The sequence below is a fragment of the Podarcis cretensis genome (assembly GCF_951804945.1).
Source record: "Podarcis cretensis genome assembly, chromosome: 8".
Classification (NCBI taxonomy): Eukaryota; Metazoa; Chordata; class Lepidosauria; order Squamata; family Lacertidae; genus Podarcis; species Podarcis cretensis.
This window is the reverse complement of record NC_137177.1, coordinates 17688025-17813613: the sequence shown is the minus strand read 5'-3', so window position 1 is coordinate 17813613 and position 125589 is coordinate 17688025. Positions and strand designations below refer to the sequence as shown.

Sequence of the window (125589 nt, the reverse complement as noted above, 5' to 3'; positions counted from 1 at the left end):
ATAACTATCTACAGTATCCCCCTGCTGGCCCAGGGTGAGAACTTCAGTACATAACACGTCTTATGTTCTTGTGACTCTCTGGTGGGCCCCGGAAGTATGTGTCAGCTGGAAACTGGGACTGAACGAGTCAAGAACCACCAACGGGCTTTACAAAGCTCTTTGCAGTTTTTGCTGCAAGCCTGCCACAGGCTAACATGGTGGCCTCTGCACAAATTCTGTGGATTAAGATTGCGAAATACCTAAGGGCTGTAAACATGCAGGATGGCCACCGCCCAAAGGCAAGTGGTTTGTTGATGGAGATTAGAAAACAGGGAAGTAAGGGTGGGAGAAGTAAGTACTGATAGTGAAGAATCAGAGGTCCATCTGAAAAGATATATAAACAACAACAATACACAGCACTAATAATGGTTTTCTTCTAATATAAACCTAGATTGAATAAAAATGCCTTAATATGGGCAGAGCGTACAGTGAAATGCTGATCATAACAAGTATACTTAATTGCTGGAAACTGAACTTCTATATTGTGATGTTTTTTATTGTGCCTGCTTGTTTTTAGCTCTGATTCCCCCTCCCTGTGGTATTTTCTTATTAATGTTATAAGGAAACTGCTTTTTGATTTAAACACTATACATTTTTTGCTCGATAAATAAATAAGTCATCCAACGATATGGGCCCAGCAGGAGATCATAAGGAAAAAAGTTTGCATAAACTGTAGGAAACATATTGTGCACGCTCTCTCTCTCTCTCTCTCTCTCTCTCTCTCTCTCTCTGTGTGTGTGTGTGTGTGTGTTATTTATTTGGTTTTTCAGATTAAATTTTTACAATCACATATCCAACATACAACATAAAAACAAGATTCCAAAGAATCTCCTGGACTTCCCTTCTCCTCCCCTTTGTGGGTCCTATTGTTCATAATTTCCTCCTGCATCTTATATGATAATCCAAATCTTTTACATCTCCAATGTGTCCAAAATTCACCATTAAGCTACACGTGTTATTCCAATTTTACTAATGATTTTAGCTGTTTACAATGGTTTTTAAGATAAATTATAATTTTTCCCCATTCCTCATTAAAATTTTGGTCTTCCTGATTTCTGATTCTTCCAGTCCTTTTACATATTGCTGTATATATACAGCCCAGGATAGATTCTACATCCAGGATAGAGAACCTGTGGAACTCCAGATGTTGTTGGATTACAACCCCCATAATCCATGACAACTGGCCATGATGGCTGGAGCTGATGGGAGTTGGAATCAAACAACTCTTGGAAGGCCACAGATTCCCCCTTTGCTGTTCTACAGGGAGATAGCAGATCACCTTCAATTGAATCTGCTCTTGCTGTTGGTCTCTTGCTGTTGCTCTTCTCACCAGTGCTGTTGTTATCTCCATGTATCTTGGGATCTTCCACAAAATCTTCCCTCAGCAGATCAATAATAGACGAGATGAAGACCCACTGGAATATTCTCCCCAGCAAAGAGATAGAGAATGGGGGCAAAACGGATGTTGAAACAAACTCCAAGGGCAGTAATTAGTCAAAAAAAACCACTTTCACAACTTCAGGCATCCCCTTGAGCAACTTGGAAACTTCATAGCGATGGCAAGGGAGATAACAGATGAAGAATGACACCACAGCAACAACCAGGACTCTGTAAGCTTTTCCATTCCTCACTAACTTTTTCTTTTTCATGTCCCAACCCATCCAGAAATAGAAGCCCATTATGATGAAGAAGGGAAGTGGAAAAGCCAACAGGAACCAAAGTAGAAAGAAAGCTCATGGAGATCCACCGGAGGAAATACAAATGATCCAATGTCCTTCTCTGCCTTTTGAATTTCCCAGAAATCCTATGCTCAGGTTGTATATATGTGAATATAGAAACTGTATATCCTAAAGCAGGCATAGGCAAACTCGGCCCTCCAGATGTTTTGGGACTACAACTCCCACCATCCCTAGCTAACAGGACCAGTGGTCAGGGATGATGGGAGTTGTAGTCCCAAAACATTTGGAGGGCCAAGTTTCCCTATGCCTGTCTTAATGGCACCACAATCTCTGCTGACCTTCATTCCAAGGAAACCATACCCTGGAGAAGCACTTAGAACCCCAAGAATCTCTCACTGCTTGGAGATTGGAATGGCATGTAACAATAGTAATAGGGCAAAACTCTTGTCTATTATACAGTCATACCTCATGTTGCGTCCGCTTCAGGTTACATGTTTTTGTGTTGTGTCCCACAGCAACCCAGAAGTACTGGAATGGGTTACTTCCGGGTTTCGCTGCTTGCGCATGCGCAGAAGTGCTAAATCGCGCCGCACTTCAGCTTGCATCAGTTCCGTGTTACAGATGGGCATCCGGAATGGATTTGGACACAGAATCCAAACTGAAAGCCAGAAACCCACATCTTCTGTAGTTCCATTCATTTGCACTGCCAGATGCATTTGCCTTTTTCTTTTCTTACCTGGATAAAATTTGGATATATGGTAGCCCTCAAGAAGGGTTTAAGGTTGCCAAATGTCATACAGGTCAGTCCAGAGGTTTTTGTGCTAGACAACTTTAAAAATTGCTTTTTTCAAAATGTAAGAGAGAGGGACAAAGAGACTGTGCAGTTGTTTAAGTGCTAAATCCTGCCAGTTCTTGTGCACCTGTCTGGTCTGTTCCATGAAGATTTAAAAAAACAAATCCAAGCTTTATGGTTTAGGTGCACATTGTTTGTATGGTGATTGTTCACTGGCTTTTCCTGTGCATAATCTAATGGGCTCTGTGCATTTGTGCAAGACTTCCTGATGCATTTACACACACATGACAAAGCACTAACAAAGGCAAGACACATAAGTCAGAATAGAATTGTAAATAAAATGCAAAACTAAATAATAATAATAATAATAATAATAATAATAATAATCTATGGCCAAAATGCAGCAGGCAGGGAGAGATCAGGGAAATGACATTGCTAACAAGACTGATTGGGAAATGATTGGGAAACTATCACGCGGGTATTGCTGTAAAAGATAAACAAACAAAAAGCTAAGCAAATGTCACCAAACTCTTTCTAATATTGAGAGAGCCATAAGTCCAGCTCTCCTTCTCCCACATCCCACCTGGTCTCTCTCCTTTTATGGTGGTGTTTTGCAAATCAGCAACCCATTGCTGGCTACCTGGCTTTCTTAGAGAGTGTTTTGAGCTCAGGATTGGACGGGAACCCTCCAAATTGAATCCAGTAAGGTTCAGAATTTGGGGATTCAACCAGATTGGTTGCACAGCATTTGATCCTAACATAGGCCTGCAGTATAAACAAGGAGGCATCTGGGATTTGGCCAGGACTTAGCAGGATTTGGCAGTGTTAATTCATTTGTTGAAACACATCACTGCAGACTCATGGGCAGGGTGAGAAGTTTTTCTGGGGTAAATTCTGACGCATCTTCAAAAGACAACAAGCAGTGTTGACCAACAAGTTGGATGTCTTTAGACATCCAGTATATCTCAAGTATGTAGTATTAGAGAAAGCAATTGAGAGCTACGCCTCATGTTGACTACATTCTACATCCGTTTTCGGCCTCTGAATATCTGGGAGTCACAAGTGGGGGAAATGCTGTTGCAGTCGGATCCTGCTTGTGGTTGGCCACTGTAAGAAGGGAGTGCTGGTCGAGATGGGCCATTGGCCTGATCCAGCAGCTCTCTTCATAAGCTCTGATAATTTGATGATGCTATGCATGCAATATTTTCTGCTTTAATGCATTAGGTAAAGGTAAAGGGACCCCTGACCATTAGGTCCAGTCCTGGACGACTCTGGGGTTACGGCGCTCATCTCGCTTTATTGGCCGAGGGAGCCAGCGTACAGCTTCCAGGTCTTGTGGCCAGCATGACTAAGCCACTTCTGGCAAACCAGAGCAGCACACGGAAACACCGTTTACCTTCCCGCCAGAGCAGTACCTATTTCTCTACTTGCACTTTGATGTGCTTTCAAACTGCTAGATAGGCAGGAGCAGGGACAGAGTAATGGAAGCTCACCCCATCGTGGGGATTCGAACTGCCGACCTTTTGATCGGCAAGCCCTAGGCTCTGTGGTTTAACCTACAGCACCACCCGCGTCCCTTTAATGCATTACTGAGCCTATAAAGAGAGAAGCAAGCAGAAAACCATATATATATATCTCACTCACAGCTTTTTATGGTGGAGATGAAAAGGCAGTGATGAGGAAAGAGTCACTGGCTGAATTTCAAGAAGACACACACACACACACACACACACACTGCATTTTTCTTTTGAAAAAAGTTTTAGGGGTACTCTCATTTTCCTACTTATATTGAAATACTGCTCCTCAGTGAAGCCAAATTTAGATTCACAAAATGTTTAGGGGTATGTTTACCCCTACATCCCGCCCCCCAGAAAAAAGTGTGTGTGTGTGTGTGTGTGTAAAAGGTAAAGGACCCCTGGATGGTTAAGTCCAGTCAAAGGCGACTATGGGGTTGCTGAGCTCATCTCGCTTTTCAGGCCAAGAGAGCCAATGTTTGTCCACAGACAGCTTTCTGGGTAATGTGGCCAGCATGACTAAACCATTTCTGGCACAACGGGACACCGTGGTGGAAACCAGAGTGCACGGAAATGCCATTTACCTTACCCTCACAGCAGTACCTATTTATCTACTTGCACTAGCATGCTTTCGAACTGCTAAGTTGGCAGGGGCTGGGACAGAGCAACGGGAGATCACCCCGTCGAGGGGATTCAAACCGCTGACCTTCTGATCGGCAAGCCCAAGTGGCTCAGTGGTTTAGACCACAGCGCCACCTGCATTCACTCTATATGGCTGCTTGAAATGTTGTGTGTGGTCTTCCACTTGGCCTTTCTCTGCCCCGCATTTTAGAGAAGCTGGTTTTTTTTTTCTTTCCCTTTTCTCACTTCTGCTTATATTTATTGTGCCTGAACGAAACTGGTCTTGTTCCAGCAGAGTCCTGCCAGATCATAGCTACAGTCAGAAGCTGAAGATCCAAGGGAGCTGATCCACTTGCTACAAGGTAAGGAGCTTTGTGCTTTCCTTTTGTGATTATTTTGTGAGTGTGTGTGTGTGTGTGTGTGTGTGTGTGTGTATTGGGCTTATTTTAACTGTGCAACAGGCCTTGGAACTATTTGGTGAAGGGTGGGCTTTCAGTGGATCCCAGTGGGGGAGGATCCCATTGTAGTTGTTGGGACAGGACAGTTGCAGGATCAGAAGGCAGTACTACAAGATCAGTGCAGTGTGATTACACCTGTGGAGTCAATATAGGTCTCCTGCATATATAATATTAAGGTGATTTCAAATAAAAAAAACAAAGCAATACAGAAAAAGAAGGAATGAGGGGGAAGCAATATACAGTGGTACCTCGGGTTACATACGCTTCAGGTTACAGACTCCGCTAACCCAGAAATAGTGCTTCAGGTTAAGAACTTTGCTTCAGGATGAGAACAGAAATTGCGCTCCGGCGGCGCGGCAGCAGCAGGAGGCCCCATTAGCTAAAGTGGTGCTTCAGGTTAAGAACAGTTTCAGGTTAAGTACGGACCTCCGGAACAAATTAAGTACTTAACCCGAGGTACCACTGTACAATATTCCCATATATTCTTATATAAATTGGTATAGTGTTAATGTTCTAGTGTTTATGTAAATGTTAATAGCCTACTACATTTTGTTTAAACTCATTCCAAATGTTATCGTATTTATATATGCAGAGTCTGTGCCTGTAAGCAGCCGGTTCATAAATTGCGTGTGATGTCCTATCATCAGTCCATTGACTGAAGGGCATCATGGCTTTATTTTTCCAGTTCCTCAATATCAATCTCTTGGCCACCATTAGGGCACGGAAACTCCATTTCCATTGTCCCATTGATAATTTCCATACTGCAGGTATATTGTTCAATAAAATTTTCTCTGCTGAAAGATTTAACTATTTTCTGTACGGTCATAGTTGCACAGTCCACCCAGCACTTTCTCCCAGAACATTGTACAAATATATGTTTCAAAGAGGCATCTCCCACATCTCCAACACTGAGCTATCTTAGCTAACCCATTTTTATACAACCGTAAAGGAGTCCAATAAACTCTACATATTATTTTCTATTGCATTAGTCTTAATTTTAAAGCTAATGACACCTCCTGGGTATTGAAGCTGAAACATTTCCCCACTGTCAATATAAGTCTCCTGCCTGTAAATTTGTTCCATGATAACTGTACGTAGGTGGCGCTGTGGGTTAAAGCCTCAGCGCCTAGGACTTGCCGATCGAAAGGTCGGTGGTTTGAATCCCTGCGGCGGGGTGTGCTCCCGCTGCTCGGTCCCAGCGCCTGCCAACCTAGCAGTTCGAAAGCACCTCCGGGTGCAAGTAGATAAATAGGGACCGCTTACCGGCGGGAAGGTAAACGGCGTTTCCGTGTGCGGCTCTGGCTCGCCAGATGCAGCTTTGTCACGCTGGCCACGTGACCCGGAAGTGTCTCCGGACAGCGCTGGCCCCTGGCCTCTTGAGTGAGATGGGCGCACAACCCCAGAGTCTGTCAAGACTGGCCCGTACGGGCAGGGGTACCTTTACCTTTACCTTTTAAAGGAGTCCAATAAACTCTACATATTATTTTCTATTGCATTAGTCTTAATTTTAAAGCTAATGACACCTCCTGGGTATTGAAGCTGAAACATTTCCCCACTGTCAATATAAGTCTCCTGCCTGTAAATTTGTTCCATGATAACTGTACCACTTTCTCACCCTTCTCCCTTCTGGTAAACCACAGAAATTCCAGTGCTAGAAGTCAGGTAAGCACTGCCACCCCACCAACGACTGTTGGGAGGGTCTCAATCTTTATCCCCTTTAACAAATGGATGGTAGAGAGAAATTCAGTTCACAAACCTTGCACAGTTACTGTATTTCCATGGTGGTGGCCTTGCATTTTCTCCCTCTACTTCGACAATCGTTGCTGCCCCTAGCCTAGTGGCGGCATTTAATAATATATCCTTTATATCCTGCAAGCTCCAGCTTTATTCTGCTTTGGTCAGACCACACCTAGAGTCCTGTGTCAAGTTCTGAGCACCACAATTTAAGAAGGGTATTGACAAGTTGGAATGTGTGCAGAGGAGGGCAACCAAGATGGTCAAAGGGTCTGGAAACCAAACCTTATGAAGAACAGTTGAAGGAGCTGGGTGTGTTTGGCCTGAAAAGAAGAAGATATGATAGCCATTTTCAAATATCTAATGGGGTGACACAAGGAGGATGGAGCAAGCTTATTTTTTTCCTGTTCCTGAAGGTAGGCCACAAACCATTCACTTCAAGTTACAAGAAAGGCAATTCTGACTAAACATCAGGAAGAACTGTCTGACAGTAAAAGCTTTTCGAGAGTGGAGCAGACTCCCTCAGGACAGTGGCGTAGCATGGGGGGTGCAGGGGGGGCCGGCCACACCGGGCGCAAGATCTGGGGGGGGGCGCTTGCCGCCTCCGGAGTCGCTGAAGAGCCTCAGGCGCAGGCTGTAGCAGAGCCCCATGTCTCGCAGAACCGACGAGCTGTGCGCGCGTCCGGGCTGAAGGCGTCCGGCAGGCAGCGGCTCTCAGCGCTCGCCGCGGTCCTCGCGCGTCAGGGCCGTGGAGGGCGCGCCAGGCAGCCCCTCCTCACAGCTGCTGGGCCATGTTGCATTTTCCTCGCCTCTCTGCCCTCCTCCTCCTCCGGGCAAGCGGCGTCGTTTGGGCGGCAGCGCCAGCGGCAACTCGCCTCAGATCACCTGACACGGACCCACCGCCGCCGCCGTGGCTACCTTACCGTAAATACCCCAGCCCAGGCAGCAGCAAGAAGAAGCTGGCAGCGGCAGCAGGTTAGGGGTTAGGGGCACAAATTACTTGCCTTGCCCCGGGTTAGGGGGTGCAAATTACTTGCCTTGCCCTGGGTTAGGGGGCGCAAATTACTTGCCTTGCCCCAGGTGCTGACAACCCACGCTACGCCGCTGCCTCAGGAGGTTGTGGATTCTCCTTCCTTGGAGGTTTTTAAGCAGAGATTGAATGGTCATCTGTCATGGCTCATAGAATCAAAGCATTGTGGAATTGGAAGGTATTTTATGAGATTTATGCACTGCCGGGGGTTTGACTGGATGACCCTTGGAGTCCCTTCCAACTCTACAACTCTATGATTCTATTATTCTATTTATATCCTCCCTTTTTCCAAGATTGGGACTCAAGGTGGCTTACACAGATTAAAACGACACTGATAAAGAAAACAAAGAAAAGAGCAATAGTTTAAAAGTGATTAAATTATGATAGAATTTAAACAATACAAAAACATATTAATTAAAACACAGACTGAGCTTTTTAGCAGGACTGTGCTTTTCAACTTTCCCTACTCACCTTTAAATAAAGAAACAGGACTTACAGAACTGAGACTGAGAGCCATTTTAAGTTGTGAGGGAAAATACCTCTGTATATATGTGGAGTGGCATTCCCTCCTGACAGTAAAACTGAAAAACTGCTGTGTCCTGCCTCTCTACCCATTTAAGAAGCCAGGTGCAGGTTTCCTCTGAGACACCCTCTGCTGGTAAACAATCCATTCTTGGTTTCCTCTCCCTTCAGTCCTTTGGTTCCAGCAGCCAAAAATGGATTTTGCTTTTAATTTACATCTACAGTGGAAGGTACTCTACCCTCTATCAGCTCCATCATATAATCTAAACTGTGCATCGTTGGGGGGGGGTGCAAACATGAAATAATATACAGCATGTCATGCGAGATTCATCTTATATGACCCTCACTTGTATTGAATGGAAAATATCAACATGCACTGTAAAAACTGAAGTCAAATCACTGGTACGTTGGTTACTCGCCGACGGAACGCTGGAAGAAGGAGAATAATAAGAATTAGAACCATTCCAAATGCTCAGGCCCAATCTTAGTCTCAGCTCCTTCATTCTTTTTTGTCTCCTGTTCTATTTTAGGAGCTATGGGGCACCAGGAGCAGTTTTAAAGAGACCCTGTGTTTTTAGTTATTGCGCGCCTCTTAAGAGTCATGTATCTATGTGTCTCGATTGGGTTATTCTTGTTTTTATTATGTATTTTGTGCTTTTATATTGTGCTTTTATAATTTGAACCACACTGAGACCTGCGGGTATAGGGCGGTATAAAAGTTGTTGTTGTTGTTGTTGTTGTTGTTGTTGTTGTTGTTACACTGGCTACCACTTAGTTTCCATGCTCACAGTGCTGGTTTTGACCTATAAAGCCTTACGTAGCTCAGGTCTGCAATATTTTTATTTATTTGGACTACTGCTTGGACTACTGCAATGAGCTCTAAGTGGGGCTACCTTTGAAGGTGACCACTACAACTAATCCAGAATGCGGCAGCTAGACTGGTGACTGGGAGTGGCCGCCAAGACCATATAACACCAGTCCTGAAAGACCTACATTGGCTCCCAGTACATTTCCGAACACAACTCAAAGTGTTGGTGCTGACCTTTAAAGCCCTAAACAGCCTCAGCCCAGTATACCTGAAGGAGAGTATCCACCCCCATCTTTCAGCCCAGACCCTGAGGTCCAGCTCCGAGGGCCTTCTGGAGGGTCCCTCATTGTGAGAAGTGAAGTTACAGGGAACCAGGCAGAGGGCCTTCTCGGTGGTGGCGCCCGCCCTGTGGAATGCCCTCCTATCAGATGTCAAAGAAATAGACAACTACCTGACTTTTAGAAAACATCTGAAGGCAGCCCTGTTTAGGGAAGTTTTTAATGTTTGATATTTTATTGTGTTTTTAATATATTCTGTTGGGAGCCGCCCAGAGTGGCTGGAGAAACCCAGGCAGATGAGCAAGGTATAAAAAATAATAATAAAAGTATTTATTATTACATTTATATACCACCTTTATCTTCCAAGAATCTCAAGGTGGTGTACATGGTTTTCCTCCTCACCCCCCACCCCCATTTCATCTCCACAAAAATCCAGCGAGGTAGGTTTGGCTAAGAGATGGTGCCTGGTCTGAGGTCAATCAGCTTCATGGCTGAGTGGGAATTCTAACCCTGCTCTCCCGGGTAGTAATCCAACACTCTAACCATTACCTCAATGACCACCTCTCCCCATATGGGGAGACCTTACTGGTTTCATCCATCTTCCTTACCCAAGAAGCTGCCTTTTTCAGTGGTGCCCCTCTGTCACCTGTGGAATGCTCTCCCCAGAGAAACATGCTTGGCACCACCACCATCCATGTTAAGGTTCCACGTTAATACAGTGGTACCTCGGGTTACAGACGCTTCAGGTTACAGACGCTTCAGGTTACAGACTCCGCTAACCCAGAAATCGTACCTCAAGTTAAGACCTTTGCTTCAGGATGAGAACAGAATCGCGCAGCAGCAGTGGGAGGCCCCATTAGCTAAAGTAGCGTCTCAGGTTAAGAACAGTTTCAGGTTAAGAACGGACCTCCAGAACGAATTGAGTTCTTAACCCAAGGTACCACTGTACCTTTTTTATTCATTCTGGGAGTTATAGTGAACTGTGTGGTTATTAGCAATGACAATAACTATAATAGATTTAAACTACATGCACCCTTCACCATAAGCTCCCAGGCAGGGGCGGAGGAAGGGGGTGCAGTGGGGGTGGTCCTCCCCATGTGTCACCACTGGGGGGTGACAAAATGCCAGGCGGCACTCCCCACAGGCCTGCAGCATGCCTGAGCCATGCGTCTCTCCTGGGAGTGACGTGGTGGCTTGGGTACCGCAGGCTCCATACTGCCCCAAACGGTCCGCCCGCTGCCTCCCCCATCCCAGCTGTAGGGCGGCTGAGTGGGAGGAGGCAGGCAGACTCCTTGGAGGCCCGACAGAGCATCCTGCCTCAACTCGGGGCAGGGCGTGCCGCCCCAGGTGCTCTATCAGCTTGCTCCGCCGCTGCTCCCACGGTGGGCCTCAACAATGTTAGAAACAAAAACAATCCCAGCTAGAGTGAGTCATGTGGTGGAGCTAATATTTTAGTGGGGTAGGTAGAACTTGTGCATCTTATTACATTACTGGAGAAGCATTTTAGGTATTTTCTATGGCACACTCTTTTCAGTTTTCTGGTTTGTAATTGTCGTTTTTGCTGTTTACATTTCATCTTGATCACTTTTGAGTATAGACTATCAAATGTTATCAGTGATGATGATGATATAGTAATGGTTAAAAACCACCTCTATCTGATCTCTGGGGAAAGAACACAACCCCAGAATCTCTGGTTCCAGAATATATTACTCACCTAAGAAGGAGTAAAGGATGCCCCCTGAAATGGCAAGTGCAGTAATGACCCCGAAAACGATCCCAGAAATCATCCCACTGCTCAGCTCCATATTGTCATCCTGTGGTGATTTGGTCACTGCACCTTGGATAATGATGGCGACATTTTATTACATTTCTATATCAGACACCTGGCCGAGTTTTCTGGGCAGTTGCGTAAACAAGGAATTGCAAAATACCACCCATACAAAAACCAGAATAAAATCCCTCCGAAATAAAAGATTTCCGAGCATTTTGGATGCTCACCAGATCAGAACTCTCACCAGGCCTGCTCTGCTTTTGCCTGGCTGAACTGTCAAAATATGGCCCTGGAGAAATGTGTTTGCTAGAGAGTGTGTGTGTGTGTGTGTGTGTGTGTGTGTGTACAAAGAAAATTGCAGTGGTTGCCTCAGCCACTTTTGCCTCTGACTATACGCATCATTGGCATAGGGATCTCAGTGCAGAACCTGAAGCACCCAATGTGATCTCCCTTCATCGCTTCCTGTGTCAACCTGAAACTTTGCAACCAGCTTCAGCACTGCCTGTCTCATCCAGCGCTTCTGTTGCTCTTGAAAGGCAACTCTTAAGGGAATCGGCACATCTCAGCAAGCAACTTCACTCATGTAAAGAGTGCCAGAGGGAGTGTGTCAGTCCACAACGATTGCATGGTTGATTAACTGAAGGCATCATTATGTCAAGGTGATCACTGGAAGCAAAAGGGAAATTGTAGCCCTGACTCCTGGTTTACTTTGGCCCCACCACCCAATTTCCCTTTTTGGCTTTCCCCACTTTTAGCAAGTGCCTTCAGAAGGTTTGCCATAAGGCAATATCAGGATTGTGAAGAGGGCGGCATCCTTTAAGAGTGATTTATTTATTTATTTTTGTGTAAAGTGTCTCTTGCATGGGCTGAATAGTCTAAAGGCATGCCTAGGGGAGAGAGGGACAGATTTAGACTCCCTCAGAGCCAGCTCCATAGATTTTCCTTGCCCATGACCAACGGTCTTCTGGAAAGGTTGCCAGGAGAAAGGGGCAGGCAAGAGACCATCTCAATACCTGCTGCTGCTGGACACTTCCTCCCAAACAGAGCCATCCACCATCAACTGCCCTGTGGGAAGGATCCCAGGAGAAAGGTGAAGATAGCTCAGGTTAGAGCATGGTGCTGACCACACCAAGGTTGCAGGTTCGATCCCCATAAGAGACAACTGCATATTCCTGCATTGCGGGGAGTTGGACTAGATAATCCTCAGGGTCCCTTCCAACTCTATGGAATAAATGTGGGTCCTGCTCCAGCTGCTCTTTCCCTTCCCCTCCACAGGATCCTGTCAGAAGAATCCCAGGAGAGGATGGGTATGACGTTAACATATGAGAGTGCTGGAGGTGAAATAGTTAAACAGGTTACCCAATCAGGACCCAGGGGGGTGGAGTCAGAGGGACTATAAAACCAGCTCTTGGAGGGGCAAAGGGAGGAGTACGTTGGGAGTTGGGTGGTTGGTTGGAGTGGGAGTGAATTGGGATAGAGTTGTGGGTAGGTTGATTTAGTGTAGCGAAATAGGCTGAGTCAGGAATAGTTAGGGGCTAGGAAGACAAGTAAATATCTGAGAGGTGGTTTAGTGAGTGAGAGCAGGTAGCGGAAGTTATAGGTCTGGATAGGCACCCCATGAATGTAATTGACCGATACTGTTTATGAAACCACATGCAATAAATAAACAAAAGTACCAGGTAGGGTCTGGGTGGAGGCAGCGAGAAATAAAGTGGTGGCACAGGGATCAATAAAAGGTGAAACGTCCAGGGACCCTGTGTGATCGCCACAATGGGACATAGGCAAAGACCATCTCAGAGCTTGCTCCAGCAGAACCATCCCCTCTTCACACACAACGTTTGTGCCATCAACTGCCCTGCCTCAGAGATCTCAAAAACTTTAAAAATATATTGATATTGTTTCCTTTTGTGGGTGGGGTTAACTTTGGAAGCATTTGTATCCTGAAAGCTGGCATATAAAAATTTGCATTCAGATAAACACAATTAAAAATGATATGCAATCCTTGGGCTTTCTCCTGGAGATGTGTAAATGTTAGCAGACTATGCATGAGACTTAAAGATGAAGTGGGAAGGCATGCTTACTGGTACTTGTCACGTTGAGCTCAGAGGAGACATTGATTGTGACCGCCCCATATTTATTTGCTCCGGTGCAGGTGACTAAAGACTTTTTCTGGCTATCTAAGTCTCCTGGCCAGCTCAGGGTGCTGGTAATTGTATTGCCGTCAACCCAGGAGAAGAGTTTCATGGCCTCTGATCTCACAGTCTCATTTACAAGCTTCCCGTCCACATGCCATTGAATCTTGGATGGAGGCCAGGAGTGGATAGAACAGAAGCATAAGTGTTCTTTCTTCTCGTACTGGCACGTTGTGCTCCCCATGGTGGTGGTGGCCTCAGGGGGATCTGGGAAAAGATTTTGGAAAGCCAGGGTGAATGAACCCAATCCTAGGCTATTAACTTACCTGGCATAGCTACGACAGAGCATGAGAGGCTTCTGGGATGCAGAAGGTGAGCCACAGCAGTAAACTCTGTCTTATGCAGAGGTCACACCTGCAGTGGCGTAGCGTGGGTTGTCAGCACCCAGGGCAAGGCAAGTAATTTGCACCCCCTAACCCATGGATTTGCACCCCCAAACCCTAACCCCCAGATGTTGCGCCCGGTGCAGACGGCCCGCCCTGCACCCCCCACGCTACGCCACTGCACACCTGGAATGGGGTAGCTGCATCCCAAAATGACCTGGCCAAGCATTAGGAGAAATGGGAGCTGTAGTCCATATCTTCAGGCATGGGGTGTAGGCTCTTGCCACTGGCTTGGAGTAAAGATTGATGGGGATTCTAGTTCAGACAGCTCTGCTCACAGATGTAGAGCCAGAACACTGGCCAGTTGGGTGGTGGAGGGCAAGTGTGGTGCCATCATATAAAAGGAACATAGAGGGTACCTTTTATCATATGCAGTGGTTATGTAAGATAACAAAATCATTTTGGGAAATGATATATAATGAACTGAAAAAAATGTTTAAAATAACTTTTGTCAAAACAAAAAAACCTGTAGCCTTTGTTTTTAGGAATTATAGGTACTGAGATTCCAAAAGATGAGAAAAGACTTTTTATGTATACGACAACAGCTGCACGAATGTTATTAACTCAGAGATGGAAAGAAGCAACAATCTCGACTAAGGAAGAATGGCAAGCCAAACTGCTGGACTTTGCCGAAATGACAAAACTGACTGGGAGACTGAGGAATCAAGAAGATAAGGACTTTAAAAAAGAGTGGGGAAATTTTATAATTTACCTAAGAGACCATTGTAAGCAAATCCAGACATTAGCTGGACTTCAAGAATCACTTGTAAAGCAATGAGGTTTATGTATAATTTAGAGAAATGAAAATCATGGAGAATATAATGATATGTAGATGGTTGTTGTTGTTGTTGTTGTTGTTTTAAAAAAACTGTTATTAGGACCAATGAAAGGGATGGGGAAGGGGGAGCCACAAGATTCAGAGAAATGACTATACAAAGAATTTTGCTATTAATTTTTTTTTTCAATAAATAGATAAATAATAAATAAATAAATGGAATGTAGAAATGATCCTGCCATGTACAGGCCAGTAAGTCTTCAAAACATAATACCGTTGTTGTTGTTTTCATGTATAACACGTCCCTGTGTATAAGATGCCCCCTATTTTGGAGGATGCAAAATTGAGAAAATGGGGGGAAATTGCCCTGAGTTGTTGAGCTTTCTTGGGGGCGGGTGACCCAGGGTTATTGAGCTTTGGGGGCTGTTGGGAGTTGGAGTCCAACAACCTCTGTAGCGCACCAGATTGAGGGAAGGTAAACCTGTGCTCTTAGGGGATGAGGTGCATGGCAACATTGTGACACAGACCCCGCTTGTCAGAAAGTGGGGGCACTGAGGGCACCAAAAAGGGAACTGGGGAACCCAAGGGCAAAACAGGTTGTGGGGATCTGATCTTCGGGGAGATGCTGAGGGTTTGTGGATTTGAATGCAGTGGAAAGAAAAGAGAGAGCTACTCACAGCCAAAGGCAACGCGGGTGGATTGATAGACTGTTTTCTTCAAGTTATTGTATCTGACGCTGCAGGTGAGGACTTTGCCCTCATCATCTAAGGAGGGCGTAAAGGTGATGTCAGCTCCGTATGTCTTACTCCAGTCGCCCACTGTTGTTTGCCAGAAATGTTTGACGTGATGCTTTATATTGGCATTCCAGTTGATTTGGGGTATATTCTCTGGGCACATTCCTGGCACGAAACATCTGAAAGTGGCTGGTTTACGCCAGACTGCCTCTGATGGCTTCACAGTCGTTGGCTTCATCAGATCTAAAGAAGTGACATTCACCGGGAAGGAGAGAGAAGAAAATTCACAGGGCATTGAGTAGGATGCACGAGCCCTGGATTAAGGGTGGGATTTCTCAGTCACAGACATTTTGCCACTCTTAACTCCCACCAAGGTTGTCATCCTTTCATTCTCATGGGCCTCTTCCCCTACACACACACACACACACACACACACACACACAAACACTTAAGAACTGCATGATATCCTGGAAACTGACTGTCCACAGGTCCTAATGCAGTGTCGGCACAATTTTGAAACATTCAAATCACCCTGAAGTGCTTCAGAGTCTCTTGCTTCTAAATCCCATGTTTAATGCTCCTAGGAGAGCCACCTACCTGTCAAGAATATCTGAGGTTGAGTATGAATTCGTTTACCGAAAGAAAGAAAGCTGAATCCTTCTCCTTTCTCAATTCGCAAGTAGTACCAGCCCACATCTTCTGGCCCCATATTCTTGATTCTGAAGGAGCAGTCACCAGTCTTAGGATCTCCTGTTAGCTTGAAATGGGTCGCGGTAAGATTTTGATTTTCATTATTGGTGCAGACAATTTTACCGGGGATCCAATATCCGGGCCAGATCCAGCTGTGGGATTTATCTGCATCCTTAAGCCAAAAGGCATATAATGGCCCAGACTTTTCCATGAACCATCTAGGTGTACTAAACTTGCAGGCAACATAGACACAGGAACCTTTCTGTCCAGTGATAGTTTCGGCCACTTTGATGGAAAAGTCGAAGTGCTGGGCCAGCACGCCTGCCAGAGAGGGAACAAAAAAGATTTAAGTGTTATCTAGAAATGTTCAGTTAAAACAAGCTCAGTGTTCTCCTCCTCTAGGGTAGCCACCTGAGCATTGCCTCCCCGAAAGAGCCAATGTTTTGCCTGCCCCTGAGAAAGGGCAAAGAAAGACACTTGCATAAAACTTGAATAAAATCTGCAAAAATAATCCTCAGAGTACTATACTGGCTATCCCTGATTATTAATCACTGTCCTTGGAACTGTCCAGGATGCTAAATGACTTCTCTTAGCACACTTGATTTCTGCTTCTTGCCATTTACGAGGCTTTAAGAGGATCAGAAGGTTGGCGGTTCGAATCCCCGCGACGGGGTGAGCTCCCATTGCTCGGTCCCTGCTCCTGCCAACCTAGCAGTTCGAAAGCACGTCAAAGTGCAAGTAGATAAGTAGGTACCGCTTTGGTGGGAAGGTAAACGGTGTTTCCGTGCACTGCTCTGGCTCACCAGAAGTGGCTTAGTCATGCTGGCCACATGACCAGGAAGCTGTACGCTGGCTCCCTCGGCCAAAAAAGCGAGATGAGCACCGCAACCCCAGAGTTGGTCACGACTGGACCTAATGGTCAGGGGTCCTTTTACCTTTACCTTTACCCTCCCTGCCTCTGAATCCCTTGCCCCAGCTATCTGCTCCAAACCACTGCACAACCCCACCATCCTCAATCTCACTTCATTGAGCGCCTACTTGCCTACCTTCTTCCCCAGAACCTCCTCCTCCAACTCTGTGGAGCCACTTGTAGGCTTCAGCAAGGATGAAGACAAATCTAGAATCAGTTGACTCTGCCAGTCAACGCCCTTGAGCCAGTGTACCAACTGGACTCATGCACCTCAACCCCGACTGGGCTAGGCGAGCTGGGTAGCACTGCCAGAGACCACCTTTCTCACAGGAACAGGTCACAGTGCTGTGGACTCACAGCTTGGAGCTGAGAGCACCGGATTCACTGTCTCAATAATACAGTCGTTGCGCAGCAGCGTTTTGCAGAGTCTTGCAGAGTATAAACCACTCGGAGAGCAGCTCTGTAGAGTATCCTCCTTTTATTCTATAACTACAGCTATAATACAAAACTATATACAGAGCTAAATATTCTGAGCATAAATCAATGCTACTTTGAGTGCCTGCAGCTGCTCTTAGCAGCAACCTTATCTCTAAACACGATCTCTAGCACTCACTCTCTCTCCGACACACTGACTGACTGACTCTCTCACACACAGACTGATTCACTCACTTGACTAATTAAGTAGAGAGCAGTACATTGCTCCTCCTCTCTGGAGAGTCAGCAGAGACCTCAGGAGATCATCAGGAGATTCTTGGGTATGGGAGGGGTGAAATCTCCTCATCCTCCCCCATTTCATCCGACCATTTCAAGAATCTTTAACATAACTGCAATTTGCACACACACTCCAAAAGTTGTTCTCTCCTTACAACCTTGGTAACAAATTTGCAGGTATCTCTTTCCCCCCTTATCTAAGACACTTTATCACATCATTAAACAGTCACTGCAACCACTCTGTGTCTATTAGGAAAGAGTTAAAACATAAATCTCAACCTGTAGCTCACACAAAATACACATTGTGAATACACAAATGAATAAGCAGCTTCTGGAAAAATCTTCACACACATTTCTTTCTCTCAGATACAAATTGACATTTCTAATTAGGCAGATTTGAACAAACCACTTTAAACACATGCTTGCTCCTTCAATCCTGATCCTTCAAATGTCAGGTAAGGAAATAAATGAAGCGTTTTGTGCTACTACTCTCAGCACACTTCATGCTAGGTTTAAAAACCCCACCAGAGTTGCATGTGACCGCAGCCTTAGCGAACTCTTCAGAAAACCTTTTCGGTGGTACACCCTTGGTTGTTCTCTCGGATCTGCGCAAAACTCTTTGATCCTCTTGTTCTGGTGCTTCCTCCTCTTTGGGAGAATGGGGAGCTAAAGTATATGAAGCTGCTAAGTCTGAATCAGCGTCAGACTCACCTGAGGCTTTTGGGCTCTGATAATCTGTGCCATCATCTGGAACTACATTGGCATTAGAATTATCAATCACATCAGAACTTGCCTCCCTCTTAACTTTCTTTGCCCCTTTTGCACCATCATCACAAATGGGATGGCACTGAAAAACGCCAACTCTGTCCCATTGTGGGTTGTCGTCAATACTCCTGGTCAGCCTTATGGTTTTCGTGTCTGTGATCAGGACACGATAAGACCCTTTCTCATATCCTAGGAAAACACCATGTTCTCCACGCTTACTCAGTTTGTCACCCTGCGAGGTGTGCACCCAAACCTCCGACCCAAAAATTTTAAAGTGCTTCACACATGGCTTCCTTCCGTGAAGCATCTCATATGGGGTGCAATTTACACTAGACTGGTACCTCCTGTTATACACGTAACAGAAAAACGAAAGAGCTTCGGCCCAAAAAGGATTGGGCAGCCCCAAATCATGTAACAGTGTTCTGATTCCTTGCTGTAGGGTCTGGTTTATTCTCTTACATAAACCATTCTGCCAGGGCGATCTGGGCGTGGCCGTCCTATGCTCAATGCCCTGTTCAGAAAGAAAAGCCTCAAACTCTTCTGAACAAAACTCTCCACCCCTGTCAGTGAAAATACAACGTACATTCTCATTATGTACATTCCTGAGCCATTTACAAAACTGACGAAACTTGGTAAAGGCTTCAGACTTTTTCTGCAGCATATAGACCCATGCATATTTAGAATAGGAGTCTATCAGAACCATGAAAAACCTTGAATTGCCTCTAGAGAGCGCTAGAGGCCCCACTAAGTCTGCATGAATGACTTTGTATGGTTTCTTGGCCTCTCTCCCAGACTCTGTACCTTTGGGAGCTTGCCTTGCCTTACTCTCAGCACAAGAAACACATTTCATGTGGTAGGGACATTCTTTCAACTTCATACCCTGAACCATATCAGGCATTTTTGCCACAGCCTGGAAATTCAAATGACCATAAACACGGTGGTAATAATGAATACACTGGTCATGCAACTTCTCATTCTTATCAACAGACAAATTGCAACACTCTTTCTCAGTTGCTTCTGCAGTACCTGTACCTGAAACAAAAGGCAATTGGTACAGACCATTTACACATTTTGCATATAGAATGAGCTTGCCATCTCGATGAATTTCACAGCGAGATTTAGCAAACACCACCTTAAAACCCTGATGATCAAGCTGGGAAACACTCAACAAATTGTCCTGAATATCAGGCGCATACAGGACATTCTTAATAGTTGCATTCAGGCTCTTTAAGAACACAGTTCCATTAGCCAAACTTGTGAGAACTGTCCCATCTGCTTGATGAATTTCTTTCTCTTGCTTCTCAAGCTGAACAAAGAGATCTTTATCTTTGGCTACGTGGTTGGAACAGCCAGAGTTGATCACGAAGAAACTCCGCCCACGTTGATTAGAGCAGCGAGAGATCAAGGCCTTTGAAGTAGCAGGTGCTTGGGGATTTCGTCCTCCTCCCCCTCTGCCTCTGAAGTTTCCCTTCTTCTTTGAAGATTTCTTGCAGCACTGAAAACTCAAATGGCCTTGTGCTCCACACGAAAAGCACCGCTTCAACTTTAGTGCTTTAACAGCAGCAGTTTCACTTTCACTTTCCCCTGTTGAAGACTCAGGCACATTTTCAAGCACATTTTTAGCAGCACAGTCCTGGCTTTCTCTAACAGCCTGTCTGCGATCCCACTCATTCAAGAGCACGCTAGACACATAATCTTCTGTTAGCCGGTCAGAAGGCATTGTAGAAATCTGGGCAGCTACTCCATCGTAAGAATCATCTAGGCTATTTATCATCAGCATTGCAAACACAGCCTCTGAAATAGCCAGGTCTCGCTGAACAAGGTCCTGTCTGAGACGCTTTAACTGAGATAGATGGCTAGGCAAATCACCACCTTTCTCCAACTGTAACATGCACAGCTTCTTGAAGAAAATCACACTGGAACCAGCATTTTGTCTCAGATGCATATCTCTCAACTTATGCCAAACAGCTTGTGCAGTCTCTTGACCCTCTAAGTTCACCAGCAAGTGGTCTGAAACATTCAAAACAATTGTCCCTCGGGCTTTCATATCTGCAGCATGCCACTCAGCCCAGTCATCATCATCCTTATCTGGAGGGTCATCTTCTATCGTTTGAAATAGCTTTTCCTTCTGTAAAAGCGCTTTCATCTTAACTTGCCAAACTGCATAGTTTTCAGGCGTGAGGAGGGGAAAGGACAGAGCCATCTGGCCAGAATGTGCACAGGCCATGTCTGCTATTACTTAGAGCAAGACACTTTCCTCGTGCAAACACAGATAAAGCCTTGGACTTCTTCAGCCACTCTCTCCCCCACTCAGAGCGCAATTAACAGGCAAACAGGGATGCTATCTTCTTTCTTTGGCAGTCAGCAACATACCTCAAGCAGCAGCAACAGCAACAGCGGCAGCTTGAACACTCTGCTCCAAAACAGCTCTGCTTCTAGGCATCACAAATCAGTCCAGCATGCAGCCTCCATTCCGCCGTCCAGCGATCAGCAACAGAAACCTCTGGCGACTGGGACGACTGGGATGACTGGAACAACGACTGGTCAGACGACTGGGCCCATAACCGATGTCAGCATCGCCCTTGAGCCAGTGTACCAACTGGACTCATGCACCTCAACCCCGACTGGGCTAGGCGAGCTGGGTAGCACTGCCAGAGACCACCTTTCTCACAGGAACAGGTCACAGTGCTGTGGACTCACAGCTTGGAGCTGAGAGCACCGGATTCACTGTCTCAATAATACAGTCATTGCGCAGCAGCGTTTTGCAGAGTCTTGCAGAGTATAAACCACTCGGAGAGCAGCTCTGTAGAGTATCCTCCTTTTATTCTATAACTACAGCTATAATACAAAACTATATACAGAGCTAAATATTCTGAGCATAAATCAATGCTACTTTGAGTGCCTGCAGCTGCTCTTAGCAGCAACCTTATCTCTAAACACGATCTCTAGCACTCACTCTCTCTCCGACATACTGACTGACTGACTGACTCTCTCTCACACAGACTGATTCACTCACTTGACTAATTAAGTAGAGAGCAGTACATTGCTCCTCCTCTCTGGAGAGTCAGCAGAGACCTCAGGAGATCATCAGGAGATTCTTGGGTATGGGAGGGGTGAAATCTCCTCATCTGGCTCTGGCTGTGTTTGCTGTTGACTCTCTTGTCTTCATCCTTACCAGTCTAAGTGGACACCAGCGATCCAGTGGACAGGAACATTGGTTAAAAAAATATATCAAAGCATTTCCTCATCATGTCAATTTCATGTCAGAAGGGACAGGGGAGAGGTGGTAATGGCAACAATAGCAGACAGGAAATAAGATAATGATGGGTGACTGGGGGAGCATAAGGACTTGGACAAATCATAAAAAGACAAAAGAATTAGTGATTTTCTTCCTCTTCATTTCTGTACATGGCTCTTACCTTTGCAAAGTAAGGCAAGGATTAGGGTTGCCACTGTTGCTACAGAGGACGCCAAACCTTTTGTCTTTGAGGAAGGATTGGCAACCTGCCAGCTATTCTCTGCCTCCATCATCTTCTGGCTACAAAGGAGATCTGTCAGAGGGAAAGAGGGAAGGGTTTGACAAGAAGGAGAATTGTGACTACAGGCCACTGAAAGATTTCTGGTTGTGCTTGGGGAGGTCTCATCAGCGATCCTTACAGCCCAATCCCAGGCATGTTTACTCAGATGTAAGTCCCATTGAATTCAGTGGGGCTTACGCTCAAGGAGCTGTGTGTAGGCTTGCGATCTTAGATAAAAATCATGCCAGTGGTAGGACTATTTTAATTTATTTGATTTAACTAGCAGGTAAATCTGTCAAAATTTGCTCCTCCATTTCTCGCTTTCCCAATCTTAAGACCTTATTGATTCCACATCCGTTTATGAGGGGGTTTTTAATATGTTGTTTTTTTACTAAACTATGCATTATAATACACAATTTACCTCCTTACGTGCATTTTTGTAGATGGTACTTGACTGGAGCTGTACATCAAAATTCAGGGAAGTGTGTGAATGGCTGTGTTTTGTTTCGCATAGTGTTGCAGAAAATTGAATGGAGAAGACTCATCTTTAAGAGAGCCAGTGTGGTTAGGAGCGGTAGACTCATAATCTGGTGAACCGGGTTCGCTTCCCCACTCCTCCACAGGCAGCTGCTGGGTGACCTTGGGCTAGTCACACTTCTCTGAAGTCTCTCAGCCCCACTCACCTCACAGAGTGTTTGTTGTGGGGGAGGAAGGGAAAGGAGAATGTTAGCCGCTTTGAGAGTCCTTTGGGTAGTGATAAAGCGAGATATCAAATCCAAACTCTTCTTCTTCTTCTTCTTCTTCTTCTTTAAATGAGAACCAAATTTCCAAATGCCCCATCCCTACCCAGATGTAACCTGAAATTGCTTGAAATGTGATTCAATCTCACCTCAAAATAGCAGCAGTTTGGAAGCCCCGCAATCAGCTGGATGGGGGGAAGAGAAGAGGGCACTGATGGAGTCTAAAATACAATGAACCTTGACTCATTTTTATAAAAATCTATAAACAATGGGAAGTCTAATTTTCCACTTCTCTCTCCTACCTCACTGCCTCTTATTCATTCTAAGCAGATTCCAACTGCCTTGGAATATTACATCACAAAAGATGCCCATATTTTCAAAAGGCAAGGACATTCCACAGATTTGGATGAATCTATTCATTTCATACAAACGTTTTATTTTGTTTTTTTAGAATTGGAAGGGACCCCAAGAGTCATCTAGTCCAATCACCTGCAATATAGGAATCTCAGATTTCTTTTTCTCAGTTTTCAAATATACCGTATATACTCGAGTATAAGCCGACCCGAATATAAGCCAAGGTACCTAATTTTAGGACAAAAAACTAGGAAAACTTATTGACTCGAGTTTAAGCCGGTTCACCACACCACAAACCTGGTGGTGGCGGCAGCAGAGGAGGAAGAACAAGAAGCCCGAAAGGGCTGCTTTTGGGCTGCTCGCTCCTCCCCCGCCACCGACAGCGTCAGAGGTGGAGGAGGAGGAGGAAGGAGCAGCCGCTCATTCATCTGCCACTCGCAAGAGCAGGCATAGGAGCCCGGTTGGGAGAGGCACAGCACAGCGCCTCTCCCAGCCGCGGCTCCTGTGCCTGCCCTTGCGAGATGCGGGCAGTGGCGGAGGGACGAGCAGGAAGAAAGGGCTCCTTTCTTGCTGCTCATCCCTCCGCAGCTGCCTGCCTCACTCGAGTATAAGCCGAGGCAGGCTTTTTCAGCATAAAAAATATGCTGAAAAAGTCAGCTTATATTAGAGTATATACTGTAAGTGCTCTGCGTTCCCCCATTGTCATGAACTGGTTGGATGCAAAAGAATGGTGGGAGGAACAGGCTAGGAAACAACAAGAAGGCTCAGAGCCCCGGGAGTGGAGGTGGGACAATGATGAGTGGTCAGAGGGAGAAGAGGAGGTGTCGGAAGCTGAGGAAGTAACAGGGTTTAGTGAGCTGGGAGACTCTGTGGAAGAAAGAAGTCCAGAATCAGAGGTGGAAGCTGAAGCAGGAGGGTGGGAGGAGAGAGGTCAAGAGGCAGAGATGATTCAGGCTGGTGACAAGCCATGGGTGTCTTGTCCTCCTGCTGTGACAAGCTCCCCCCTCCCCTCCCCATTGTCTTCCAGAACCAGAAGAGTCATGAAAAGGGCAATTAAAAGATTAGTAGCACACAGATGCAGCCTCCAATTGCTTGTGGGGAGAAACCCTGGAGAGGAGGGGAGTAGTGGTCCCTACCTTCCCACCACTTAGTGTAGTGGTGGGAAGGCAGGGACCTTCAATCTCAGCAACTACTTCATGTGGGGGCAAGACCTACTAGGGATGGGTTGCTGTGCTCCTTAGACTTTACACTCTACCAAGCCTGTGCAGTCTGTGGTTTTGCTAGTAAAATGTTAACTCCAACTTGCACTGTGTGATTTACTGCTGGCTGGCTCGTGTCAGACATCAGTTTTTGAATTTGTGCAATGTTTGGCATGTGGGTACCTCTGGCTTTTTCGGTGCTCTCCTGTTGCGACCTTTCCCCCTGGTATCGTATTCATTTAATTGATGCTGCAACATTTCACACTTTTGTGAGTCACTTGGGGAGATTTGTATGCCCAAAGGCCAGTATGCAAGATCTTGGAAACAAATGGTGCCCTGCCCTTTTTAGAATGGGAGTATTCCTTCTGATGCTCAAGAATTTTCCAAGGCAGTTAGACCCAGTTAAGGATCAATAAGAGGCAGTGAGGTGAGTCAGGGGGGAGATGTAGATTTAATACAGTGGTACCTCAGGATATGAACAGGATCCGTTCCAGAGCCCCATTTGCATCCTGAAGTAAACGTAACACCGCTTCTGTGCATGTGCGTGACATCATTTTAAGCGTCTGCGAATGCATGAGCGGCGAAACCCAGAAGTAATGCGCTCCGTTACTTCTGGGTCGCCACGGAAATACTTAACTTGAAGCTACCGTACTTTAACCCAAGGTATGACTGTATGTGTCTTGTGTGCATTATGTTTTTAGGCATTATCTATACCCCTCCACCCCAAGCAATCCAATTAAGTGTATTCTCCTCTTCCTTTCCTTGGCTGCAGTCCTCCAGTTATGAATCTAATCGGTTCTGCATTCCACAAAGCAGAGTGGAGGCTGTCCCGTGAGGGTTAACTGTGCATTTCCCACCAAACTCAGCCACACCTGAGGATTTTCTTTCTCCTTACATACTACCAGTCCATATAGTGGCCCAAATTGTCAGCTTCCTCTCTGTCCATCTCAATGTCATCCTTGATGTCAAGGACGTGCTGAGGAGGGCTGCACTGAGGAGGCGTGATAGGAGTCACCCCCTCCCCCTGATCCTGAATCTTCCCAGGAACAGGAGGACAGTGTAGGTTTGGAACAGTGGTTTGCAGAGGGGCATAGTTCAGAAGGCAGAAGCTGGGAAATACTGGATGGGGAACAGCTAGAACAGGGGTAGGCAACCTAAGGCCCATGGGCCACAAGCGGCCCACAGGGGTCGTTTAACTGGCCCACGAACTGCTCCCAAACCGAGCTGCTCGCTCAGTGAGTCCCCGCGCGCTGCACTAAACCAGCACAGTGACTCACTTCTGTGGTGCCAGAAATTGTGTCTGCACAAACGCCAGAAATCATGGGCACACGTGCTCATGTGTGCGTGTGATCCGGCCCACAGAGGGATCTCCACTGGAGTGAACCGGCCCAGGCAAGGTAAACCTTGCTGATCTCTGAGCTAGAAGAAGAAGAAACACTGGGGAAGAGATGGTTGACAGCTTCACAGTCATTGGACAGCATTCCCCCACTGCTCTCCCCAAGGCTGAGAAAAGCTCAAAAAGGCTCAGAACAGAAAGCACAGAGGATAGAAGCTCAGATTACAAGATGTAGGAGTGACAAAGATTACCGTACTTTTCCGTGTATAACACGCCTCCCCCCATGTATAAGACACCACCTATTTGGGGGGACTAAAAATTAAGAAGATGGGGGGGGGGAGATTGCCCAGAGTTGTTGAGCTTTTTAGGAGGGTTGCCAAAAAACACTCACTCACCCGCCTGGCCAACACTAACACTTCCCCGCCCAATTGCCACAGCAGCAACCAATCAACACCACCCCTTGCCACAGATAATAACACGCTGCAGACCATCTCCTTTATTTAATTTTTGTGTCCTGCCCTATCCTATGAGCTCAGGGGCACTAAGAGATGTCTTAATGAGACCCAGGTATCCCGATGAGCTTGCCATTCTATTCCATGCTCAGGTAACCCCGCTTGTACGAAAAGTACCAGCAAAGATGGAGGAATACTATTTAAGTTACCTCTTGTCCAACTGGAATCCCTATGTCACCAGAAATGTAGCTAGAAATGTACAAACAGGCATTCTCCATTGCAGTGGGCAATTAAACAATTATACTTAATATTCCCTCCAGCCACTTTTGCCTCCTGCATGTTCCCTCCTCTCTCTGGAAGAGACTGAAGCACATGCTGTGATCTCCTTTCATAGCTGCCCTGTCGACCTGAAATTTGCAATCAACCTCGGCACCGCCTGTCTCACCCAGAGCTCATGATGACATTAAAAGGAATCACTGAATCTTAGAAAGCAACTTTACTCATGTAAGAGTGTGGCAGTGTGAACTGCATGCAAATTAAGCTTGATTTTCAATTGATTAGGATGGTATTTTGGGGAAGCAGGTTTGTTGTGCTTCTCCAAATCAGCTTTAATTAATTGTGCAGCCTGAATTTTCCACTATGTGACTGAACCCCGCCCCAAAATAGCAACAGTCTGGAAGCTTTCACACTCAGCTGGAAGGAGGGAGGTCACAAACAGAATTATAATTATTTATTTATTTATTTATTTATTTATTTATACCCTGCCCATCTGGCTGGGTTTCCCCAACCACTTTGAAGCACTTAATGCATGTTGTACCATTTTTATCTATAAACAATAGAAAAGTCTAGGTTCTCCTTCCCACCCCCCACCCCCTCACTTACCTACTGCCTCTTACTCACTCTAAAGAGATTCTAGCTGCCTAAGAATATTTCATCACAAAGAACACCCACATTCTCAAAGGGCAAGGACATTCTGTAGGGAGTGACAAATCTTTCCATTTCAGTTCCTTATCTTTCTGATCTTAGTTCTCCACATTTCCACATCAGCTTGCAAATTCATGTAATGTTTGACTGGCGTGTATATCTGGCTTTCTAAACGATCTTCCATGGTGACCGTCTTCCATTGTATCATATTGTGTTATATCCCACTTTTGCAAGTTGCTTAGAGTGCCTTCATTACAGATCTATAGGCACCAGGCATTCCTCTTCTCCAAGGTCTTTGGCTAATGAAACCATCTATGGCCTTTTAAACACTGGGGAGGGGGATTTGTGTTTTGTTGCTGTTGTTGTTACTATGTTATGCGTTTTTTATATTGTAAACCACCCAGGGATCCTCAGATGAAGGGTGACATGGAAATTTAATCAATAATAATAAATGAATAAATAATGTATAAAACTGCATTATAGGAGGGAAACTGCTTTGCAAAAATGTGAAAAATTGCATACAAAAATGTGTATATTTAGATAATTTCACACTAAAGTGCTCTTGAATTTTTGTGGGGACTTAAAAACAAACAAATTAGTAACTGATGTGAAAATGGGGAGAACTAAGCTTTGAAATAGTGAGAAGCTTGTGAGAAAGACATGGGCAGATGCACTGATCCTTACAGAATGTTTTTGTCCTTTTAGAATGTGGGTGTGCTTTGTGATGGAAAAGGATATTCTAGCGCAGTTAGAACCCATTTGGAATGAGCAAGTGGCGATGAGGTCAGTGAGAGAGGGAAAGGGGCATGTACAGGCAGTTGTTTATAGATCAAGGTATGTACATTATGTTTTTAGCCATTATTTGTGTCCTCTTTCACTCTTCTGCCCAAACCATCTAAGTGTGGGCACTTCCAAATTGTTGAATTTGCCTGTGCACAAATTTGTAAACACACAAAATATCCTGTCGGGAAAAGAATAAAATTGAATGAATGGTCCCGATACCACTGGCATGATTATTATCTAAGACTGCAATCCTGTGCACACATATACTCATCATCTGATAAGACCTCCACAGGCACAGCCAGAAATCCTTCGGCAACCTCCTCCTCATCAAATCCTCCGCTCTTTCTCTGTGGCAGATCTCCTTCCATGGGAATAACTGTAGCATGCACAGGATGCAGGGAGGGAGAAGCTGGCAGGTTGCAAATTCTCCCTCAAAGACAAAACATTTGGCCTCCTCTCTAGCAACAGCGGCAACCGTGATCCTTACCCTGCTTTGCAAAGGTGAGTGTGATGTGCAGAAAAGTCACTGTAGAAGTCCCATGTCACTTTCTGATTTCTAAGTCATATTACTCTCTTTGGTGACCCCCTTCCCCACTGCTGTTCCTATCACATTCTCTTCCCATCTCAAGTGAAACTGATGAGCCTTGTTACATGTTCTGTTCCTGTCTTTTGGACTTGGTAATGGGGAATGCTGAAATGGATAATTGACTTAGAATACAAAAAGGGAGGTGTGAGGAGGTCAAGGAAATAAGCTAATGAAAGATTAGTAATGAGGAGATCTGACATATTTTTCTTTGCGTTTTTGTTTTTGGTTAATGGGTTTTATTTCTCTGTTTTTTTTCTTTTTTTATATTGCGATGTGTTGTTTTGTTTTTGTTTAATGTGGTATTTTTACTTTTTCTTTCTGTAATTTTTGAAACTTTAATAAACATTATTTAAAAAAAAAAAAGATAACTGGATCAAGGTATGGACAGAAAGGGAGTGTAAATCCTACCAAAGGGCAGGAAGCAGGAAGCAAGAGCGATCAGAGAGAAAAGATGTTCAGCACCCTGGACAGTTCCCAAGAAAGTTATTATTAAAGCAGTGGTAGCCAGAGTGGTTCGGGACTCCAGATCCCATCATGCCTGGCTATAAGCCATGCCAGCTGGGGTGATGGGTTCAAGAACGTTTGGAGGGGACATATTTTGTATGCCAAGGGTCTTGGTTACATTCACCAGCATCTCTACGTAAAAGGTATCAGGTTGCATACCTCTGCCTGAGATCCCGTTGGGCTCCTTCCACTCAGAGCAGACAACAGTGGAGAGGGTATAGCAGAACTCTGGAGTTCTGGCTCAATTTTCAATACTATAATCAACTGGGGTAAAAAGTGTGGTAACATTTGCACCATCACCAGAAGGTCTAAAATAAAACACTTAGGATTCAGGGAAGGTCTCCTTGCGGTGGCAGAGTATATTCACAACCAGGTGGCTTAGCTGGTGCTCCTATAGCAGATAATATAAGTGGAGTAAATGCTGTGGGGGCTGGAAAAGGTGAGGAAAGTAAATGGTCCTTAGCCCTGTTCTCAGTTACAAAAAAATGGGGGGGGGGGTTGTTGCCTTAAGAAGGGATCTCTTCTTGTTAAAGCCAGCCAAGGCCACAAAGGTAGACTGTAATGGCAAGAGGAGGTGGTAAAAAGACTACAATAAAATTGGCTCAAATGGAGAGGATCTAGCAATGGCACACAATACAAGATCTGAGTTTTCTTGGTGATTTTTCAGGGCACACATCTTGAGTACCCCAGTGGCTTAGTAAATATCTGTTTCACAAAACAGTTTGAAACTTGTTTTACTGTCACGACTTTCTGTAAAGAACTATAGGAATGGAAACATTGGTGAGGCTGCTGATAACTCTTTTATGGTATTTCAGACCCTTTTACAGAATGTCAGTTCCTAGAGGGATGCGCATGTAGACAGGAGCATACTGAATTTATGTTCTCGAAATTTTATTTGGAACCATGAGGGCTAGAAACCTTGAAACTTTGAAAGCAGAGGTTCTCGGTGTTGTAGCACAAAAGTGCCTCAGGAGCTTACACATCTGCTGCATGTTGCCCCCCCCCTCCCCCGTTGTACTAGACTCTACTATTTTGCCCATAGCTGGGAATAAAAAACCCCAAGATTTTTGGGTTCTAAGATAAAGGGGGGAACAGTGGAGTGGGTAGAAGGCAGCTTCTTGTGAATGACACTCGCCCCTAAAAACATTCTGCTTTTCCCTGCTGGGTTCTGAAATGAAGACCAGTGGGTGATTCCTGAAGGCTTCTCTGGTCCCGTGAGTGAGACTACCCCAAGAGGGGACACATGGTGGTCACATGCCCTGTTTTACAGAGGGTAGTCCCCACAATGTAAAGGCATCCTCTGTTTGAAGGGCTGCCTGGTCAAACTTCAGTTTAAAGACAAAGAAGGGAAATCATGAGGGCCATTGAAGGGGCAGCAGACTAAGCAGGCATGCAGCTCACTTGGTCCTTCCGTCTATGGTAAGATGCATTTCTGTTTCAGTTATAGTCCTTGTTTCTGCGTTTGCATCTATAAATATGCATTAGCACATGCAATTTTGTGCAGATTAATCTCCTCTTCGGCTCTCTTTCTTTGCCATGTTTTTTGGAAGTGCTGGATGAATTGGTCGACTTTGGATAGTAGTTAATTCTCTCCTCCCCCATACACACATTCTGATAGGTATGCTGACCAGCAACTTGGACTTTAGAATCACAGTGCCTGACAGCATCACCGCACAGAGAGGCTTCTGCATCCATGTTCCCTGCAGTTTTACTACTCCCGATTGGTACAAGCGCAGCTCTGAGCCCCTGTATGGCTATTGGTTTAGGATTACGGATCGGCAGACCAATTTGGAAGGCACCAACATCTGGGTCCCGGGTGAACTTAAGGCCAGCAATGATGAAAGGCAGAGATTACTTAAACTTCATTCCACTCATATGAAGTTATCAGGGGATCCAGAAAAAGGTGACTGCTCGTTCACCATCATCAACGTTGGACTCAATGACTGGGGCCAGTACTACTTTAGAATTGATAAAGGAGAGAGCTACAGATACTCCTTTAATCCTTCCAGTTCTCAAACTCACATTAATCCTCAGGTTGTGCTGACAGGTAGGTGGCTTTCCTATTAGGGGCATGCATAGGATTCAGACAAATCCCAAAGCCTGAGTTTAAAGCATCCCGCTTCAAAATGATTTGGAGTTTGTCTGAAGCAAAGCAGGATCTTTCCAAAGAGCCTCAAGCCAAAGGCAGAGTCTCTGAAGCATTTCATGGTACAGTAATTCAGATATTTGAAAGCTGTGCAGTCAGTGTGTCTGCAAACATGGAAACACTTCTCCCCAAGCTTGCCATATAAGGAAATTGCAAGGGGGGAAATGGAGAGCTCTTTTGTGACTGACATGTCTACTCGGAGGTAAAGAGGGCCTTCCAATCACAGTATTTGCAAGGAGTGAGATGTTGATGCAATGTATCACATTGTCCTTGTCTGTTCTCTGCTCTTTTGCTTGGTTCTTGCTTGGAACATGCTGGACATTCAAGTCCTTCTGCCTCTGGGCTCCATGCCCTCCCGTTCACTCTGGTGAAATCAACTTTGCCCTTTGATTCCTGTCAAGCAGAACACAACCTGGAGCTGTTTCCCATCCCATATGTCATATTTCTGTAGCCTCAGCACCCACAGTGTAAGAAGGACATTGCCCTCATGTCCTGCTGGTGGGAGTTTTCAGAAGCATCCGGTTGACCACCCTAGAAAATAAGGTGATGGACTTGATAGGCCATTTAGTCTTGAGTTCCACTGAAATTAATGTGGCTTAAGGAAATCACAACTCATATTCACATTGATTTCAATCAAACCAGAGTATGACTAACTTGTCATGGATCCAGATCAATATTTGTTGTCCGTCCCCCCCCCCTTTTTTTAAGAAAAGTTGTTGGTTTCACTTTGTGCTGATGTTTTCATGACAGTTTTAACATTTGATCTGTCTCTTTTCATTACGTATGGTTTTATAATTTTATTGGCAGCTGACTTGTGAGTTCATTGAATGAAAAGACCAAGTAGAGATTGTGTTCAGTTAAAATAATAATAATAAATATCATTGCCCTGGGATTTTGCTACATTAAGGTGCATTGATGTGCACATAATAGGTTCTCAAATGTGTGGCCAGGAGGAATTCAGGGCCGGTCAGAGGTATGTGCCTATCTCTCCAGGCACCGGCTGAATTCTTTTGACCTCCCTCCGGCGACTCCCGGCAGGAAATACACACGAGGTCCGTTCCGGCGATTTTCCTCAGGCTGTGAGAAAAACACACCAACTGCTTCTCTTCCTCCCTGCTCTCCAGCATATTCCCAGGGAGGGGAATCAGACTCAGACAGAAATGTATCTACATTGTCTTTTATTCCTGTCTTTCACTTCAGTACAGAGAAAACATGTCTGCTCTCATCAACAAACAGAGAGAAACCCCAAACTCCACCTATGTACATCCTGTACAGGTCATATGACACACACACTGAGCTAACATCCGGTGCTCAGTACAGAATGGACTGCCCCTTTGTTTCCATGGCAACAGTCACAAACATCCTGTCTGGCTTTCCAGCCACAAGCAGCAGACTTGGCTGCTATAGCCTTTGCTTGCTGCTGCATTGCTGCTTTAGAATAACATACTCCCCCTAAAGTATCAATGCGTGCTGCGAGCAAAGCGTCATCCAGAGAAGAAAACAAACAGTTGTTATACTTATAACACTCCCCTGTTGTTTCAGTTCCACCCTTGGAACTACCCGCCACTGGATTTACCAATGTACCTCTCTGGTTGTGTGACTTCCAAGGAATGAGTGCTTCTGCATTACCTTGGTTAGCAACTCTCTGTTGTGCCTTTGTCTCTGACTCAGACACAGCTTCAATCTGACCTTGGTCGTTTACAACAGCAACACATGCAATAGCTTGGTTGGCAAACTCTTTTGAATACCTCTTGGGTGGTACACCCTTCGTTGCTCTCTCAGACCTACGTAAGAGGTGCTGTTCTCCCTTGCTTTCTGGTTCAGCCTCTGAGCTCTCTGAAGAACCAGTACTAAGCTTAATCAGTGGTTCATCCTCCTCTTCTGAGGGTCTAGTCATTGTGTGAGATTTCCTCTCAATGACTGTGACAACTGAGCTGTCTGAGCTATCGCTGTCATCATCAGTACTACTGAACTCAATAAGATCAAACTCATCATCATCATCATCAGAATCATCATCATCTCCTGTGGGAAATGTGTGAACAATCACTCTCTCCTGTTCAGGAGCACTCTCTAGAAATTTTGTGAGAATCACCTTTCCAGATTCAGACAAAATTACTCTGTAGAGACCCTTTTCATAACCCACAAAAATGCCTCTGGCATTCTTTACTCCACCCGGAGCTTCTGTCCTCACATGAGACCCAAAAACCTTGAAATGGGCAACAGAAGGTTTTCTGTGGAACAGTTTCTCAAAAGGAGAACATCCCAACTCTTTTGAAAACTTTCTCAACCACGTGTAACAAAATGACATTAGCGACTCAGCCCAGTACTCATGTGGCAGATGTGAACTAAGCAATTGCGCATGCATTCCCTTTTGCAATTCTTTGTTCACCCTAACACAGACACATCTGTTCCAAGCTTCTTTGGAACTGGCAATTTTGTGTCTTATCCCTTTCTTCTTCAGGAACCTCTGGAAATCCTGTAAGAGAAAAATTGGCTTCTCATCTGTGCAAAGACAATCTATGTCAGCATCATGCATATTTTTAACCTTATCACAAAACTCTTTAAACCTTTCTAAGGCTTCTTTCGGTCTCTCCAAAAGATAAATCCAGACAAAACCTGTAAAAGAATCAACACATATTAGGTAATACTTTGCATTGCCTCTAGATGGTGCTAAAGGACCAATCACATCAGCATACACCCGCTGAAATGCCTTGTCAACCCTCGAGGTGACCTGCTTGGCGTTCTTTTCAGCTACACCTGCAAAAGAAATCATGTTAGAATCACAAGAATTACATTCCATGTAATCACTTTGATCAAAAGTCAACAAATACAGTCCATCTTTCTCTTTGGCAGAAAGATACAACTCTCCATCTTTGTAGATCTCGCAGTGTTGATCATCATAGGACAGTTTTAGTCCCTTCTTGGCGATCTGAGAAACGCTGAGCAGATTGTACTTCAACTCTGGAACCAAATAAACATTGTTTATAGTCAAGTTCTGACTTTTAAGATACACAGTCCCAATTCCGGTGGCTTCCAGCTCTTGACCGTTGGCTTGTTGTACAACGAAGCTTTGCTTCTTAAACGACGAAAACAAATCCCTGCGATGGGTCATGTGAACCGTCGCTCCCGTGTCTAAAACGAAGAAATTCCCCACTTGTGGTGTGGCTTTTAGGGACATCAAAGCCTTTGCAGGCTTCGCCTGTGACTTGGCATGACTTCTGCCTGACGCCTCAGACTTCGTGGAGCTTCCCTTGGCTCCTTTGTTCTGACGTGGCTTCCTGCAGTTCCGCTGAAGATGCCCAGTCTGTCCACAATTGAAACATTGGACAACGTTCAAAGCTACAGCGTCTCCTCCAGTAGCTACAGCAGTGGGGGTGTTAGAACTCCGTTCTTGACTCCCCCTGTCCTTCACTTCCAGGGCAGCAAGTCTGTCATGTTCGTTCAGAACCACGGCAAAGACCCTGTCCGATGTTAGATCTTGCGCTGGGAGAGACCCCAGCTGACTGGCAACGGTTTTGTAAGTCCTATTCAGGCTGTTGATCACCATGAAGCAAAACACTTCCTCCTGCAGACGGAAATTGCGTTCCACCATCTGCTGACGCAGAAATTTCATTTCCGTCAGGTGCGCTTGAACATCTCCATCAGGCGCAAGCCTCAGGTTAGTCAGCTTTTCAAAATACAGCAACGCTGAAGAACCTGCATCTCTCTGATGTGTCCTTCTCAGCGTGTCCCAAACATCTTTCGCGTGCGGTAAATCTTGTATATGAATAAGCTGAGAGTCTGACACGCACAGAATTATAGCGGTTCTGGCCTTCACATCCTGTGACTCCCAAGGACGCGTTGGTGCTGCAGGGATGGGGTTCTCAATCACCCCAAACAGTCTCTGATTCTGCAGCAAGGCCTTCATCTTAATAGACCAAGATGCATAATTGTCACTGGTCAAGAGGGGTGGAGAAGGCAGGCTTCCCTTCTTGACATCCATTTTGAGTCCTTGCATTGACTCTCAAACACAAGCCTCTAAAATCCAATAGCTGGCTTGTTTACACTCTGTGCACCTGGCAACAATAACACTGGCCGCTTGGAAAGTCCCCTTTCACAGTTCCTTTGTAAGGACCTAGTCAAAACACGAGCTGTTTGTGCCTCTCTGGGCATAGCCTGACCTCCAGCCCTTATCTTGAAACTGCCCTGCGTTGCTAAGCAACCACATTCCTTTCCTTGGACAGGAAAAACCACAGGAATGTTTGGAATGCAGACTCTTCTCTCTCAGAGCTGTTTTTCCCAAACGTTGCTCCCATGAAGCAGAGAATTAATCCATCTGCATTCACACTTCTAAGCCCGAAAATCTCATACCTGGGCTCCGTGGCTTGGCTTTCAGCTTCTTCTGGTCAGCTTCTAGCTGCAGAGAATCAGCCTCCATCTCAGGCTTCCATGGAGAGGGATGAATACAGTCTCCTTGATGCAGACTCCCATGGATCGAAACCAGCAGCTCTGCTACCAATGTTGGAATTCAGGGCCGGTCAGAGGTATGTGCCTATCTCTCCAGGCACCGGCTGAATTCTTTTGACCTCCCTCCGGCGACTCCCGGCAGGAAATACACACGAGGTCCGTTCCGGCGATTTTCCTCAGGCTGTGAGAAAAACACACCAACTGCTTCTCTTCCTCCCTGCTCTCCAGCATATTCCCAGGGAGGGGAATCAGACTCAGACAGAAATGTATCTACATTGTCTTTTATTCCTGTCTTTCACTTCAGTACAGAGAAAACATGTCTGCTCTCATCAACAAACAGAGAGAAACCCCAAACTCCACCTATGTACATCCTGTACAGGTCATATGACACACACACTGAGCTAACATCCGGTGCTCAGTACAGAATGGACTGCCCCTTTGTTTCCATGGCAACAGTCACAAACATCCTGTCTGGCTTTCCAGCCACAAGCAGCAGACTTGGCTGCTATAGCCTTTGCTTGCTGCTGCATTGCTGCTTTAGAATAACACTATGGCGTTGACATCACCTTCAAGCCCAGCTTAGCTGATGACAGCATAGTCCTTGCCTGCAGCATCAAATACCATTTCTTGAAGAAAGCAGTCCACATAGCCACCTGCCTTTCCTTTGGCTGTGAGTAGCTCTTTGTTTTCTTTCCTCTCCCTGCATCCCAATCCACAAACGCTCAGCAGCACCCTGAAGATCAGATTCCCCCCACCCTGTTTTGCCCTTTGGTTTCTCACGTCCCCCTTTTGGTGCTCTCAGCACCCACATTTTGACAAGGGGAACCTGAATCACAATGTTGCAGTGCACCTCATCCTCTAAGACATCCCTTGGGCCACATACAAACCTCTGCCTAATTTGATGCAGAAGCTAATAATAATAATAATAATCTTGCAATTTTCAGTCCAAGTGATTCTTCAAGAAGGCAGGTGTTTGTTTGTTTGTTTGTTTGTTGTTGTTGTTGTTGCCAGTTTTGAACAGGATTCATAATGGCATTTTCTAGGAGAATTCAGATCAACAAGAGCACAAGGTTACCCTTCACTTCCTATCTCAGAACATGAAGGAATGTATGTACTCATTTGTTCTTGCCAGCAGTTTTACACATGCTTAAAGGAACAGGGAATAGACTACAGGCTACATTGTCTGTCCTAAATTGAGATGAAACCATTTCCTTCTCTCTCTTTCTCTGGGTGCCTTCAGCCTGTCTCTAGCGTATTTTGTGCAGGGGATTCAAGCACATATAGTGGTACCTTAGGTTACATATGCTTCAGGTTACTGACTCCGCTAACCCAGAAATATTACCTCAGGTTAAGAACTTTGCTTCAGGATGAGAACAGAAACCACGAGGTGGCAGTGTGGCAGCAGCGAGAGGCCCCATTAGCTAAAGTGGTGCTTCAGGTTAAGAACAGTTTCAGGTTAAGAACGGACCTCCGGAACGAATTAAGTACGTAACCAGAGGTACCACTGTACCAGAAATCTAGGTTTGCACAATTAAAGTGGATTGAAGTGCTCTGCCCCCTAGTGGAACAAACACACTTTAAAAAAATAAAAATTAAAAAAGAAGAAGATGACAACTTCTGCAGTCCGGAAAGTGATAGGGCAGGGGAATGCACTGGAAAATGTATGATGAATGGGAAGACTTCTAAGGAACCTAAAGCCAGTGAAGATGAATGCTCATTGTCATATAACCTCCCTGGAAACAGAAACAATGAATGCTCAATAAAGACCAGGTGTAATCTAACCAGATCCTCTGGATGAACCCCTGCCCACTTCTCTCTTGGCCCATCTGTGCTATACCTTTTTTAAAAAAAACAAAACTATGACACCACTTTAAACAGTCATGGATCCCTCCAGAAAATTGTGGGAGCTGTACTTTGCTAAGGTTGCTGAGTATTACAAGGTGACCCCTATTCCCCTCCCAGAGCTACAGTTACCAAAGCAGTTTAGCAGTCAATCCCTCTTCCCAAGATACTCTGGAAATAGGCAATAGAACAAAAAAGCAATACCCCCATCTCTCTCTCCCCCCCTCCTTTCCCCCACCTGCAAGATGTCTATGACAAAAATGTCTCTCACCAAATGCAAAGAAACTGTGAAAAAGATTGTGCCTTGAAAGTGGAGGCAATAGATGTACCTTTCCCTGTTTCTCTGTTTGCTTTGTAACACAAATAAACCTAAATCTGTGCACATCCACATCACAGATTTAAAACATTCTCAATACCACTTTAACAGTCATGGTGTTACCCAAAGAATCCTGGGAACTGTAGTTTGTTTAGGGTGCTGGGAATGGTAACTCTGCGAGGGGCCTCCTAACAACACACAGAACCCTTAGCAAACTGCAGTTCCCAGGATTCTTCAAAGGGGACCATGACCGTTAAAGTGGCGTAACAGAGTGTGGCTGTGACATAGCTGTCAACCGTCCCTTATTTGGTGGGAAACTCCCTTATCCCAGCACCGTTTCCTGCTGCTGTCCCGGATTGATGATGTCCCTTAAATTTCCCAGGTTTCAAAGGAAGCAGCTCCTCTCCCTCCCTCCCTGCCAGCCAGGGAGGAGGAAGGCTCCAAATGTGTTTCTTGGCTGCATTGCTCACCCAATAAGGAGTCTAAGAACGACTGGGGGGTGGAGCTTGCATGCCTTGTGCCAATCAAATCGGCTGCGTTGCCTGGGGACTCGCCTTTGCTCAGCACTTCCCAGCGGAGAGGTGACGGTGGTTTTCCTTGCTGCATCCCCTTTGCCAGGTTGCTGCGCTGTGGGAACCACTGCTTGAGGCTTCATTTGGCTGCTGGTTGACTAAAATACCTTATTTTGGCTGCTGGTCCCTTATTTTCAAATCTGTAAGTTGACAGCTATGGGCTGTAACCTCTGTATAAAACAAACTTTATTTGCTTCCGCTGCCCCAAAGCCTCTCGCTCTCTGTTGTAGCATTGTAAGACATATTAATAGTTCTGAATTTGGTCCATTCACCTCGGTTTTTTGTTGTTTTCCAGATAGGCCTACAGCCAGCACCATCCTGCCTAATGCTACATGTGAGAATGAGGACCGAGGCCACCGTTGCACCTGTTCTTTCCACTGCTGGCCTCCACCAACGCTTACGTGGGAAGTGGACGGGATAACCGTCACTGGGAACGGAAGCACAACTGACATGGAGGTCTTCCACTGGGCTGAGGGCAATGCGGCGAGCAGCACCCTGCTATGGAAAGGAGACTCCATTGACCACTATGACCCCTTCATCACCTGCACGGCAACCAACCCCTTTGGGAAGCAGACAGTGGTGATCCTACCTGGGTCCAATGGAACAAGTGAGCATCCCCTGCCCCAGACTTCACCTTTAAGTCCTGTGCATGCTAACATTTACAAATCTCCAAGACAGGCAGACTTGGGTGGGCAGCCCTAGGCACACTTCTCCTGGGAATAGGCACCACTGAACATAGAAGGACTTCCTTCCAAGGAAACATGCATCCCGTTGTGCTGTTTGGCTTCATCCAAGGCAAGGATGGGGGACTTTTCTCAGCCCAGGGGCCACATTGCCTCAATGCACCGGACACTGAGGTCCAGTGCCAAGGGTGTTCTGGCAGTTCCCTCACTGTGAGAAGCCAAGTTACAGGGAACCAGGCAGAGGGCCTTCTCGGTAGTGGCACCTGCCCTGTGGAATGCCCTCCCACCAGATGTCAAAGAGAAAAACAACTACCAGACTTTTAGAAGACATCTGAAGGCAGCCCTGTTCAGGGAAGCTTTTAATGTTGAATAGACTATTGTATTTTAATATTCTGTTGAAAGCCACCCAGAGTGGCTGGGGAAACCCAGCCAGATGGGCAGGATATAAATAAATTATTATTATTATTATTATTATTATTATTATTATTATTATTATTAAATCTGTCCTACCATGTCACTTTTCCCTCACCTTTTCTCCAAACTAAAAAGTCCCAAACTTGGAAACCTCTCCTTATGGGAGAGTTGCCCCTTCACCATTTCCGTTGCCCTTTTCTGAACTTTTTCCAACTGAGAAAAACTACTCCCAGGTAAAACCTTTTCAGCACTGGAAATGGATGTATATTCGAAAAATGAATTGTGAACAGCACATTTCACTGAAAATGAAATGCTTGCTTATGCTGCAGTTTTGAAGCCAAACTTAATTACCTTTGAAGTTCATTTAATGATGATAATGAACTAAAGATGATAAATACCTTTCAGGCTTTCCAAGATATACACACCTACACACACAAAGCAGATATCCCACAGGCTGCATACAGGGCTCCCCTGGATTTAATGATGCCTTTAATTAATCAAGCAGCTAATCATAATTAATTGATAATCAGATTTAACTTGCAGGCAGTTCAGAACACAAGCACACAATATGCACAGCTTGCAGGCTTAACATATAGAATAAGAGAACAAGAAGAACATATGTTTAGAGAAAATTGGAAAACATTTATTGAATATATAGGGGGAATTGTGTGCACTTGAAAAGGTTGGCAGCATTAAGATAAATTCGACAGTGTAAATAAGTTTTGATGGATGTGGTGATGGAATACTGAATGGTTTAGTTTATATAAAATATGCAGGGATTTATGATTTGCACAATGAACCGTGGAAAGAGGAGGGAAGTCATTGATATTTTAAGGATCTTTAATTAATACATTCCTTCATGGGTAACCTCCTGGGGCATGGTGGCCAGAGGCAAATGTGGGTGTGATTCTTCCCTTTGTCCAATGGGCTACATTTCAGCCACACAGCAGTCAGAGATGTCTACGCAGACATGCACAGGCACACCTCTCTAACCAGGCAAGCAAGAGACATTCTCACAATTCAAGCGGCGGTTGTTGGTGCCCATTGGGAGTGGTAGGATGGAAGGCAAGGAGACCGGCAGCAGGTGGCGCCAGAGCCAATGAGATGCAGAGATAAACTCAGCCTAGTTTTGCTGCCATCCTCCTCTGGGCTGGTATTAATGAGAAGGAAGATGACAGTCAGGTTGCAGGTAGGAAGGCAGGACGGCTGGGGGAAAACTGAAGGCAGAGTGAGGCTGATGGGGCAGTGCCCCACTTGCCACAATGGACCGGCCTCCACAGAAGTCAAGGAAACATTCTAGCCAGGCATAAGAACCCAAGGAGGGTTTCAAAGCAGCATTGGTGAGGATCACAATTGGGAGAGCCCCAATGGTGACATAGAGAGATTGGGGTGGAGCATAGAAAAAGACCACACATTCAGACCTGGGTCTGAGCTTCCCCTCCCCAGTCTAAATTGCTTTAGCCACTGTATTTTTATGCTAAATTTAGTGGTTGGGGCCTTTTGTTGGTTGGCTGGGCTTCCTGTTTTGTGATGGATTTGATTCTGGTTTTACAGAGCATTCCTGGAGGCCAGCATAACTTACCCCTATTTCCAATCTCCATTGAGGGAATCTCTAAGGAAGGCTTGCTGAGCCAGTAGGTGAGCAAAAGCCCATGTTTTGAGGATTGGGCCCTAGGTCAATATGATCAAGGTTTGGAATAGGTAGAGGTCTCTCCTTTTTGTCCCCCATGCAACTCTCTCAGAATGCCCATTTGGGGAGGACATATGACAGCGTAACTTATACCAGGTGAGCCCCCACGCTGAGTCAGGGTGAGGGGCTTGCATCAGTGGAGCCCCAACTCAGCAAGGAAATACAAAGAACTGTTAAATCTCTGGTCTCATGGCAGATCTTGGGTTTGCACTGTGCTGTTATTATTGTGTGAGGGGTGTTTTTGTATTTTCCTGGTGTATGTCAACTGCCTAGAGAACTTGATTGGATGGGTAGCATATAAATACATTAAATCATCTTTTACAGACGGCCCTCCATCACCACCTTATGTGAAGGTGAAGATTCCTTGGGTCATTTCTGGGATCACTCTTGGGTCCTTGACTCTGCTGACTGTTGTTGTGGCCCTGGTTTACCTTGGCATAGGTGAGTAATGTGGAGAGCAGGCTGAGTGAGGCAGGCATGTCATCTCCCAGCTTAATGGAGATAAGCATAAAGAACCTTAGTGGATATTTACCCCTGAGGTGACCCATCTCCCTCTACACCAGGAGGTGTCTATCACCTTCCCTAATGTCCATAAAGGTATCACTCTGTTTACCTGTAAAATGTGACTTTGGCTTTCATAGGTCAGAAGGAGCCAAGTGTTGCTCAGTCCCGGGGCTGTCTTAAGCATACGCGGCACCGAGGTGCAAAGATCTGTCCAGCGGCACCCCCCCTCCCAGGTTGCCCAGTCCCAGGTGTGCAGGAGGGCAGAGCCAGCCAGCCACCTCAGTGTCTCACTGGCTCAGTTGCCCCCGAACCCGTGCTGCAGAGCCACCCGCAGCAGAAGAGCCCACCGCGGCACTCTGACCGACGGGTGGACTCTTCCCCAAATTCAACTCTTGGGCCCCGGACTCTTGGCCTGGAGCCCCTGAGTGCCTGAGCCCAGGCACCCAGGTGTCCTGCACCCCTAGCGCCTATGGGTAAGATGGCCCTGCTTAGTCCAACCTGGGAGAAGGAGTTGTGAAAAACTGAGCTGCCCTATGCAGCTTTTGTTCATAGCATGGGGAATATAGGTGTAGTGGAACCTTGATTCTCCAATGGCTTAGTTGACGAACAAATTGGCTTCTGAATGCCAAAAACCCAGAAGTAAGTGTTCCAGTTTTTTAACGTTTTTTAGAAGCCAAACGTCCAACACAGTTTCCGCTTGAGTGCAGGAAGTTCTTACAGCCAATCGGAAGCTGCCTTGGTTTTTGAATGGTTTCGGGAGTCGAACGGACTTCCGGAATGAATTAAGTTCAAGAACCAAGGTTCCACTGTCTATAAATAGAGATTTCCTAGATGCCAAGTTCCAAGTTTGGGGAAAATACTCTTTGCTGAGAGAACCCCAGGGGAGTTTTAAATATGCAGCTGAGTAAAGCATGGAAATATAGGATGTTAAACCTTTAAAATATACCCTTCTATGTTCCTTCCAAAATTGCCCTCTACCCTAGCATAGAAAAAGACCACACATTTGGTACATTTAAAATGGTTTACTTACAAACTCTCCAAAATTCAGATTCATACGCTTCTCCATACAGCATTCAAAACAGTCTCGCAAGCAATAAAACTTGGCTTGCTTAGTGGCGAAAGCCCCAAAATTATTGGTATAGGAATACAAGAGTTGGAAGTCACCCAGAGGATCGTGTAGCCCAACTCTCTGCAATGCAAAACTAAGCAGCTGTCCCTTACGAGGATCAAACTTGTAATCTTGGTGTTATCAGCACCATACTCCTCAGTCCTGCTTTATACTGTGAGGAAACTCTTATTTCTGGGAATGGTTCCTTATTTAGGATTGAAATTTAGTATTACTAAATAAGGAACAGGGACGCAGGTGGCGCTGTGGGTTAAAGCCTCAGCGCCTAGGGCTTGCCGATCGTATGGTCGGCGGTTCGAATCCCTGCGGCGGGGTGCGCTCCCGCTGCTCGGTCCCAGCGCCTGCCAACCTAGCAGTTCGAAAGCACCTCCGGGTGCAAGTAGATAAATAGGGACCGCTTACCAGCGGGAAGGTAAACGGCGTTTCCGTGTGCGGCTCTGGCTCTGGCTCTGGCTCTGGCTCTGGCTCTGGCTCTGGCTCTGGCTCTGGCTCTGGCTCTGGCTCTGGCCAGAGCAGCGATGTCACGCTGGCCACGTGACCCGGAAGTGTCTCCGGACAGCGCTGGCCCCTGGCCTCTTAAGTGAGATGGGTGCACAACCCCAGAGTCTGTCAAGACTGGCCCGTACGGGCAGGGGTACCTTTACCTTTACCTTTTTAAATAAGGAACAGGGTGACATTCTTACAGGGACACCTGTGTCGCTATTGAAACTGCTCTTAGTACCCCAAAGTTCATAGGATGGAGCAGGAAACTGGAATAAAATAGGTAGCCAGACTAAGGGTGGGCCTGAGCATAAGGAATGCCTTTAATACCTATGATTTTCTTCCCTCCAGTGCCCAATCATCAGGTTTACAGGCATCGTAGAGATGCGGCTGAAGTTTCTACAATGGATGCTGCCATTTCCCGTTCAATGCAGGTCCGGCATTGAGTGGATCATATGAAATTAATTCACCATGACATGCTAGCTATTGTTTCATATTTGCATTCACAGCCCAAATATGCAAAGTAGAGTAACTTCCCTGTGCTAGTAAGCAAAGAATAAATCCATTTTGGTTTGTGGAACATTCTCCATCCTGATTCAATTGCTTTATTTTCCGCAAGTCTTTCTTCCATTTTGTAGGCCACTGACGGGGAAATATACATACTTTAATGTATTTTAAACATATTAATAGCAGGTAACAGCCAAGCATATATCAGCCATCAAAAGATATTAACAAGCCAATTTCCAGCCCTGCATGATGCTTTTCCAAGTTAATGAATTTCCAGAGGGGCAGCCGGTGTTAGTCATTTGCAGTAAAAAAAAAGGGGGGGAGAACAAAGAGCCTTGTGGCACCTTGGAGACAAAGGGCTAATGATAGCAATTCTAACCATGTCTACTCAGAAGTAAGTCTCACAGTCAGAAGCTGCTGTGTTGACCTGTTGGATAGGCACTTTATGAACAGAGGGGATTAGGTACCTTCAGGGATTTTGGGGGAAATAGACCATTGCAACTTTTGATACCATGTTCCCTGATCTGCAACTCATCAGGGAGCAAGGAGGCCTAAGAGATCGGGGGGGGGGGCAGTTTCCACATCCGCTGATGCTGATGCCAGCCAGGACAGAAGAGCCCATCGTTGTGCCTGTTGCATGATTAAAAATGAACCAAAAACAAGCCCCTGTGTTGCAATAACACAACAAAAGGACAGTGTCTCCAGAATGATGCTACTGTTTCGTAATAGTCTTCATCAGCCGATATTTTTCGACAGAATATATAAGTAAGATTCATGCTAAGGATCAGTGCCTTTTGAGGGTTTTGAGACGTCTTCTGTTGAAACTTTTGAAAATCTGTTGAGAGACTTTACTTTTGAAACTTTTGTGACATCTTCTGTTGATACTTTTGAAAGACTATTGTGAGACTGTCCTTAGACATCTGTTTTGAACACACGGCTTGACGGTCCTTGCTACCACTCTGTTATATTGTACTTAAGAACTTTGATTGGCTTACTCCTACAATTTGAATGATATCATTCTATTATATCTTTTCTACTAAGTATTAGCCTACGTGTTGTGTTTGTATTGTTGTGCATGATTAAAAATAGCAGTTTAAATGTCAAGCAAACGTGCAAGTTAATGCAGAAAAGAGATGGTGCAGACTTTAAGGATGAACAGAGGTGAAGAAGACACAAAACAGAAAACAGACTTATTCTCCTCCCTATCCCCTTACTGCTTTGTGATAGGCAGGCATTTAACAGACCTTGGGTTTTCCAACAGGGAACAGCTGTAATGGTTAAAGCTTTTACTGTTGATATCTGTCTGCCATGATGTTCTTAAAGGCATCATAAAACAGAAGCCAAACTCATATACATGGTACCCAATTTTATATCTGTCTGTCTATCTATCTATCTATCTATCTATCTATCTATCTATCTATCATGATGATGACAATGAGGAAATTCTTCCAACATATTCCACTTGGGATTTCCATCTCATGTCTCTCAATTTTCTCTTCAGGCTCCACAGCAGCAAAGCAACGAGGCCTGGATCAACAGGCCTTGGTGGCGACAGAACCCACTGAACTATTGGCACTGATTCTCTTGTTTCTTTCAACAACGATAAAAGAACCTTTCCAGCCCTTATTCAAGACACTAGGGACTAACTCCCTTGCCCTGGAAATGTTGCATGTACAACTCTCCTTCTTCCTTCAAATAAAACATTTTGCTTATTCACGTATAAACTCTTTATTTTGCCTTTCAAAGCATTCGAGGTATGCATTCCCACAATGTGTTGGACAGACCCAGCAACATTACAATGAAGGAGGGAAGGCCAGCAAGACCTGAAGCAAAAGACCTTAATTGATCCTTTGAGGGCTACATTTTGTCCCCCATTTCAAGTCATTGCAAATTCTACAGAGACGTATTTGCTTTGTGTTTTGCCCGACTTACTTTTGCCCTGCAGTCTTCAGCCCCTGGCTCCGCCCACCCTCAGAATGTGGCCCTCAGAATGTTGGCCACATAAAGTCCGCTCTGTGGGCTGAAAGGCATTATCCACCTTTGCTGCCGAAAGCACCACTGCTAATACATCCAAACCTGCTTTTCTTCCACATAAGGGACTGGGGCATTCAGGGTGAGCCACATAGGTGGAATCAATCTCCACAACCACAGTGTTGTGCAGTTCTGCTGAGACCAGATGGGGTGACAGATGAGGTCCTTGTGGTCCAGACCAGTGGTTGGAAAAACTATGGTAAACCTCTCCAGAGTCATGGAGGACTTGACAAATCTGCATGTACCTCCACTGAAGGAAAGTCCACTCTCTTCATTACTCTTAAACTCATAGACTTTTCAGCAGCTGTTACACCTGGAAAGTTCTTGAGCTTTTTTTTTTTTTTTTTTAGAAAACCACCGAAATTGTTGAGCTTCTTTTAGACAAACCCCAAAGTTGTTGTTGAGTTTTCTTTTACAAAAACATCCCCCCCCAAAAAAAAAAACCCCAACGCTTGATTTTTCTGTTGAATTGTCTAAGATCCAGGACAAAGCACCTTTCAGGAATTCCCTCCCCCCACCCCCAACCTCTGACATCAGTTACACCAGGAATGTCCAGGAAAATCCAGATATATGGCAGCCCTTGTTACCATTGGAAAGTATTTTATTCACAGTTAAAGGTAAAGGTAAAGGTACCCCTGCCCGTACGGGCCAGTCTTGACAGACTCTAGGGTTGTGCGCTCATCTCACTCTAGAGGCCAGCAGCCAGCGCTGTCCACAGACATTTCCAGGTCACGTGGCCAGCGTGACAAGCTGCATCTGGTGAGCCAGCGTAGCACACGGAACGCCGTTTACCTTCCCGTTATAAAGCAGTACCTATTTATCTACTTGCACCCGGGGGTGCTTTCGAACTGCTAGGTTGGCAGGCGCTGGGACCGAACGACGGGAGCGCACCCCGCCGTGGGGATTTGAACTGCCGACCATACGATCGGCAAGTCCTAGGCGCTGAGGTTTAACCCACAGCGCCACCCGCGTCCCTACGTTTATTCACAGTTACATATAGCAAATTTGATCAGTATTATAAACCATTCCTCTACATAGTCCTTCTACAGGCACATTACATGGTTTGATTCCCTAAGGCTCGGAGAATACTGGAGACGTACGTCTTCGTAATATGTACTTGGTTTAAAAAATACACAGGCAGGCCATGGGTGGAGACAAACAGTTTGTAGACAGTAGCATTCATTTATGTCTAGTACCGGTATTTCATGGGCTGATGAGATTTCACACTTGACTCCCGAGACAAATCGAAATGATCAAGATGTACGTATTAATTCTGAAGCAGAAATTCAAATCTTTTTGCAAAATTCATTGGGGAGCAAAATTCCCCCCACTGCTAATGCAAAAGAACAGCTTTCATACATAATGGAGGTCCCTTTCTTGGCACCTGAAAGCTGCTGCATGCAGACCATTACTCAGAATGTGAGGCCATTATTCAATCTTGTGTATGGAAACAGAGTCTCAAAACCCCCTTCTCCAATGTTGATAATCACCCCAAATTTGAATGGATGAGATTGACTCTCTATGCAATTTTGCAAGGGCGTCCATTCTGCAACGTCCTGTTCTTTCACACCTTAATCTGCCTTGCAGCTTTACTTCCTGTTTGATCAGAGAGTCAAACCATATGTGATCTTAACTTCATAGTTCTGCCCTTGAGGGCAAGTGTTTCCTCCTTAAGAAATATCTGAGAGGGGAAGACAGCAATCTAGATTAGCACTCTGGTGTGACACTACGTTCACAATTCAAAGTGTTGGTGTAGACCTTTAAAGCCCTAAACAGCCTCAGACCAGTATACCTGAAGGAGCATCTCCACCCCCATCGTTCTGCCCAGACACTGAGATCCAGCACTGAGGGCCTTCTGGCAATTCCCCCATTACGAGAAGCCAAGTTACAGGGAACCAGGCAGAGGGCCTTCTCGGTAGTGGCACCCGCCCTGTGGAACACCCTCCCATCAGATGTCAAAGAGATAAACAACTATCTGACATTTAGAAGACATCTGAAGGCAGCCCTGTTTAGGGAAGTTTTTAATGACTGATGTTTTAATGTATTTTTAATCTTTGTTGGAAGCCACCCAGAGTGGCTGGGGAAACCCAGACAGATGGGCGGGATATAAATCAATTATTATTATTATCATCATCATCAATCTAGAGCAGCCTTCCTCAATCTTGAGTTGTTGGACTATGATTCCCATCACCCGTAGCTAGCAGGACAAGTGGTTTTAGTCCAAGAACACCCAACAGTCTGTATCTGGGTGAGGGACAGGGATAAAGGGAGTGGTTATGTTGCTGTATGATATTCTATTGCTCTAGATTGGCGCACAGGTGCCGACTATGCAGGACCCTGGGTGCCCGGGCACATGAAATATTTAAATGAAGGGGCTTCCCCCCACCCTCCAATTCCACATGGTAAAAGAGAAAACAGTAAAAGAGAAAACATGTCTGCTCTCTTCAACAAACAGAGAGAAACTCCAAACTCCACCCATGTACATCCTGTACAGGTCATATGACACACACACTGAGCTCACATCCTGTGCTCAATAAGGAGAATGGACTGCCCCTTTGTTTCCATGGCAACAGTCACATACATCCTGTCTGGCTTTGCAGCCACAAGCAGCTGACTTGGCTGCTATAGCCTTTGCTTGCTGCTGCATTGCTGCTTTAGAATAACAGCGTGTGCATGCAATGGGGCGTGCATTTGTCATGTCGGCACGCCCCCTACGACGTGCACACAGGGCAATCCAAATTAACATATAACAAATACAAATATCCAAATTAGCACATAACATTTAAAAACAATTTGAAGCAACCCCCCACCCCACCCCAAATAAAACAACACCCACCCACCCAAGTATTTCAATGCAATTCCTCGCATTGGTTCACCCAATGCAAATTGCAGGGAATTTGCTTGAGGGCAGAATTATGCCATGTGGGTCACACGTGGTTTGGTTCTCAGTTCAATAAAAATGAAATGTGTTGTGGCTTTTGAGGTCTTGCAACCCACTGTAGACATGACTGCATGACCACCACCCCACTTCCAGTACTTGGAACTCACTAACAGCCTGTGCTCTCTCTGATCATTGCTCCATACTTTCCCTGCAGGAGGGAAGGGCCATAGCTCAGTGGCAGAGTTCCTGACTTGCATGTATTCAGTCCCCAGAATCTCCAGGTAGGGCTGCCTGGAACCCTACAGAGCCTCTGCCAGCCAGTGTAAACCACACTGGCCTGGACGAGCCAGAGATCTGGCATGGTATAAGGCACGTTCCTTTGTTCCTAAGAGTCTCCTGGGAACTGAGCACTCGGATGTCACAGCTACTGATTTCCCTGCCCCATTTGTTGCATCACTGTCCGGGTTGTGCAAAGTGAGGAACAAACTGTTGTGTACTTCAGTCTTTGTTGCAACCGAGCTTTCGCTGTCTCCCTCCTTGTATTGATATAACTCACTGGAGAGGAGACGGCCATTGAATACATCCCTGGCTAAGAACCAGCTTGTCCTGAAGGCATCTGGAATCTTCACATAGTGAGCCAAGGTATGTGCAGGACCTGTGGCCTGTCGTGGGCTTTCTTTTCAAACTTGAAGGCGGGAGGAAAGAGCTGTTGTTGCCCCCGTAATTCATTTCTGCTCCCCTGTGGCTCCTGATCAAGGAGGTGCGGAAGGCTTTTGCAGTCTTTCAAATACCTGAAAAACCTATTTTGCAACCACAGAGGGACCAGGATGGGAGGAATCAATATGCTTAAAGTGAGCAACTCTCTTAAAAGCTCTTTTTTAACTGCCTCTTTGTTGGCAGTTCAGCTCCATCGTGGGTTATTTCCCCAAAGGCCTGGCACACTGATACTTCATTATGTAGATCACAGATCCTGATCCTCATTGCCTGCTTGTGGGTTTCCCAGAGGCATCTCATCTCATCAGCAACTGAGGGACACTGTGTGCTTGACTTGGAAACCCATTTCATCGGTCCAGTTCAGTTCCTCTTAGAGTCTCATTTTCCCAACTGCAGGGGGTTGGACCAGAAGACTTGCGGGGGTCCCATTCACCTGTACAATTCTATGGTTCTGTGAAAACAAGGGTGCGTGGCAACATGCAGGATTAGATTTTCTTGCTTAACAGCTGCTAGACAGGAGGCTCTGGTCCTGTGTAGCACTGCATCACAAGTGGCTTTTTTGTGGGGAGGGAGCTGTTTATCAAGCAGCACCCACACCCCACAGAATTGGTGCCTCAACAATTGTTAAGCAGAGGCTTCGATCCTGTTGAGAAGGAAAGAGAGGTATCCTGAGAAGATACAGTAGGTCGCAGACTTTCCCACTCAGTTTTCCTGCCCTGTCTTCCTCTCCATCTTGCCTCGTGGCCTGCCCCCTGATTGTCACCCTGGGCATAGTTTTACTTTTTAAAAAAATAATATTTATTAAAAATTTAAAGATTACAAAAAAAGAAAAAGAATTAAACAAATCAATATAATACAATACAAAAACACTACATAAAACATTAAATTAACAAAACAAAACAAAAACAATTAAAAACACTTGCAATATTTTCAAGCTTATCTTTCATTCACTTGTTTCATTGACTTCCTCACACCTCCCTTTTTGTATTACACTTCAATTAACTGTTTCAGCAACTCCTTTCCATCTTCCTCTATTTTCTGTCCTGTAATTAATCTTAACATATTCTGACCTTGTTTTTTCCCTTTAACACATTAACAGTCTATCTGTACCTAGTTCCTTATAACATTTCTGCCAAAGCCATATAACTTCATTCCACCATTTTTCTAAAGCTCATTAATTTTACAATATTTCTGTAAATAATCTTTAATTTTTTTCCAATCTTCTTCCACCGACTCTTCTCCCTGGTCTTGGATTCTGCCAGTCATTTCCGCCAGTTCCATATAGTCAATCAACTTCATCTGCCATTCTTCCCGGGTGGGTAAATCTTGTGTCTTCCAATACTTTGCGATGAGTATTATTGCTGCTGTTGTTGCATACATAAAGAAAGTTCTGTCCTTCTTTGGCACCAATTGGCCGACCATGCCCAGGAGAAAGGCCTCTGGTTTCTTCAGAAAGGTATATTTAAATACCTTTTTCATTTCATTATAAATCATCTCCCAGAATGTCTTAATCCTTGGGCATGTCCACCAAAGGTGAAAAAATGTACCTTCAGTCTCATTACATTTCCAACATTTATTTTCGGGCAAATGGTAGATTTTTGCAAGCTTGACTGGTGTCATGTACCACCTGTAAATCATTTTCATTAAATTCTCTCTTAGGGCATTACATGCCGTAAATTTCATACCTGTGGTCCATAACTGTTCCCAGTCAGCCATCATTATGTTATGTCCAACATCTTGTGCCCATTTAATCATAGCAGATTTCACCGTTTCATCCTGAGCGTTCCATTTCAACAGCAAATTATACATTCTTGACAAATTCTTAGTTTTGGGATCTAACAATTCTGTTTCCAATTTTGATTTTTCCACCTGGAAGCCAACTTTTTTATCCAAATTATATGCCTCCATTATTTGGTAATAATGAAGCCAATCTTGCACTTTGTTTTTTAATTTTTCAAAACTCTGCAATTTTACCCTGGGCATAGTTTTAACTTTGGAAAGGTGGCGTGGAAATAAAATGGTTGATTTGTTGATTGGATTTCACCAGACTCTACCTCTCTTTTCAATAATTTCCAAGTGAAATTCTGCCCCGCTCTGCCCGCCCCCAGCCCCCGTTAATGTTTACCTGAAGGAGCATCTCCATCCCCAATCACTCAGCCCAAACACTGAGGTCCAGCTCTGAGGGCCTTCTGGGGGTTCCCTCATTGTGAGAAGTGAGGTTACAGGAAGCGGGCCTCCTCGGTGGTGGCACCCACCCTGTGGAACGCCCTCCCATCAGATGTCAAGGAAATAAACAACTAACCAGTCAGGTGGACAGCATGTATAATTGTTGATATTGTTAAAAAAACAGGGAATGGTCGCAAAACTGCACAAGGCATTTTTGGTTCTGCGCCAGCATTGGATGGCATCTGTGTCACCACAAACTTTTACTCAAGGACTCGTTTTGGACCAGCTCCTCTGGCTTTTCAGACGATGGGGGAAGCTGCCGTCTCAGCCCACAAAGGGGAAGTTGTGGTCTCTTCTGAGCTCAGTGTTGTCGCTGGTTTCACAACTTCCAGAATGTGTGATGCTCCAGGCATGGGGTGAAGGAGGGCCTCGGGGGAGCAAGACACAGTCAAGCTTGGCAGCCTAAAGAGAAAATCACATCAAGAAGCTGTTGCAGATGCAGATTGTGATATTGGAAGCGTATAGATAGTTCTGCTTGCATTGTGATTGCACATGAGTAGCCCAGGCATGGTGAGTCCTCACAGATGCTCAGCCTAGAGATTAAACCAGGTTATCACTGCCATCTCAAGAGTTATTCCTTAGGCCAGTTGTTAGAAGCTGCGGGATTGGAGAACGCTCTTGTTTTCAGTTCCTGTTTGCTAGTTCCCGCAGGCACCTAGTTGACCATTGTGAGAACAGAATGCTGGACTTGATGGAAAATGGCAGGCTCATTCCGCAGGCTCATCTTATGTTCTTATATGCGAATGTTCTGGCATTCCTCATCCAACATACCTCATTGAATTCAGGAGGACTTACTTATAAGCAGTAATTCTAAGAAGCAATTAGTATTGTTTCAGCGGTTTGCTTCATTACAGGGTGTGTGCCTTGCATTGTAGAAGTGGGATTGAATCTAGGCCTACAGTTCTCAGGCAAGTTCTCCTAACACGTTTTCCAACCACCACCACCCCCAAAGTGTACATCAGTCAAAATGGCATTAAAAATGTGTTTATTAAGAGAAAATTGCACTAAAATGCTCGAAAATTGTCATTCTTTAAATTGCTGCCAAAATGTGGAGAACCAAATTTAAGACCAGAAAAATAAGGGAGGAAAAATGCCAAATTTGGTATATCCTTCCATCCCTAGTCATGCCTAATTTGGAGCCATTAATTTCAATGGGTCTACTCTGAATAAAACTTAGTTGGATACAACTCTCAGTTGGCACATGCAAAATACAGTGGTGCCTCGTTTTTCAAGTGTCTCAGAAGCCGAACGTTTTGGTTTTCAAGCACCCAAAACCTGGAAGAAATTGCTTCAGTTTTCGAATGTGCCTCGGAAGTCGAACGGCTTCCACTATTTATTTATTTTTTCCAATTTTCTCCATTGACTTTGCAGACTGCCCTTTGTGCCTCGGTTGTAGAATGTTTCAGAAGTTAAATGTTCCTCTGGAATGGATTACGTTGGACAACCGAGGTACCACTGTACCAGATAGATAGATAGATAGATAGATAGATAGATAGATGAGAGAAGCCTAAGAAATAAATCAAAATCTAAGACCGGCCAATAAAGACTGAAGATGCTCAGTGATCACAGAATGCTGAATGTCTATTGCAGGGAGAGGGGAGCTGGAATAATAATAATAATAATAATAATAATAATAATAATAATAATTTATTTATACCCTGCCCATCTGGCTAGGTTTCCCCAGCCACTCTGGGCGGCTCCCAGTCAAGTATTTAAAACAATACAGCGTTACATATTAAAAATCTTCCCTGAACAGGGCTGCCTTAAGATGTCTTCTGAATGTCAGGTAGTTGTTTATCTCTTTGACATCTGATGGGAGGGTGTTCCACAGGGCGGGTGCCACTACCGAGAAGGCCCTCTGCCTGGTTCCCTGTAACTTGGCTTCTCGTAATGGGGGAATTGCCAGAAGGCCCTCAGTGCTGGATCTCAGTGTCTGGGCAGAACGATGGGGGTGGAGATGCTCCTTCAGGTATACTGGTCTGAGGCTGTTTAGGGCTTTAAAGGTCTACACCAACACTTTGAATTGTGAACGTAGTGTCACACCAGAGTGCTAATCTAGATTGCTGTCTTCCCCTCTCAGATATTTCTTAAGGAGGAAACACTTGCCCTCAAGGGCAGAACTATGAAGTTAAGATCACATATGGTTTGGCTCTCTGATCAAACAGGAAGTAAAGCTGCAAGGCAGATTAAGGTGTGAAAGAACAGGACGTTGCAGAATGGACGCCCTTGCAAAATTGCATAGAGAGTCAATCTCATCCATTCAAATTTGGGGTGATGATCCATTCAAATTTGGGTTGCCTTCAGATGTCTTCTAAAAGTCAGATAGTTGTTCATTTCCTTGACATCTGCTGGGAGGGCGTTCCACAGGGCGGGCGCCACTACTGAGAAGGCCCTCTGCCTGGTTCCCTGTAGCCTCACTTCTTGCAATGAGGGAACCGCCAGAAGGCCCACGGCGCTGGACCTCAGCATCCGTGCTGAACGCTGGGGGTAAAGACGCTCCTTCAGGTATACAGGACCGAGGCCGTTTAGGGCTTTAAAGGTCAGCACCAACACTTTGAATCGTGCTCAGAAACGTACTGGGAGGCAATGCAGGTCTCTCAGAACCAGTGTTATGTGGTCCCGGCGGCCGCTCCCAGTCACCAGTCTAGCTGCCGCATTCTGGATTAATTGCAGTTTCCGGGTCACCCTCAAAGATAGCCCCACGCAGCTGGAAGGAGAGGAATGGACTATCTTGAGAGAAGGAATGGCCGGCTGGCTGGAACACTGAACAAGGGCACTCCACACTACAACTATTCTTACAGGTCCCATTCATTCCCACTGATAGCATATTTAGGGGCTCTGCACTAACTGGTACCACAGCAATATGGCGGCCCCCCACAGGTATTAAGCCAGTATTTTTTTTAGCATATTGCCAATAATCCAAGGTGTGAGATTTAGAGCGGGGGGAAAGACACTAAATATGGCCTTTTTCCTTTCTGCAGACATCATGAACTCCTCAGCTGACCAGGTTGACACCACACCGGTGGAAGCCGCCATGCGCCACATCGCCATAGTAACCAACGTCATCATTCTGATCCTGGGCGTTAGCGGCAACGGGCTGGTGGTGTGGGCCGTAGCCAAGCGGGAGAAGCGCAAAACCTTCACCTCCACCTGCTACCTCAACCTGGCTGTGGCAGACCTTCTCTTCTCGGCCGGCCGTATCCCTGCCCTTGTGCAGGAGATCATGTACTCCAGCTGGCCCTTTGGCCTTGCCTTGTGCAAGCTCCATGCTTTCGCCCGCTACCTCACGGTCTTCACCAGCGTCTTCGTCCTCACCGTCATCAGCGTACACCGCTGCCTGTTGATCGCGAGGCCCGTCTGGGCCCGCAACCACCAGGGCCCTCGCTTTCAAGTCCTGGCATGCGCTGGGGCATGGATGCTAGCTCTCGCCTTCAGCATCCCTTATCTGGTGGTGCGCCATGTTGAAATAAAAAATGGATTGCCCTACTGTGTCTATCGGGGAGATCTCAAGAGAGCCACAGACCTGCCTCTGAGGCTGAGCAGGTTCTTTGGAGCGTTCCTGGTGCCTTTCATCATCATCGCTGTGGCCTACTTGGTTCTGATTTGCAAGCTCCGAGGACGGCGCTGGGAGGGCTCCCACCGCACCTTCGCTTTGGTGGCCACCATTGTGGTTCTCTTCTTCGTCTGCTGGCTCCCCCACCACATCTTCGTACTTCTCAGCACCGTGTCAGTAGAAAAGCACATGTGGGGGATTGGGCTCAAGCTGTCAAATGCTCTGGCGTACCTCCACAGTTGTGTCAACCCCGTACTGTATGGCTTTGTGGGGTATGTCCGAAACAGGGGCCTCCATCGGCGGGCTTCTTTCTTGGGGCTCTTCCGCAAAGCACTAACTGAAGAGGATGAGGTCTCCGCTGGGGCAGAAGCATCACAGAGCCTTAGTCAGAAGGTCTGAGAAGCAGTGAAATGTTGGGACATTCTCACAGGGAAGGCTTTGCCATGAGGTCCCCTGGCTATTTTACTTTCAGAAAAGATGGGAGGTTGCATTGCCTGTAACAAGAGATCTGGTGATCAGGAGAGCTGACATTGATTCTGTACCTGTGACTTCCTTGATACCCAGAGTTGGGTCTAGGCTTTAAATGTGCTCTCCAGAAAGATGACTTCTGTGGGCTTCTTGCCTCCACCTAAACACTGCCCATTTCCCTCTGCATCTGGACCTAATTTCAACCACTACCTAGAGCAGTAGGCAGACTAAGGCAGCTGCCTCCAGAAGCAGACTTTGGGTGTTATGAAAACTCTATTATTTAGCTTAATCATATTGTATTTTTCTGTCAGAGAGGGGTGAGATGGTTTTTGATTTTTTGCCTCTGGAGCCAAAACAACTTGACTAGCCTTGGAAACTTTGCACCTTGATTTAGAACTGAGGAGTGAGGAGCATCTGCCTTGGGCCACCAAGTGTCTTGGGCCTGCTCTGGTCCAGAAAATAATGGCAAAGATATTTGAAGATGGCTATCATATTTCCACCCAGTTTCATCCAGGCTAAACATACCCAGCTCCCTCAACCATTCCTCATAAGGCTTGGTTTCCAGACCCTTGATCATCTTGGTCACTCTCCTCTGCACACCTTCCAGCTCAAGCTTAAATTGTGGTGCCCAGACCTGGTCACAGGACTCCAGGTGTGGTCTGACCAAAGCAGAATAGAGTGGTGCTATTACTTCCCTTGATCTGGACACTATACTTGATGCAGCCTAGAAGAACATTAGCCTTTTTTCTTTTCTGCTGATGCATCATGCTGTTGACTCACATCAAGCTTGTGGTCTACTAAGACCCCTAGATCCTTTTCACATGTACTACTAGCAAGCCAGGTGCTCCCCATCTGCAACTGGTTATTTCTTTCTAAGTGCAGAACCTTACATTTGTATCTATTAAAATTTGTTTCATTACTTTTGGTCCAGTTCTCCAATCTGTTAAGGTCGTTTGGCACCCCAATTCTGTCTTCTGTAGCATTAGCTACTGCTTCCAGTTTGGTATCATCTGCAAATTGGTCACAGGGCTTCAGTAAATTTTGAAATTGGATTTGAATTAACTCTGGGCTTTAATAGGATGCATTTGGTGTGAATTTAATTTTGGCTTGTTTTCTATTTTGATATTTGCTACATTATGTTATATTGACTTCCATTCCGATCTGCTAATTGAGTTGTTTTCTGTTTTGCTGTCCTATGCTATGGCTTCCCTAGGGAAAGCAAAAACGCAGGATATAAGCAGCGAATAAAATGGAAGAGAAAGGACATTCTAGAAATTTCAGCTTAGTGTGAACACGTGCAAAATTGCCTTTGAAGAAGTTGTCTGTCCCCATCGCCGCCGCCACCTGGTTTCATTATCCCTCGGCCATCTGTACTCAGGGAGGTGTGTGTTACAGCTTTCTATCCTCTAAAGGACACTCTCCTATCCTTTCAGGACTACCTCATAAACAATACACAGTCTAGACAGTCTCTTTCCAAAGAACAGGTATATTATATTATCCATCAACCTAATTTGTCTTTCCTTTTTCTCTGTCTTTCTTAGAAGGTTCAATTATTGCACACATTGCACACATAAAGTTCCTACTCAACTATACTCTGTCTCAACTACATTCTGTCTCATGAGGCCATTCCATTCCTTTTGATAAGGCTTGATCCTGACCTGCATTTTCCTCCTGCCTAATCCCTGGGTCACTGCAGGGCCCATCATGGATGCAAAGATATATCTTTGGAAATGGCAAGGCAATGTGTTATCAAGAAATGCTTGCTCAAAGGCATTTGTGTGGCTATTCCCTCCCCCCCACAGGTGGAATAAATGAAGACAACGGACACAGAGTTTTAGGTTAATGGGCGAAAATGGCCACAACTTTATTGATTACAGGAAAGAAGGGTATTGGCTTTAGGCATTGGCCCTAACCGACTATCCGGTCTGACCGGGAAGGGTTAAACACCAACAGGGGGAGCCACCCGAGATGCATATCCCTAGGCGCTCCCCGAGGGGTTACCGCTCGGGGGCGCGCTTTAGGCCCTAGCCTCCGTAGGTTTCGGACGAGGCGTCGCCCCTCGGAGTCCTTTAACGAACTACCCTTCAAGCATTGGGGGAGGTGATGGCGTTCCTCCCCCCCAACCTCATCTGCATGATAATACCCCGGCCAATGCCTACCGCCAAAACCGAGGGAGTTGTGACGATTTGCTACGAGGTAGGCGAAAAAACCAAGTGGCTCACAAAACCAGCCAATTAGCCAAATGGAAAAACTCCTACCAGGCCCCTTGCGGCGACCAGCCGAAGCCCATAGCAAGGTCAGTGGCAAAACCTAAAGGGCGGGTGGGAGGGAAACTGCGTCGTCTCCAGGGAAGAAAGGGGGCGAGCCAGGGGCTGCCCTGACCTTAAGTGGCCCTAGGAAGGCCCGCCCCTGCCGCCAGCCAATTGGCTGGCGCCACAGGGTATGCTAATTGGGTGAATCCCTGTCTCCTGCGAGGCTGACGCCAGCCTCGCAGAGTGTGGGCGGGGTCGTGATCCCACAACCCCCCCTCCTCCTGAAGATCGGAAGGGGCATTCTGTTATCTCACCAAATCATCTGGGGCTGTACTCTGAAACATTGGCTGGAGGTTGAGAGTAGATTAAAAAAAAATAATCACAGAATTTTAGACTGGGAAGGGACCTTGGGTGGAGGAATCTACCCATTTCAGTTTCTCTCAGTTTCTCATTTCCCCTCCCCCCCAATCTTAAATTGAGATATTCACATTTCCACTTTATCTTGCAATTTTTTAAAACACAAGAATGCCCCTGTCAAGGTGGCCAATATTCAGGGGTCATGTAGGGTTGCCATATTTCAAAAAGTAAAAACTAGGAAACCCCAAAAGTTGTTGAGTTGAGCTTTTTTTTAGGAAACCCAAAAAGGTGTTCTACCTTTGAAATCTTGGTAATGACTGGGAAAACCCAGGTGTATAGACAGGGGTGAACAGCACACTGCACAGTCCAGATGCCCTTCCCTATACCCCAGACTTCCCTAATTCCTCCAGCCCCTTTTGTAAATGTCAGAGTAATCATAACACGTCCTCTGAAAATGCCAGCTCAGCAAACGCTCTAATCTCCTCATAATTGCTATTATACAACCTCACCGGCTAGGTACAGTGTGCCTGCTTTCAGACCTGGGTTTATATTGCCACCTAGAGGCAAGAAGAAGCATCAAGGAGAAATCCCTTCTGCCGGTTCCGTGTCCTTCGTCCATGCAGAAAAGTCTTTCTGTACAACCACATCGTGAACTAGAATACACCATTACAAACAGTACGGGAAATCGTTCAGATGTCTGGCTAATTAAGCAGCTGCAGATGACTGGCTAATTAAACTGTGCAAGGCCCCTGAATCAGTTTGGGGCCCAGATCCAGGTTAGACTGCCCTGGATCATGCCATGTCACATCAAGGCCACTCCAAAGCACTGGATCATGCCCTGAATGGACTTGTGGGAGCCAGGCATAGGACATATTGATATTCACTGCCCAATAGGAAAGCTTCTCAGCAGCTGTCTTCCTGTTCTGCTAGTGACGAAGAATTATGTGTAACTCAAAACCTAGACCAATATAAATTTAATTTCATTGTCCCTTAGAATTCCTCTTATTTTCCAGCGCCTTTGTTCCAGGTTAGTAAAATGTGAAGTAAATTGGCACTGCATAATGTAGAACTTCATAACTTTGATAGTGATTTCCACTCCCTGTGCCAGATACTACCGTGTTTCCTTTGCCAAGGTAGCTCTGACCTTTTGATCTCTTCCAGAGCCAATGCCCCACACTTCTTCATCATCAACTCTCTGGGCTCCAACGTTGCCCTTGGCAACTCAGGAGAGGAAGAGAGCTTAACCTGTAAAAAGGAAGGCCCCTACAGGACTCAGATAGAAGCTGCTTACAGGTGGAAACTGCTTACAGGTGGCCTTTCAGGAGAAGCAGCAGCTCTTCGGAACATTTGCACAAGCGGTGCCAGAAAGGGCTTAATCGCCAGGAATGCATCGCTTATAAAGCGTAGAGACTGAGCTGTCCAAAGAACCTAAGAGCATCAAAGGGCTTCTGTTGCTAATCTCCCTGCAGTCAGAGGCTGGCTCGGGAAGGGCAAGGAATCCGCATCGCAAAGCCTGCTCCGCTTTGGGATGCTGGAATCAGCATAGTGGCTGGGCTGCCAGAGCAACATGAGGAGGACGCAACAGGGCAGGTGTGCGCCCTGCAAACCAACCCAATCGGACTGCTTGGAAGGGCGCAAAACTACCCTGTTGCGTCCTCCTCGCACGGCTCTCCCCCAAGCGGAAGAGAGGTGCTTAATGGGGCTGCAGCAGCGGAGGAAAGGGCGGCACTGGGGCTGTAGGGCGTCCCAGCTGCTGCCTCCCTCCCAGCCACCCTCCAGCAGGACCAGAGCTGCCCGAAAAACGATAAATCGATGTGGGGAGAAAGCATGGGCGCAGCCAGGATTTATGTTGGGGGGGGGGCAGAACCTCAGTTAGTTACTTTTATTGATTTACTTGATTGAGGGGCAGGTGCCCCTCCCCCCAAGAATCCAGTTCTGCTTGGGACAGTGCCTTCCTTCGCTTGTCCTCCCCTTCCAGGCGGATTTAGTGTGTTTCCGAACACAATTTAAAGTGTTGGTGCTGACATTTAAAGCCCTAAACGGCCTCGGTCCAGTATATCTGAAGAAGCGTCTCCTCCCCCATCATTCTGCCCGGACACTGAGGTCCAGCTCTGAAGGCCTTCTGGTGGTTCCCTCACTGCGAGAGGCCAAGTTACAGGGAACCAGGCAGAGGGCCTTCTTGGTAGTGGTGCCCGCCCTGTGGAACGCCCTCCCATCAGATGTCAAAGCGATAAACAACTACCTGACATTCAGAAGACATCTGAAGGCAGCCCTGTTCAGGGAAGTTTTTAATATGTGACATTTTAGTGCACTTTTCATCTTTGTTGGAAGCCGCCCAGAGTGGCTGGGGAAACCCAGCCAGATGGGCGGGGTACAAATAATAAATTATTATTATTATTATTATTTAGTGCGGATTAGCCTAACAGAGGGACTTGCTGCCAGGAAGAGCCCCTGCCCCCTGGTGCGCATCGTGCGAGAGGCAAGCTGAGCATCTCCCCAGCTGGGTGGTGCCTGTTCCACTCACCTTGCCTCAGCTGCTCCGTTTTGCCCTCGCAGTGGCTGCCTCCCTTGTTCCTTCCTGCTAGCCGCCAGGCCCCAGCTCCGTGCCTCCTCCTCCTCGTGTCGCCGGAGGCTACAGCAGGGGTAGGCAACCTAAGGCCCGTGGGCCAGACGCGGCCCAATCGCCTTCTCAATCTGTCCCATGGACGGTCCGGAAACCAGCATATTTTTACATGAGTAGAATGTATCCTTTTATTTAAAATGCATCTCTGGGTTATTTGTGGGGCCTGCCTGGTGTTTTTACATGAGTTGAATGTGTGCTTTCATTTAAAATGCATCTCTGGGTTATTTGTGGGGCATAGGAATTCGTTCATTTCCCCGCAAAAAATATAGTCCAGCCCACCACATGGACTGAGGGACAGTGGACCGGCCCATGGCTGAAAAAGGTTGCTACAGCCTTTGACTACTTGGTGCTGGAGGTGGGGTGGATTAAGGGAGCTGGCCAGCTTGTGGCGGTGCTCAGGGCTCAGCTTCCTAGGGTTGCCATCTTTGTTTTGGCAAAATACAGGACGGGGCGGAGCGGGGCAGTTAGGGAGTGACTTCTATTGCTATTCTATTACTGAATGGCCCTTCTGGAATTCGACAAACAAATGTAAATCTTTGCTTGGCTACTCAGAGCTCAAATACATGACCTTTCAGCAGTTCCTTTCTTTCTCCTCCAGAGTGTGGTGTAACACATTAGCCCAGAAAAATTAGCCCAGAGAAATTTATTTGAGTTTGCATTTAAAGGCCAAATTTCATGATTTGCACTTTCTGAAACAACATGCGAACAGAAACACATATGATATCCTTTGCAATTTGCACTTCTCCAAATTTACCGATGCAGTTCTCTAGCCAAGTTTTACAGTGGTACTGCGGGTTACAAACGCTTTGGGTTACAAACTCTGCTAACCCAGAAGTAGTTGCTCCAGGTTGCAAACTTTGCCCCAGGATGAGAACGGAAATTGCGCACCAGCGGCACGGCAGCAGCAGGAGGCCCCATTAGCGAAAGCGTGCCTCGGGTTAAGAACAGTTTCAGGTTAAGAACGGACCTCCAGAACGAATTAAATTCACAACCCGAGGTACCACTGTATGTGCCAAAAAAAAAATTATGATTATTATTGCTAGGGTAAAGTGCACCATCTTTGTTGTCTTTCCTGTATCTATTCCAAACTTCCTCTTCCAGCAAGCCTTTTAAGTGGAGACTTTTTATCCCAGTCTGCATCTGCATTGGCACTATTTTAACTTTAAAAAAATAATAATATGGAACTATATTCAAAGAGTGCCAGTGTGTGTGTGTGTGTGTGTGTGTGTAACTGTTTTTTTAATATAGTTTATTTTACCCTTTTCTTGTTTCATGGTTGTAACTGTTTCATTTGGTTTCTATAATATAGTTTCTATAAACTTTCGGGTTTGGTGGATGTGCATCAGTAAACAAGAGGAATTAAGACTAAGAGAGCTGAGTGGGGGGTGGTCGTGTAATCTCACTGTATACAAGTTGTACAAGTGATAATAAAGTATTTCAATTTCAATTACAGTGGTACCTCGGGTTACATACACTTCAGGTTACATATGCTTCAGGTTACAGACTCCTCTAAAGCAGAAATAATGCTTCAGGTTAAGAACTTTGCTTCAGGATGAGATCAAAAATCGTGCTCCGGCGTCGCGGCGGCAGCAGGAGGCCCCATTAGCTAAAGTGGTGCTTCAGGTTAACAGTTTCAGGTTAAGTACGGACCTCCAGAACGAATTACCGTAAGTACTTAACCCAAGGTACCACTGTATAATTGTATGTTTTATTGTTGTAACCCTCCCTGGGGCCCAAACGGTAAAGGATGGGTAAGGAACCTAATGAAACACAGAAATAATACATACTGCCAGACTCTGCCTGCTTAACACAGAGTTATACTGACAAAAATTGGAAGGCGGAAGGGAGACCACATGCGTTACATATCGTTAAACCACATGTCACAAGATGACAATAAATGCACACACTGTAGGCAGGAACCATCTCAAGCCCAATGCACCGAAAAATATATTTTAAGTTTTGATGAGAGTAATTATGATAGTATGAATAATGATGATAATAATAATAATAATAATAATAATAATAATAATAATAATAATAATTTATTATTTGTACCCCGCCCATCTGGCTGGGTTTCCCCAGCCACTCTGGGCGGCTTCCAACAAAGATGAAAAATACACTAAAATGTCACATATTAAAAACTTCCCTGAACAGGGCTGCCTTCAGATGTCTTCTGAATGTCGGGTAGTTGTTTATCGCTTTGAGATCTGATGGGAGGGCATTCCACAGGGCGGGCGCAAGCGGCAAGAGCAGGGCCCTCAGGCACTCCCACAGGAGAGTCCTCCTGGGCAGCAGAGCGCAGCAGTCCCTGTGAGGCTTCAGGCCCCGCCCCAGGCCAGGTAGGTGGTAAGCGGCAAGAGCAGGGCCCTCAGACACTCACACAGGAGAGTTCATTGTCCTTTGGAATTCAAACCCGTGAGGAAGCTGATCTTTTGCTCATTACAGCTGCTCGAAAAGATCTCAGATAGAAGGGTTGAGAAAGAGCTTTGAGAGTTACTGCCAGTCAGAGTAAATGACATGAAGCTACATCAGGGCTGAGGAAATATGTTGCTGGACTATCAGTGGCTGCTGGCCAAGTTGACTATGTTCCACCTCCACTGTCAGAGACTGAATAGCAGGTACTAGACAGTCACTCTAACCGCTATACTACCGCTGCTTCCTAGGGTACCTGGTTCTTCCCTAAAACATGTGGTGATGGCAAAGGGCAGCTTTCCCCAGAATGCTTATGGGCTTTTTGTACAGAAAAGGGAGGAAAGGCTTCATTTGGAAACTCTGCTTGCAAATCAACAAGGCCGATTTTCCAGGGGTGTAAAGGAGTAGCCACTTCAGGTCAACATGGTCACTGGTGGAAAACCAGGCAGCAAACCAAAGAGATCCATGCAGTTTGTACGCCAGGGTGTTCCAGGCCTACGCAGTAGCCTCAGGACACAGAGACCTCCTTTTGATCTGTCGGCTTTCGAACCCAGCAGCGCTGTGAATTCAAGCAGCTACGTGCTCCCACTGTTAATCTAAGCGAGGGCAGGTCCATCATGTCAGATGAGCTCACTACCTCCTCAGCATGCCAGCATCCTCGCCAAGCCCTCGCAGGCAGCACTTGGAACGCCTGGCTTCCTTTTGTCATCGTCGTCGTTTTTCTGGGAACAATGCCTCGAGAGCGTTTGCTCCCTCTCAGTTGCAGAGACGATTGTGCTCACATTGGCAATAATCTCCTGCCGCTTTTAGCCCTTCTGGAAGCTGAACGCAAATAATGCAGGCGATGGCTCATAGCTAACCCCCTCCTCCTCCTCGCCTCCCCATATCCATGCACCTTTCAGATGGATTTGCAGGGAAATTAAGACTTAAAGAAGCAAAAGGATGCATGTTATCCACTGGGACCCAAGGGGGACTCTCCATTTCAGCCGCTAATGAAAGGAAGGCAAGAGGAAAACCGGGGGCCGTTTGTCTGAATGTTGAGTCTTGGCCTTCTGTCATGGGTGCTTTCCTTGTGATTCCTGCATTGCACCTAGTCATACAGTTCTATTGTTCTGTGAGATGGTGCAGCGACTGTCTCTGAACAGTTTTGCCAAGAGTGACAAGGAATGCATGTCACCATTGTTTTGAAATCGGTGTGGCAAGTGTAAATGATTAAAGCATTAGTGGTAAAGGTGAGTGTTAGAGCAACTGTTCAGCATGCAGAATGTCCTGGGTTCAGTCCCCAGTATCTCCAGGTACAACTGGCAGGGACCCTGGTCAGTGGCGAAGCTGCATGCTCTGGCACCGGGGGTGGAGAGCAGGCGGGGGCATGACTGGCACGCATCCTGGGGGCGTGGCGTGCGTCCCAGGGCATGGCATGCCATCAGTGGGGGCGTGGCACCCAGCATGGGGGGGTGCATGGCGTGTATCCTGGGAGCAGCTGCAATGGTATGCCCCTCCCTGATGGTGCCAGGGGCAGTGCGCTCACCCTCTGCCCCCATTCCTCCACCAGTGACCCTGGTCTGAAACCCTGGAATGCCCCTGCCAGTATCTGTACCAGTGTAAAAAAAAGGTAAAGGGACCCCTGACCATTAGGTCCAGTCGTGGCCGACTCTGGGGTTGTGGCGCTCATCTCGCTTTATTGGCCGAGGGAGCCGGCATACAGTTTCCGGGTCATGTGGCCAGCATGACTAAGCCGCTTCTGGCGAACCAGAGCAGCACACGGAAACGCCGTTTACCTTCCCGCCGGAGCGGTACCTATTTATCTACTTGCACTTTGACGTGCTTTTGAACGGCTAGGTTGGCAGGAGCTGTACCAGTGTAGACAGTACTAAACCAGATGCTTCAATGGTCTGAGTCAGTATAAGGCAACTTATTTTGCCCCTCTGTGAAGCAGACAGGGTAGAGCCTCCAGCCATATGCAATGGGCCAGAGGGCAGCTTGGGTCTGATCATAAGGTGTGCAAACAAGGAAGGTTAGTTATTTAAGCATGCCTATTTTCATCTGTGAGTTGCTGGGGGTTGGGATGCAAGAGCCACAGGAAACCAAAAAAAACTGCAATGGTCTCGTCTCATGGTGTGCCGTTTCGACAGCTGGAGAGAACAAAGATACTGATGAGATGGTGAGATGGAGAGGCAACAAGCTGTGTCCCAAAATGCTGTTGCTGGCGGAAAGAAGATGCACCACTTTCAAGGTCCACAGGAGAAGAGATGTGACAAGACCATCATTCAGTACCAAGGAATCTCTTCCAGCTGTGCAGGCATGCAGCCACATCCCTCACCCCCAGCAAACTTCCACAGCCTTCATTTTTTTAAAAGAAAAAATTATTTATGATTTTCATTCTCATACAATTCAATCATTTTACAATCATTTTAACATTTCAAAACTTGACTTCCTTCCCCCTCTTTCTGCAGATCCTTAAATTTATATTTACATATTTTCTGCATATCCAAATTAACTTAATATGACCATTTATTCATCTGCTTTCAATATATATGCTCATGAAACTGCAAGTTATTACAATAATTCTGCCAATGTTCTAATCTGTTTACGGTTTGTTTGTAAATATTCAACAAACCATTTTCATTCTTTTATAAAAAGTTTGTTGTCTTGATTTTTCATTTTTTTCCGGTACGTTTCGCCATTTCTGCATATTCCATAAGTTTTTGTATCCATTCTTCTTTTGCTGGGACTTCTTCTTCTTTACATTTTTGGGCAAGTAACATTCTTGCCGCTGTAGTCGCATACATGAATAAATTTCTGTACAGTTTGGGTAGTTCTGTCCCTATAATTCCCAAAAGGAAAGCTTCTGGGTTGTTGTTTTTTACAAACTTTATTTTAAACCTCTTTTTCAATTCGTTATATATCATTTCTCAGCCTTCAAAATGGGGCAGAAGTGTTGGTTGATGGATATCAACATAAATTTGGCAGTTCCATTATTATTTTCTTACTGCATTTGTTGGTCCCTTCTTACACAGCAAGGTTTCCAGTCAACATACAACGTATTTAAAAGCAGGAAAAATCAACAGGAGAAAAAATACATTGTAATGTGAACACGCTTACACAAAACATATTCACATCTAAAAAAACAACAACACAAAGCAGTCACAAGCCCCATCCAATAATAGCAGCAGAAAGGTTGGGCAGCAAAACTATTAACAAACAACTTCATCATAGTCCATCAAAAGCTGGGTGGGCAGGGCAGTGTTTACCTGGCACTGAAAAGATGTCAAGGAAGGCACCAGGCAAAACTTGACTGGGGAGAGTGCTTCACAAATCCGCTCAACTTCCAAGTGCGGAGGAGTTGTGGTGGACCACATGGCCACCCACTCCCCTCCAGGGCTGGTGTCCCCCAGAGGTTCCCAGCCATGTCATTCGCCTGCCAGCCAATCCGCTGGCTGGAGGGGCGTGGCCAGCCCCATTTAAACTGAGGCGCGAGCCGGAGAGCTTCCTCTTGGCTCACTTCCTCGATCTCCCACCCTCCCTCTCTATTTTCAGGTTTCGAATTTGGCCTTGCTATGGACCTCGGTTGGTCGTCGTCGAAGGGCCTGGTAGGAATTTTTCCACTTGGCAAATTGGCATGGGCCATTTGGTTTCCGCCTACCTCGTAGCAATCATCACAACTGTGTAAGGTTTGGTGGTTAGGCATTGTTTGATCTTATGATGGGAGATGGGAGGTGTGGCCATCACCTGCCCCTCCAATCTTAAGGGTATTCCATTAAAGGAATCCAGGAGTGTGGATCTTGTCCAAAGTCCGGGGCTGGGCTAGGGCCATGCCATGACCCCGTCGGGAACCCAGAGGGAGCTCGAGTTGGTTTGCATCGATGGGGCTCCCCCAACCAGTGGTTGACCCTTACTGGACTCCCTGCATGACGGGCAGGAGTCTGATATAGTCGGGTCAATTCCAATGCCTAAGCCAATACCGCTCACATTCCGTAACCAATAAAGTTGTTGCCTAAATTTGCCCAACAACATTAACCTAATATCTGTGTCTTTGTGTCTTATTCATCAACGAGGGGGTGGTCTCAGGGTCTTGACACGCAAACAGAGAGCCACAATGAAAAAGACCCTCTGTTTATTTTTGTTCTTGTATTCTCTTGCCCTCTTTTGCCACTCAACAGGTTGCCAGTTAGTTGCAATCACACAAAAGAATAGGAAGCTCCCTTATATTGGGTTATATCATTGGTTCATTTAGCTCCATGCTGACAGAGAAAGCACTTGTTAGCTCACTTGGTTAGAGTGTGGTGCTGATAATGCCAAAGTCACTGGTTTGATCCCAATATGGGCCATCTGCATATTCCTGCATTTCAGGGGGTTGGACTAGATGCTCCTTGGGGTCCCTTCCAACTATGATTCTATGACAGGCAATCAAAATGTGGTATCTGAGTGAGTATGGGTTTCTTATTTTTCCAATCTTTACGTTCAAGTCCTCCACATTTCCATATCAGTTTGTGATTTATTTTTTTTAAGTACTTATGAAAATGCAGTTTTGTCGATATGTGCATTTATATGCACACTGTGGTGTTTTATACATATATTAAAAAAAACCTTGTGAAAATTAATCAGCATTTTAGTGTGAATTTCTTCTAAAATGCACTTTTATATGCGTTTTTGCCTAATGTACACATTCTAGCAGAATGGCACCCCCAAAAAATTTTTTTTAATTTTTTTCATGTTATTTTCACTGGCATGTGCTATCTATATTTGCTTTACCCTAGTACATGTGTTTTGGGGGCAAATTACTTGACTGGAGCCCTGCATTGCAAAATTTGGAGGCATGTGAATTTCAAAGGGTGGCTGTGTTTTGGTACTTGGGTTCTTTCAGAAAGTGCAAATTAGGGAGGCTTATTAGAAATGCAAACTGAATCAAACTTCTTCCCCGTCCCTATGTGGGCACCTGCCTCCAAAGTCCTACCCTGACATCTCCACTCCAGAGAAAACATGTCTGCGTGCCTCTGAGGCCTCCTCTCTACACTGATGGCCCTGATTGTGGTGGCAGATGTTTCAGAAAGATGGCAGAGAAGGAGACAGCCGGTGATGATCGTGATAAGAAAGACAGTTGGGGACTTGGTGCATTTTGCACGGAGGGGAGAGCAAAAGAGAAGAGGGCTGCTGAAGAAGACTTCAGAAAGCTGGAGAGAACAGCCAACAGTTGGGTAACAAAGAGCACCCAATGTCTAAGGTATGAGATCCAAGGTTATGGGAAAGGATGGAAAGGGAGGGAAAGGCCAATATGAGGTGTTTTGGTACTCCAAATGTGGATGCATAGCAGAGGGTAGTAGTTAGATCTAAGCCCAAGCCTGGTTTCCCAGGCCAGATTTAACATAAGAATCTAGTAAATGGGTCAGATAATCCACCAGTTTGTCACAAGAGCAACCCAGATGCCCATTGGAAGCCAGGATGCAGGGCTTCAGTGAAATTCCCAGTGACTGGCATTCAGAAATATACTGCCTTCATCACGCAGGAGGTCCCAGTTTCAATCCCTGGCTTCTCCAGGTAGGACTGGAAGAGATTCATTGTCTGAAATCCCAGAAAGCTGTTGCCAGTCAATGTATACTAATCTGGATGGGACCTCTATAAGTCCCTGTAGAAATGACATGGAATTGTTCCAGGCCATCTGGGCCTCTGTGAATCTCCCTTTTGATTTATAAGTGTGAAATAAATAACAACAACCTGTGATTGTAAGTTGCTTTGAACTGTTTTTAACATTGTGTTTTAATTGCTGTAACCTGCCCTGGGACCTTAGGACGAAGGATGAAGGCATCTTACTATGACGGTCATGGGAAAACATAGGAATCATGGCTAGTAGCCACTGATAGCTTTCTCCTCCATGAAATTGTCTAGCCATGGCCATCACAACATCTTCTGGAAGCGTGTGACTCGGGGAACTTGTGTGCCTGTTGCTCCAGGTTTCTTGGGGATGAGACTGTCAACTATCCACCTATCAGTTTAAATCAGTGTTTCCCAAACTTGGGTCTCCAGCTTTTCTTTTCTTTTCTTTCTTTGGACTACAGTTCCCATCATCCTTGACCACTGGTCCTGAAAGCTAGGGGTGATGGGAGTTGTAGTCCCAAAACAGCTGGAGACCCAAGTTTGGGAAGCACTGGTTTAAAGGAATAATATTGTGGGCAACGCTGTGCCGAAAATTTCTGCTAGGTTCCCCCACCTCCCTTCCAACCATTCTCCAAACTTAACTCAGAAATTAAGTTGAATGTCAAGTTTCACACTTCAAATTCAAAATATGGGCTTGGGAACTGGGATTTCTCCATGAAAATCTGACACCAGTTTGAAATCTGCACACACACCCTTGCCTATTCATTCCAGTTCTGTGATACCGATATGGCATTTGTGTGGGCGTTTTGTTTTGTTTCAGGCCAAATAGAGAGAGAGAAAGAGAGAAGTGGTAAGTGAACCTGCGAAGGGATGGATCTCCTCCCTTTCTTCCAACCTGACAATGACACAGACTTTCCACCACCCACCAACAGTGACGTGTTTGACTACAACTGGACAGAAGAATGGCTCCTAGACCCTCCCTCTGATAATGCCCACATTTTGCCAGCAATGAGAATGTTTTCCTTGACAATCTACACCATCACCTTGCTCTTGGGGGCCACAGGCAACGGCCTTGTTATCTTCCTCACCGGTTTCCACATGAAGAAGACGGTTACCACCATCTGGTATCTCAACTTGGCTGTGGCCGATTTCATCTTTGCCCTTTGCCTCTCCACTGAGATAGCTTACGTGTCTCTGGGTTATCACTGGACTCTGGGGAGGCTGATGTGCAAACTCAACACCGTGGTTCCCCTCTTGAACATGTTTGCCAGTGTCTTCTTCTTAACAGCCATCAGTGCCGACCGCTACGCTGCTGTGGTCCACCCAGTTTGGGCCTTGAACCACCGCAGTCTCCAGCTTGCTTCCCTGGTGGCTGTGTTCATCTGGGTAGCAGCCTTGGCTCTCAGCATCCCGTACTTCAGCTTCCGCGACACGGAAGAGCTAATGGATGGCACTATACATTGCATCTACAGCTTCCATTTGCAGGATGAGGGCAGCCTAAGGACACACCGTCTCATGGTGCTTGCTGAATTCACGCTCGGCTTCCTAATCCCCTTCGGCATCATTCTGGCCTGCTACTGCGCCATCATGATCAAGCTAAGGGGGAAGATATTTGGCCAATTTGGCCGATCCTTCAAGATCATAGTGGCAGTGGTCATGGCCTTCTTCTTCTGCTGGTTCCCCCACCACCTCTTCTCCATTCTTGAAACACTGGAAGACGATAGCCTTCAAATGCAAACCACCCTAGATATTGGCACCCCACTGGCTGAGGGCCTGGTCTGCCTCAACAGCTGCCTCAATCCCATTCTGTATGTCTTTGTCGGGTCCGACTACAAAATGACCAGCCGCCGATCCCTCTTCCTGGCCTTTAAAGGAGCGGTCAACGACAAGTGGGCCTTCACACCTTCTTTCCCCACCAACAGAACCTCCAGCTCCACTTCAGGAGTGGAGTCCAGCATGGTTTGAGACTTTTCGCAAGTTTATGTGTAGTCCATGTTCCTTAAACAATAAACCGCATTATTGTTTTCTGTACATTCAAATGTAAGATAAAATATATGCAAAGGGACTTGACAGGAAGTCAAAGTTGAAGAAAAGATTTTGGAAGATAAAAGGGGAAGAAATATTTACTTTCATTATTATCATTTTGTGTGCAGGTGTGGGTGTGTGGGTGTCTGCACACATGTGTGTTGTTGTATGCAATGTTTGGGAGGAAATAAGACAGTAAATAACAAATAACAAACTAAATATTGATGTATGTTATTTTTATTTCTTAATTATGTTTAGTGGTAGTATGGCTGTATTGTTTTTTGTAACATAAAATCATTCAATAAAAATTATTTTTTTAAAAAATAAAATATGTGTAGTCCATGTTCCTTAAAAATAAACTTCTGCCTGGTTTTGCAAATTAAACAAATTAGGGGAAGGGTTACTTCCAGAGGCATTCATCCTGATCTGCTTGCAGGAAGATATGACAACATTGGCTACAGAATGAGCATTCATTCGCCTTTGTTTGTGGAGAGGTGAAATGATGTTGTGTCAAGGCAAGTGTTACAGGTTGTCTCCCCAGCACTTTCCTGATTACAAAAAGTCTGCTCTTTTGGGGATAGGGGGTTGTTGATTGCACAATTTGAAATTGCCAGTTTGTGATGGACTCCATGGGCATAGCCAATGGTGGACAGGGAGGCAGCTCCCCCCCCCATCAAGTAAAACAATAGAAATACTTAACTAACTGACCAAGCACATCGGTTCTGCCCCCACTAACAAAAGTTAGGGCCTTTTTGGCGAGTTGTACCCAGATATGGGAACTCCCTCCCATGGCACCCTCTCAGCCAGCCACCAAACTTTGAGTTCCTGGCAAGTCTTCCACCTGTGAGGTTAGCTTGTTTGATTCTGTTTTGACTCTGCTGCAGCTGGCTTGTAGTTATCATTTGCTGCCTTTTAAAAAATAAATCCTTATTTCCATCTTGCAATATTTATGTTATATGCTTTTATGTGTGTTTCTGCAGTTGTCAGCCATCCTGAGCATTAAGTGTGGAAAGGCACGATATAAATATTTGTAATTAATCCATGAATGTCTTTTACACATGCTGTTCCCAGTGCCAGATTTACGTATAAGCTAAACAAGCTTGGGGGCCCCAAAAAAATTTAAAGGAGAAAAACTGGATGTACATTTCCAAAATATAAGATAAAAAACAAATAAAGTAAAACCTACATACAGCAACAGTGTTTTGTGTTTTTGTAGGCTCCTATGATGTAAGTCATGGGCCCCGCCTGCTAGCCTGCTCCCTGAGATATCACTGGTTTGCTCATTTCTATATCAATTACTTTGATAAAATACATATTTTGTTATGTGCAAATGGCTTTAGATACCTATTATTATTAGGTCCATAAATTACCATATAGCATATATTCAACACAAAAAACAGCGACAATTTGTTGTTGACAAGGGCAGCTAGACATATAAAGGGCCCCATTACCTTCAGAAGCTTAAGACCTCATCAAACCTAAATCCGGCCCTGGCTGTTCCACTTCTGTTCCACTACAGCAACCTGAGAGCCACATTGCCTCTTAGGCAACCTCTGGGGCCACATCTCAGTGGTGGGCATAGCAATGAATACACCATTTCCCACAGGCATTCACATGTGCCTCTCCGTCCTTCAGTCAAGCAAGAGGCACCATTAGAGTTTAAGGGCACATTCCAGCCAGGCAAAAAAAATTCAAGGAAGGTGCACAGTGAGGCCAAGGAGGAATGTGTCCAGGGTGAGTCCCAAGGGCCAGGCAGACGGGCCTGAGGGCCACATTAGGTCCTGTGGTTTCCTGAGCCCAGTGCTTTTTTTCTTTAAAAAAATGTTTAGGAGTACTCTCATTTTCCTGCTCATATTGAAATACTACCCCTCAATGAGGCTAAACTGAGATTCAGAAAGTGCTTATGGGTATGTGTACCTCTGCGTCCCCCCAGAAAAAAAAGCACTGCCTGACCCTGAGCTGTTGATGACCCCTGAAATCCATCTTCCTGGCAGACAAAAGTTCTAACTTGATTTCCACTATGCCTCTGTCACTGGATGCCCTGTGTCCCTGTGGCCCTTGTCCTTTGCTCCAGCACCATTGAGCCACTAGTCAGAGAGATTGAATGGCAGACACATGGAATTGAGATCAGAGCCCAGAATCTTCGTGATGGAGACAGCAACATCCATCAATGGACCCTTGGCACGGTGACATCACTGCTCCGCCACTGTGCTCCCCCGGCTGCATGCTTTTACCTGGGTTAATGGTCATTGAACTTCAATATTCCATCTTGCTTGCCTGGGTGAAGGTTGGAAAGGTCAGTGGGTGAAGAAAAACTTTTGTGTAGCTGAAATGCATGTCCATTGCTCCACCTGATTTTTGCCTCTGGCCCCACCCCCCACTGGCACGTGCCCCCAGAAGGTTGCCCATGGTGAAATTTAGCCTGCAGATTCACAGTGTTTCCCCCTTCCAGGTTTAGACTTTGAGAAGTCCCTATGAACTTACTGCTGCTGCAAACTCAGAGGCAGGAGCCATAAGATGCTGAGTGTAAAATGTCCCAAGGCACTCTTAGAACTTGAAACTGGCAGATCCTTCCATCCATCCGTACATGCATCCCCATGTGGATGGGGAAGAATAGAGGGCACAGTGGGATCCCACTCCTGGATGTCATGCGCTCATGTGAATGCCTACCAGAGCAGTTGGGGCCCCTGGGAAACTAGCCTGCTTTTCCTAAGTTCCCAAAGTCTATGTGCATGCAGTTGTGGGCTGCCAGGCTTTGTTCAGACATTCAGATGAGCAGGTGGAAGTTGGTGTCAGGCTAGTGGGCCTGATCCAACTTTTCCACCTCCATGCATGCTCCAAGGGAGCATGGGAAAGGCTCCAAGGTGTTAACACCAGTGGGGGTGGCTTCATGGATTCCTCCCCCCCCCCCTCTTAACCTTCATTCGCCCTTCTCTTTCCCTCATCAACTCAATGCCACCTCCTTTCCACTCAAGGGAATTGATCTTTGAGTTTCAGGGTTCTGACGATGTTCCTGGACTCCGACTCGCATCAGTCCCAAGGCAGCAAAGCCACTGGTCAAGGGTGATGGGCATTGTAGCTCAGTAACATCTGGAAGGTGCTCGCTGGAAGGACAGATCCTGAAGCTGAGGCTCCAATACTTTGGCCACCTCATGAGAAGAGAAGACTCCCTGGAAAAGACCCTAATGTTGGGAAAGATGGGAGGGCACAAGGAGAAGGGGACGACAGAGGACAAGATGGTTGGACAGTGTTCTCGAAGCTACCGGCATGAGTTTGACCAAACTGCGGGAGGCAGTGGAAGACAGGAGTGCCTGGCGTGCTCTGGTCCATGGGGTCATGAAGAGTCGGACACGACTAAACAACTAAACAACCACAACATCTGGAAGGCCACAGGTTCCCCATCCCTGCTTTTTTATATCCCCATTTGCTCCACCGTGGGTTGATAAGGATCCACTGAAGGGGGAATGTTTGCAAACTAGGACCCCCAAGGACATCTGCCTTTCGGGGTGGCAACATACAAAGCAAATTCAAAACCAACAACAACAACAACAAAGCAAATACTTTTATTTAGATACAGGGATACAAGGTCAATGCAGAGTTCAGAAAGTCTTGTTTTGTTAAATAGCTGTCCATAAAGCTTTTACAAAGAGAGCAATATCAATTAAAAAAAAAGTAGAATAAAAATCCACATAGCATATCATGAAACAGGTCACAAAAGAATGATGTATGCACTTACACTGCTATTTGTCTAGAAAAAGAGGTGCAGGAACTCACGATGAAAGCCTCCCTTGTTCTCTTATAATGGCAATGGCGCCCATCTGAGAGGTGCCAGAACTGAGTTCCAGTGAGTTGTGGCTGGAAGGGGGGGCGGAATGTATACACATACTGTAGATCTGGTTGCTTCCAGGTGATTTGGACTACAACTTCCCCAGCTCCAGCCAGGACTAGATTCTGAATGAACACATTTCACAATCTTGCCCTGGAGGGTGGGGTTTGGAAGCAGAAGGTTTCATACACCCTGGGAGTCTAACTCTACTGAAGATCTGGTCTTGTTGGTCACCAAGCTCTGGCTGCTGTCCTCAGCAAAGGCACTCTCAAATGCAGAGAAGAGTGAGTATCTCAGCCTCTCCTTGAAATCATGCCCCATGAAGGCATACAAGATGGGGTTGAGGCAGCTGTTGACGAAAGCCAAGCTGGTTGTCAGCGGAACGCCGATGATCAACACTAAAACCAGGTCTACATCTTCTCGTGCTTTCAGCTCAATGAAAGAGAAGATATGATAGGGAAGCCAACAGACAAAGAAGGCCACAATCACTGCTGTGATGACCTTGAAGGGCTTGTTTGATTCAGTTAGCTGGTTCCTCCTCAGCTTCAGAACAATCGCCCCGTAGCAAACGATGATGATGTTGAAAGGGATGAAGAAGCCAAAGATGAACCGGCTGGCGACCATTGCATCATGCTGCTGAGGGCTACCATATTTGCTGTAGCAGTTGGTCTTTTTTGGATCATTGTGATGTTGGGCTGTATTCCTGAAATAGAGGTTTGGAGAACACAGCACCAGTGCCAAGATCCAAACACCCAAGGCCACAAAGGAAGCCAGCCTGGGTGTTCGATGATTCTGAGCCCACACAGGCCAGAACACAGAAACAAACCGGTCGATGCTGATGATTGTGAGGAGGTAGACACTGGCATAGAGGTTGAGGAAGGCAAGGGTAGAGTTCAACTTGCATATTGCCAGGCCAAAGGGCCAATTAAAGTCCAGGGCTAGGTAGACAATGCTCAGGGGAAGGAAGAAAGTGAAGGCAAAGTCAGCAATGGCCAAGTTGAGGAACCAGACAGTGTTGACTGTCCTCTTCATACGGAAGCCGGTAATGAATATAACCAGCCCATTACCAATGACCCCCAACAGGAAGGCAAGGCTGTAAATTATCATAGCGACAATGTTCAACCTTTTCTGCAAGGTTTTTCCAAACATATATGCTTCCTCGTCATATTCATATTCATATTCATAGTGAAGATCTGAGGGGTCTGGATAAGAATTATTAATGGGAAGGTTTGTCGGTGCAGTTGTGCTCTCCATTCTTCTTGACTGAGAGTCTCCTTTACTGCCGTCTTCTCCCTTATCCTGGCTGAAACAAAGCAAGAACATGAGGTCTGATGTGTAGGAGAAGGTCCAGCATGCTGTTCACCACAGCAACCCAACCAAATGCCTCTGGAGGCTCACAGGCAGGACAGAGGTGACCTATACAACACCCTTGTCCCCAGCATGTGGTATTCAGAAATACCCTGCCATAGGATACCACGGAAAGGCAGAATACAAATAAATGTTGATGACAACCAGTAAATGAGAATTCTCAGGTTTTCTCCCCCATGCCACAAGCCTTTAAAAAAGTCAAGACCAAACACTCACCCTTCAGCTCTCAGCCTGTCCTCTCCCCTCTGAATGTCGATTGGTGCAGCCCTGTGCCTGGAAGGTGGGGAATGAGCTGTTATTATGGAGTGAAGGCTGCCAAGGAGATGCTCTGCATTTCATTAGCCCACACGGGGGGGGGGGGGAGGTTGCCTCTGTGTCACTCTAGGCCCAGGAAAAACAAAAGCAGTAGGACAGTTAAGAAACCTTTGGGGAGCCGGGAGCCATTTGTCCACGATGACAGCAGCTGCCGTGTTTTCTGCCACAGTTCCTCTGCCTCTTAACGGCTCAGGACATGGTTTTTTTTACAAGAAGAAGAAGAAGAAGAAGAAGAAGAAGAAGAAGAAGAAGAAGAAGAAGAAGAAGGCGGCTTTCCCCTGCAGGCTTCACTTGTTGAATTTCTACCTGCTGTGCAACTGTCAAAGGACCAGAGTCCCAGCAGGAAGCAGAAGTGGCTACTGGCAGGTACAACGACACCCACAGACAGCATCTTGGTGACCTCTGGACTAGAGGCTCATAGGAGCCCAAAGGAAATGCACACAAACACACACATTTGCAGCATGCCTCAGAAAGCACAATGTACTAGCCTGGGCTCCCTTGCCTTAGGCTCTGCTAAGGAGCCTTACTCCTGGAACATATGAAGTAACAAGACAGAAAAGAGAAAATGTCCCTGATCATGTGAAGAAAACCTGCCCTGCTTCACCACAGAGTGAGAAGAGTCCTGCCTTGCTGACCCAGCAAGTGAGACAGAGCATCAGTGTGGACGATAAGTCATGCTGTCAAGGGGTGGAGAATGCCCAGGAATTTACTGATATAGCCTCTGCAACATGCTTAGCCAAACAGAAGGGAAAGGGAGGAAAGAGGAAACTTCTCCATTCTCCCTTCCTTGTGCACATTCAGGGTTGGCCAGGGGTTGGCACTGTTGGGCAGCGGCCAGGGGCCCCACCACTGCAGCTCCTGTTCCTCATTGCTATCACTGCCTGTTCAGCAACCCTCTTTGATCTTGCAAGCAGTGATAAGGGCAAGAAGAAGGAGCAATATCTCCATCTGGGCAGTTGTGCAGACTGGGCCAGGATAGAGAGGGCAAGCAGTGCCTTGGACAGGAGCAAGGCCAGATTAAGACTTTTAGAGACCCCTAAGCACTTCAAAGATTTTGTTGCTTCCATAAGTGCCTGATTCAAAATATAAACAATAATAAACCGTAAAATAAAGTTTTATCTTTTGAAATGAAACGAACCCTAAAATAATGTGGGGTTTTATGTATATTTCCACTTTATTTCACAACATGAACAGATTAATTACTATCTTACAGATGAATCTCGTGCTTTAGTGCTTTAATTAATAGAGACGGGGTTTTTCTCAGAATTTGTAAACTGAAAAGCAGAGTTGCTGGTCCATAGAAAAACCAACAACGAAAATTTTCATACCCTCCAACATTTCTGTGATGAAAATAGGGACATCCCATTCCATAATGATAATGATACTATTTATACCCTACACATTTTACTGGGTTGCCCCAGCCACTCTGGGCAGCTTCCAACATATATAAAAACATAATAAAACATTAAACATTTTTTTAAGAATACCGAACTTATACAGGACTGCTTTCAGATGGCTCAGGAGTCAGATAACTCAATACCCTCCAACATTTCTCCAATGAAAATAGGGACATCTTAAGGAAAAGCGGGACATTCCAGGATCAAATAAGAAACTGGGATGGCTTCTCTAAATCAGGGATATCCGTGGAGAATAGGGACACTTGGAGGGTCTGAAATTTCTGTGGTGGCCCCCTTTCCTTGTTGCCCTAAGCATGTGCTTATTTTGCTTAATGGTTAATCTGGGTCTGGACAAGAGACCTCAAAGCCCCTTCAAGACCAGGATCCAGGATTGCATAGATTATGCCAGCAGTGGGGAATGTCAGGCTTTGGAGCCCAAAGTCAGCCCTCTTAGCCTATCCATCTGCACCTCAGCCCTCTCCCCAGGCCAGCTCCTAGGGTTTCTGCCCAACTGGAGTTTGTCCTTGAACTCTGACCACGCGCCTCGCTCCTCCAGAGTGGAGGATGGAGAGTGGGGTTTGAGTGTGTGAAAAAACTAAAGGTAACATTTGTCAATCTCTCCACATTTGTCTCTGGACCCACCTCAATTACTATTCTTATTTAATTTATTAAAAATTAAAAATTTCTATTTTTAAAAAAACACACACAACACAACACAACAGCAGATCAGAGCAAAAGTTTCTACATCCTTTCTTCCTTTTTGGAGATCAAGAGCAATTGCAACACTGTGGTGACTTCCTGTCAGCCATGACCCTGTTACCTTGATCTGAGGCAAGACCAACATTCTATTTTACATCAGGAAGCTTCTCCCACATTTGATCTCGCCACACACATGTATGTCATGTCTGCATGTCATCTACATGTATGTCATACACATCTGTCACCTTGAGCCAATGGCAACATCTCTGCCAAAGCTGCCTCATGGGATTGTTGTAAAGAAAAGAAAAAGTGTGTTGGAAGGGATCGTGTGTGACGCCTTCTGCAGATAAATAGAATGAAACAAAATTTTAGCTGCAAGCTGCCTTGAGTCCCTGTCAGAGGGGAAAGGTGAGTGATAATAAATAATAATAATAATAATAATAATAATAATAATAATAATAGAAGACATTGTGAGAATGATCAAGAACCTACCAGAGAGTAAATCCTATTGAACTCAGTGGGATTGCAGTGTAAGGCTGAAAAGTCTTTACCCAGTTATCTGAGAGTAAGCTCCTCAGTGTGACTTACTACTCAATAGACAGTGCAAGGATCCATTTACAATGAAGGAACAAATACTCCACGCATCTCCTTTAAACATTGCAATTAAAGAACTGAAAGTGTATTGGCTACAGTTTCCTTCAAAATTATAAGAAGGGGTTTGTATGCCACCTTCATCGCTTCCTTCGTTTGGTGCATGCATTTTATTTTCAGTATAAACGTAACTCTGTTTTCCACCTGCACACACACAGCAAAGTCTCCTGTTTCCAAAAAAAAAGGACAGGAGGTGGTTGGGTTTTTCTGGAGGGGCGTGTCTGAACTCTCTACCACTTTTTATCAAGATGAGGAGGGGAGGAAAAAGTGGGACATTCCAGGATCAAATCAGAAACCAGGATGGCTTCTGTAATTCCGGGGCTGTCCCTGGAAAACCAGGACACTTGGAGGGGATGCAAACAGGGGCAAGCAACTCACCATATAGACCTATTAGCATTTTCTTCCCAGTACCTTTTAGCTGGCAGCCAGGGCAGTATTTCTCCACCTGGATAGCACTTTTTGGGTGCCCATGTAATTCTGGGAACTGTGGTCTGCTGAGGGTGCCGAGAGGTGTCAGGAGACCCCCCCATCCCCCTCCCACCACTACCATTATTCCCAGAGTTCCTTGGGGAGAGGGATTGATTGCTAAACCTCTGTGGGAACAGCAGTTCTGCGAATATGACCGTGTTATCCTGCTCCAATAATGGTTCTGTACACATGCACAGAGAGAGATTTTCGGTAGTGGCACCCGCCCTGTGCAACGCCCTCCCACCAGATATCAAAGAGAAAAACAACTACCAGACTTTTAGAAGACATTTGAAGGCAGCCCTGTTTAGGGAAGCTTTTAATGTTTAATAGACTATTGTATTTTAATATTCTGTTGAAAGCTGCCCAGAGTAGCTGGGAAAACCAGTAAGATGGGTGGGGTATAAATAATTTATTATTATTATTATTATTATTATTATTATTATTATTATTATATAAATGTTCTGATACAATATAAGGCAGCTTGTTATGTTCCTAATTCCAACCTGCAAGAACAGGGGCAGGAAAAAGCAAATTCCAAAAGACAGAAAGCATTTAGGAGATAGATGATGATAGATAGATAGATGATAGATAGATGATAGATGATAGATATAGATAGATGATAGAGATAGATGATAGATGATTGATAGATGATAGATAGATAGATGATAGATAGATAGATAGATAGATAGATAGATAGATAGATGATAGATAGATAGATGATAGATAGATAGATAGATAGATAGATAGATAGATGATAGATAGATGATAGATAGATATAGATGATAGATAGATAGATGATAGATATAGATAGATGATAGATAGATAGATAGATAGATAGATAGATAGATGATAGATAGATAGATAGATAGATAGATAGAGATAGATAGATGATAGTCTGCCACAGGACTGTAAAAAGCACAGAGCTTCTATCAAGGAGGAAAAGTATCTCCTGTTCCTCCCAATAATCAAGATGGTGCTTACCTTAAAGAGAAGAATAATCTTTTGTGCTGCTGCTGCCTCCAACACAAGGAGAATTCTCTAAATGCAAAGAAGAAAGCAGAAGTGGGAGGATATGTCGAGATGAAAAGTAGGATGTGTCTTTGTGACACAATCCCCTTTGACTCCGCAAGTGGTTCCTATAGGAGTTGCAGAATGGGATGGCGGGGAGAGTTCATCCATCCATTCTCCTCCACCTCAACAGCTTAAAGTGAAAGGCTGTGATGGCCACCAACTCGGATGGCTTTAAAAGAGGAGATGACAAACTCATGATAGAGAAGGCTATCAGTGGCCAGGAATGCCTGGTTCTGGCAACCACAGGAGTGGAGAGTGCCCTTCTTGCTGTGGCTCTGCAGTAAAGCAGGAGGTATGCATACAGAAGGTCTTAGCACATTCAGATAGGGCTGTGAATGCCCCTTGCTTGAAACTGTAGCCACCCCCTGCCAGCCCGTGGTATTTCTTTCTTTTTTTTTTTTAAGATAATTTTTATTCGTTTTTCAAACACATAACAAAACAAAAAACAAAAAATTCAAAACACAAACAAAAACATACAAAACATTTAAACCAATATAACTTCAAAATTATATTTTCATACCCTTCTTTCTTTTGACTTCCCCATACCTCCCCATCCCTGCATCCTTGTTTAATAATTCTTTAGCAACCCTTTAGTCAATTATCCAATTCCCTTTCATTAAATTTCCTTTAGTTTTTTAGTTACAGCTGCAATTCTCTGCTTCTTACCCCATGACATCTTAGCATTCCTCAATTTTACAATAGTTTTTAAGGTATATTTTAAATTTCTTCCAGTCCTCTTCCACTGTCTCCTTCCCCTGGTCACGGATTCTGCCCGTCATCTCAGCCAGTCCCATAAAGTCCATCACAAACAAAAAACGAAAGTGTTGGAGAAAAATTTAACAATGGAAGAAAGAGAGAGATTTCAGAATGAAACAGGCTTGGAAATAACGAAAAAGGTGAAATACCTGGGGATAAACTTAACGTCTAAGAATGTGAACTTATTTAAGGATAATTATGAAAAATGTTGGTTAGAAGTAAAGAAAGATCTGGAAATATGGTCAAGGTTGAAACTCTCCTTGTTAGGCCGAATTGCTACTATTAAGATGAATGTACTGCCTAGAATGCTATTTTTATTTCAGACGTTGCAGATTTTGGACAAGATGGACTGTTTCAAGAAGTGGCAGAAAGACATATCAAAATTTGTCTGGCAGGGCAAAAAGCCCAGAATTAAATTTAAGATTCTAACTGATGCAAAAGATAGAGGGGGGTTTGCCCTGCCGGACTTAAGACTTTATTATGAATCGGCAGCTTTTTGCTGGTTGAAACACTGGCTACTTCTTGAGAACACAGACATTTTGGATCTGGAAGGGTATGACAATAGTTTTGGTTGGCATGCATATTTATGGTACGACAAGGCAAAGGTTTATAAAGGCTTTAGAAACCATATTGTAAGGAAAGCATTGTACAATGTTTGGATTCGATACAAAGATTTGTTGGAAAGTAAAACCCCCAGGTGGGTGTCACCAATGGAAGCTAGGGAAGTAAAAAAACTTAATATGGACTCTAAATGGCCAAAATATTATGAAATTTTAGAATATGATGGTGAAAGGGTTAAACTTCAGAGTTACGAGAAATTAAAGCCCAAAGTTCGAGATTGGTTGCATTATCATCAGATAAATGAGACATTCAAACAGGACAGGAAAATAGGATTCCAGAAAGAGAGGTCAAAACTAGAAACAGAATTGTTAGAACCCAATACTAAGAACTTATCAAGAATGTATAACTTGCTGTTGAAATGGAATACACAAGATGAAACGGTGAAATCAGCTATGATTAAATGGGCACAAGACATCAGCCATGATATTATGTTTGCTGACTGGGAACAGTTATGGACTACCGGTATTAAATTTACAGCATGTAATGCTTTAAAAGAAAACATTATGAAGATGATCTATCGGTGGTACATGACCCCAGTCAAGCTTGCAAAAATTTATCATCTGCCTAATAATAAGTGTTGGAAATGTAATGAGACTGAAGGCACTTTTTACCACCTTTGGTGGACCTGCCCAAAGATTAAAGCTTTCTGGGAAATGATCTATAACGAAATCAAGAAGGTCCTTAAGTGGACTTTCCCTAAGAAACCAGAGGCTTTTCTCTTGGGCATGGTTGGCCAATTGGTGTTAAAGAAGGATAGGATTTTTTTTATGTATGCCACCACAGCAGCAAGAATTTTACTGGCGAAGTATTGGAAGATGCAAGAACTACCTACTCTGGAAGAATGGCAAACAAAGGTGATGGACAGCCCGTGGTATTTCTTAATTCCAGTGGCTCCGTCAATATGCATGGCACACACAGAGAGAATGAGATCAGCCCCTAGCTTGAGAAGCTATTAAAAAGAAAGAAGACATGCGACAAAATGTCACAGAACCAAGTGCTCCGGTGCATCGTTCTTGCCAGCCATGGGAAACAAAAAGCTATATATTCTTCTATCTATAAATGACAAATAAGTAGTAATATATCTTACATGTGTCTCAACAAGGAACCTTAATTACCAGCTCACCTCGCCCTATTGCCCTCCAAAACAGATGGTTTAATCTTAAATTTTTATCTTAAACAGATGTCAAGGATCTTGAGTTCACATCATCATTGAAAGATCTCCTTCTCTTGGAGGTCTTTAAACAAAGGCCTGACAACCATATGTGTGCTCTAATGATGTTTCCTGCTTGGCAGGGGGGGGCTGGGCTGATGGCTGATGGCCCCTGTGATCTCTTCCAACTATATGAAATAAGAATCTAGCATAAGGATTTAACATTTCTTAGCTTCTAATTCCTTTGCATAATTACATTTAAGCCAATATATTTAATACATAACATAGATAGCTTTTTAGAAGAATAAACCTTTTCAAAGTAAAAAAGGAAGGAACAGTTTCCAGACTCAAAATAAGATAGGAAGAAACCTATCTTCTCCAGCCAAGCCAGTTGCCTTTTTCACTGCTCTTGACCTTTCAACCTTAGGAAAATATGGCTCAAGTTTAATGGGAGGCACATGGTTTTATTTTACTATTTATCAACTCTTAATTATGTTTATCTCTTTTTTTATCTTCTGTAATATGTAGGGTCAGTGTAACCTTGGCTGTCAGCCTGTAATTCCCTTTTTACGACTTTGAGAATTGTTTTCTGCTATAAATCAGGGGGCCCCCTTGTCCAGGAGAATAAACATCTTGCCAAGGTTCTTAGGCAGCTGGTCTTCTGCCTGGCATGAACATTTGAAAATCTTTAAGCTCATTTTAAAATACAGGCCTTAATCAAAAATATAAGCTTTGATAAAAATGCAGGCTTATGATTAGATGCCTCATCCTCAGATTACTCCATTCCATCCCATCCCCTTCCCTCACTCGGCGTTCCGTGGCCACGAAGCACGCTCAGCCTTCTGTGGCTGTTTCGGGAAAGGGACTTGGCTTTTTCTTCTTCTTTTCCTAAGAAAGAAAAGAAAAACTTCTGCCAACCTTGTGATTCTCCCCACATGATGATACCTCCCCCTTGTACTTCAGTAGTTTTCCTGCCCAACCTAACCCCTGAGTTTACCATTTGCTTTTTTTAAATAATTAAATCTTCCATAGGATTGCATAACTCCAATCGCATATATTGGGTTTTTTTATACACATTTTCTTCTTGACTTCCTGACCCTCTGTCCCTGATGTTTTTCTCTTATTATTATCCCTCATTAATAGCTGCATTAAAATACATCCACATTTATTTTCTAAGCCCTGCAAAGTCCACTCTCTACTTTCTTCCAGTGTTCATATCTCAAATCCTGGACGTGATTTCACATAAGAATGATAATTCGGTAGACAGTCCACTAATGGCTCCCATTCTTTGGCACAGGCAGGGTGATCTCATTCATATGGTCGGGGGGACCTTTTTACGCTGAGGGCTACTCTTTCTTCTGAGCCATTTTTGTTTTGGTGAGGGAGGGCTGGCACATTGCCAGTAGTGGTTGCGCCTAGTGGCGAACATGGGTAGACCTCCCAATGTGAATTCAATTTTTGCACAGTAGGCTTGTTTTGACACACTCATAGTTCTCTCACTGTGTCCTCTAGCCACACAAGCAAGAGGCATCCATCAGAGTTCAAGGATTCATTCCAGCCAGGCAAAAAAGTTCAAGGAGGATGCAGAGCTCTGCTGCGAAAGGGTCTGGTTTGGGGAAAGCGGGTGTGCCTTAGAGAAAACCCCAAGGGCCAGGCAGAGAAGGCTGCAGGGCCACATTTCTCCCTGAGGTTAGCCTTCCTTGCTGGAGAGGGTTGTCATTCAGGGAAGTGAAAGTGATGTCAATTGTCCACCAAGGCTGGTCTTGCCGATGTCAGCAGGAAAAGTAGGGAAATTTACAGAAAGCGTTGCATGGGGAAGAGCTGAAGAAACAACAGGCAAAAATAAATAATAAAAATGTTGCAATCCGTTTTATAAGGCTGTCTTACAACAATGATATCACTGCCACATGCAAACTGACTTTCCCCTATATCTCATATTGTGCAACAGGGATGGGCAGTGCATATCAATCTGCCCCAGAGGCTGAGGGAATCTGGTAGATTCCTGACTGCTTGGGCAGTCATATTCAGCGGATATATCCCAGCTTAGTTGCTGAGATCATCTACAGGAGCATCACTAGTCGCTCCCAAGTTTGTGCCGCTCATTTTACAGCAGCAAGAAACTGAACCTTTAATATCATTGCCCCAGTCGTCTGGAATACTCTGCCAACAGAGATTCAGCAGGCACCTTCTGTTTCAAGTTTTTAGCTCCTGCTGAAAACTCTTCTCTTCTGTCAGGCTCATGCAGGCAATTAAGAACACATCTTTCTGCAATAGCTAGCTGATTTCCAATTTTTGAAGCTTTCATATGCTTTCTTATGTGTGTGGTTTAATATGCTGTATGTTGTTGTTGTTGTTTAGTCGTTTAGTCGCGTCCGACTCTTTGTGACCCCATGGACCAGAGCACGTCAGGCACTCCTGTCTTCCACTGCTTCCCGAAGTTTGGACAAACTCATGTTGGTAGCTTCGAGAACACTGTCCAACCATCTCGTCCTCTGTCGTCCCCTTCTCCTTGTGCCCTCCATCTTTCCCAACATCAGGGTCTTTTCCAGGGAGTCTTCTCTTCTCATGAGGTGGCCAAAGTATTGGAGCCTCAGCTTCAGGATCTGTCCTTCCAGTGAGCGCTTAGGGCTGATTTCCTTAAGAATGGATAGGTTTGATCTTCTTGCAGTCCATGGGACTCTCAAGAGTCTCCTCCAGCACCATAATTCAAATATGCTGTATGTACTGTTGTAAACCGCTCTGAATTTTTTTTAGATGAATAGCAGCATATAACTTTTTTATATATAAAAAAATACCCCATAACCTCCTGCTGAAATCCCATAACTTTTTATACCACAGATGTCCTGCTTTTCGTTTTGTTCCACTTTTTGTTGTGCTATGGCCTGTCCACACATTGGTAATGTGTTAGCATTGGGGAAGCATTGCTGAACAAACTAAAGCATGAGTTCGCAACCTGTTTTCTGCTGTGGAAAGGGACAATGCACTCTGCTAAGTAAAGAAACTTACTAGCTAGGAAGGGTATTAATAATATATCCTCTCCTGCCACCCTCAATATTCCCACACATGGGGGGGGGTGGATGAGGAAGGGTACGAACCCTTTGATGAACCGTCATCTCCAGATCCCTAGCTTCCATTTTTTTAAAGACATGTAAGTTTCTGGCATATGTAGACCCTAGGGCAAAATGTACAAACATGTTTCTTCTCATTTGTGAGAGTGTGTGTGAGAGAGACCGTGATATATTTGCCTGTCCAGACATGGCTTTAGGGAAGCACAACCAGGGCAGCTGCACTTATTTGGTGCTGTGCTGTAGGGGGCACCAAAACAATGCTGTAGAATGGAGTGTGAGAGGCAGAGGGTGCCGAATTCTAGTGTAGCACAAGGCGCCATTGAAATTTGGCCACCCAAAGTCCCCCACGGCCAGCTCCCACTTTCAGTATTTTACTTTCCCCGCCTGGGTGGTGAATCATGCAGGTGTCCTTCTAACTTCCTTCTGCCTTGAATTACCTCACAGAAACTTGGAGCGAGACCTTTAGTGTGGCTGCCCCTGTTTTGTAAAATAGCACTCCTGTTGAGATACAGTATGACAAGGGTCCACTATCTGTACTTTCCAGAAACAACTGAAGACAGTTTTTGTTCCGACAGGCTTTCCCAGCTGGGTAAATGGACCCTTACCACGAGTGTCCGTTTGTTGGGGTTTTTAATTTAGTTTTAAATGTGCCAGTTGTTTTTGTGTGTTTTAAACTGCTTTAAATGATCTCCTGCGTAAATCGCCCCGAGGCGGTGGTTTAGAAGGCGATTAACAAATCAACGATAACACTAATAAGATAAGAATATTATACTGTGGAAATGTAGAAAGCAATGAGGGGAGGGGTTTTGTGTGTGAAAGGACTGTGAGCTTCATTCAGTTCTGGAACTCAAAAAGAAACCCCTAATTCCCTTTTTCTGCCTTTGAATGTGCATCTCATACACCTGGCTTGATAGATCCTAGGGGTCTAGTAGTGGGGGGGGGGGAGTGGGTCACAGAAGTCTGAGTTTGCCCACCCTTGCTGTGCAAAATGGCACCGGGTTTATACTTCATCAGCTTGTTTTGGAGAGAAATGGCCAAATCATTGATTTCCCCACCCTTTTGAAGCCATACAATACAGAGAGAGATGAGAGAGCAGCAAAGCCTTGCCTGAAAGTGCTAGGTCATTTATTTTATCTCTCGTTCCCCCCCCCCCCCCCGCTCTTCATCTGTAAAAGACTCTCAGGGTGTTTTGCCAAGATCAATAAGTAAGACAGTCTCTGCCTTCAGGATGACAATCAAAAAGACAGGCTAAGCAAATAGAAAGGGAATAGGAGGGAGCAGGGAGAAAACTGTGTACACATTTAAAGCACATCACTACCCCCAAAGACTCCTGGGAACTGTAGCTTCTTACAGGTATACGTGAAGGAGCGTCTCCACCCCCATCGTTCAGCCCAGACACTGAGGTCCAACTCTGAGGGACTTCTGGTGGTTCCCTCACTGCGAGAAGTGAGATTACAGGGAACCAGGCAGAGGGTCTTCTTGGTGGTGGCACCCGCTCTGTGGAACACCCTCCCATCAGATGTCAAGGAAATCAACAACTATCTGACTTTTAGAAGACATCTGAAGGCAGCCCTGTATTGGGAAGTTTTTAATGTTTGATGTTTTATCACATTTTTAATATTTTGTTGGTAGCCACCCAGAGTGGCTGGGGAAACCCAGCCAGATTGATTGGGTATAAATATATTATTATTATTATTATTATTATTATTATTATTATTATCACAGGTGCTGGGAATTGTAGCTCTGTTTATTTCATAAAAAATATACACTGCTGCATAGAAAAAGCTGAAATGATAAAACAGGTTAAAATTCACACCAACTTTCCAAGCATCCAGGTCGGCTCGCCTATGCAATAATATTTTTTATCAGGCGCCAAAAAGAATACAGTGAAGGCACCTGCATGGTACCAATAAGCAGTGAGTTCCAAAGTTGCTGCCAACACTAAACGATCAAGTTGTCACAAATACAGAACAGGTATTATGTGCCCCCATGCAGTGGCGTAGCGTGGGTTGTCAGCACCCGGGGCAAGGCAAGTAATTTGCGCCCCCTAACCCGTGGATTTCCGCCCCCTAACCCGTGGTTTTGCGCCCCCTAACCCGTGGATTTGCCCTAACCCCAGATGTTGCGCCCGGTGCGGCAGGCCCCCCTTGTACCCACCACGCTACGCCACTGCCCCCATGTAATTCCATTGATCAAAGTGGTTGAGAGGGAACATGTGAGGAAAGGTGATTTTGTAGGTAAAATGGTCCTAAGCTGTTAAGGGCTTTATATACTAACACCTTGAACTTGACACGGTAGTTCTGTGGGGTAAACAGCAGTTCCCAGGGTTCTTTGGGGGAAGTCGTGTGTTTTAAATGCATGGGGCGTGTGCAGCTACAAAGTTCTTTATAATGACCTCTTAAGAATGGAAGCAGGGGACGCAGGTGGCGCTGTGGGTTAAAGCCTCAGCGCCTAGGGCTTGCCGATCGAAAGGTCGGCGGTTCGAATCCCTGCGGCGGGGTGCGCTCCCGCTGCTTGGTCCCAGCGCCTGCCAACCTAGCAGTTCGAAAGCACCTCCGGGTGCAAGTAGATAAATAGGGACCGCTTACCAGCGGGAAGGTAAACGGCGTTTCCGTGTGCGGCTCTGGCTCGCCAGAGCAGCGATGTCACGCTGGCCACGTGACCCGGAAGTGTCTCCGGACAGCGCTGGCCCCTGGCCTCTTAAGTGAGATGGGCACACAACCCCAGAGTCTGTCAAGACTGGCCCGTACGGGCAGGGGTACCTTTACCTTTACCTTTAAGAATGGAAGCAGTTCATGAAGTGGCTAGAAGCCAGTGGTCTCTTGGCAGGGTCAAGGGAGTGGTCCTGCTTCCCTTGTTCTGCTATAGCCCAGTGGACAAAGATCAGGTTCGACAGAGCTGGTCTTCCTTTTTTTTTTGTAAGTAATTTTTATTTGATTTTAGAAGTGTAAAATTATAACAGTATCAAATACATACTCAAATTTAGAGTTTCCTCTGAATCTCAAGACTTCCCTCCATCCTTTCCATGGGTCCTATTGTCATCTTTTTCCATTGCATCTTATTTCATCATCCACATTTTAAGTCTCTCCATATTATCCGACGTACAGTGGTACCTTGGGTTACATACGCTTCAGGTTACAGACTCCGCTAACCCAGAAATAGTACCTCGGGTTAAGAACTTAGCTTCAGGATGAGAACAGAAATAGTGCTCTGGCGGCATGGCAACAGTGGGAGGCCCCATTAGCTAAAGTGGTGCTTCAGGTTAAGAACAGTTTCAGGTTAAGAACGGACCTCCGGAACAAATTAAGTACTTAACCAAGGTACCACTGTATTTGTTAAATTAGAAGTGTTGTTAAAATCCTGCTAATGTTTTCATTTGCTTACAGTGGTCTCTTTAATACAGTGGTACCTCTGGTTGCGAACGGGATCCATTCCGGAGCCCCGTTCGCAACATGAGCAGAATGCAACCCGCGCCTGTGTGTTTGCGCATGCGCGTTTGCGCACACGCAGGTCGTGATTCACCGCTTCTGTGCATGCGTGTGACGTCATTTTGAGCGTCTGTGCATGCGCAAGTGGTGAAACCCATTCCGTTATTTCCGGGTTGCCGCGGGACGTATCCTGAAAAAACGTAACCTGAACCGAATGTAACAAGATGTATGACTGTACATTATAAATCTTTCCCACTCTTTCTTAAAAGTTCTGTCTTCTTGGTTCCTGAGCCTTCCGGTCAGTTTTGCCTTTTTGGCATAGTCCAAAAGCTTAGTTTGCCATTCTTCTCTGGTAGGGACTTTATCTTCTTTCCATCTCTGAGCTAGTAGCATCCGTGTGGCTGTCGTTGCATACATGAAAAGTCTTTTCTGCTCCTTTGGAATCTATGTACTTACAGTTACTAATAGAAAAGCTTCTGGTTTCTTTATGGAGGTTATTTGAAACTTTTTCTTTCATTTCATTATATATCATTTCCCAGAATTTGTTTCTTACCTTACATGTCTACCACATATGATAAAAGGTACCTGACAGAGCTGGTCTTCCAACAGACCTGGTGGGGACCCTGCAAAAATTCTTCCCACAAAAGCCAAGACGTAATGTGTTTCCTGCATTGCATTTGAAACACACAACTATGTTTAAAGGAATTTTTTAAAAAATGCCAGTAGGGTCACATCCTAGTTCTGCTCACAGAAGACCCATTAATTCCAATAATAGCTAACACCGAATACAATCCCATACATTTAAAGCACTCTTACACCACTGTCAGTGAAGAATCCTGGGAACTGTAGTTTGTCAAGGATCTCCTCTCACCCCTCAGCACCCTTTTAAAAACTACAGTTCCCATGATTCTTTGGGGTAAACCATGGCTGTATAACATTATCAAATAAGGCTTTGAATTATTGCCTTTTGTTAGAACAGCAAGAAATAAAACAGCAGATAACAGGAAGGTATCTCGGCAAAAGAACATTTGCATCTCCCTGAATGCAAAAGGCAAATTCCAACTTCGTGACAAGGGAGAAGTTTGGTTTTGCTGTTTAGGCTGAGAGGCCACAAGAAATGACAGGAAACACTGCAAAATTGGGCAACGGTAGACGCAGATCAAGGAGGGGAAATGAAGTCTTTCTTCACACAAGTGTGTAATGGAATTTGCCACCATGAGACGCAGCAGTTTAGTGTTCAATTCCTCCTCATTCAGGCCACCAACAGTTTAGAGAACTGTTAGTCAGCTTTTAACGGCTTTGCAGATTACAGCTGTGTACACAATATAGAATTAAAGCACATTCAGAGAACATTCTTTCTCCTCAAAGAATTCTGGGCACTGTAGTTGTAGCACCCTGCTTGTGGTTAACGCTTAGCTGGAATGAAATATTCAACGCAGCAATAGAGAAATTAAAATAATAATTTATTTGTCAGACAAATAAATGAGAGGCACAGTGGTATATGGTTACCAAGCTCTGGCCTGGCCTCCTGCCATTCTGGCCAGCACTTATATTTCCTTAATCCAGCCCCCTTGCTCCTCCTGTGGCTGCCTCTGTCCAATCAGCCTGGTTAAAATTCCTATTGGCTGTTTGCTAGAACCAATCACAAAAGATACACCCATTTCCTCTTGCCCTTTTATGGGAATCAAAAAGCTATATATTCTTCTATCTATAAATGACAAATAAGTAGTAATATATCTTACATGTGTCTCAACAAGGAACCTTAATTACCAGCTCACCTCGCCCTATTGCCCTCCATAACAAATGGTTTAATCTTAAATTTTTATCTTAAACAGATGTCAAGGATCATCATTGAAAGATCTCCTTCCTTTGGAGGTCTTTAAAACAAAGGCCTGACAACCATATGTGCTCTAATGATGTTTCCTGCTTGGCAGGGGGGCTAGGCTGGTGGCTGATGGCCCCTGTGATCTCTTCCAACTATATGAAATAAGAATCTAGCATAAGGATTTAACATTTCTTAGTTTCTAATTCCTTTGCATAATTACATTTAAGCCAATATATTTAATACATAACATAAATAACCTTTTAAAAGGAAAAGAAATCTTAAAAGGATCTCAGTTTAAGAAAGAAACAACTTTAGAAAAAGACTTCCCAAAATACTCTCTTCCTTTCTGCCAGCCAGTTGCCTTTTTCACTGCTCTTGACCTTTCAACCTTAGGAAAATATGGCTCAAGTTTAATGGGAGGCACATGGTTTTATTTTACTATTTACCCACTCTTAATTATGTTTATCTCTTTTTTTATCTTCTGTAATATGTAGGGTCAGTGTCCTCGCTCTCAGCCTGTAATTCCCTTTTTGACTTTGAGAATTGTTTTCTGCTATAAATCAGGGGGCCCCCTTGTCTAGGAGGAAAAACATTGCCAAGGTTCTTAGGCAGCTGGTCTTCTGCCTGGCATGAACATTTGAAAATCTTTAAGCTCATTTTAAAATACAGGCCCTGATCAAGCCTTAATAAAAATGCAGGCTATGATTAGATGCCTCATAGTTAGTAAGAGTTGCTGGGAATGGTAACTCAGTGGGGAGTAAACTACAGTGCCCAGAAGTCTGTGCAGGGAAGGATGTGTTTTGAATATGCTTTAAAGGTACAGTCACAGAACTGTGCAGTTGTAAGAGACTCCAAGGGTTATCTAAGTCCAAACCGCTTGCAATGCAGGAATCACAGCTAAAGAATCCATGACAGACAGCCATCCAACCTCTGCTTTAAAAGCTCTAAGGAATGAGAGTCCGCCACCTTCCAAGGGAGTCCTTCCCACTGTCCAATAGCTCTTACCATCAGAAAGTTCTTCCTAATGTTTAGTTGGAATCTCCTTTCTTGTACAGTGGGTGAGAGGTTGATACTGTCATCGTTTATTGCATTCGCCTGCTGCTTTATACAGAAGGAAAAGTCCCAAAGTGACTTGAAAGTCTCGAAGCGACAATATGAAATGCAACAAATAAAAGCAATTCAAAACCAGAACATTGAATACAAAATATACTGATCCAATAACATATTAGTAAGTGCAAGTCTTATCCACTTCGCTAAAAGGTGAGCAGCAACGTAAAAAGCTAATGCGATTACCAAGGGCCTGAGTGAATAAAAAGGTGCCAGGTGTGTCTCCTTGGGGGAGAGCATTCAACAGACAGCGGAGCCACCACTGAAAAGACCTATTTTCATTCACCTTCTGCACCTTCCTCAGGTGGGTTCTACAGAGAAGGCCTCTGATGAAGATGGCAGGGTCTGGTCTGGATAAAAATTCGGACAATCTTATCTGCATGGATTTTTTTCTGATCGTCATCTCGCTCCTTGATCTCGATGAGGTTGGGAGTTTCAGTAAAAAACACAAACACTTCTCACATATACTAACTACTATGGATAATTTTATATATATATATAATGTTACACACATTCTAGGCATTAATACTCATAAAGTTACCAGTACAGAAACAGAAACGTACAGTACATAGAACAGTAAAAAATAAGCCTTTAAAATGTACAAACTTGGGATTCAAATGCACCATAGCTTTAAAGCAGGATCATGCCACTTTAAACAGTCATGGCTTCCCCCAAAAAATACTGGGAAGTGTAGTCTTTCAGGGTGCTGAGAGTTTTAGGAGACCCCTTACTCCCCTCACTGAGTTACAATTCCCAGAGGCCCCTGGGAAACGGTTTTGGTTGTTAAACCACTCTGGGAATTGTAGCTCTGTAGGGGGAATAGGGGTGAACTGCCAACTCTCAGCACCCTTAACAAACTACAGTTCCCAGGATTCTTTGGGGGAAGCCATGATTCTTTGACTGTTTAAAGTGGCATGGTACTGCCTTAAAGGTATAATGCAGATGGGTGGGGTCTTGGTTTGTCCCTCTGGGGCAGGGGTTCTCAACCTGTGGGTCCCCAGATGTCGTTGGACTACAACTCCCATCATCCCTGAGCTCTGGCCTTGCTAGCTAGGGGTGTTGGGAGTTGTAGTTCAACAATATCTAGGGACCCACAGGTTGAGAAAGGCTGCTCTGGGGTTTCCATAGAGCCAGCAAACAAGCACAAGAAATCTCCAACTGTAACTAGATAATTAAGACTGTCCCTTTTACCAGCTGCCTAAATTCTGTGTTTCTGCAATACTACACTCTGCAGGATAGTTCTAGAGTAAATAATATTGGCTTCACATATCTTAAAGGTAAGATTTGTACTTGGATATGCAGGCCATCCCAGCGTACAACTTACAAAACAGCATAGACCTTGGTTGCCTCCAAGTGCCGAGCCACCATTTTGCTTCAGGTTATTCCCAACCCGCCATCCCAAAACCTCTGTTTTGTACTTGGCTGTGAATGTGGGGTGGGGAGGGAAGACTCAGGGATCAGGGCGGAGAAAAGACTAAAGCAGGGTTTCGCAAACTTGTGTCTCCAGCTGCTGTTGGACTACAACTCCCATCATCCCTAGCTAGCCGGACCAGTGGGTAGGGATCATGGGAACTGTAGCCCAACAACAGCTGGAGACACAAGTTTGTGAAACCTGACCTACAGTTTCCCCCTTCTGCTCTAGACAAGGTGACACTCTATCTCCAAACTGGATTTGCTCTTGGTTAACACCTGCGCTGAGGTCTCGCTGAAAGCATTCTCAAACGCTGCAAGGACAGACGTCCTCAGCTTCTCCCTGAAGTCGTGCCCTACGAAGACATACAGGAAAGGGTTCAGGCAGCTGTTGACGTAGGCCAGACCTGAGGCCAAAGGTACCCCCACCACCAGAACGGTCTGCAGCCAGGGCGTTACTGTGGTGACCGACATCTCCAGGAAGGAGAAGACGTGATAGGGGAACCAGCAAATGAAGAAGGCCAAGACAACTGCCACCATGATCTTAAAGGGTCTGCCTGAGCGTGTGAGGCGGCTGCCCTTCAGCCTGGCCGTGATGATGCCGTAACAGAACAAGATGATGGTGAACGGCACCAGGAACCCAACCACGAAGCGGGTCATCACCATGGCTCGGTGACGATCCTCTCCCAGCTTGGCAACCTCCTCCGAGTCCAGGTCATCCGACAAGGCAAAGTTGTTGTAGCAGTGGGTGGTATTCTCCTCGCCGGAAGAGCTCCCGGTGTCCCGGAAGAAAAAGTATGGGGAGCTGAGAGCCATGGCTGCTAACCAGATGCCCAACGCCACCATGGAAGCCAGCCGGGGCGTGCGGTAGTTCTGGGCCCAGACGGGACAAGCCACAGAGACGCAGCGGTCCATGCTGATGACAGTGAGTAGGAAGACGCTGGCAAACATGTTGAGGAAGGCCACGGTGGTGTTGAGCTTGCACAGAGCCTTCCCAAAAGGCCAATGGAAGCCGAGGGCTATGTAGGCCACACTCAGCGGGAGGAAGAAAGTGAAGACAAAGTCGGCCAAGGCCAAGTTGAGGAACCAGACAGTGTTGACAGTCCTCTTCATGCGAAAACCAGTGACGAAGATAACCAGACCGTTCCCTATCACCCCCAGCAGGAAGGCCACGCTGTAGAGCACCATGGAGAGCAGATGCATGGAGTCGCGGAGGCTGCTGTTGTCGTCAAAGTCAGGATAGTCCTCATAGTCTCCATAAAGGCTTTCTTGTGAGGTGGCATTGTCGGCCATTTTGGAGAAAGAGATCTTGAGCGAAATTGAGGTGAAGGGTGACCTGTGGGAAAAGGAACTATGGTTTGAAAGTCATGGAGTAAGATTATACACATACTGATTGTTGAATGAGTTGGGTTAAAAAAACAATGGCCAGGCACAGATTCCACACTCTTGACCTGAAATGATTTACTCAGGCTTGTAAATGCTAGCTGCTGACTGGGTTGTTTATGATGATCGACAATCACTTCCAGAAAATTTCACAAGGAAAATCCTTTCACCCCACCCTGTTAAGTCATTGATGACTCATGTTGGCATATTTGTTTTCCCCAGAAAACCATTTTCTGAGCCACTGCTATGGACTGCCACCATATTTCTAGACTTTTTCAGCAGCCAAGAGGACTGGCAACTTGGGGGTTGCTTTTAAAAAGCCTACTGGCATCCTCAAGAAGCCAATTATTCAATCAAGCATTAGACCATGTCCACATTTGCCCAGAATCCTGTAGGATATGCACACTGCTTTATTAACTAACTTCTGAACAGGGGTTGAAAATAAGGACAGAAACTGCATACAACAGCCATGTGCAATTGGTCCACAATGGGTTTTTATCTGCTTCTGCTTCTTTCTTTTTTTACAAAAGGCAGCCTCAGAGAAGGGACAGTTCTACATATTTGTTGGCGGCAAGATGCTGGACCTGCCCATTTCATTACTACTGCCCATTTATTTCACATCTCCTTTTAGGCAAAGCAAGTGAAAGCTAAAAAGGAAGAGAGGCGTTCAGTTTTACCTAATTTGTGGTTCTCAACATGATACACCACCAGCAGCCAGCAGTGTGCCCTCCAGATATTGTTGGGTGACAACTCTCATTTAGTCACAATCACCATGGTCACTTGTCGGTGATGACGGGCTTCGTATTACATTCAAAAATGTGTTACAGTTGAGGAAATTGCTTGCCAAAACATGCATGTTAGTCAAAATGTGTGAGTTTAGGACAAATCCACATGAAAACGCTGTTGAATTTTCATGAGGATTCTTTTTAAAAATCCAGAAATTGCTGCAGAAGAATGGTGAACTGAATTTAAGATTGGAAAAACGAGAGACTGAGTAACCTAAAAGGAGAGGTCTGCCCTATCTCTAGGGGAGGCTGTTTCCCCTTCTATCACAGCTCCATGCTAAAAGGGGCACAGTCAACATGTGTCCACAGCAAGGCAGAGCAAGTCCTAGGGGCTCTGGGTGTTGGCAGCAACCCACTTCCTCGAGTATAAGAAGAGTTTGGATTTGATATCCCGCTTTATCACTACTCGAAGGAGTCTCAAAGCAGCTAACAATCTCCTTTCCCTTCCTCCCCCACAACAAACACTCTGTGAGGTGAGTGGGGCTGAGAGACTTCAAAGAAGTGTGACTGGCCCAAGGTCATCCAGCAGCTGCATGCGGAGGAGCAGAGACGCGAACCGGGTTCACCAAATTACGAGTCTACTGCTCTTAACCACTACACCACACTGGCACCACAGTAAGCCTTGTTGGGTACCCAAGAATCCTGATGCTGGACACTTGCCCTTCCCCAGAAGCTACAAACTCAAAATGGAAATCCTGCATCTGGGGGGTGGGGGCAGCTTTGAAACTCTTTCCACAGGTGCCATTTTCCATTTTTTTAAAAGCCCACCTAAAAAAATGTTTTTGGCCCTGCAAGGAAAAGCTACGGGTTCCTAACACATTTAACATTTTCAAAACTGTTTTTTTCTGTTTGCTCTTCCCAGTGTTTGGGATTTATCCAAAAGCTAGAGGATTTGGCGCAGATCCCAGAGAAGGGAGATGAAAAATGCCACAAGCAGCTATACACTGTTTAGCCACTAAGTGGAAGTAGAGATTTAAACTAGCAGCAAGTTTCTCTCCAACTTCTGCGACCTGCGAGTGCTGCACACCTTCCTAGCATCTGCCTTGCGCTTTCCAACAAAGCTGGGTATTGTGCCGGAAACAGTTTCACTTTCAGGAGAAAGATCCACAGGGAGCTGTAATTTTGTAAAGGTGCTGGCAATTTTTTTCTCCAGAGTCCTAACCTTACAAGTCCTTGGGACTGAAATGAGATTGAAAGCAAGGCTTGTTTGTAATTGGATACACTCCTTTCACCTAAAGCAATGTTCTCTGACTGAACTCTTCCTCTAACCCATAGGTAGGCAGACTAAGGCCCGGGGGCCAAATCCGGCCCAATTGCCTTCTAAATCCGGCCCGCTGACGGTCCGGGAATCAGCATATTTTTACATGAGTAGAATGTGCCCTTTATTTAAACTGCATCTCTGGGTTATTTGTGGGGCATAGGAATTCATTCATTCCCCCCCCCTCAAAATATAGTCCGCCCCCCCCCACAAGGTCTGAGGGAGAGTGGACCGCCCCCCTGCTGAAAAAGTTTGTTGACCCCTGCTCTAACCTATGGATGGGGTAATGTGGGACTTACAGCTCCCATCAGCCCCAGTCAAAGCGGCAGAACAGGACAGGGCTCCTGTTCCTTTAATACTTGTGTCAATGGGGGAGCTTCAGCAAGTGTATCTCTGTAAGCACAACTCTTAAAGGTGCAGGAGCTGTGTCCCATTCATTTATTTCAGCTAAGGTTGGGCAAATTGATCAATTTCAGGTTTTTTGTTGTTTCCAAAATTCGTTCTCCACATTTCACGAATTTCCATTTTCGAGGCGAAGGGGAACCCTCAGGAAAATTTGCCAACATTTTAGTGTGAATTTCTCCTAATACTGTACTATTTGTATGCAATTTTGACTAATGCACGAACTTTTGCAAAGCAATTTCCCCCTCTCCAATATAATGCAGTACACTTTACCCCAATATATGCATCTTTGCAGACATTACTTGGCTGAAGAACTGCACTGCAGTTTTAGAGCTTTAGCAGGCACATGTGCTGCCCATGAGTAATTTTTTTGTTGCCATAGCCACCCTTAGGTTGGTCTGGTTGCTATAAGTCTGGCTCTCAATCCAAAGCCCTTCCTTAAACGGGCTGACTGAGAAGTCAGTGATGGTGAAGCTGAAGTGGGGGGTGGAATACAAAGGCTACCTCACCTCCGTCAATGGCTACATGAACATGCAGCTTTCAAATACAGAAGAATATATTGATGGTGCATTATCTGGGCACCTTGGTGAAGTTCTGATAAGGTGCAATAATGTCCTTTAAATAAGGAGAAGAGGAAGAGGAAGAGGAAGAGGAAGAGGAAGAGGAAGAGGAAGAAGAAGAAGAAGAAGAAGAAGAAGAAGAAGAAGAAGAAGGGGAAATGAGGGAAATGAGAGAATAACTATTTTGGGGAGAAGTTGCTGTTTTTTAACTGTAATAAGAAATTTAGTTGTCCGGTTTTGTTGGTTTGCTTTTCAAAGGTTTTGTCAAATAACATTTTTATGGCCAAAAAATAAACATTGTCACTGAAGAAAAATTACCACTATGGAAGAAAAATAAAAATACTATTTCTGACAGAAAAGAAAAGAAAAGAGTATACATTTCAAAGGATGGCTGTGTTTCAGTTCGCTTATTGTTTCAGAATGTGCTAATTAGGTGGGTACACCTTTACATTTCAACTGAATCAAATTTCTCCTCCACCCCTAGTTTCAACGGGGCTTGCTGAAAACTTCAATGTACATAGATTTTCCTCTGGAAAAAAAAGGACAAGAACAGCAGAGGAACACTTGGTTCAGAGCCACAGCCCCCAAAATATCATCTTTAGCCGCAGAAAAAGGATTTGTTTTGCACATGTCTTGTAGGACTTCACATTTCTTTTTCTTTCTTTCTTTCTTTCTTTTTTTGGTCTGTTAGCGCACCAGATGCCATGCAATTAGAAACTTTCCTTTGGCCAAGTCCAAAGCTGCACTGCATCTGTTGTGGTTGGGGTGTTCTATGGATTGCATAGTCCAAGTGATCATTTTACGAGGTTCTCTCCAAATTTATTTTATTCATATGTTTATTTAAAATATTTTTAGGGTGCCTTTCTGGGCAAATGCCTGTCCAAAGTGGCTTAGAGACAAAAGCAACAACTGAGGAACAGAATAATAATAACACAAAAATATGCCCTAGTTCTAGGTGTTGGAAGGTTTGAAGGACTGGTGGGTCAGAGAAAGAGGAGAGGGAAAAGAGGGCAGGGCAACATCCAAAGATGATCATGTAAGGGTTGTAAACATGGTGCCCACTGTAGAATCATAGAACTGCTGAGTTGGAAGGGACCACGAGGGACATCTAGTCCAACCCATGCAATGCAGAAATATTTTGCCCAGCATGGGGCTCGAACCCATAACCCTGAGATTAAGAGTCTCATGCTATACCAACTGAGCTATCCCATATACTGGGGTTGAGTAGGGCAGATGTCACAGACTCCAACTTCCATCATCCCTGATCATTGGCTGGGCAGGTTGGGGCTGATGGGAGTCACAACCCAGAATCTTTGGAGGGTACTGGCAACCCCTGCTGTTATCCATCTATGTCCCTGGAAGAATGCTCATAGCTACAGGCTTGCACCATCAAGAAAAAGAAAGAAGCCAGCAGGTGTGGTTTGCCCTGCCCTGCCCTGCCCTACAAAAACGCACAGAATTATAGCAGAGGCAGACAGAGTTAGGATGATCAGATATCCTAATTTACAAATGACAGTCCTCTGTTGAAACCAGGCCAATTCTGGTTGAAAGATACAGTACTGGGTTGTCCCCAACTGAGTTCTAATCAGAGGAGACCCCATGGTCTGTTCTTGTTTTTTTGTGGAGGGGGAGGAGGGAGGAGGGGGCTTAATGAAATCTGCAATACCAACTTCTTCCAATTTCAGCCAAACCCCACACATGTTTGCCTTCTAAGAAGAGTTACAAAGGGGGCAGGCACCACAAAACCTAAGGTGGTTAGGAGGGAGCCGGTGTACAGCTTCCGGGTCATGTGGCCAGCATGACTAAGCCGCTTCTGGCGAACCATAGCAGCACACGGAAACGCCGTTTACCTTCAGGCCGGAGTGGTACCTATTTATCTCCTTGCACTTTGACGTGCTTTTGAACTGCTAGGTTGGCAGGAGCAGGGACTGAGCAATGGGAGCTCACCCCGTCCTGTGGGTTCAAAACGCCGACCTTCTGATCGGCAAGTCCTAGGCTCTGTGGTTTAACCCACAGCGCCACCCACATCAGGTCCGGAATGGATTGGAACAATTCTTAAATACAGGTAACTCATAACTGATGGACATTTTACTTGCATACATTCAGCTTTACACTCTTGGCAAAAACAAACAAACAACAACATTAAAAAGGAGGTGGAAAAGGGCTGAATGTTCAGAGGGGCTGCTGCAAAGAATGCCCCATTGTGAGCCATCATCCCTCGAACTCCTGAGATCAGTGGAATGTGAGCACCTTAAATTGGGCCCAGAAGCAAACTGGCAACCAAGGCACCTGTTTTGAAACAGCAGCTAGTCACTGCATTTTGGGCCACTTGTAGTTTCCAAGTAATCTTCAAGGGCAGCCCACATAGAGATTTGCGGCACTCCAAGCCTGAGCAACTTAAATAAGGGACTCTGGGACTTCAAGGCTCTCATGCAGCACTGGGGTGAATAAGAAACTGGGAACGAGGAGCCAATACTAGCCTCATGGGGCAAAATGAGGGGGACGTGCAAAGTGGTTTGGCAATCACAATTTGATTATGGTGATTGTGCTACATTATGGCACTCAAAATTGGTAGGCATGTCAATACAGTGGCACCTCTGGTTACGTACTTAATTCGTTCCGGAGGTCCGTTCTTAACCTGAAACTGTTCTTAACCTGAAGCACCACTTTAGCTAATGGGGCCTCCTCCTGCTGCCGCACCCCGGAAGCCTGATTTCTATTCTCACCCTGAAGCAAAGTTCTTAACCCGAGGTACTATTTCTGGGTTAGCAGAGTCTGTAACGTGAAGCGTATGTAGCCCGAGGTACCACTGTAATGCTAAGTGCACCTGTTATGCTTTAATTTCCCCCCACAGATATTTTTATTTTTAGAGTAGATTTTTTTTAAAAAAAAAAAAAAGCATGCATTCTGCTTCCACAAAGCAAACCTACATTTATTTTGCATTCAGAAAAATTACAGGCAAACGGCATCAATAATAGACTTCTGACTTATTACAGATGGAGCTTGGGAAATGCAACTGTGCCAGCCCCTAGAACAGAGATGGGGAAGCTGTTCTCTCCCCGCCCCCCAGACCTTTTTGGACTGCATTCCCCCATCATCCATGACCACACTGGTGGCAACTGATTGGAGTCCAATAACACAGGAAAGGTGACAGCTTCCCTACTCCTGCACTAGAATCTCAGGCTATGGCCAGGAAGACCTGGGTTTAGGATTGCATGACTCTCACTGGGGGACCCTGACTAGGTCAACTTGCACTTTTGCCAAACCTCCCTCGCAGGGTTGTTGTGAAGGTAATAAGGAAGAGAGCTGTGTGCTGCCAACTTGCAGTGCCCCCACAAACCACAGACTGCTCTCAAGGCAGAACCCACTTCCCTGCCTTCTTAGGTAAAGGTAAAGGTAAAGGGACCCCTGACCGTTAGGTCCAGTAGTGGACGACTCTGGGGTTGTGGCGCTCATCTCGCTTTATTGGCCGAGGGAGCTGGCGTACAGCTTCCGGGTCATGTGGCCAGCATGACTAAGCCGCTTCTGGCGAACCAGAGCAGTGCATGGAAACGCCGTTTACTTTCCCGCCTATTTATCTACTTGCACTTTGACACGCTTTCAAACTGCTAGGTGGGCAGGAGCAGGGACCGAGCAACGGGAGCTCACCCCCTCATGAGGATTCGAACCGCTGACCTTCTGATTGGCAAGCCCTAGGCTCTGTGGTTTAGACCACAGTGCCACCCGCATCCCTGCCTTCTTATCTACACCCAATCCAGGGAGTGGCATTGCCGGCCAGCTTCCTCCTCCTTAGCCTCAGTGTTGTCCAGTGTTTTGCACCTCAGCCTGGAAGAGGATGGAGATGAAAAGTAGAATTAATTGGCTCCACCAGCCATTAGCTCTGGCTCCACATACTGTTAGGCTTCTGTTTCTGGCCCTACCATTCTCCAATGCACACCACCCACCACTGCATGCTGCAATGAGAAGGAAGGAACAAACAAAGGAGGTGCAATAACAATCTATAAACTTCCTGAATGGGTGTTCAAACCCTACATACCACCCCACCAACGATGCTACTGAAGGGAAATTATATCAGCCTTACCTTTGAGCCCTTATCTCCCTAAATCTTTCAGCTTTTCTCACCTTCCTGGCCTCCGTACCTCTGGTTCTGGGACTCTTCGGGGACCTTCTGTCTGTCTCTGAGCTCTCTGAGAGCCTCTGGTCCCTTGCAGGCTAGAGAGACTCACAGGTTGGGTGTGTGCATTCCTAGGGAGATGGAGAGTCCGGACGTGTGGCTTGAGGGATAGTCCATTACCCGCAAACCATTGCTCAATCACATTACTTTGGCAGCCTGCAGAGAGCTGGCACTGGGATCGCAGCAGGGGCAGGCTTAACCCTTTAACCCCTGGGCTAAACAACAGCTCGGCGCAGCACTGACGTTCCTCACAGCCCACCTCAAACATACCACGCTGGTATTGGGGAAGTCTCAGCACTCCAGAACAGGAGCTAGTATTATATCAATCATCCAGCCCAGTTAATTGCTTCCAGAGGGTGAGGTGAGCTAGAGGTCATAGCCCATACCTAGCGTAAAGATCCCTTCCCAAACGATCACCTTTCAGGCAAAGGTCCCAGAGTAAAACTCAGATTTGTTTGGTTGGGAGAGCTCAGTTCTCAACTTCAGCTTGCAAAAACAGAGTAAATTTCAGAAGTAAAAAAAAATAAAAGCAGTGTTAGGGTTATTGAATGGATTTTAATAAGTACTGGATTGATCTCAAGGAGTTTGCTTGTGCATGCTAGGACTTCCTCTGTGTCAAAGTTCGGCATGGCTTAGTTTCAACTTAAAAAAAGGTACGTGTTATATACTTGGATCCTAGAATGCAACAACTGATTGGCTTGCAGGTAAAGACCAATCAGGCTCCAGGAGGAAGTTAATCAGCTTATTAGGCCGATAGGATCGTAGAATGCAACAACTGATTGGCCTGCATTAAAAGACCAATCAGGCTCCACGGGGGAAGCAGAATCAGCCAATCAGACGGAACTCATTGTGTAAATAATGTATATAAAAGCCTGAGGTTTGAGGGGCAATTCAATCACTGTTTTACAAGGTGCAATAAAGAGCATGAAATCACTACAGGACTTCAAATATATTTCAGTATGTGTCCCACCGAAGGAGGGAGGTAGACCAGGGCAACAGATAGTTCTTGGGTTTCTAGAGATGATGACTCATGCTTCTTCCCAGAAGGTCCTGGCACAAACTGATCCCACACATCACCTAACAGAATGCCTGCTATCCATTCCCACATTCTGCCTTGAAGGCACTTACCAGTTACAGGCTCAGGAGTTATCATCAGCCTTGTTTCTTCTCTCTATTTTCCCTCCATTGTTGACCAACAGTGGGGAGCCTCCAACCCACAGTCTGAATTAGGCCCACGGGACCATTTGCCCCAAATGACACTCGCCTGCCCCATACCTAGGAATGGGGGTGAAGTTCAGTTTGCATTTAAAGTCAATGCTACCTAATTCACACTTTCTGAAATGCCAGCCCAAACCCAAACATCCTTTAGAAGTCGCCCTTCTCTGAATTTTGCAATGCAGTTCTCCAGCCAGGAAACAGGTGCAAAAGAAGAAGAAGAAGCATATACTGGGGTAAAGAGTGCATAAAAATGCAAATATTGGTGAAAATGACCAAAGAGATGCATTGTATTAGGGGACATTGCTTTGCAAAGATGTGTCCATTAGGGGAAATGCACACCAAAATGCTGACAAATATTTATTTTTTAAAAAATATACCGGTATTTAAAAACGCCAACAGATTTGGGAAAATGCGGAGAAATGAAGTTAAAATTGGAAGGATGAGAAACTGAAATTGATAGGCCTGCCTATCACTACCCACAACTGATCTCAAAGGGAGCCTTCAAATGTACCAATCCCTGCCCAAAGTGAGATAGATATATAGATACAGTGGTACCTCGGGTTAAGAACTTAATTCTTTCTGGAAGTCTGTTCTTAACCTGAAATTGTTCTTAACCTGAGGTACCACTTTAGCTAATAGGGCCTTCTCAACCTGAAGCAAAGTTCTTAACCCGAGGTACTATTTCTAGGTTAGCAGAGTCTGTAACCTGAAGCAGGTACCACTGTATAGATGTAGATGTAGATGTAGATGTAGATGTAGATGTAGATGTAGATGTAGATGTAGATGTAGATGTAATCTCAGCTGATTGGTGCTAACTACAACCCCTGCTGGAATCAAGACCCCCCTGAGTGCAGCCAGACCCTGTAGAAAGTGGGAAACGCAATCAGTGCCAATCAGTTGAACAGCACTTGACTGCAGCTCCCATTGGGATGGACTGCAGGGATCGTCCTTTGAAGCTCCATGAGTTCAAACTGGGCTGCAAAGGAAGGAAGGAAAGGAATCGGGAACACACTTGGAATATTCTCCCAACTCTTTCCTTTGAAGCCGGTCCTCCTGACGTCACGGTGACCCACGAGGGCGGGGCTGCTCAGAATCTACCCTGCCAGCTGGATCTTTTCCTTCGCCCCTGACGCAGAACTCTCCTGGAGAACTCCAAAAATTGCACTCTTATCTTTTTGACTGTATTTTGGCTGGCCTAATAGAAGTATTGCTCTAATATGGGGTTTGGAATTTTACTTGCAGCCCAACGCAAATAGATGGTTGAATAATAATCAGTCTTATTACTCTTCCATGTCAGTTTTGCATGTGTCAATTTCCACCCTATTTTTACATTAACCTGCCATTTAAAAAACCAACATATCAATGCAAAGCTTCGTATTTAAATGCAGCCATGACTGTTTAAAGAGGAATGATACTGCTTTAAATGTATAGTGCAGATGAGTAGGAGTAGGAGTAGGAGTAGTAGTAGTAGTAGTAGTAGTAGTAGTAGTAATCATTTATTTATTTATACCCCACCCATCTGGCTGGGTTTCCCCAGCCACTCTGGGCAGCTTCCAACAAAATATTAAAATACAATAGTCTGTCAAACATTAAAAGATTCCCTAAACATGGAATCCCTCCTAATATGCACATTTTAATGCACTTTTTCCTAATGTTCACCTTTTTTGCAAGCTATTTCCCCTAATGGAAATGGTTTCGATGTATAAATTTGTTTTAATTGTTTTAATTATGAGATTGTTTTACACATGTTTTACTCTAGTCATTTTTACAGCTAAATCACTTCGGGATGTTTCATAGGAAGTGATTCACAAATGGAATGCAATAATATAATGCTTTCGTGGATGTTTCCTTTACTGATAAATGCATTTCCATGCACAATTGACCCTAACCTGCTCATTCTTATACACATTCTCTTGCTTAGAGATCTGCATCACAAAAGTACGAATTTTGCAGGGCATTAAAATTCAAGCCAAACTGAATTCATTCCCTATCCCTAGTATGTTCCCAGCTGAAACAAAATTGCTTATGCTAGTGGCCAAATGATGGGCATAACACCTGCAGTGGAGACACCTGGGCGACTGCAATAGCTACTTTTGTAATGAAGCAGGCAATCCTATAGACAAGAAGCTGGTGTAAGTTAAGCAGGCATAAAGTACATCAGATCAAAAATCCATTCACTGCTGGGTGAGTCCCCCTAAGTCTGGCAGAGGGAAAACAAGCCTTCAAAATAGTGTTAGAGTTACACCACCTTTTCACTGGCTTAGCAGGTCATGTGACTGAGCTAAATAGGTTCAGGATCCAGCCTAAGTCCCTCCTCTATGGTCCCAAAATGCCATGCCCCTGCAACACCCAATTTTCAGAGCTTAGATGGGGAATATATGTTGATGCATCTCCATTCAAGCTGAGGGTGGGGCATTACTGCTAGCATAGCCCCGCTGCACAGGAAGATCCCAGCTGTACTGGAGATCCATGGGATCCTCACCCCAATCATCCCAGTGGATCTTGCTTTAAGATTGGCGCATGCTCCAGTTATCTCCCGCTTGGACTACTACTGCAATGCGCTCTACATGGGGCTACCGTTGAAGGTGACCTGGAAACTGCAACTAATCCAGAATGCAGCAGCTAGACTGGTGACTGGGAGTGGCCGCCGGGACCATATAACACTGGTCCTAAAAGATCTTCACTGGTTCCCAATATGTTTCCGAGCACAATTCAAAGTGTTGGTGTTGACCTTTAAAGCCCTAAACGGCCTTGGTCCAGTATACCTGAAGGAGCATCTCCAGCCCCATCATTCAGCTCGGACACTGAGGTCCAGCTCTGAGGGCCTTCTGGCAGTACCCTCACTGTCAGAAGTGTGGTTACAGGCAACCAGGCAGAGGGCTTTCTTGCTAGTGGCACCCATCTTGTGGAACGCCCTCCCATCAGATGTCAAGGAAATAAACAACTACAGTGGTACCTCGGGTTAAGAACTTTATTCATTCCAGCAGTCCGTTCTTAACCTGAAACTGTTCTTAACCTGAGGTACCACTTTAGCTAATGGGGCCTCCTGCTGCCGCCGTGCCGCTGCGCCGCGATTTCTGTTCTCAGCCTGAAGCAAAGTTCTTAACCCGAGTTACTATTTCTGGGTTAGCAGAGTCTGTAACCTGAAGCGTCTGTAACCCGAGGTACCACTGTATCTGACTTTTAGAAGACACCTGAAGGCAGCCCTGTTTAGGGAACTTTTTAATGTTTGATGTTTCATTGTGCTTTTAATATTCTGTTGGGAACTGCCCAGAGTGGCTGGGGAGGCCCAGCCAGATAGGTGGGGTATAAGTATTATTATTATTATTATTATTATTATTATTATCATTGTCATTATCATTATCATTATCATTATCATTATCATTATCATTAGGATTGCTCCCTTGGGGGGGAAATCACAAGATTTCTTTTTCTAGAAACAGGTGTACATGTCCTCTCCTCCTTCAAATTTATACATTAAAATGAAATGAAAGAGGAGAAAACCTTCCAAAATGGTAATTTCAGCATCAGCTTCCCGAAAATGCCATGCAGAATTCGCAGGCTCTTATCCCCAGCCCCAGGAAGACAGCAGCGCCTGGCGGCTAGAGCTGGGGCTGGTTGCCAGGACACGGGCCCACTCACAAACAAGGCAAACAGAGCAGCCGCAATCTCAGAGCATTTCTGACCACAAGCCACAGCTGTGACAAAGCCAGGCTTCCCATGGGCAAAGTGGCAAGCAACACCCATTTGAGGCTCCGTGGCCAGAATGGCTCAGGCATTACGATCAGTTGTGGGGTTGCTGGTTTTTTGTTTTGTTTTGTTTAAGTGGGGGGAAATCCATCATTAAGAAAATAAAGCCCAGATATATATATAACCTCCCGCAATTTGCTGTGCCCAAGGAAGTTCCCGGACTTTCAGAATCAGCCCTGCGCTCTAGGATAAACAGTGAAGCCACCAGTTACTTACTGAGTTCTCATCCCCAAGCCCAGACAGATGGATTTTCACTAGGGAATCAGAGGGTGGTAGATGGGTAACAGAGAGTTATCCCAAACTAATATTGTTCTAACCCAGTTTATTGGGGGTGTTGTGGGACCTCAAGGAATGGAAAGGGGGGAAGCTGGGAGATGAGCAGAGGAGAGCAAAAGCTGAGGGTGGGAAAGGACAAGAGAGCTACCCTTCAAAGACAGTGTGGAGTAGTGGTTAGAGTGCTGGGCTCGGATCTGGGAGACCAGGGTTCAAATCCTCACTCAGCCCCAAAGCCCACTGGGTGGCTTTCAGACGGTCACTGTCTCTCAGCCTAGCCTGCCTCACATGGTTGTGAAGATAGAATGGAGAGGAGGGAAAACCAAATTTGCCTCGTTGAGAAAAGGGGGGCGGGGATATAAATGTAATGATTGTTTTTTTAAAGGGCATTTTGACGTTCTCTGCAAGTCTGCAAAAGCTGCTACCCTATAACAATTATTAGGTCAGTCGGCCATAATTATAATATATGATGACGCCACTAAAAGCATTGCATTGATTAATTCATATTGGGATGCCTGCTAATTGCTTCTTAGCCCCTCCATGTCTTATATTCTGTATTGCACAGCACCATCCCAGTGTAATACCTTTCTTATTTTCTGTCTCGTTTAAAATAAAATTTTAGACATTTATTTATTTATTTATTTACTTGTTGAAAAGCCTAAAAGGACAAAGAGCCGTCTTTGAGCGTAGAAAAACTTCCCAGAGGGGTCGCCAGAGGCACATCTCACTCGCCATAGGTCAGCGGCTGCTGACATACCTGTTTTAAAGGCATCGCAGACTGGGCTTGCATTGCAGGCTGCAGGGGGAAATTGAAGCAAGCATTTGCCCAGATTCCAGAGATTAATCTGGGTGGGTCTGTTAAGCAAAATAACAAGCACAAAGGAGTCCCCTAGCACATTAGGAGATTAACAAAAGCATTTCAGCCAAAAACTTTACGTGGACCGTTGCCCACTTCACCAGATGTATCAAGTGTGACTCTAGGTTGATGCACACACAGAAGAAGGTTATTACGCAGCGAGACCAGATGGCCCAGTGGTGTAAGAGAGTAGACCTTTAACTCTTGTTGCTGGACCGCCTTTTCATTTGTGTGCCTGAGGTACCACTGTATTTTCATTGAAAAATGTTGGAGGGTATGGAGTTATCCAACCCCTGAGCTGTCTGAAGGCAATCCTATACAGTGGTACCTCGGGTTAAGTACTTAATTCGTTCCAGAGGTCCGTACTTAACCTGAAACTGTTCTTAACATGAAGCACCACTTTAGCTAATGGGGCCTCCCACTGCTGCCGCGCCACTGGAGCACGATTTCTGTTCTCATCCTGAAGCAAAGTTCTTAACCTGAAGCACTATTTCTGGGTTGGCGGAGTCTGTAACCTGAAGCGTATGTAACCCGAGGTACCACTGTATAGTGAATATTTTAAAAAAATTAAAATGTTTCATGTTTTATTATGTTTTTATATGTACTAGAAGCTGCCCAGAGTGGCTGGGGCGACCCAGTAAGATGTGTGAGGTATAAATATTAAAATTATTGTCGTGGAATGGGAGAAATGTTGGAGGGTATGGCAGTAGATAAATGAAATAAATAAATAAATAAATACCTTATTTGCCGAGTGAGGCCATAGGGTACCCCACCACCACCACCACCACTTCCTGAATACCTGGTCTGGACTCCACAAAAGTTGTTTTTGCTGCTGCAGTAACAAAACCAAAGTCTCTATGCTGCCATTACTGGCACAAACCATAATTAGAGGGCTTTAGTGCTGAGAAGACAGAAGGCAGGGAAACAAAAACATGAAAATAAACCAGTCCTCCCCCTTCGCTGCTGACAATCCTAAATGAAAACCTCTTACAAGCACGGCTTCCTCAAATAGTGTCCCTGTGTTCAAGCGGGCCTGATCCCCAGGTAGGCATTACCTAGGTATTCAGCCTGCTGCTGCAGTCCTGTACCCACTTACCTGAAAGCAAACTCTGGAGAAATCAATGGGTCTTCTTTCTGAGCAGACACGCATAAGATTGCATGGTTAGCACACTATATTCCAACAAGTCTCAGGGAGGCGACAGCCCAGACAGCAGCCTAAATGCCAACATCCCTTAGCTCAACTGTACAGCGATGGTTATTTATATGACCATTTTTCCAGATTTCTGCAAGCTGCGGTTGGCTCCCTCCCTGCAAATTAAAACTGAAGGCACGCTTCGGTCTTACACCTGTAATGGTTTTCATTGCCCAGGGGGTGGAACAGTGAACCCCACCTGCTTGCAGGGGACACCCGTCCCCCATATTGCTGCATGACTCATTGGAACGGGTGTGTCTCCTCTGAAGTTTAAACTACGTATTACAGAGAGTTCTGTGATTCTTTACTTCTTTCTTTAACCCCCAACGGGCCAGGGCAGACTGTGTCTGAGTTGAAGGATGGAGAGACATGGAACAGAGAAAGCTCATAGTTTGGGAATTATTTCTGTTAGGCAATTTATGGCGCAGCAATGTGTTTGGCAATGGTCTGCAATTACTATGCCCTGAAGACAGGCCGTTCTCTAGTACCTGCTAACAAGAGGCAAGACCTGATCCTGACTCAGCCTGCTGGCTCAGGTGCCTTCATTGTGAAGTTGGTGTATTCCCTGGCATGGTATATATTCTCTGTATTTAATCGTTCAGCCCAGATATTGAGGCATTCTGGCAGTTCCCTACCTGCGAGAAGTGAGGTTACAGGGAACTAGGCAGATGGCCTTCTCGGTAGTGGCACCTACCCTGTGGAAAGCCCTCCCATCAGATGTCAATGAAATAAACAACTATCTGACTAACAAAGACATCTGAAGGCAGCCCTGTTTAGGGAGGTTTTTAATGTTTTAAGTTTTATTCTGTTTTTAGTCCTTTGTTGGGAGCCACCCAAAGTGGCTCAGGAAACCCAGCCAGGTGGGTGAGGTATAAATAATCAAATTATTATTATTAATGTGTTGAATTGCCAGTGACTTTGTTTGTTTATGGGGCGGGGTGGAGGGGTTTTTTCTGAGTTTGCGGATTTCATCAGCATGCTCTTCTAAAATATATATGTTGTTTTATGCAAGTCACTTTGGGGTGCACTTGTTTCCATTGATCGAGCAATCAATTTAGTTAAATAAAATACACAAATAGAGAAGAGGGTGGAATTCTGGAAGCAAACCTTGGGATGAGAATAGCGGTGCTGCAAAGCCTGTCCATATTTTCATTTGTGGAACATCAGAGGCATGCCTTAGGGCCGGATGACACATTTCCTGAGCAGCAGCAACAAGTCCTCACAGCCTAAGAGGAGGGGAGGATGTGGTTGACCCCAAACTGGCTATGGCTGAACATCAAGGGCCTGAGGAGTTCCAACAGGGCTCACCCTGGATCCAGCTCAGTTTGCAGCGATGCTGCTGTGTCTCAGCCTCTTCCTCCCTCGCTCCCTCTCCCACACGCTTGCCAATACTAACCGCTAAGTCTTACTAACCTGAACTTGCTGCCTGGAAGCAGAAATTTAGTCCAAGCAGATTCATGACCGTGGCCACATTCACACGATGCATTTAGAAGACTATGATACCACTTCAAAGAGTCATGGCTTCCCGCAAAGAATTCTGGGAGCTCTGCTTAGAGTCATGGGAAGACTTCATCTGCTATTCTTCTCTGGTCAGAACTTTATCTTCTTTCCAGATGAAGTTAATGGACTATGCTGAAATGGCTAAAATGACCGGAAGAGTCAGAAATCAGGAAGACCACAATTTTAACAAGGAGTGGGAAATCTTAAACTGAAATCCTTAGTAGGATTGGAGTATCACTTGTAGCTTAAGGGTGGATTTTGGACACAGTGGAGATGTAAATGATTTGGATCATCATAAAAGATGTGGGAGGATATGATTAAAAATAGGACCCACAAAGGGGAAGATGGAAGTCCAGGAGATTCCTTGGAATCTTGTTTTCACGATTTGTTTGAGATATCTCTGTAAAATTTTTATTTGAGAAACATACACACACACACACACGAGTTGTTGGGAGATGCCTATTTATCCTAAAATGCACATTTTAATATGTGTTTTGGAACAGAGGTTTTATGCTTTTGAATTTTTTAAGTCGAGAACTTCTATCACAAAATTCGCACTAGTACAAAATCCAAAGGATAAATACATTGCAATCCGCATATTATTCCTAGAAATGTGGATCAGATCAACTCGGATCAGAATTCCCAGAAATCAAATTCCTCCAGCGTCCTTACTTCCAGATAATCATGGATGAGATCGGGTCAGATACAACTCACTCTGTGTTGAATGTTGCTATCACAGGATAGAAAAATACAACTGCTCAGGGATTCTTTTGGCTGGGGTGAGGGATCCCCTGTGGACAGGAGATAGGGCACACACACAGGAGCCCTTTGCCAGATGACTAAATTCCTTATTCCTTGGGAAAATATTGCTTAATTATCAGTCCCGGGATGTTGCAGAGGCAGAGCCATGATTAGGATCTCAGCGTGGACACACACAATTACAGCAGAGATGAGGAGAGCAATTTAAACATTTTCCCAGTGAAAATCACCCCACACCACAGCTTCTATTTGCCACAATGACAAAGCCAACACGGGGCAAATCGTGGCTGTGGGAGGGGGGCAATTTCATAAAGAAAACAAAACTGAGATAAGTGCCCTTTTCTAGCATGGTGGTCCTGATTGAAACCACTACCCCAGCCCTAATGTTAACTGGAGTATTTGGGGGTTTTTTTAGTGGGAGAACCTATTCATTAATTGCCAGCTTCATGTCCAAAGAGTAGCTCTGTTCTGCTCCATCTTGTTTTGCTTCTGCTCAACCTATCCACAAATGAGGAGTTCCTTAGCACTGATTTTTAATATGCAATTCTGGGCTAGGATACAACTGTGCCACACAGTCATTGCGTGACCTCAGAAGACTTCTTCTCTCTCCTCCACTGTTTTCTCCAGACGTTTGTTTCTACATTTCCTTCCTTTCTTCTCCTTGGCCTTTCCCCCCACCCCACAAATCTCTTCAAATAGCGCTCCTCCGAACACGGCTGCACCTCACAGGGTTACACCTGATTGCTATGTCCTGCTGCAAACTGAAAACACCAAACCAGTAAAGTTTCCTGCAGCATAATATTACGTTTGTACTATACAGAACGAAAGCCCTGCAAATGGAATTTTTGTAAATGGCCGTCAGGTGGCAGTCAAAGCTTAAACTGGACAAGTTTTCTGCCCTGTTCTGACTACTGAATTCATAGCCCCGAGGCAAGGGGTGAAGAATTGAGGCTGGGGAGGGAGTCGAAGAGTCAGGACTCCTGGGTCCTGAGATTCCTGGCTGTTCAAAAGAAACAGGATTCGAACCTTGCAGGGAAAGAAAGTAGCCTGTGGGCCTTTGGCAGTGGTTCAACACCAGGTTTCCATGGCAACTGAAGACCATGGCAGGCCTCAGATATTTCAGACCCTGCCTCATTTTAACTTCATTTCTAAGTAAGGCAGCAACCTGTTTCTGGGTCTTGAGTCTACACTAAGCACTCCCGATTCATTGGGAACAGCCATTAGACAGCAATACACATAGATTTGTCAAACACTAGGTCCCAGGAGAGGGGACGCAGGTGGCGCTGTGGGTTAAAGCCTCAGCGCCTAGGGCTTGCCGATCGAAAGGTCGGCGGTTCGAATCCCTGCGGCGGGGTGCGCTCCCGCTGCTCGGTCCCAGCGCCTGCCAACCTAGCAGTTCGAAAGCACCTCCGGGTGCAAGTAGATAAATAGGGACCGCTTACCAGCGGGAAGGTAAACGGCGTTTCCGTGTGCGGCTCTGGCTCGCCAGAGCAGCGATGTCACGCTGGCCACGTGACCCGGAAGTGTCTCCGGACAGCGCTGGCCCTCGGCCTCTTAAGTGAGATGGGCGCACAACCCCAGAGTCTGTCAAGACTGGCCCGTACGGGCAGGGGTACCTTTACCTTTACCTTTTAGGTCCCAGGAGAAGACAATTTGGAAAATAAAAGCCATGCAGACACATTCTTTTCTTGCTTTCGTCAGGATTCAAACAAGGTGGTTTATTATGAGCCATAGAAAGTGCTTTTTTTCTTAAAAAATGTTTAGAGGTACTCTCATTTTCTTACTCATATTGAAATACTGCCCCTCAATGAGGCCAAACTTAGATTCACAAAATATTTAGGGGTATGCGTACCCCAAGAAAAGAAGCACTGGCCATAGAGCAGTGTCAGAGTTGTAGGACACCATAGGGCAAAAGGGACTGATACTAATTATACTATCAGCTCATACTTAGAGGCCTGGATTGCATGGCATGGTAAACTAAACTATTACTTGCTGGGACTGCACAAATTGTTTGTTTGCTTGTTTGCTTGTTTGCTTGCTTGCTTGCTTGTTGTTACCCATTCTTCACCCTAAGGTCCCAGCACAGGTAACAACAATTTTAAATTCAACATTAAAAACAGTTTTAAAACTTGCAATTGCAAAAAAAAAAAACCACCCCACAATAAAAAAGTAACATCTAATAAAAATAACAAAAGCCTCTAATAAAAAGGAACAAACATATATGCAACTGTTTATATTAGATTTCAGATCTTTTGCATTATAAATTTTAAAGGCTGTTTTCTAAACAAAAAACAAAAAAACAGATTATTTACTATTTCTCTACTTGATTTGGGGAAGGTGTACACTATCTGAGGACTGGCTTATAGTTTTGCTATCATCCTATATACACTGGGGCTTTTTGTTTTGTTTTTACTTTAGCTTTTAAGGTTTTTGAGCTGCTCTTCAGGACACTGATTGCTGCTTCATTGTAGGCATCTATTTTCTCATTAGTGCTCATTTTCCTGCTTTCACTCAACATATCTTCGAAAAACAGATCTTGTAAGGCCTGGGAGACGTCACTGCTCTTTACCAGTTTTCTAGAAGAGGAGAACTTGATATGATATTGATCTTATACTCTGAGAGGGCATCATTACTGCTGTTGTGGATGCCGACAGACCACACAGCAGCTCCGGCTACAATTATGTGCCGCTTTGGAGAATGTGCAGGCTTCAAAGAGAAACTTGCAGCTACTTTGCTCTTTCCCTGTTCTTTTGCCGCTTGGTGTGTCACTTAGTATAGCTTAGTGTGTTGTCCAAATCCATAGTTAAAGTCTCTCCTCTCGATACACCAGCTGGTACCTTCTTCAATCAGTTCCTGACACAATAATAGCCATGCGCAAGTAGTGGATTTATTCTGCTTTAGCTCATTCTGTGATGCTTCCCCAGTGCTACCACATTATTGCTGCCTGGAGGGGCTATAATGCAACAAACGTGGAACAAAAAGATAAACCAGAAAATCTGCGGTATAAAAAGCTACGGGATTTTGGCAGGAAGCTGTGGGTTATGCACTCACTGGAAGCGAAGCAGCATGGCCTCCTCAAAACCTCTGTAGGTTCAATGAGCATCAAAAGCAAGATCATGTTTGACCTCTCGGATAGCATCATGAGCACAAATCATGAATGTGCAATAAAAAAAAAAGCTTGAGGGGTCCTTATTTTTCAGCCTTTGAAAGAAGGTTAAATAACTGGAGGGGGGAACACCTTGGCCATCTTGTGTATTTAAGATAAGAGGAGAGTGACTACAAAGTCACAATGTGGACAGCAGAAGGCATCTGGTCCAGGACCTTGCAGGATGTTTGCCTGTGACACCTTAAAGACACATTTATGGTGGTATAAATCAGGGATGGAGAGCCAGTGGCCATCCAGATGTTGCCAGACTCCAACTTCCATCAGCCTCAGCCAGCATGACCAGTGGTCGGGGACAATGGGAGTTCAGCAACGCCTGGCAAGCTGCAAGTTACCCATCGCCGGCAAAAGCTTTTGATAAACTCCTATGAACCAAAGTCCACTTAATCAGTTGTCTAAAGCTGGCAGGTACGTGTAAGGAGAAAAGGGAAATAAGCAGCAAAGTCAGAGGAAATAAAATGCAAATACAGTTTATTATACCTTGGCGTGAGGTGTGGATCTCTAAGCCTACCAAATCAGTCTCAGCGTCTTCAAGAGAAAAGAAAAGTGACTAAACTTTAGCATTAGGTGAACACAGCACAACCTTTACATATCATATCAGAAATACAGTGGTACCTCGGGTTACATACGCTTCAGGTTACAGACTCCGCTAACCTAGAAATAGTACCTCGGGTTAAGAAATTTGCTTCAGGATGAGAACAGAAATCGTGCAGCAGCGGCGTGGCAACAGCGGGAGGCCCCATTAGCTAAAGTGGTGCTTCAGGTTAAGAACAGTTTCAGGTTAAGAACGGACCTCCAGAACGAATTCAGTTCTTAACCTGAGGTACCACTGTATCGCCAGGGTGTTGGAGCCAATGTAAGAATGGGATGTACTCCCAGCTGTGGCAGAACTGCCCATAGGTGGTTGTTTTGGGTGCTAGGAGATCTCTTGTAAACCGAGAGAATAAGTTCAGTTTGTATTCCAGTTAATGTCACTCTGGATATTTGATGGGCATAATGAATATGTTCAATCTAAGGAGTCACTTACCTTTTTGGCCACAGCAGCAAGACTGTTGATTATTCAAACTTGGAAAACACTCCAGGCATATTACAACTCAAAAATGTTGTTGTTGTTGTTGTTGTTGTTGTTGTTGCAATTTCTATACTGCCCTTCCTCCAAAGATCACAGTGTAATCTTTACAATACAAAAGCACAAAAAGACAAAAGAAAAACAATAACCTCACACACATGCTTGAAAAGGCCATATTGGGAGGTTTTAATGATTGATGTTTTATCATGTTTTTAGATATGCTGTAAGCCGACTGGGGAAACCCAGCCAGATGAAAGAAGAAGAAGAAGAAGAAGGGGGGGTCTGGGAGAAGAGGCATGCTTTTGCATGACCTCTAAAGAGATGTAAGGGACATGGGTGGCGCTGTGGGTTAAACCACAGAGCGTAGGACTTGCCAATCAGAAGGTCGGCGGTTCAAATCTCTGCGACATGGTGAGCTTCCGTTGCTCAGACCCTGCTCCTGCCAACCTAGCAGTTCAAAAGCACATCAAAGTGCAAGTAGATAAATAGGTACCGCTCCGGCGGGAAGGTAAACGGCGATTCCGTGTGCTGCTCTGGTTTGCCAGAAGCGGATGACCCGGAAGCTGTATGCCGGCTCCCTCAGCCAATAAAATGAGATGAGCACCGCAACCCCAGAGTCGGTCACGACTGGACCTAATGATCAGGGGTCCCTTTACCTTTAAAGAGATGTAATGAAGGCGGCTGGCGAGCATCCCTATAGAACTAGGAAAGTGCAGAAGAGGGCAAGCACAGTAAACAAAGGGTTGAGTCACCTTCCTAAGAAGGGACAGCAGCTTTGGGGGGATATTGAACTTTGGGGGGTGAGAGGGAGATAACCAAGGGAGACATGATAGCAGTTTATAAAATTCTGCTTGGAAATTTCGGTTGCTAGCTTTGCAATAGCCCTTAAGAAAACCATGTTTCCCAGGAGCTATTTGTGAGCTGGCACATTACAAGGCAGCACATGAGGAGCTAGGGAGAATGAGGACAGAGATTTCCCTTCCTTTCCTCCACTTGTGCCATTTTGTTGATCCAGTAAGTGGGGTGCCAAGGAATGAGGACTGAGAAAGGGAGGAAGGAAAATATTGTCCTTCTTGAATTAAAATCCAAGCTGGAGAAGAATTCAGTCTGAGCCCCTGAAACTTAGTATCTACAAAGACAGAGGTTCAGGTCAAGGATTTAATAGACATGGTAAGTTTCTAAATAACACTAAGGTTCCTAAGAACACAGTTCAAAAACCACAAAACCACAGCTGAAATTAAACGTGCTGGTGAAACACTCTTTCCTCCCATCAGTGGTTTCTGAAGCATTGTTTTATTCGTCTTATTGTTAGCCCATCTTATATTCAAAGTTTCTTGATCTCCCTTCATTAATAAATCACATCGTAAGTATTACAACTGTCAAAATTTTATGGATGTTATGCTTTCTTAGAATCTTTTGGAGTTAACATAATCTCATTGCCCCTTGGCTCACATAGCTTTTTTTTATCATGTAGTGTGTCGACTTTGTACTGTTTTTAAAATCCATTTCCTGTTATTTTTCTGTGTTGTTGTTTTTTACTGTTTTGTTTTTGCTAAATTTTGTACATTACCTTCAGTCATATATGTGGAGGGATGATGATGATGATGATGATGATGATGATGATAATAATAATAATGATGATGATGATGATGATGATGATGATGATGATGTCTAACAGTAGAAGAACAAACCCATAACTCCAGGAGCAGTAAAAATAAGGGAACTCCAAAATTAAATTTTGACCCAACAAAAAAACTAAACCACACCCCCACACCAACAGTCTCCAGCCATCCTGAGCAGAAAGTCAGGAGGGAAGAACTTGAAATGACAGATAAATCCCTAAAATTCCACAGATTCTCCCTGTCCTTCGACGGCTCCCTTGTATCAGCAGAACAGCACTCGCACCCACCTCCCACCCCCATGCTGAATCACTGAACCGCTCGCTTTCCAAGATTGCACAATGCCCAGGCTCTGGTTGAGATCAAGTGGTCCAAGGCTGACTCACTCTCTTATGCCAGACCACCACCCCCTGCCCCTGTTGACCAGACTGGAGAAGTCTATTCTCCAGTGTTATTCCTGAGCATTGCTGCTGAGTGTAGGGGTGTGTGTGTGTGTGTGTGTGTGTGTGTATCTGACTGCCTGTCTTGAGTCCTAAAGCGAAATTGTGGAGGGGCTGGTCAGGCCAGGCCAGGTCAGGGGGTAAGGGGCATTTGGAGGAGCTTTCCACTGGTATTCCTGAGGGCTCCTAGTGGGAGCCAGTGTGGTGTAGTGGTTAAGAGCGGTAGTCTTGTAATCTGGGGAACCGGGTTCGAGTCTCCGCTCCTCCACATGCAGCTGCTGGGTGACCTTGGGCCAGTCACACTTCTTTGAAGTCTCTCAGCCCCACTCACCTCACAGAGTGTTTGTTGTGGGGGAGGAAGGGAAAGGAAAATGTTAGCCGCTTTGAGACTCCTGAAGGGGAGTGAAAGGCGGGATATCAAATCCAAACTCTTCTTCTTCTTCTTCTGGGTTGGGACAGGCTGCCTCAGGGCCTCGAGAGACAGAGAAGTCATCCTGGGAGAGAGATGCAGATGAGGAGTCAGATCCCTGCAAGGGTCCCAGGGGTGTAGCCTCCCAGCGTGCCACTGCCCTCCCTTAAATCACCCAGATGCGCTGCTCCCATTTCACTCCCAGCTCCTGCACCAGTGTCACCTCCGAACCCATCAACTCCTCCAGCGTTGCTGGAGCCTGCCCTATCCATGTCCAAAGTCTGATTTGGGGCCTAATCCAACTCACCAGTCAGATTAATCTGGCCCCTGTGGCAGTTTATTTCCTGGGGTAAAATCCTTTAAAAAGCTCTCAACAACTTCAATCCTGGTTTTAACCTTTAAAGCCCTATACGACCTAGGACCCTCATACCTACGGGACCGTCTCTCCTGGTATGTCCCACGGAGGACCTTACGGTCTTCAAACAAAAACACCTTGGAGGTCCTGGGCCACAGAGAGGTTAGGCTGGCCTCAACCAGAGCCAGGGCTGTTTCGGCTGTGGCTCCAATCTGGTGGAACGCTCTGTCACAAGAGACTAGGGCCCTGCAGGACTTGACATCTTTCCGCAGGGCCTGCAAGACAGAACTGTTCCACCAGGCCTTTGGCCAGGGCACAGCCTGACCCCCTGCTTTGGCAATCCTCACAGAACTCTAGCCCTATGGTTGCCATTAATCTGATTTGAACTGATTTTATAATGAAATGATTTTAGAATGTTGTATCATTTTACTGGTTTCAGCCGCTCTGAGCCCAACTTTGGCTGGAGAGGGTGGGATATAAATAAAATTTTATTTTTATTATTATTATTATTATTATTATTATTATTAATCCTCAATAAAGGCCATTAGCTTTGGTCGGTCCTTTGGTCGGCCCTCACGGCCCTTCACTTCATCAAATCTGGCCCCCTTTGAAAAAAGTTTGGACACCACTGCCCTAGTCCATCCTCTCAGGAGGAGTCAGGTGCCGAGTTTGGCTTGGAGCCCCTATTGCCACTGCCTCCATTGCCTAGGTCACGGGGACACCAGTGCAGGCATGAACAGGCAGCTCAGGTCCAGCCCTCCAGAAGGTGTTCCTGCTTGCTTGCCTGTTTCTGTGTGCCTTCCCCAGTCCCATATAATGGGGAACCCAAGAGGACATGTTGGGTCAACATCTTAGCTTGCATAGCTATGCAGAGCACCTGGTCTGAACACTATTTGCCTGCGCACCCCACGGAATTGAACACCCAAGGTTTTGGCAGGAACCGGACTCCGAGTTCAAGTGCTTCATCCAGTGAGAGCCAGGATACCACCTGCATTTCTGCAGAACCCTGGAGAATCATGCCAGACCAGGCATGTGCAAAAGGCTCTTCCTTCGTCCGCACATCTCTGAATTTTGCCATGCAGTTCTCCACTCACCAAAAGTGTACAAATAATAAAAAAATGCCTATACAAAGGTGAAGTACACATTAAAAGAAATTCCAGTGTTAGTAAAACAAACAAAAAACATACAGAAGTGCATTGATTTAGGGGAAACTGTATGTGCTAGGAAAAATCTGCATTGAAATGCTGGTGAATTTTCATGAGGGCTTTTTTAAAAATTGCAAACTGATGTGGAAATGTGGGGAACAGAGGAACAGCCTGGAAAAAATGAGGAACGGGGAGAAACTAAGACTGACAGATTGGCCCATCCCTAGGCATGATAAAGGGCAGGGGAGCCCCTGTGCCAGGATCAAAGCCACTCAGCTCACTTGACTTGGGCTGGGCTTGTCCTCCTTTTTCTTCCTCCTACACAGTTTCCCGGCACTGCGGCTCTGAGAAAGATAAGGCAAAGCTGGGTGCTCCCAGCAGCTTTGTCCTTTTCTTTCAAGTACTCAAATTGCATCTCAAGAGGAATCTCAAAGGTTAGTTCCAATTAGCTTCCCTCACCACCTTGCAACAGCCAGGAATTTTTGAGCTTTTGGCTCCCAGAGGAAATCTCCTCCTACAGGTAGGGCTGTTGGACATCAGGTATTAGGGGGAGATGATAGATAGATTAGATAGACAGATAGATAGATGATAGATGATAGATAGATAGATAGATAGATAGATAGATAGATAATATAGATGATAGATAGATCCTCTATCTATGGGAGCAGGCATCTTGTCAAAGGAACCAAACTGTTTTGGGCAGGAAGGAGGGAAAGAATTATTTCCCTCTTTCTTTATTCTGTTGGGACTCACGTCCTGATTTCCTGAACTGCCCGATCAAGGCATGCGCCACTCCCAGTCAGAAAAACAACAGCCTGGCATTCCTCAGTGACCACAATGGCAATCCTACCTGCGGAAGAGTTTCCATAGAGAATCCTCTTACTTGGTCACACCAAGGTTCAACGAGAGGACGTCATGCTGGCACAGAAGCCACACATACTCTAATCCCCTTACTTGGTCACGCCGGAGTTCGGCAAAGAGACACAATACGGGCATAGGGAGAACAACTCTTGTACTTGGTCACACTTAAATTTGACAAAGAAACAAATTACTTGCATATATAAATGCATTCAATGACAGATCTGGTTTGGGTGCTTTCCGAGTCGGGCCAGAATGAAGCCCAGGTCAGGTTGTGGGAGGCATGCACAGTCCCAATACAGGGTACGGTCAGCTAGGACTATACGCTATGCTCTCACCAAAAACCCATCAGCTTTGATGGGTGGTCAAAGGGAAGTGTGAGGGAATCTAAATCTTTTCACCTTCCTTCCCTCTATCTGCCCACTAGACAGAGAGGACAGGGCTCATGGGGTAGAAGAAGAAACATGCTAGGAAGAAGAAGAAGAAGAAGAAGAAGAAGAAGAAGAAGAAGAAGAAGAGGAGGAGGAGGAGGAGGAGGAGGAGGAGGAGGAGGAGGAGAAGTTTGGATTTGATATCCCGCTTTATCACTACCCGAAGGAGTCTCAAGGCGGCTAGCATTCTCCTTTCCCTTCCTCCCCCACAACAAACACTCTGTGAGGTGAGTGGGGCTGAGAGACTTCAGAGAAGTGTGACTGGCCCAAGGTCACCCAGCAGCTGCATGTGGAGGAGCGGAGACGCGAACCCGGTTCCCCAGATTACGAGACTACCGCTCTTAACCACTATGCCACACTGGATGAAAGGCATGCTTTGCAAATCCACACCATGATCAACTCCTGCCCAGAAACCAATGTCCCCACTGTGGAAGGACGTGTGGATCCAGAATTGGCCTCCACAGTCACTTACGGACTCATTGTTAAAACCGTGTTTATGGAAGACAATCTTACTCAGCTACGAGTGATCGCCAAAGAAAAAGAAGAAGAAGGGTTAGAAAGAGAAGATTTCAGCAGGTGTCACACCATAGCCCCGAGAAGTAAATGAAGACTTCTGAAGAACCATCTAGCCCTGAGGGGATCAGAGAAGAGAAACAGACTGAGTTGCAACCATTGCACTCACAGTGCTGGCTTCTCCCTCCCTCAAAGGCTACTACAGGCACTTCTAAGAACTCGAGAAGAGACTGGCTGCTGGACCAGGCCAAAGGCCAACTGATCACTTGAAGAACCACCTTACCTTAAAAACCATTGTAAACAATTAAAATTATTAGTAGGGCTGGAATGACACTTGTAGTTTAATGTTGAATTTTGTGTATAATGGAGATTTAAAATATTTGGATTAATAGACAAGATGCAGGAGGAAAAGGTTAATATAAGGACCCGCAAAGGGGAGGAGGGAAGTTCAAGAGATTCTTCGGAATTCTATTTTTATGTTGGTTTTTGGATAATTGTTTCTAAAAAATGTAAATCTGAATTAAATTAAATCTGAAAAATAAAAAGCCCACATGCAGAATGAAACACAGCACTCTCTCCACTAGTGATTCCTTGGAACTGGCATTCAGCAGTTGACTGCTCATAAAAGTCCTTTTTTTGTTTGCCCTGCATCTCCCACTGTTCAGCTGCTGGCCAACTCCAGATTCTACTATTACGAGAAAAGGGGGAAGCTCCCAGTCCACTTTCTCTTTCTGAACTGTGCTAACGTATGACGGAATGTCGGGAGAGTTTGACTAAATGCTGAGAAATGTGTTCTACATTATCTCCATTAAAGCCTTTTAGAGGGCCCTCCCTGCAGGCTCAAAATACTTAACCACAATATTTTTAATGCAATTTTCCACTTGCCTAATTTAATTACCGCTGGAAGATCCAGCAGCAATTCCAGGCATCCCCCCCAAAAAAGGCTTAGACAGGTTTGAGATCTTCTAAAAGTCCTGTGATAAATATTAGCCTGGTTAAGGAAACTAGTTTTTTTGGGGGGGTGATCTTGCTCAGTAGCAGAACATTTGCTTGGCCTACAGAAGTTCCTGGGTTCAACTTATGGCATCTCCAGATAGGACTTGGGGTGGCCTTTTGTCTGGAGAGCCACTAAAAATCAGTGTAGGCAATAATGCACTAGATAGACCAATGGTCTTCTTGACTCAGTAGAAGGCAGCTTCCTAAGTTCCCAAGAGAGGCATCTCAAATTTCTGGAACTTGGAAAATGGAAATTTGCCTGCCTGGGATGAGTCCTTGAACTCAGTTGATGCCTCTTGCTTCCCTGGATGGAGGTGTGTGTGTGTGTGTGTGTGTGTGTGTGTGTGTGTCACCCTGTCCTGTTGTCTCCTTCTCACCACCCCTCCAGCTGCTATAAGAAGAATGCAACAGCTCACAATGTTCTGCCAGCCCCGCAAGCTGGCAAGGCATCACGGAATAGAAATAGGTCCCCCCCCCCAAAAAAAACCCTGTGCCCAGGGTGATGGCCCCCCAGCCCCACCCACACTATGCCTCTGATTGGAGCCAAAGTCCAGCAGCATCTTCTATCATCATGATCATCATCATCAATGAAGTGTAGGTGGGTTCCCATGAGGCAAGACATAGTGATAACAGCAAGAACCTTTATTGAACTAACAGAACTGGACAACTGGGGCAAAGCAACTGCTTATACACATTTCTGAAGGCCTTGGCCACTTCCACTCCCACTCCCAATGTGATTGGCTGTCTAAACTTTCAAGCTGCGAACTTTCAAGCTGGCTGTCTAAACTTTTCAAGACTCAGAATTTAAGGGCCAATGGCAGAGGCCCAAATCCTGAAATGTTCTGTGATTGGCTATCACGTATTGAATTAGAAAACAGGGGCTCAGAATCCTGAGTCCAGACTCAAGCTCAGGCAAACACAGACCACTGAATACATAACAATTATCATTATCATCCTTATTAATTTATATACCACCCTTCACCCAAAGATCACAGGGTCACAGGTTCCCCATTCCTGCTCCAAGGCAGAGGCAAGTAGAAGGAATCTGATATGGCAAAGGGACCTTCTGATAGATCTTGGAGGTTTGCAGCAGATCTGCAAAGGCTTCTGATTCTGAAGAGTCTAGGAAGAAAACCTGGGGGGGTAATGTTATGGCAGGCATTTATTAATGACTGGTCTCTCAGCCTCAATTTCCTTCCTTGCCTATAAATATAAGAATTAATCTGCTGCCTTTGAACAGGTCTTAATGCATGTTATCTGGCCAGCTTTAGACTTCAAATACCAGTTTCTGGAAACTGCAGGAGGGGAGAGTTGTCTTGTACTTGGGTCCTGTTTGCAGGCCTGTGGCTGGCCACTGTGAGAACAGAATGCTGGACTAGATAGGCAAGTTCTGTTTGTTCTTATTTAATCATGTCTGAATCCCAGTAGTAACCTGAAAGTAGATTTGTACTTGTATATGCAAGTTACTTTATTCTGCGGCTCACAGGCTAGAGTACGCACTGCTGTGCCACCCAAAGCCATCATTTTTACTTGATACTCCAATCCCTCCCCCCGAAAGCAATACATATTGCTCTAGTTTACAAACCTCAAGATTCCAGGAAGGGAAAACAAAGTAGACCCCACAAGCCTGAAGTCTGTCCGGCCCTGTTTATGAAACATTTAAATCCCACCCAAACGGACAACTTTCCATTCCCTCACAGAAGTGAGCTTGCAAACCATGTTGTTCCTCAGGCAACCAAACATTCCATGCCATCACGCCAGCTCAGCCAATCAGGGTTAAGTGATTGACCAGCACCAGCTCAACACATTTGTTTCTTTTGGAAAAAGTGAATGCCGTTAAACGCTGCCCGCAAAAGTTCTTCTTCCAAATCATTACAACAGCGTAAGTAGTGCCGTGCTGAGTCAGACCCTCAGTTCATTTAGCTCAGCAGTTCTGCCTTCCGGCAATGCCCAACCAAATACCAAGAGGAAGTTCATAAGCAAGGCATCTGCTCTGCTGCAATACCCTTTTGGAAGAAGGAGGCTCATAGTTCCAAAATAGAGATCTGCCAGGATTCAGGTCTATTGGTGCCTTCTCAACCAGAAGCCCTACACCAGGGAAGGGGAACCTGTGGCCCTCCAAATGTTGCTGGACCAGCTTCCACCAACTCCAGGAAGCATCGTCAATGATTAGGGATGATGGGCACTACTGAACAGGCCACCCTCTGCACCTCTCCTGGGGGTGAGGCCTCAGAAGGCTCGTCCTTGGTGTACCCAGGCCTCGGAGCCCCGGGAGACCTGGCTGGTTCCATCACTGTTGGTCTTATGAAAAGGGTCCTATTTCGCCTGGCTTTTTTTGGCCCAGAGACCTGAGTTTTGCTCCTCTCTGAGAATAAGCAAATTTTCAGAAACTGATTCTTCATACAGTTAATAAACAAGGCAGTGGTTTCCGATGAAGGCTTTGGAAGGACGGGGATGGAAAACGTCTGCTCCACAACTTTTGGATGTTCCTGCTGCTTTAGTCCCTGAAACATGTGTAAGCAGGCATAAAAACAAGAGAGTTTGATTCCACTTGTTAAAATATTTGCACCCTACACTTCTGTCTCACGGATAAGAGCTCTATAGTGGTCAAAAACAACTCTGTGCAACAAAAGCAACTTGCAGTGCAAAGGCATGAAG

At 45.3% G+C, this 125589-nt stretch overlaps 4 protein-coding genes and 2 pseudogenes across 10 annotated transcripts; 3 read left to right on the top strand and 3 right to left on the bottom strand.

Annotated features, from left to right (window-relative positions):
- Nucleotides 1-8384: 8384 nt before the first annotated feature.
- LOC307221548 (sialic acid-binding Ig-like lectin 14) lies at nt 8385-22989 on the bottom strand. Of its 2 annotated transcripts, none has more exons than XM_079986175.1 (7): nt 22968-22989; nt 21827-21958; nt 15929-16342; nt 15275-15574; nt 13329-13646; nt 11191-11313; nt 8385-8819 (listed from the first exon to the last, which is right to left on the bottom strand). In XM_079986175.1, exons 2-7 carry the CDS (start codon nt 21936-21938, stop codon nt 8782-8784), a joined length of 1305 nt encoding a protein of 434 aa, XP_079842301.1. In that variant the 5' UTR covers nt 21939-21958; nt 22968-22989; the 3' UTR covers nt 8385-8781. The 2 variants fall into 2 exon arrangements, with proteins under 2 accessions (XP_079842301.1, XP_079842300.1); XM_079986174.1 differs by having other exon boundaries at nt 22815-22987.
- A 4262-nt stretch (nt 22990-27251) lies between these two features.
- Nucleotides 27252-45245, top strand: LOC307221575 (sialic acid-binding Ig-like lectin 8). Its single transcript, XM_079986214.1, has 7 exons — nt 27252-27764; nt 28070-28214; nt 30422-30850; nt 38421-38732; nt 41237-41353; nt 43374-43456; nt 45031-45245. Exons 2-7 carry the CDS (start codon nt 28097-28099, stop codon nt 45106-45108), a joined length of 1137 nt encoding a protein of 378 aa, XP_079842340.1. The 5' UTR covers nt 27252-27764; nt 28070-28096; the 3' UTR covers nt 45109-45245.
- A 3648-nt stretch (nt 45246-48893) lies between these two features.
- On the top strand, nt 48894-56959 carry LOC307221888 (chemerin-like receptor 1). Of its 3 annotated transcripts, none has more exons than XM_079986608.1 (3): nt 48894-49083; nt 54363-55327; nt 56616-56959. In XM_079986608.1, exons 2-3 carry the CDS (start codon nt 54368-54370, stop codon nt 56637-56639), a joined length of 984 nt encoding a protein of 327 aa, XP_079842734.1. In that variant the 5' UTR covers nt 48894-49083; nt 54363-54367; the 3' UTR covers nt 56640-56959. The 3 variants fall into 3 exon arrangements, 2 of the variants coding, with proteins under 2 accessions (XP_079842734.1, XP_079842735.1); XR_013841583.1 differs by lacking the exon at nt 56616-56959 and adding an exon at nt 55874-56321 and having other exon boundaries at nt 48896-49083; nt 54363-55835; XM_079986609.1 differs by lacking the exon at nt 56616-56959 and having other exon boundaries at nt 48896-49083; nt 54363-56321.
- Nucleotides 56960-68172: 11213 nt separating this feature from the next.
- LOC307222606 (C3a anaphylatoxin chemotactic receptor pseudogene) lies at nt 68173-70854 on the top strand (annotated as a pseudogene). The gene is made up of 2 exons (XR_013843843.1): nt 68173-68267; nt 69459-70854. The product of XR_013843843.1 is annotated as a C3a anaphylatoxin chemotactic receptor pseudogene (transcript).
- Nucleotides 70855-74209: 3355 nt separating this feature from the next.
- LOC307222738 (chemerin-like receptor 1 pseudogene) lies at nt 74210-80691 on the bottom strand (annotated as a pseudogene). The gene is made up of 3 exons (XR_013843842.1): nt 80369-80691; nt 76074-76130; nt 74210-75792 (listed from the first exon to the last, which is right to left on the bottom strand). The product of XR_013843842.1 is annotated as a chemerin-like receptor 1 pseudogene (transcript).
- A 12190-nt stretch (nt 80692-92881) lies between these two features.
- On the bottom strand, nt 92882-103002 carry LOC307221535 (chemerin-like receptor 1). 2 transcript variants are annotated; one of them, XM_079986140.1, is made up of 2 exons: nt 102334-103002; nt 92882-95159 (listed from the first exon to the last, which is right to left on the bottom strand). In XM_079986140.1, exons 1-2 carry the CDS (start codon nt 102651-102653, stop codon nt 94052-94054), a joined length of 1428 nt encoding a protein of 475 aa, XP_079842266.1. In that variant the 5' UTR covers nt 102654-103002; the 3' UTR covers nt 92882-94051. The 2 variants fall into 2 exon arrangements, with proteins under 2 accessions (XP_079842266.1, XP_079842267.1); XM_079986141.1 differs by having other exon boundaries at nt 102293-102451.
- Between the last annotated feature and the right edge of the window lie 22587 nt (nt 103003-125589).

Excerpts from the sequence above, each read along its gene's own strand:
- LOC307221548 (XM_079986175.1), bottom strand. The coding sequence starts at position 21,938 with ATGATGGAGGCAGAGAATAGCTGGCAGGTTGCCAATCCTTCCTCAAAG. Across the intron at positions 15,575-15,928 it reads ACCTCAGATATTCTTGACAG|ATCTGATGAAGCCAACGACT; the intron begins GTAGGTGGCTCT and ends TCACTTCTTTAG. Across the intron at positions 11,314-13,328 it reads GCTCAACGTGACAAGTACCA|GTGCAGTGACCAAATCACCA; the intron begins GTAAGCATGCCT and ends TCATTATCCAAG.
- LOC307221575 (XM_079986214.1), top strand. The coding sequence starts at position 28,097 with ATGCACAGGATGCAGGGAGGGAGAAGCTGGCAGGTTGCAAATTCTCCC. Across the intron at positions 28,215-30,421 it reads CCTTACCCTGCTTTGCAAAG|GTATGCTGACCAGCAACTTG; the intron begins GTGAGTGTGATG and ends ACATTCTGATAG. Across the intron at positions 30,851-38,420 it reads TCCTCAGGTTGTGCTGACAG|ATAGGCCTACAGCCAGCACC; the intron begins GTAGGTGGCTTT and ends GTTGTTTTCCAG.
- LOC307221888 (XM_079986608.1), top strand. The coding sequence starts at position 54,368 with ATGAACTCCTCAGCTGACCAGGTTGACACCACACCGGTGGAAGCCGCC. Across the intron at positions 55,328-56,615 it reads CACAGAGCCTTAGTCAGAAG|GGAAAGCAAAAACGCAGGAT; the intron begins GTCTGAGAAGCA and ends TGGCTTCCCTAG.
- LOC307221535 (XM_079986140.1), bottom strand. The coding sequence starts at position 102,653 with ATGTTTGAGGTGGGCTGTGAGGAACGTCAGTGCTGCGCCGAGCTGTTG. Across the intron at positions 95,160-102,333 it reads GAGGTACGGAGGCCAGGAAG|GTCACCCTTCACCTCAATTT; the intron begins GTGAGAAAAGCT and ends CTTTTCCCACAG.